The 120507-nt window shown below is 45.0% G+C and overlaps 3 protein-coding genes across 4 annotated transcripts; 2 read left to right on the top strand and 1 right to left on the bottom strand.

Annotated features, from left to right (window-relative positions):
* Window positions 1–9380: 9380 nt before the first annotated feature.
* LOC8043741 (nuclear pore complex protein Nup133) lies at window positions 9381–69482 on the bottom strand. 2 transcript variants are annotated; one of them, XM_040216505.2, is made up of 31 exons: window positions 69222–69482; window positions 68851–68987; window positions 66649–66755; window positions 62004–62213; window positions 60325–60396; window positions 59874–59984; window positions 58108–58224; window positions 55436–55495; window positions 55166–55227; window positions 55003–55070; window positions 53032–53126; window positions 51720–51822; window positions 51561–51614; window positions 50886–50973; window positions 50724–50772; window positions 46501–46572; window positions 42572–42841; window positions 39636–39742; window positions 38779–38878; window positions 36067–36186; window positions 32257–32379; window positions 30937–31141; window positions 29769–29902; window positions 26104–26143; window positions 21734–21912; window positions 17263–17338; window positions 17045–17106; window positions 13989–14045; window positions 13251–13390; window positions 13080–13165; window positions 9381–9765 (listed from the first exon to the last, which is right to left on the bottom strand). In XM_040216505.2, the coding sequence occupies exons 1-31, from the start codon at window positions 69347–69349 to the stop codon at window positions 9629–9631; spliced, it is 3369 nt and encodes a 1122-aa protein (XP_040072439.2). In that variant the 5' UTR covers window positions 69350–69482; the 3' UTR covers window positions 9381–9628. The 2 variants fall into 2 exon arrangements, with proteins under 2 accessions (XP_040072439.2, XP_040072438.2); XM_040216504.2 differs by having other exon boundaries at window positions 51561–51617; window positions 69222–69462.
* Window positions 69483–69790: 308 nt separating this feature from the next.
* On the top strand, window positions 69791–83250 carry LOC8043744 (SREBP regulating gene protein). The gene is made up of 5 exons (XM_029977275.4): window positions 69791–70225; window positions 70459–70612; window positions 71377–71528; window positions 77814–77927; window positions 79979–83250. The coding sequence occupies exons 1-5, from the start codon at window positions 70124–70126 to the stop codon at window positions 80084–80086; spliced, it is 630 nt and encodes a 209-aa protein (XP_029833135.2). The 5' UTR covers window positions 69791–70123; the 3' UTR covers window positions 80087–83250.
* Window positions 83251–84557: 1307 nt separating this feature from the next.
* Window positions 84558–119099, top strand: LOC8043743 (S-adenosyl-L-methionine-dependent tRNA 4-demethylwyosine synthase TYW1). The gene is made up of 14 exons (XM_042290948.1): window positions 84558–84841; window positions 84971–85098; window positions 85175–85261; window positions 85416–85517; window positions 90277–90471; window positions 92301–92397; window positions 92456–92547; window positions 93667–93765; window positions 105180–105427; window positions 106648–106757; window positions 108000–108313; window positions 110212–110322; window positions 112075–112242; window positions 117776–119099. Exons 1-14 carry the CDS (start codon window positions 84790–84792, stop codon window positions 117986–117988), a joined length of 2016 nt encoding a protein of 671 aa, XP_042146882.1. The 5' UTR covers window positions 84558–84789; the 3' UTR covers window positions 117989–119099.
* The last annotated feature ends 1408 nt before the right edge of the window (window positions 119100–120507 follow it).

The raw sequence follows: 120507 nt of genomic DNA, 5'->3' as shown, positions 1-120507 counted from the left end.
CATTCGTCAGGGTCGAGAGGACAGGTGCAGAGATATGATGGGGCAGAGCGGTTGTCCGGTCGGCGAATCTCAACTGGGCTAAAGGCCGATCACGACTGCAGCATGGATGTTTGGGAGTCGGTGTTCACTCGAACGGGCACAGGCACTGTCTATTTAATTAATGTATAGTCGCATCTTTGAAAGGGCTCGTTTTCCCCAAGTCCCTAGATAGGAAATTCAAAGCGGCAGTTGCAAACCAGCAAGCCGCGCTTCTGTTCCGTTCGACACGCACATACTCGCTCCTGCAAAGCCGCGCGAAAGCTCTGCCGTCAATCCACAGAAGTCGCGTATAACTCGAAAAGTAAAGACGGCGCCAAGGGGAGACAAGGGGTAGCGGTCGCCTTTCCTAAAATATGTCCCACCACCCTAAGTTGAAACGGCATTGTGTACAAATAAATGCCTACGGCGTCGGCTTGAGGACCCCGTGAAAAAAAAAAAAATTGGCTTGCTCTTTATGTTTATACAGCTTTGATGGAGATGCGCCTCAACGGGTAATCGGTTTCTTAGCTGTAGATGAGAAATTTAGCCAGTGCGGTACAACCGCTAACCTGGGATTTTTAACGTGCATCACGCAGTAGTGATCACACGAACGCGTGCCGGTACGAAACTCATCCAGATCGAAACGGGCGTGGGCGGCGGGGATCGAACCCAGGAGGTTCCCAGCTCAAGCTTTCGCTCCACGCTCCGAGCTGAGACGCGTTAGCCCACTCGGCCACTTCCTCCCTAGGACCCCGTGTAAGCAGCCTCAAGCCTTTAGAGTGCTCGTACCGTTTATCTTTCTTTTATTAGCTTCCCGCCACGAGAAGTCGTACCGCAGGCAGTATGAAGCCCATTAGAGGAAACATCTCCCCCTTCTGGCGCTCGTCGGCTTCTTTCTGTATTCCGCGCTGCGGCGCTGATCCTCAGTGAGGGGTGGAGGCGAGGACGAAAGCGGGCTTATGTTTAAGCCAAGGTCGTGGGGAAGTCCGGAACGTCTTCAGAAGCTCAGACCCAGACTACACTGTACCCAGAGCATTTGCTTCCTCTCTCAGTTGAGTAGAAAAGCAATTGGTCACCTGGTTGTACAAGCTGCATCCCCCCCCCCCCCCCCCCCCCCCCACCCCCCCCCCCCCCCCCCCCTCTGGAACGTCTCCTCCTGGTACGTCCTCTCCGCACTTCCCTTGGCAATGAGCACACCGTGCCAATAAGATACCTTCAGTGAGCCCGTAGGCAACAGCATCTCAAAGCAAGCCAAAAAAGACATGCCAAAAGACAAGCCCAGAACCACGAAGAAACCATCAAACGAAAAGTGATGAAAAGGCGGCCGCTAGAGAGGAAGGATATAATCCGTACCCTTGAGGAAGGCTGCTTGGCGTCTGCGTTTCGGAGCTTTCAGGGGACAAATTTTTCGCAGACAACCTCCAAAGAGAGAGAGGGAGACAGAGAAACAGAGAGAGAAAGGGGACTAGATATGTTGAAGGCTTTTTTCCCCCATGCTCGACGTGCTGGCCTTGTTTGGAAGTGTGCCTGCAGTCGAGGACCCTGATATTTGGTGCGCCTCCCCACTCTCTCTCCACTTCGAAACTCCTGGCGCCGTCCCTGTCGGGAAGACGTACCGTGACCTTAAAGGGGTCATGAAACGCTTTTCCAACTTTTTCCTGTTTAGCTTTCCTCCTCAACTCATAAATCGCGCATTCCACCAAACAGCTAAAAAAGACGAAAAGAAGGGAGGCCCCTCTCGCTCGGAATCTGGTTTGTGTAACCGGACAGAGCCATTGTCCCCCTAGAAGATTAGCCCGTCGCTCAAAATGAAGACAAAAGTTGCTTTCCCCACGCCGTTTATTCCGAAGCTGACAGTGCTGTTGAAGCCACGTGCTCGTTGGGCCAGCCACACTTGCTACGTGAGCGTGGCAAATGTGGCTGCAGAGAATGAAGTCAGGTGATGAAAGGGAGGCGGCTGATTGGTCCGGCAAGCGCGTAGCTTCCAACACAATGTCAGCTTAGGGGTGAAGGGAATAAGTGAGGTCCGGTTGCGTGTGACGTCAGTTTGGACCCGATGACGCGCTTTTGGGATTGCGGATGTACCACAGTGAAAAGGCAGAGAGGTTGCGAAGGGGAGGAGGTACGAAATAGTCCGCTCTGTTTTCAAATTTGCGCACTGAAAGTCAGGCTTTTGACTTTCTACCTTTTTTCTTTTGGTCCACTGAACGATGTGCTATTAGTAAAATCCCAATCTAAAATGATTTATCCCAACCCAAAAATCGTTTAATGGGCCCTTTAACGGAGATAAACCCCACTTCGGAAGCGCCCAGCAGGTGCGTCCACCCACCGCTGTTTTATTCTTTTTTTTTTCTCGCGTAGATTGCTTACGTTTTTTCTTCGAGCTGGCGAAGAACCCCGGGGGGGGGGGGGGGGGGGGGGGGGGTTGCCTGGCGAGGCGTTTGGGGGGGGGAAGGGGGGGGGGCGATCGCCCCCATCGCCCCCCCCCCCCCCTTTGGATCCGCCACTGCATGCAGGCAAAAGCGGGTTTTTGTTCTTTACTTCAGAAAGGTCGAGACACCAACTCCCAAATTATTTAAGAAAAGCACTGAAACTGTTGCACAGCTCCTTTAAAGCGGCACTGACACATCAAAATCGTAATTTATTTTATTATCCGAAACGATTGAAAATGATGCCGGGACATTACCCTCAAAATTCGAAATTTGGGAATTCAGTATTTTTTAATAAAAAAAACAATTTCCAAATGCCGAATTTGAAGTTCCCGCGCAATCCGCGCCAGCGCAGTGAGTCAAATTTTGCGGCCTCCTGCGACTCGACTTTCTTTCGGATCTCCGCACCACGCTGCGAAGCAAAGCGCCGTTGCTACCGCGACCCGAAGACAGGTGGAGGTGAGCAGGCGGGATAGAAGGGAGCCGGCGCGGGGAAAAACCGGTTTCTTCCCCGACTCGGCGATAAGCCTCTGCTCGAGCGCCGCTACGGTGGCCGCTTACTCTCGCCCCCGACCGCCAAGTGGTGTGGGTGACGAAAATATATTAAACGTTTCAATCTGCAAGTAGTAAAAAAAATAGAGGGGAGTCAAAACGAGAATGGGTGACGGTTACGCTTATCTCCTAATTGCATTCTATTGGCGTGGCGACGGCAAAACAATGTTTTCACCCATACTGGAAGTGACGATATTTCAAGATGGCGGCGTCCTTTCGAAAAAAAAAACGCTCCTAGGCCGCCGCCATGTTGCTGATGCTGATGCGGCTGGTGCGACTCTCGCGCCCTCTATCAGCCAGAAATTTCCTGCCACCCTCTGGGACTGTGAAGACCCGCTCAGCGCGGCCCTCTACATACGTTTTTGCGGTTTTGCATTCGACGTTTTCTCGCCGCTCTTGAAAGTTTCCACTTAATTTTTTTATGCGTGCTGCGTACCCTTTTTGTGTTATCGTCCACTGTGAGAAATAAGGCTGTTAAGTGCCTGCCATTCAGGCTTTTCTGCTCGACATTCACGGGAAACGAAGGAGGTGAAGGACGTCGAACGACCCTCGACGCGATTTTGCGAACATTGTTCTCCCCCCTCCCAGAGATAATCCGCGTAGAAACCTCAGTCATCTCCAAAAATAGTTGTCCGGGTTGCGGCGAGAAACGGGTCAGTCGCGTTTGTTTCTTTACCTTGGTGCGGTTGTGAAAAAAGGAAGTTCTCCCCAAAACGTGCCCCAAAACGAAGTCATCTCGGATTCCGTCCGATCGTCAAGATGTGACTGCCGTCGACTGTGACTGTGCTATTTGAGATCTTTCTCAAATAAATTCTTTTCGGATAACGCTGCATCGTGTGGTACGTACGATATATTGTTCGAATATTAACGCTTCCTCAATTGTATGTCCGTGTCCTTTCCATCGGTAAACACGTTTTTTTGTGAGCATGAAAAATGCTTGCCTTTGGCCCTCTTCTGTTGCAATTTATTTTTGACAGCAAAGTGCTTTGTCGTTTCACATGCGGCGAATCCCGCAGCGCCGTCAAAACTTACCGTAAGAAAAAAAAAAAACAAGTAACGAGAACTATACATTCCAGTCGCATTCGTTCTGTCGCGCGCGTACCCAACAAAAATAGTTTACAGTTGTTTTACTTTTGTTTTGTTTTTTTTGCTTTTTTTATTTTTGTTTATTTAAATGTGGCACAATGTTTTCTCAATGTCCTCGGGAAAATACATGTACCATGAAACACAAAGTTTGAAACTGCGCCTACGCAGGCTGCGCCTATTGAAATCACAGTCCACTCGTTTAGGGTTAGGAGGGACGCCGGTGAGAGTCTAGCCTCAAACTCAGTGACTGCGCTCGAAAACGGTTTGTTGTAGGGGTGTCGCGAACTTTTGTCGAACCAGATTTTTAGGTCGAACTTTCGGGGTTCGACTGGGTCGAACCGGTTCGACGAACCTTCTAACTTTTTACCAGATTCGACCGGTTCGACTTTGTGGACAGTGTGGCCAGACCTTGATACAAGCATGTCTAGGTTTGGAGAATTCTTTTTTAAGAAAAAGGTTATTTTATTTTATAAACAGTTGCAATTAAAAGAAACTAATTTTAATCAATGTAGAAGTTAATAACTTATTTTTTTTTTGTACTGTATTGAGTGAAATAACCGATCAGCGCTGCCCTTAATTTATCCCTTAGCCATCACCATCCAATCCGAAGCCAACTGGCCAGCCTGTCGCGCATGCGCACACGAGTCGAACCTCAATACAAGGTTCGCCGAATTTTCCACTAAAAGTTCGAAAAAGTCGAACCTGGTCGAACTCGAACCTCGGCCGGTTCGCGACACCCCTAGTTTGTTGCCCTTGGTATGGTGTTCTAGAACTGGGCAGTGTGTCGTCCGCGCCGAGAAGCAACGGAGGGAGGAGGTCGGCGCAGCGATGACGGAGCGCAAGGACGCCAGGGGGCGCTGCGGGTAACAGGCGTGCTCCTTTCCGCTCGGATTGCCGTGTGGTCGTACTGCTTGTGATCGCGTAGTTCGCGTCGTCGCCTTGTTTTGCTGCAGTTTTTTTTTTTTTTTTTTTTTAATGGTTGAGTGAAATGGATTGTGATCATTGCCGTTCAGTGGGATGTAGACAACGCGTGCAATGACGGAAAAACGGCGGGACAAGAGAGACGGGGCATGTTTTGTGTCGGGGCAGTGATTTCCCTACACCCCTCTACGGGGGTGTACTCCCCCCTTGTTTTTCCGAAAGCATCCCTTTAATTCGCAACGACTCTTATATTCTCAATGCCCCCCCCCCCCCCTCCCCTCCCTAACCTCAATTATTGGGGCAGGTGCCGGGTTGCAACAGTGGCAAAGAAGCTCGTTCCCTTTTTCGTGCCCCTCTCGAGTTTGATCGGCGTCAGTCGTCGTCCCGCAACATTAAAAGGAGTGACAGGGAGACTCTGCTTCATGTAATGCAGGCAGTCATGGCAGTCGTCCTCTACATTTTTTTTTTTCTGACTTTTTGCAGTCTAAGTATCTGCTAAATCGGTTTGACACTGGTTTGGACACACCGAAGGGTCCTGTGCACGCTGACTGCATTAGAAAGGCTTGGAGAAGTGTCTGCGAAAATGTGACGTTAAAGGTGTACTCCGCCGATTTCTTCATGGTCCCCGATTTGCTTTAAATTTTGCTAAACTCGCCAAACAACATCGCCAAAATAGTATCCCAAATATTAGGTCAAAATAATTTTTTTTCACGAAGTTATTGAATTTACAATTTTGGTCCTCACCGTGTTTTTCAAACTGAAAGTCTCTACTGGCAACAATGAAAAAGTGACGTCATTGGAAGTGCAGGGGTTCACTCTTTGGACTGTAGAATTTGTTCCCAACTGATTTGAAGCAGTTTCATGGTGTCAAATGAATGCCTTGGAAGCTCGCTCCAGTCCCCGCGCTCCAGCACGGAACAAATAATTGGCATATTCTATTTTTTAGACTACTCGCCCGACTGGCAAGCTGAACTTCCACTGACGTCACGGCCCTGAAAAGGGCGGGTATATTTGAACGTCTGTTTTTGCATCATTTTCATTTGCCGATTTCGCAATAACTATTATGAATTTCACGATATTAAATAGCATTCCAGAAAGGGTAAAGGCCTGGGAGTCAGAAAATATAGTTAGTTGAGGTAGCTCAAAAATCGGCGGAGTACACCTTTAAAGGTATAACCTCACATCAGCAAAAATTTTCCTAACGACTTTAAAATGATGAGGGTTGGCCCAGCACTCCGTCTCTTCAATGAGCAGGTGCTAAGAGGCCTCTTTTTATTTTTACCGCAAGAAAATTGAAGGGTCTTATGGCCCAGCGGAAGATACTGAGTCATTTATCCTGAACATGTCGAAGCTCAGATCATTACCTCACGTTGGAGAATGTAGAGCTACAAAACGCCATAGGCGCCGACTACGGGGGAGTTCGGGTGCCCTGGTGCCCACACATATCAATATAGCTGGTGCTCAGTGGATAAATAAGAATTTATCCACTGTGGTTACTACCAGAGCTGGTGAGTGGATACATTTTTCTAACTATGCGCACAGTCCTGTTTGAAGACCCTACGTAGTAACAGAAAATACGATAAAGGCTAGTGCTGGAAATTCCTTCGAAAGCCCGTGGAAGTAGCTGCAAGAGTCGACAATGGCACCTCCATGCAGCCTACGGAAGTAGACGATATAATCCGTTTTGTAAGCCCCATTTTGTTTTCCCAAACATTGAAAGAATTCATTAGGGTAGTGCGCGCTTCAACCACGGATTTCATTGATCACAACTACAGTGACAGCGAAATTATAGGGTCACAAAAGCACACATTTGTTTAGGTATCATGCCATCAGCATGCTTATCCTACGTTATCCAGGGGATTACACACGTTTGGGACGTCTCTTTCAAGAGACTTCCCGAACGTTTCCCTGGGGGATGGATTTCCCGCAGCTATTCAGAACGGAATATTGTTAGCGCGAACAAGCGATCGCCGGTTTTTCTATGAGAAACCAAAGGATCTCAGCAAAGTTCTAATTGCTGGGGAAAAAGCTCATTCGGGTCTATAATGCAGGTGATAAAAGTTCATCCTCACTAATACTCTTTCAAAGTAAATGCGAGAAAGCGCCAATGTCTTGTTCGCGCTAGCAGTGTCGCGATTTGTACTGTGGCGTCCTGCCCGAAGATGCACGTCTCGGGCAAAGCATTTGGCAACAAATTAGTGCGATAAATAATATGTGAAACAGCAGAAATAAAGAATACCGTAAAGAGTTAGCCAAACAATACGAAACAATCGAGCCCGTGCGGAACGCCAAGCCAGCCAAGCGCTACCGCTGCCTGCGCTCCGCACTCCGGCAGCACGCCTACTACACGTTGCGCCCTCTCGCGGCCACCGATCCGGTCATCGCTGAAAGAGCCCCCCCTCCGCCGGCGCTCGCTACACTGCCCAGTCTTCTAGTACACCATACCCTTGGGGTGGAGTGTTTTTTGGAAAGGAACACAAATCCAGGAAGGCCAGGAAGCGACATCACACCGAAATCTGATTTTTGGTATTTCAAAAAGAAAGGCCGTAGTGCGTTCGTCATTGCGTTAAAAAACATGTTTTACGATTGCCGTTATTAATTGTTATAGAAATGTCGCCTACAAAGCTTCTAAATTTCCCGATTTTTGACGTCACCGATCAAAAGAAGCAAGGAGGTTAGCACGGGAAATATAAACGCCAAAAATAAAAAAGCGCGCGCGCGCGAGAGAAAATTTTTTTCGCGATGCGTATTTTTTTTTTTTTTTTTTTTTGCGTGTCTGACTACAATTTGCATCGTTTTAGACAATAAAAAAAGAATACGACCTTTGGGGTGTCAGTGCCCCTTTAACGTCCAAATTGAGTGTATTTTAGGGAGCGCCGTAAAAGGCTGAGCAAGCTTTATATCTCTATAATGTGGGTGGATTTAATAGTTTTCAAATATGCCCACCGTGTTTGTAATTAAAATGGTACCTTTAAATTAATTAATTATAAAGTTAATTACTAAAAGAAATTAACCAAATTATATCAAACCCTTCGTTTTCGACGTAAACTACGTCGTTCACCGCGCTTGGAAGGAGGTGCAAAGTTGCGAGTCGATATCACGAAACTTGGTCACGGAAGTGACGTCTCTGGAGGCGTACACCAATGACGCGGCGAGTATGCTGTCGCGTCAGCCACGAAAACGCCGTCGGGTCCTTTTTCTTTTTTTACTTTTTTTTCCCCCTTCGAGGCGTAATGCAATGTAGCGGTGAACAAGCTGTCACGTCAACCACGGAAACACCATCGGCTCCTTTATTTTCTTTCTGGCAACTGGTTGTTTTCTTTGTCTTCGCACCAATGATGCGGCGAACGTGGTATCGCGTCAGCCACGAAGGCGCCGTCGGCTCCTTTCATCCGTCCGTGGTTCTTCCCGAAAACATAAACCTTCGTATCGTGTGTTTGAAATGGCTCCAAAGCGCGTCCACAGTTTTAGGGGCGAAGCTCCTTGGGGTCTAGCCTTGTCCGTCCGTCAGTCCGTTTGGCGTCCGAGCTCGCATAAAAAAAATGTTTGCGCAGTCGACAGAATTCGAATCTGTGGAATTTTTTTTTTTTGTTCGGCAGTACTTAGGTTTCAGTTTATAAAGCGTCATATATGCAGCGACGTGGGGACTGCAACGCCCGACATCGCGCGACCACGGTGACTGGTCGCAAAAATGTGGTTTTGTTTCACAGCATGACGACATGGCTGGCACCTAGCGTCGAGCATCCGCACACGCTTGCGTCTATCGAGGAAAAAAGAAAAAAGAAGAAAAGAGAGACGAAACCCCCGAGACGACAAGAGCGCGCAACGTGAGGCGGCGCGAACCATGCAGGACCGGATGGACGATTGATGCAGGGTACGTTGTGTCGGGCGGCCGCTTGCACCCCCGATCCAGTGACTTTAGCACCACCTAGCTCACGCATGCTCAACTAGGGCACTCAGTTTAGTTTTGGTTTTCAAAGGCGATCGAAATTGGTCCTTTGGCGCAGTCTTGGCGCAGATTACCCATATTTTGGCAAAATGCAGCAGGATGTAACAGGGTTAGCCCCTTGGCGCAGCAATCACATCACCGCACTATCATTGCAAAAATTTTAAATAAAAAAAAAAACACGATTGATGATGCGTGTAACTTAAATTTTCAAAATTTAATTGCCACATATATGTTGTCAATTAACAGGCTTTTTTTAATTTTAATGCACGACAAGCAGACATGCGACATTCCACTTTGCAAGTGTTTTACACCTTGACACGACGCTGCTCTACAGCGAAGTGACTTGCTTTCTATGGCCATGCGCATTCTTCCCATGACAGAAGGTGGCCACGGATCAGCAGTATAACAAGGATGGGTCACATTCATTATCATTGCTATAAACTATGCAAATTTATTAAAAACATTTTAGCAGAACTGCAACATGCATCACTTCTTTTGAATACTTCAATAAACGCTTTCCAAAACATTGTTTCCTCACTTTGCAAAAACAAAGCGTGCTAAACAACTTAGCACGTACGACACATTCACCAATGAAATCTGTGGCATGGGTATTGACAAGTATCGATGATTCTGTACAAAGAAACCTCGTTACAAGGGGTCTTTGAGGTGGTAATCACGCTATCAGGCGTTCAATGTGCTCGTAGCCGGCTTTCAGCATAAACAATACGTTCGGATTCCCCTTCACATCCGAAAGCTCTGGCATGTCAAGCAGGTCTTCCACCCAAGGCAAGAACTCCTTCAAATCAACATCTGGAATTGGAAAAATTCATATTGAATTTTCAATAAAATAAGAACCTACTACAACCTAAACGCCATTCCGAAGTACAAGGTAGTCCTCCAAAAAAAGTTAGTTTTTTGCACCGCAAAAAATTACTATGCTATGCCAAGTGCTCATTCTTCGCCCAAATGTAGCACTAGTGGTTCGAACCAGATGCTAAAGTTTCAGAACTAACTGTGATTTTAGCAAAAAATTATAAGCGATTTTCTGTAATTTTCAATGGGAAAAAGGTGGCTGACGAAGCCCACAAATACATGGAGATGAATGGCGTCAGCTACCAAAAACAAGCCCCATTTTCCAGTTAAAAGTTTCAAAAAATAACTTTAAAATTTTTTTTATTAAGATGCCAGTTATGGTTAACGTCTGGTACAGAGTGCTAACACTACATTTGGGCGGAGACTTGAGCGTTCGGCAATACATAGCTTATTTTTGCGGTAACAAAAAAAAAAAGAAAGAAAAACACTCGTCTTTTCAGAGATGCTATCACTATCAACAAAAAGAGAAGCTTTACACAATTGCAATCTATTGGAGACGAGATGTTTTGATGGTGCCCCCTCGTGGGCGTTCTCCAGTGACAGAGCTGGTAGGATGCGAGCAGACAACACACTATGTCAAAGCATGGAGTGGCTACGTTACTTTCCATCTATGTCGATTAAAAATGAAATATTTATTAGAGGAACTTGTATGACATTCTTCTGAAAGATCTTTCTAACGAATAACAATGCCTCAAAGTCCCTTTTATATTAAAAAAATAACTTTAAAGTGTTCAAAAACAAGCTTGGAGCTTCACATTACAGCTTGCGCAGCATGCATCAGAGCTGCTCAAAGCCTCTCCGATTCTTTTTTTTTTTTTTCCAGATCTATGGAGGCTATTGTAGAGGAAGGTTTTCCATTCACCAGAGTGAATGACATGCTCTCTTTTAGCTGTGAACACACACACAGTTGTGTTGCAGAGTGCTGCACACTTGTTTGAACTACATTGAGCTTGCCGATGCCAATGCCTCTATCCAAGTGTGACTCACAGTTGCTGAGGAGCAACCAAGTGTGATTCGACAGTTGTCAGCAAGTGGCACTTAGCTCCTCCCACATTAAATATGTGGCAAAGTTTGTCACATTGCGACTTCTGCTCAAAAGAAAAGCAGAAATTTTAATAAATTCTTAAATTGTCGGACAAGGCCCGGAAATTTCAGGCGATTCATTAATTTGTTCTATTAAATTTTTACTAGGAATTGTTTACAAATTTAAAATTGCTCGCTGAGAAGCGCATCAAGCATTATGCGCATCAGGGTCCACAAAATTAAACATACAAATAGTAGTAATTCATTGCAGGTATATACCCAATTTGTTGGGATGCTAGAGTGTAACCGACTTGCTAGATTTAAGACTTCCATCGCGAGGGGGTCTCGCATGTTTCGCGTCAACCGGGTGAATAAGCAGGGATTTAAATGAAACGACTACCGAAGCCAGCCACCGCTTCTTCCTGCCAGTTATTTTGAGGAAATATTTGCTTACTGGTTTATAAAAGTTAAAAAGGAATCAACCTCAAACTAATAAGAGACTAGCACTCACAGAACACGGAACCAACAGGATACATGAAGTCGCTTTCACTGAAGTATTTACTACACACGCGAGAGGTTCTTAAATTTCGCTTTCCTATTATCAACTTGATGAGACATTCCTTTCTCAGTTTTATGTTGTCCGAATTATAATTAAAAAATACACCCTATTTGCCGTGGTAGATGTAGTGGAGTCACGCGCTGGATATTCTATTTTACTCATCCAGCTTTTTGCATTGCGGTAGAGAACAGCACACCACCATCCCAGCGCTTTGACACCTCAGTGCCAAAAGTGTTTGATAGCACAACTACGCATGACACGGTTTCAGGCTTTGTTAAGATGTACTACCACAAATATCCCTTCACCAAATAAACACAACGCGTGAAACGGACCTTGCAGAGCGTTACCCAAAGAGAGCGTGAAGCAAGCTGACGAGCCGAGGGATCCAAGATCTGTGTGGTCTGTCCCAGTCTGTCCTACCCGTGATGTCACAAATAATGATGATGATAGCTAGAGAAGTGCCCTCTGTAGTACACGCACGCCACGAATAGGGCTTGTGCGAACTGTGATTCAATCGAATAGCGCTGCATCATTTATAGCCACGATATGCAGGCTCCTTGCAATGTAAAAGATGGGGATGATTCTGCACTTTTCAAGACAAACCACTATTCAACCACTATTTGCAGGCCAAAAGGGATGCCACAAGAATACCACATATGTAAAATACAAACCTGAAACGAGCATGACACGACTTAGGCACTTGGTTTTTTCATGTCGAGGGGACCACCATCAAAATAACTACCTAACTTGAGATGAAAAATTATGCATCAGGCACAAGGTATTGGGGAGGGGATTGAAGAGTGGCGCTCCCTAGCACCACCTCGGGAACTAACGCTGTGTGGCAAAGAAACCCTTTGACTGCAGTCATTAGTGCCTTCGCTGCCATAGAAGACGACGACGCAAGGCTCGTGAAAGATATGTAAAAATTTAGGGTAGGGAAGCAAGGGGGGGGGGGGGGGGGGGGGGGGGGGAGTTTGAACACATGATTCGCTGATACCTAAAGATACCTCCTTCAGCCCCCGTGTGCACATGCCGGGCCAGCCGCGTCGTGTTGGCCGCGTGCCTTGGATTGTGCGTGGCCGGCACGGCGTCCGTGTTTTTCTGAATTATTCACAAAACACGCACATCACTTTTCTGTTACCCTGTCTCTTACGACAATCATGGACAACATCGGCGAAAGCAAGCAGTGTCTCGTTGAAAGAGACGATGTGCTCAACTGCGATCACGTCATCCGAGTGCAGCATCGCACCAGAGCTGACGGTAGACAGCGTTTGCATCGTCGCGTACCTACGTGTTGCAGTCCTCCGCGCCTCATATACCCGGTTCAAAAGCATGCTTCGAGCACTGTGGTACGCACAAAATGCGCACCATAGTGCTACAAACAAATATTCAGCGAGCGCGGAAACGATGCGGCGTACGCTAGGCGAGTGCTGGCGTCGGAATTGTTTGCCAGACAGGGATAGTTTGTGGTGATGATGATGATAATGAAACTGCACCCCCTATAGTTTGATCTCCTTGCCAATAGTGAACTGCCTACTCTGCTTTCACATGGCTCTCCACCCTACAGCAACTGCTTACAACCCTCAATGCCCCTGAAGGGTGCCGCACGCTTTGCAAATGGCTCGTTGAGAGGACAAACGAAAGAGTCAAATAAAATGTTCCTGCTTACTCTGAGAGAATGCAAGCTCGACAATCCTAAAGAAGAGAAGCTCTTTCATTGTCTCTAATGGACGGTCAGTATCCAGGTCCTCCCACCTGAAAAAAAAAGAAATTGTTAACTAGCATGCGGCACCAGCGGAAATCAGAAATTGCTTCGAAGTTGATGTTTGTGCCTGCTTACTGGTCCCTCAGCATGGCCTGGCACCAGACATGCATTCGAAGCCTATGCGCCGTGGCACTGTCGGGGATGAAGTCGAGAAGTTCTAGGGCCTTCATGAAGTCGTACTCATTAGCGTCGACATTGTCCTTGCTGACATACATCTGCGAAAAGGAAAAATAAAGGGCAGCACTGAGTCTGACAACAAAACAGAAACTTTTACCATAGAGAGTACAGAAGTCAATCAAAGCAGGTTTTTTTTTTTTTCTATTGTTTAACAGAATTTATGCACAAAAGGTTAGAACACTCACACTTGCAAAAAATGATGCTTGTGCATACAGACATTATTTTGTCAAAGCAATCTCCTCATTTGTGGCAGTTCCTTTTTTTTTGCCTTTGTTTTTTTAGTTTGCAACAGACAGGCAGTGACAGAGGAAAAAACAAGTGAGGACATCACAAAGCAATTTCCTATTTTACTTTTGCTCTACACCCTCCCCTTCGCAGCAACACAGTCAACTTATGACGTCACCTTTTTATGCGAAAGCTTGGTACATAGCCAAACTATCTCATAATTTTTGTAGTTTTGGGCTATCCAGGTTCATGTTCCCCTTTGTTTGGTTTAAGGCTAAAACTTTGTTTAGCATGGCATTAAGTATGGTGATCCTATGCTACATGAAGCCTTAGATTTACAATGTTAGAAAGACATTGGTACATTATAGAGGCTGAGCATATTGACAAACGCAAGATAAGGAGCTCACAGACCTCGATCAGTTCCTCCGGACTGAGCACTCTCATGTTGTCTGGGTCCAAACAGTAGGCCTGCAAAGACAAGGGCTCTCAAACTGGGCCCCTAATAACAAAGCAGTTCTATCGAGTACCTCTAAGTAGGTCCCCAGGAAATTTAGGATGCCTAGATTTTACAGTGAAAGATTGAATGGTCCCTCATGCCAAACAATGCTCTTCTACTGCAAATTGGCAAAATCGAAAATTTTGGCCAAGAAGAAAACCAAGTCTCTTTGCAAAACATCTGCTGCGATTCTGAGGCCGAGTAGGATATTCCCTTGAGTTCCAATACATGGGCAATTGGGGCATTCAAGAAGGTTTGTAAATTTGTGATCTTCCTTGCTTCAGGAATATTGTAAAAAAAACTGATGTAAAAAGTTGAAGAAAAATGTATCTGGGTCTTTATGTTAAAAGCTGACTACTTAAGCACAATGATTTTCCATGATCATATGGGGTCACGAGACACTTGCCATTACAACACCATCAAAAACACTAAGTTGCTCTGGCCGGAATACTGACAGTATTCCTCAAATGTTGTTTATACAATCGAGCCCGTTTATAACTAAGTAGGCGGGAATCGGAAATTACAGTAATCTATCGTTATAACGAAGTTAACGGGATGGCAAAAAAAATTTGGCGTAAGCAGGAATTCTATAAAAGTGATAGAGCCAAAACAAATGAAAGACGTTTACAAATCTCTAATGCTAAACTAGAGTGCAGTTCTTGAGGAGGAGGAAAAGAGGGTATGGAGGGGAGGGTATGTCCCTCCTCCTCCTCCATGCCCTCCTCTCTTTCTCCTTCCCTCTTTTTTTCTCTCCTCCTCCCGCTGAATTTGTTCATGGGTCACATGACATGAAGTCATGTGACGCTATTTTCCCCGCTAGCGGAGAAACTGAATTGGTTTTCAGGTCACGTGACGTCCTTTTCCCCAGCAAGGAAACTGAATTGGTGTTGAGGTCACATGACGTCGATTTCCCCGCTAAAAGCAGCAGGGAAACTTAACCCGCTATATTTAGCAGGGAAATCGACACCACGTGACCTCGACACCAACTCAGTTTCCCCGGTAAATTTAGCAGGGAAAATGACGTCACAAGACTTTGTGTCACATCACCCATAAAGAAATTCAGTTTCTCCGCTAGATTAAGTGGGAAAATTGACGTCATGTAACCTCAACACCAATAGACCATTTGCTAAATCCCCCAAGCACCCCGGCCTGCACTCGAGAAATCATGACACGGTGTTCCTTCAGCTCCCTAGTGATCGGTAATTTCGACCAATTCCATGGTTACACAGTTTTGGGTGCAATTCGAAGTCACCCTAAACAAACATCGCATAGTGCCCAAGAACCTGTCATATAACTTTTAAAATTTCTCTTCAATGTCAGCATTTTCGATACTGTGCATATTGTCCACCCTTCAACCTTGCTGAGCTGCAGAAATCTCTAACATTATTATCATTCTCAGCTTCAAAGACGCTAATATTAAGTTAGAAATGTTAAAAATGCTATAAACCGTCTCGCTGACTCCGAGCTGAACCCTCAGTTTTGCTGTTGTGAATTCTCGGCTTTTTAAGCAATTCCTGCTAAAACAGCAATCACGAGAATGATAATATTGTAAGAGATTTCTGCAGCTCAGCCAGGTTAAAAGGTGAATCCCATGCACAGTAAAAAAAAATGCAGATATTGACGAGAAATTTTAAAAGTGATATGACAGGTTCTTGGGCTTTATAAGGCACTTGTTCAGGGGAACTCCGAATTAAGCTCAATATTGTGTAACCATGGAAGTGGCCGAAATTACCGATCACAAGGGAGCTGAGAAACACCATTCCCATGATCCCACGAGTGCAGGCCGGGGCGCTTGGGAATTTAGCAAATGGCCTATTTAATTTCCCGCTAAATTTAGCACGGCGGTAACACCGACAGCGACACTGCAGAACGAGGAAATGGATGCCTAAGAGCTGCGCTCTAAAACAGTGCCCAGCAGCGTTGAAGGTGGACGGGAACACTATGGTACACTCTGACCCTATATTTATTCAAACAAACCTTGGTTATGAACATCTCGCGGCAGTTTTACTGAGTAAAAAAATAATTATGTGGAGTTTGCTGATAATTTCATCTGGGAATCAGAGTTCTCCTCGAACTGCTCCCAGTGTAGCCGAATCGGGCTACGTTTTTTTTCTTCTAGTTGGCGTCAAAATTTTGTGGTTCGCTATATGGCTATTTTGGGGCTACTTCTAAGAATGTGGAGAACTTTCGTCGAACCTCGGGTTCGACACCGAACTTCAAGGTTCGACTAGTTAATTTTCAAACTTTTAATCAGTTTCGAAAAAAATTGCTTCTCCTTTTGCTAGTTGAGAGAAGAGAGGAGTAAGAAAGGCTTCAAACTTCTACAAACTTCGGGGTTTTCACAATGCGCAGCGGAGCAAACCAAACAGATTGCACTATTGGGGAGTTTAAGTAGACCGTTTCCGCAGCCCGCTAAGCACCCGTATAGCGCTCCGTAATCCGTCGCAAGACCTCGAGAGGTGCCCTCTCCTCACCGGCAGAGCGCGGCATTCTGCCGTCGACGCAATACACTGCAGACGAAATAAGGGAGCGGAAGAATGATGTACATGCTTTCGCATTCACAACTCATAAAAACTGCTTACGTGTACCTCGAGCGTTTTTGCTTAAAATTTACCAGAAAGCTTATAAGCTATTGTGATTGCTACACTTTTGCCCAGTCGGCACGAAATTTCTTTTCGTTATATCCGCAGGGGCTTCTTTATTCACTTCGTTAAAACTGAACCCAAAGTGCATTGAAAATGCATAAATGGGAATATAAAATCATTATCTCTTCATTATACCCACTATTTCACTATAAACAAGTTTGTCATAACCAGGCTCGACTGTAATAGCGAAAAAAAGATGTCTGTTGTTCACCGATGCGAGCCATCTGTCAATTTTTATGGACATTCTGCAAAGCAAACTTCAGATAACATAATTCAGACAGACTTTGAGAGATTCTTAAACACCAATGTGAGCAGATCATACTTGCCTCCATGACAGCAGGAGGCAACGACTCCTGGTACATGATAAGGTCGTGCTCCTTGATAGCATCTGCACAGGGTCATAGAAAAACAGTGAAGTTTAAGCGGAACGACACAAAGAAATTCTACACTGTCCAAGAAGCCAGAAACGCATCTATGGCCAAACATTGATCATAGACAAAAGGAAGAAAAAAAAAGACAAGGAAAGAGAGAGACGTGCCCCTACCTTTGACTCTTTTCTCCTTAACTTCTGGAGGGTCATTGCTAGCCAGGGCAGCCAGTTTGCTCAGGCTGAAGAGCGTCTGCAAAATAAAATATGATCCGAAAGCCAACTCAGTTCCGAGGTGCGCCCATCAGTGCAGAAAAGCAGCCACTTTCTTAACCTCCCATACCAAGTTGAAGTTTGCAACAAGGCAGCTCAGCCTGATGGCACAAGACCTCTGCTTTCTAAGGCGAGAAAACTGCTTGACAAAGAAACCGAATGTTCTCCCTTTCCTAATAGACCGCAGTTGCATTTGCAAAGCAACCCAAACTACAGGGGGTCCAAGAAATTTGACAAAAAAGAATCCTCAGCTTCTGAGAGCATTGTTTCAAATATAGTATACTGAACAAAACACGAGATTGGTTGTTGTCAGCCCAATGGCATCAACAGCACTGTTTCCGCATGGTCCAATACTGCCCGCGCCAATGGCGGAGAGCTACACTGTTTTGTCTTAAAGGGACACTGACAGGGTATTTATGCTCGCCGAGGTTTTTAGTTGTACGTGACATATGAGAGCTCAACTACCCAGAACAGAATTTGCGGCTCGAAATTCGGTTTCTTTCCGCCCGACAACCGCCGATCAAGAACTGGCCGGTTCGAGTCTCGCTCACTCTCTTTTTCGCGGTCACGGGCCGCTTTCTAAGGTATCGATGCGACCACCAAATTGAATCAAAGTCGTGGGTCACTGAAGGCACACACTCAATATTAAAAATAGAAAAAAACATGAAACCCATTTTTTGTGGCTTCTAAAAAGCTGTAAATACGTTGATTGAAAAAAAAAGTTCCACAGACAACCGGAAGCATTCTGTGCGTTCGTCGTTTCGCGTATCGTGGGACTCGCTGGGACGGCGATGGTAGCGGACGACGGGCGTGGGACCTCTATTTCAGAACTGTCGTTCGCGGTACCGGCGAATTCTGTCCACCGTTAAAAGAGAAATTTGGGACTGATCAAAAGAATTGGTATTCATCCCGTACGACACGCCCGGCCACCAAGCCGATTTGCACGAAGATGTCGCCGAGCCGTCGCTCCCTTCTCGTGGCTGAAGACATCGCTTGCGCAAACGTCAAGCACGACGTGTCTACTTCGAGTTGAATATGCACGCGTACGATTTCTTTACTAGGTGCGAATGTCCCCAAAGCGTGGTGCTTCCCGACTTTGACCCGTGAGTGCTTTTGCTAGAGAAAAATCGACAGTAAACTTTCCAGCTTATAGTTCTACCGGCTGAATTGTTACTAAGGAAAGAGATCCACCAGAAGAGCGATGCCCCAGTAGCTCAGTGGGAAAGACGTCCGGTTCACACGCGGTAGAACCGGGTTCGATCCCACGTGAAACTTTATTTTCTTATTTTTTTTTCAAACATTTTCTGAGGTTTACATATCTTTTTCTTTTTTTTACAATCATCACTGAAGAAACAAACAACAAAATAACAAACAAATGTTGTGGACGATACTTCGCTGAATTAAATGGTATGGGATTTCCGTTTTGACACCTGCGAACTCAATGTAATCACTTTCCACAAAATGCAAGGAGCAGGTAGCGTCCGCTTTCCGAGGTGCCCGTATATGTTCTACAGGAATTGCAGCCAGCCATTGGTCCCGATCCCGTTGATCTTTCGGAAACTCTGTCGCACAATGCCACTTTTTTTCGGATGCAGGACATGTGAGGCAGCTCTTCACGCAACATCTTGGGTGTATTCTTTTCGAAGCCGATCATGGAAATTCACCACGGGCACTCACTACTCATCTCCAACTCCTCAATGTACAAAATAACTCATCTTGGAGTACAAAACAACGAGCGGAACAAACATAACTGCAAAAGAATCGCACGGGGAGCAGTTCCCGCACGCCGCATGTCGTGTCGTCTGCTACAGGAGAGAAGAAAAAAAAACAAAAAAAAACAACAAAAAAACGCACGGTCGGGTGTAGCCACGTGACTTCCGCCACTCACTCTCTTCTCTCCACTTCTCCGACCGCCATCGGGTTTCGGTTTCGGTTTCGAGCAGTTGCGCCTTTTGACTTAATTAAAAAAATACGCTACTCTGTTGCAAAATATTAATTGGGTAGTCCTCCAACACCATAATAAAGCGCCTGGCAAAAAATAAAAAAATTTTTTTGGGGGCACTCCCTTGGAGGGTCTACTTTTTACGTATTTGTGCCAGGTCGATGAAATTTTTAGGGTACGTTAAACGTCAAAACTTAGGAGGCTACGCCAACTTTCAACCCAAAAGGTTTATTTTTTGACAAGTTACAGCCTTATTCGTTGAAAAAAATGTACATGTAGCAGTGCCAAAGGAAAAAAACTATCGTTTCAAAATATGAATAAAAAGGCACAATTTCTTTGTTGAGATATAACGCTGAATGACTAAACTAATCGGTAGTAGACTTGAAATAACTTTTAAGGCCATATTTCACAAAAAAATTAATTTTCAATAATGGTATGAATTTTTAATTTTTTTCTTGTTTCACAAACGTCAACAATTTTGTAAGAAGAAATAACAATTTGCAAAAGGTAAGTGCATAGCCAAGTTCTCCAGTAAATTTCATGCCAAAAAAGCCATACATTAGACTTGGGGACGCTTAACTCATCGAACGATAGTTTTAGAGCTGTGAAAAAATGGTGAAACTGGTTTAAAAGTTCGAACAGTGTTTTAGTTTAGATGGGGCTTGCCATTTCATCTAAAATGCTCCAGGGGCATATGTCACTCCTTCCTCTGCACGGTCCCTCTGTGCCTTGGCCACAGCTTCCATCTTCCTTTTTTTGTGGGACATCTTGGAGGACTCGAGCGCTTTCACTTGGACCTTCGCAACCTTCATCTTGGTAGCCCTGTCTCCGTATGACGCTTGGTAGCTCCCTGGCTGTACGCCCATTTCCAACAGAGCTTCCTGATTCGCTAGGACGAGCCACGTCACGTGGCTCCTCCTAGAGAATCAGAGCTCTTGTTTCGCCAGCTTGACCAATAAGAGCGTGCACAGCTATGTTTTCTACGGGGTTTTACGGTCTGCGAGTTGATATCGCGAACAATGCTGCGAACAGAACGAAAGAGGGCGAGACGCTCATTCCAACGAGGGGGGCCTGTCCATGCTAGTCCTAAGAAACGCGGAGGGAGCGCGCTTTGAAAATGCCACATTTTCGTAATCGGCCGCGTCGTTGGCGCGCACGTGCGGCCGCCAGCACTTCAAAAATAATTTATTTCGGAGTAAATACTTTACTTACAGGAATAAAATTTTTGGACAGCATTCTTTATGAGTTGTAAAAGCTGGTCAGCCTATTTTCCAAAAATGTGACTTTTTTTAAAAAATCTCAATTCCTAGGCCGTGCCTCCCCTTAATGCATGGGCAACATTTTTAGTGAATTGTGAATCATGGCAGTGGCACCATGAGCAACAGTAAGAAAGAAGAAAAAAGCCTGCACAATGCATCTTATACAGAGCACACGATAGGTGCCACTTTTGCAGGCATACTGCCAATTACCAAGAGTGCCCCACCAAAAGGTCAAAGGTAATCGTGAAAAATAGAAGATGGGCACTTGCTCGATGTTTGACAATAGAAAAGCCACCAGCCACCTTTAAAGGGTGGATGGTCTGATTGGGACCAGCCCCCCTTTAGAGCAATGTTGACGGCACGAGACACGATTTAGTTTGTAGTCACCTCCTTTCCACTTGTTTTCTCTCTCAGCATTTCGGGCGCGTGGAGGAGAGGTGGATCGGGTTGGCCGACACGTTGAGGTAGAAAGAGTGTATGACTATCTCGTTGAGGTGGAGTGTATGGCCTTCCATAATGTCATGGACTTGCATGCAGAATTTAAAATGAACCTCGTGCAATCAATACCGTTCCAAAAATTAATTTTTTTCGCATAAAATTAATTTTTTGACACGTGTGTCCTAACCAGACTGTTTAAAAAAAACATTTTCTTTTCAGTGGCCCTTAAGGCAACCATGCTGCTCAGGTCAAGCCTGCTGTGTGCCGATGCTCTTACATCAAGCTTGACACAACTATGCGTGTATAAAACTCCATCACTTTGCACTGATGCAAAGCTTCACTGCATCACACCAATGTACACACATAAAGCTTCAATGCTTTACACAGGCCCAGATCCATAAAGCTTCACCGCTTCACACCAGTGCACACGTGTAGAGCTTCACCACCTCACACCACTGCACATCTGCAAAGCTTCAATGCTTTGCACATGTGCACACACGTAAAGCTTCACAGTGGCACAAGTGCGTAAAGCATGCAACAGTATACTCGAAGAAGCAACTGACAAGGAAGAGCACGCCTCTCAGCTCGGCGATGCTCAAAAGTTTGCTGGGGTGGAAGCTTGATATGTTGTTTGGATACATTTCAAACGCTTTGAAAGTAGGAGACTGGAGCTTATTGCAACATGGGCGCATGCTCTGCGTTTCACGACCCGTGCATTGCTGCCCCTTCCACCCACCTTCTTGCGGGCGAGGAACTTCTCCTCCCTCTTGCCCAGCCGCTCCAGGGTCTGGGCTGCCCGGCCGAACTGGCCTGTCTGGATGTGGTGCAGCCAGCTGAGCTGGTCGTGGCCTTCCAAGAAGCGCTCCAGGTCCCGGTGCTGGGCAGGGGGCTGCCGCAGCAGGTCCCCACGGCGGCCTGGAATGGGGGGGGCGGGGGGTGTCATTGAGGGGAAGGAACCGCCAGAACTCGCCCCATTGTCATGGTCGCCAAGCCGCACAGTTACTCCGCACCAATGTGAGGTGAATAAAGAATTCAGGTGCTCTTTCGCTGCTTTTACCACTCGAGCGTCCCGTACGCAGAATGCGTTGGGGAACTATATTCAAACCTGGGCAGTGTAAGGGTGGGATGTCCGGTCCAGTAGTGAGATTGATAAGTGGTGAATTGGAGCAGCTCTTGTAGCAGGGAGCCACGGGCTTGGGAGCGGAGATTCCCACTTTTCACTTTTAGAGCAGACAATTTTGAGCTTTCACGTCAGCTTCGAACAATCTCTTTGAAAGTTAGCCTCTGGAAAAAAACTACAGTTGTTGGAGTGTCGGGAGACTACTTAAATTGCCACACCTACAAGGGACCTGGCCGCTACAGATATTTATTTATTGAACAATCATACATGGGTAATTTTGCAAATGTCTGAATTAACCTATTAGGAGTTCTGATAACTTTTCTGGTCTGTGTTTGACATAAAAAGATGTTTTTGGCAACTTTGTAGGGCTTGCATCACGGTGACGTAATTGTTGCGTGTTCGACATCAAACGGATACTTTTATGTAGAATGTGTTTCACGGTGCTTTTTGATTTGTAGTATTTAGGCACATGCAAATAATAGATTTTGGGTTCAAAGCAAATTCAAAGTGCACAGTGGTTTTGGCCAGATATTTTTTAACCAAATATTGAATAGTTACTGCGCCTTTCTCCATGCCTTTCACTACTGTTACACCATGCTCAAACAAAAATTCAGCTAAACTCGTGAAGTTGTTCCCAAGCTTCTAACTACCAACTTATGAGCTCTGTAAAACTTAATCTAGCTATATTTATAGCCTGTGGTCTCTGAAAGTCCAATTTTTACACTGGGATAGCAAGCAAACGACAGGTTTGACAACAAATTAAACCTATAAAGGGCCACACCTAATTGAGAGGATTTATAAATATTCTAGCCATACGCCGAAAAATTTTCTTAAATTCAAAATTAAAAGAAAACAAGAAACAAGCAAATATCAAAAATTCCAACGCTTCCTTTTTTTGCCTTTTATACACCAGGCGTGCGCGTGCATCATACCGCTTTGAAGGTGCGTTTCTCGCCTAAGCGCGTGGCTGCGCTGCAGTGAAGCGAATCGCGGTGTCGGCGCCGCGGGTATTGCTTCTCTGCAGTGCACTGGTGCTTGAGGAGAAGCGCACCCAAGGGGGCTAACCCACCACGACCAAAACTGAAAAGTATGAACATTGCAGTTCATTTTGAAGCAAATATTAAATAGCGTATTATTTGAAACTACCATTCGAATATTCGCGCAACCCTACTTTTCGCACATAGAACTTAGGCATCCGAACAAGAAACCACAATTGTAGTTTCTTCATTTTCAGTGGCGTCGCCATCAGTGCCACGTGCCAGGCACTTTAGGTTTCCTTTTCGAGAACAGCTCCCTTTTGCCGCAGACGTGGCGCAAATTGTGTACAAATACAGCCTTTGGAGCAGCATGCTGCAGGATATTCTTTCTGGTGCAGTCTAGCGCAAAGGGCGCAGCAGTTCCGCCACTGCCGGTTGTGTGACTCACGGTGGGATATTACGGCGTTGGTGTTATGAGACGTCACGGCGTCGACATCATAAGACTTGGTCACATTGGGTGTCGGGCTGTGGTGTCGCAATGTCTCGTCATGCGACGCGATGACTTCGCACAGTGGGTCATGCGACACTTTGTCTCACAACGCCACAAGGTGACGCCGTAACTACGCGTGATCTGGCATAGCTTGACTCACATCGTGCAGTCACCTGACCGTGTGACCCCTAGTGGCATCCCATTAAGTTCGGGACACCACTAGGGGTCACATTAAATCTGGCTGATGATGGCATGGCACGGCAACGTGAAGGATATGCCACAGCTACGCAAATCCCGAATTTTTGCTATTGTTAATATGCCTCTTTTCTTTAAGGGAAGACCCTGGTCTTGAAAAACAAGAATTAAAAAAAAAGATTATTATTTCTTCAAACATTTTTTCTTATTATTTATAAGTCACAAGCAACATTTCGTAAGTACTACACTAAGGAAATGCACATTTATACAGTTACATTGATTCAAAGTTTCATATTCAGGCTGTTTCCAAGCATGTTTGGAAAGCTTTTCCTGTTTTCTCAAAATTAATTTTTTTCATCATAACCCAAATTTTTGCCCGGGTACCTTTTGATTAAAATTTGAATCTGAATACTTTTTAAGGTTTAATACCTTAAAAATCTTATTTTTCTAAATGCCAAATTTTCTAATCGCCGAAGACCTTAATGACTCATTTCTAATTATCAGCAAAAATAGTTCAACTTGTAATATTTTTTTTTTAAATGATGCTAAAATTATAGGGATGGTCTTGTCGCACTCTCTGCTGTTTATAGAACGTGCATACTTCGTGCCGTATCTTTTTATGGTATTGTAACAAAGTTGGGCAGAAGCACTTGTGATAAAGTTGAGATTTTCTTAAAATATATAAGATAGAAAAACAATTAGCTCATAGTTGTGCTTAGCACAAAATCTTATAGTAGATGTGAATATTTTAGGCATTTGTGAACCGTGGCTTTTGAATTTAAAGCGAGTTCAAAGAGAATAGTGGTTTTGGCCGAATATTTTTTAATAGAATATTAAACAGTTTCTCCAGGCTTTTCACTACTGCATTATGCCTAAGCGAAAACCCCCTGAACTTGTAAGGGTTGCTCCTAAGCTCCCACTTGTCCATATCTAAGCCAGGTTAATTTTAATCTAACTATATTTATAGACTGTGACCTCAGAAAGTCCAATGCCTACATGGAAATGGCAAATAAGCGATGCATTTGACATAAAATTAAACCTATAGAGATCCTCAGTTATACCTCATCAAGGGGATTTGTAAACCTTGCTATATGTAAATATTTCTTATTAAATCTAGAATTTTAGAAAGTTAAAAAAGAATCATGAATGATGAACGTAGGTTGTCAGGACATCTCTACCTAACATGTACTCTTGTGTAATAGCCAGAGTTTAATAATGAAAATTTTACTGGAGTGTACGTATCCACATTCACAAAGCTTCCGTTTCTCTTTACATACTACACTAACTGCATGCACCATCCCGTTTTGAAAGAGGGCTTTTCTCTTAAGAATAAGACTGCAATAGACTGTACTTCTTTATGTGTTGATCGCAGCAGAATTGCCTCGTTTAGCGCGCTTCTTACCGAGCACCGGTGCACTGCAGAGAAGCAACACCCGCAAAGCTCGCTTTCGTGGGTGTTTTTTTTCTCTGCAGTACACCAGTGCTCGGTAAAGAAACGCGCTCAACTGGGCTGACCCGTTGCAGTGAAAATTTGGAAAATTATGAATATCAGTGTTCATCTCAAAGCGAATATTAAATAGCATATTATCCAAAACTACAATTTAAAGTTTTAATATTTGCACAACACTAATGAATTTAATATACACTAGATCATAAATGACAGAAATGCTCAAGACCAGAGCCTCCCCTTAAAAGGTGGGGGTTGTATGTACCAAAGCAAATCAAATGGTGCCTCAGACGACTGGCAAAGAGCACAGTAGTATTAAAAATGCTGCGAAACAAGTTTTCCTTTCTTGCTTTGGCTTACCCATGATATAAATAAACTCTTCATGCTTATAACAGAAAAAAACAGATGTCATCTAGTTCTTGTTAATAGCATGCATGAAATGAAAACAAAAACCACCAACGTGGTTTCGAATTCTCTTGTTTCTTTGACTATCTTTTTCTTTCCAAGAACGAACAAGTGCCCTTGAGAAAGCATTTCCGTAACCTATGAATAATGGATCATCCCTTGGTGAGAAAGGTGGAATGAAACATGCACTACAAAAGGAATTAAGTACCAAACACCCCACCAAAATGTACCGAGCCAGTGTGACCTCAAAGTGCCATTCCGAACTGCTATTAGAATTAATGTAAACAAAGTTTACAACTTAGGGTATATCAAAACAAGACTAAAACTAAATGAGATACACCTCTTCTAGAGGTCCTCACAGCGAATGCTGTAGGGTTTTTCAATGTGGATTTCTTCATTTGGTGTAAAAAAAAAAGGGCATAAAGCATGTTGCTCAAACCACCAAAATGTTGAGAATACAAAGACCACTCACCAGAGTCAAGCTGCCACTTGAAAACAAACTCGGAGAAACCCTGCAAAGGTGAACAAGAGAAAAACCTTTGCCAGCTTTTCTGGACACAAATCGGATGCTCGGACCCAGTCCTTCGAACGTGCAAGAAATAAAACCCCACTCTACCAAAGCAAAATGTTTATACTACAGAACTGGCAAGTATTACAAGTCGATTATTACCCCTGTCAAAAATGCATCAACTGAATCAATCAACAGTAACAAGTGGAGAGACACCAGCTCTTTCATTCGAGTAGTAAAAGACATCACATCTTTTGTTTCTTGAAAAAATTTTAAAGGTCACTCCACACAATATTTTTGAATTTGGGATTATGACTGTTTTCAGCTAAAGCAGTGTGTCTAAGTTACAAAGTATAATTTTTTTTTTTCCCCGATATTGTGTGTAGTTTTATAACCTTATAAACAGCACCTTGCAAAGCTCACTCGAGACAAAGAGCGAAGCTAGCATTCATGGGTCCAACCACTTTCACTATTTCGCTGTCCGAAAGCAGACCACGGACGACGGCTCGTTAGTTCACGTCAATGCCTCCGATGGACGAAACGTCTCCGAGGGCTACGTGATTCCTCGACCCCAGCTTTGTTGATTTTTCACACCGCTCAGTTACGCTGCAACTTCCCATGCCCTGCTCGGCTTGGCTTGACCTGGCCGTTTGGCGGCTTACTCGATTGGCGGCTGGCTGGGTCTGATGCAGTTCAAGACTTGCGGAGCCATAAAATAAAAGTGCAATCAATATGCGTCAGAAAAAAAAAGTAGAAATATTGATGATAGTTGTGGGACAATCATAAATATTAATTATGTGAGAGCATTTATCACATTTGCCTGAATATAACGTGTCTATGAATATAATGCAAAAGCCGGTTTTGATGCCCTCAAAAAGAAAAAAAAAATATTACTATTATAACGCAATCCGAGGCAGTGTAAATTTACAGCACTTGGGGGCATAGCAGAGGTGAAAACGTAATGGAAATCAAAGAAATATCAGCTGATGTTTTGACTGCACTCATCCTCACTGCTCAGGTCCTTCTGTTTGCAATCCACTTGGCCACTTGACAGATATGAAGCAGCACGGTGCTGCTTGTCTGGTAGTTTCTTTTTCTTCGCAAGCTCCTCGGCAGCCCACAAGCAAAGCAAGGCACGAAGTAGAAGCACCAACACACAAACACTAGACCACTCTGGAGCAGAAACTAAAAAATGTGGAGGCAGAAGAAAGACTGATAGACCCGATACACGATCACACTCATTTTTGTTCTGGTCTCCCCACGTAAACACCTCGTGTTGCATGATTGCGTAAATACGGTGGGTGGACTTGGCTTGGCTTCTGTTGACTTGACTTGGCCTGGCTTGACTAGAACTGGCCAGAGCCCGCATTCCCGCGTGGCGCGCTGCACTTCTGCGGGGTGCTTTTTGGCGTGTTGTACGAACACAAAATCGATAAAAATGCTTTTCATGTTTCCTACTTCCCCCTTCACATGGCCCAATAGCTAATAAATTGCCTCCCACACCCCCCCTTCTTTTCCCACCCGACCTCCTGCACTGAGCCCAGAGAGACGGCTTTCTCCAAACTCGCACGCCTCGTGGCTCAACTCTATCCCAAATATAACGCGAGGTGCGTTTTGAAGCGTTGTAATTTAGAAAAAAAACTCACGTTATATTCGTGCAAACATATGCGAGTAACTGCGATATTTGCCTCTCGCTAAACTCTAAAATTGAATACTGTCTCTTTCCTCGGCGTCGTGTAGTGCGTTTTATTTTGTTTGTCATCCCAATTCAAGCTGCATAGGCCGACCATCTGCTTCTTAACGAGTGCAAAAATACTCCAAAAGCCGGGAGACGTCATAATTAAAACAAGAATACCGACTTGACATAACAGAAAAAACAACTTCATTAGACGTTTCGCCTCCCATGCGGGAGGCATCATCAGTAGTTACACAGCAAATGCAGGGTTCAACCCAAACTCAACGCTATTTATCACGAATGTCCGTGTAAGCTTCGTAGAAAAGGGCCGCGGTTTTTGTTGCACACGGATGTGTCCCTGCGAAGAAACCACGATTCAAGAAGCTTTCGGGGCCCCCATCTGTCCTCTCTCGCCAAGGTCGTCGCGGCCGGAAAGTCGAAAGAATGCCCCATTGTCCACGCATGGTCCACCAGTTCAGTCTTCAGTCGCGTCGCGTGGGATGCGTACGTGACGTCACGCTTGTGTTCTTTGAGTCTGGTATCTCTCCTCCGTCCGGTTTCACCAATGTAGGACGCTGGGCAGTCACTGCAGGGGATCTTGTAGATAACGCCTCTTTGGACGTTTGCCGGGGTTGGGTCCTTTGGTTTGGAAACGGAATTTCCAATAGTTCTGTATGGCTTGAAAACAGTTCGGATGCCAAGGGGCCTCAAAGCGCGACTAAGAGGTTCGGAGACTCCTTTGACATAGGGGATGCACACTACATTCTTATCTCTTTCCCTTTCGCACGGTTCCACATTTTGTTTCATTTTGTTTTTGACCTCGTCATGTGGAAATGTGGAACCGTGCGAAAGGGAAAGAGATAAGAATGTAGTGTGCATCCCCTATGTCAAAGGAGTCTCCGAACCTCTTAGTCGCGCTTTGAGGCCCCTTGGCATCCGAACTGTTTTCAAGCCATAAAGAACTATTGGAAATTTCGTTTCCAAACCAAAGGACCCAACCCCGGCGAACGTCCAAAGAGGCGTTATCTACAAGATCCCCTGCAGTGACTGCCCAGCGTCCTACATTGGTGAAACCGGACGGAGGAGAGATACCAGACTCAAAGAACACAAGCGTGACGTCACGTACGCATCCCACGCGACGCGACTGAAGACTGAACTGGTGGACCATGCGTGGACAATGGGGCATTCTTTCGACTTTCCGGCTGCGACGACCTTGGCGAGAGAGTACAGATGGGGGCCCCGAAAGCTTCTTGAATCGTGGTTTCTTCGCAGGGACACATCCGTGTGCAACAAAAACCGCGGCCCTCTCCACGAAGCTTACACGGACATTCGTGATAAATAGCGTTGAGTTTGGGTTGAACCCTGCATTTGCTGTGTAACTACTGATGATGCCTCCCGCATGGGAGGCGAAACGTCTAATGAAGTTGTTTTTTCTGTTATGTCAAGTCGGTGTTCTTGTTTTAATTCTTAACGAGTGCACATTTTTCAGCATCAGAGGCAAGCACTGCACATGCGCATAGACAAACCTTGCGAAAGATGCAACGTCAGCACACTGGCGTGATGACAAAGGTGCGTGTCAGTCTCTATGCCTTTCACAATATTTTACATTTCCCCGCAGGAAGGCTTTTCCAAGTAGAGGCTGGTACCATCGTTTAAATATTACATTTTTAAGACCACGTACAACAGTTGTATAGTGGCCTTTTCTATGCTTGGAGTCGAATGTTTCGTGCTACATTGCCAAAGCCAGCACATTCTCCCCTGTGCCACAACACTGCCAAGACTACTTGCAAGAGCGTGTGCAGATGAGAAGAGGAAGCCATGTGCCCCTGCAGCAGTGCAGGGCTGCAGCACGGCGAAGCTACACTGGCCTCGACAGTGCAGCACAAAACAGAAACTGCCTCGGCAAAGAATTATGAACGATTGCCGAGGCAAACGTGGGAAAAGGACAGCGCACCTGTTCTGCGAACTGGCTCATGTAGCTCTGAAGCCTGTCCTTGTTGCTCGTGGCCTCGCAGATCTCCACGAGGGAGCCAAAGTCAAAGTATTTCTCGGCGAGAGCTGCCGCCCTCTCGTACTGGCTGGCTTTCACTGCAGCAGGAGGGAGGGCGAGGGACATAAATAAGGGGGAGGCGTACGTTCCCGGCTACGACAGAAGTGGCCATCAACACCACACACTATTTTCTTGCAACTTCTAACTTAACACATCCAAACAAAAATAATTTTAAGATGTATTTTGATGCACTAACCAAACTGTAACATGTAGAATTGAATTTTGTGAGAAATGCAGCCAATGCTAGAGTTCAATATCTACCTTCCCAGCACGGGCTGCCGTGTCTTTTTTCAAAATCGTCTCTTCATTCTTTTTCGTTTTTTATGTTTTTGCAACGCCGAGAATAATGCACAGACTGAGGTGAGGAAGCATCGCAGGAAGCGACTCATTGTGTGTTGTTAACATAAAGTCAATACCAATACCTGATGTGTGCAAGCACGTGCAGTTGGTTTGTAGTGCAGGAGCTTGGCAGCTGGCCAACTAGGCCAACTCTACTAGCTTACACCAAACTAGACTGCAACAGATGCTCGTGAAATCTGAGTTAGCTTCAGCAAGAAAGCAATTCTGCATTAAAAGTAAAGCGATTTCACCATTTCTTGTTGACAAGACAGGCCAAAGAACTTCCATGACACGTCCCTTCAATGCCCCATTGGTGCTCGATACTCCCGAAAACTTCTCCAAGCCTCTTGTGATGCTATTTAGCAAAACCAAATTTTTTGCAAAAGTTTTGAGAATACAATGATTTACAATGGGCAAAACAAGGGATATTGAGGAAGTCCCAAGATTTGGCCTATTGGCTGGTGGCTACAAAAAAAAGGCACCCCTTTTCTCCCTTCCAATTAGATGTATACCACTAGCTTGGTCATGCTGACAAAGGCTAGGAAGCACAGAATGTCTTGTGAATGAGGTGCACACACGCTATGCGCGTGTCCGTCATGAGGTCACATGACTGTGACGTTGGACGCCGTCATGGTGTCGCGTGACGTCACAGTCCATTGCGACGGTTCTTTGCGACAGCCTTCTCTTAGGCCGATAAAACCCAACCTGCGGTAAGAGTGGCGAGAGCACTAACCCAGGGAACCAATGAGGCGGCTCCGATCTTGCTGAAACTTGAGCTCGAGTCTTTCGTACGCCATGAAGTCGTGGCCCAAAGAGTCCAGATGGACCTTGTAGCCAGCGAGAACGAGATCCGTCAGGTCCGTCAACTGCTGGAACACCTGACCTCGGGAGGGTGCGTCTCCCGCCAAAGGAACTGCGTTCGTCACCGTCAGTGCGTGCTGCAACCAAAAGACGACCAGCAGGCTCTACTTGCTCCAAAATAACAGCAGACACTTTTCTCTTCTATGGTTGGCGACAAGTTAGGAGTTTGTGTCCAGCTTTTCCCACAAAACCCTCCACTCTAACAGAGCGAATGCTGGAGAGGAGGCAAGTCCCTCCTCACCTTCCCTCCAGCATTCGCTCTGCTACAGGGAAAAGAGTGGAGGGTTTTGTGGGAGGAACTTGTCCTGCACTCTCAACTTGCCCCCGACCAGAAGCTTCCTACAATTTTTTGTGCAGTTCTCCGTAAGGTTTGTCACAAAAGAGAAAGCTGCAGGGCTGCCCGTCAGTGAATAATAAATGCAAAAACACCGTCTTCCTTCATGTTGTCGGGGGATAAAACAAGGAGAAGCATGTTAGGAAAAGGCATACTCGTGGAAAGTTCTTTCTTTTGGGACTTACATGGAGACAAGTATATATCATGGCAAGGGCTTTTCAACATTGCAGAAATAACTTGCTGATGATTTCAAGAGCTAAACATCTTTACTGCATAAGAAAGGCTCGAAATTATATGCCAGTTTCAACAATGATTAATGTAGCGAGTATGACTTCCTTGCAAGACAAAACGCTTTGCTATTTTGATGTAATTCAAAGATTTAGGATGCCAGACAGTACCAAAAATATATTTTATGAGCTCGAAAACTAGAGCTCCAAAATATTTACTTTTAGGCAGGTCAATGCAAGTCTAAAACATGCAAGAAATTAATTGACATCTTATTTCTCATAAAGTCCAATAAAGTGAGAGTCTCCAAGCCATATCGTAAACAACGATACATCTTGGGGATTTGCGTTTCACAAATTTGCCAAAATGCCGCGCTTCGGAATACTTCCTGGGAAGAAAATTTCACAAACTAGGACGTGACGGTCATTCAACGCCACGCACGAGGAATGTTGCACAAATGAAAATTCACAAGCGTCTCGCGTGTTAGTTAAATTGAGTCACCGTAAAGTATAAGCTGCTTAGAAAAAATGCAGCGTCAACAGATAAACAAGCAAATCGACCGCATGAGCATAACATCCTGGTCAAACAATTTGCATGGCCTCCCAGTTCCGACTTGGGCGAGACCCCCCGCACCTGCTTGCAGAGCACGTCCCGTAGGGCGGAGGTCCAGGGGCAGTGCTCGAGCGACAGCTCCCGGTCGGACTCGTAGAACTGCTGCTCCTTCTCCCTGAACAGGCACGCCTCCTGCAGCACTTTCTGCCCCGGCGGACGAAAGAGAACGGGACAAGGAAACGCATAAAGACACCTGCACCGACGCCTAAAGTAATTGTGTTTATGTTTATACGGCGGGAAGTTAGCCAGCCCCAATGGGCGTCTGGTGTCTCTGCTGTAGATGACAGATTTCGCTAATGCAGAACCTCTGCTAGCCTGGTGTCTTTGACGTGCATAGAGCAGTGGCGATACATGACCGCAAGGCGGTACAACACCGATCTAGATCTAAACAGGCAGGGGTGGGGATTGAACTTGGGATCTCTGGGCTCTGCAGTGTGTGCTTTCGCACCACGTGCATCGAGTTGCGGTGTGCTAACGCACTAGGCCACCGATCTCTCCCCCACCCGCAAATGCCCGACGAGCCAAAGGCGATGCGCACTCGGCACAACAAACCACGGGAGGTCACGTTCGCGAGAAAATATTTACTTTTTCAAAAGTATGTCGGGGGAAAGAGAATGAATTGGCGGAAATGGGGAACCCCGGTCGACTGAAAAAGCAAAAAAGGAATCGTAGCAACCACATCAGTCGAGGCCTTAGGAAATCAACTCCCGCTTTCAGTTGTCCCACATGTCCAGTATGTTTTGTTCATTATTTGTCTTTAGCTTACACTTGAAAAATCAGATGGTTACTGCAAGCTAAGAAAAATTATACAAGCTTGGTCATGCTGACAAAGATTGGTAAGAACAGAATGTGTGATAGGCCTCCTAGGGAAGAAGAGATGGGTATCTGTGCACGTTGGCACACCATGCGCATGACATCGCCTTTGAATGCGTAGGCCCCTGACCCTGGAAAGCTCTTTAGGCAAAGCACTTGGCTCACAATCTCAAGGTGGTAAGTTCAAACCCTACCAGGGTACTGTAATCTTTTTACATGGTTGTCTATGGGTGTACTGCTTTTCGGTGCCACTACAGCCAAACGTTACACAACTCCTTGCAAGTCGGCTGATCAAACACATTTTGTGTTAATTGCTTGTTTGGCGAAGAAATGTGTTTATGTTTTACTATAGGTGCTTTGCCACAAAGCAGTACTGATAGTTGTCCAAAGGAAGGAGTGTGAATCCCGCATCGGGATGTGACTCCGCTAGATGCAGCTAACACAGCTAAAAGTGCATGTCGCCGACCTTGGTTACATTAAGACTACAGCTTCAGCGAAAGAGATATGCTGTTTCAATAACTGAAATTCAACGAGCTACTAAATGCCCTTTTTCCAAATGAGACACGAGAAAATCGTACTAAGGTTGTTCTAACCTAAGTGTGCCTGCTGCAAAGATTTATAGAAAGGCCCTGGTCTTGAACATTTTTCTGTCATTTCTGACCTACCGTAAAGTTCCGAGAGAACGCCCACCCAAAATTAAGAGATAAATGGTGAAAAACATGGGGTGGGCCATTTTTGGGGATGCCACAGCAAAAATTGATCAAATATAAAGGATAAACACGAGGGCACCGGCTGGAAACCACGTGACGCGGGAACTGATACCGCAGATCGCGAGCACCGCAAATTCATATTTCACTGCGATAAACACGCGGGAATTCGCTACAAACTCCTGTGTCATGGGAAAGGATACTGCAGGTTGCGGACGCAGCAGATTCGTGTTTCACGGTGCGAAGGGCCCACGGAGACCCACTGAGAACTCGCATCTCATGGGAATGAATACCACAAATTGCGGTCGCAACAGCTTGAAGTTTTATGGTGCAATAAACATGCAGGAACCCACTACAAACTTGCCTTCCACAGGAACCGACATTACGGTGCAGATACCGGACGCGAATGCAGCAGAATTGTAGTTTATGATGTAAAAACACGCAGGACCAATTCGCACGAAATCGAGATTGCGCACACAGATCGTGGACAAAAACGCAGGAATCCGCTATAAATTTTATGTCAAAGGAATGGATACCGAAAATTGCGAACACAGCAGATTCGCATTTTACGGTGTACACGCGGGAACAACTTGCATGTTACGGAAGCCGATATTGCAAGCGCAAATCAAGGACAAAAATGCGGGAATCCGTTATGAACTCGTTTGTCAGACGTGCTGCTATAGCAAATTGCGCGGCTGATGCGATTCCTGCAGGACATTGCGTGACGTCTGACGGGATTAAGGGGTGGGCCATGTTTTGGAACTTTTATGGCACAAATATTTAGCCAGAAAACGGGATGGCCGATCTCTTGGGGGCGGGCGTTCTCTTGGAACTTTACGGCAGCTTATTTATAAATATTCACATCTACTATAAGTGTTTGTGATAAGCACAAACATAAGCTCTTTGTTTTTGTATGTATTATAGCTTTCAAGAAAACCTCAACTTCATCATACAGTTAAACCTCGATGTAACGAAGTCGGTAAAATTCGCAATTTACTTCGTTACATTGAAATTTCAATAAATCGAAATTTGGCTTTAGCATGCAAGAAAAAATTCCGAAACATTTTACGGGTATGAAAACTCACCGAAAGTGACATTTATTTAAGAGCAAAGTAGTCCGCGAGTTTTGCTTGCGCCTTGTTCGACAGTGGCAGCGGCGTGGCGGCGTCATACGGCGTTCGAGCGCCCAGAGCGCTTGCACGGCATCTTGCTGCCCATGCGACGCCATGTACCTCCTCAGTTCGTCCATTGCGTCGAGCACTTCTCGAGTGCTCGTGATCTCGGCAGTTTCTTCAGGATGGCGTCCAAAACGTTTGCTTTCTCATCCAAAGAAAGAACTTTACGTTTCCTTATGGCAGCAAACACGTGAGTCATTTACGGCTCTGACGTGAGTGAACCGCCCGGTTGAAAAATAAAGCTGTTTAGTTTAGGCGGTGCCAATGTTTCCAACCTACACAGCACTCTTGACCGCACAGTTTACTTACCCCCTTGCGCCCACAGTGTGCTTGCGCCTTTGCTTTACATCACGCTCGCAAGACGATAATCGGTCTTCTCGGTCTTCTCCTAGATGGCACTGCCCGTGCGGTCGCGCCATCACGTCGCTCCCCCGCTGAAGTTGGCTCCCGCGCTACCCGCGGTACAGTGGACTATGATGATCAGTCAATGGCAGTGGTGATGCTGTTATGTCGTGTTAACTTTTTGCTCGGCATTTTCTGGCCAGCCCCGCGGAATCCACTTTGCCGCACGCCTCGCCGGCGCTACCGGCGCCGCCTCCTCGGGCAGCCTAGGAACGTTGGAAGGCCTGTCCCCGTGAAGTAACCTATCAAGCGCTCGCGTTCGCGCATAATTTTTTTTTTTTAACCACAATTTTTTTGCGAAGTTTTTTTTTTTTTTTTTTTTTAGAGTCTATTTATTTATTGCCTTCTATGGCGATGGCACTTCGTTATATTGAAATAGCAGCAAAATAGACTTCGTTATATAGAGACTAAAAATACATGGGGTCTATGGGCAAGAAATTATGAAAAATAAAATACTTCGTTAAATCGAGGATTTCGTTACATTGAAGTTCGTTATATCGAGGTTCGACTGTACAAGTTAATGCACAACTTTTTTAGAACACCCTAATAAAAAAGATGCGGTAAAAAGCTGAAGCATTGCTGAATTCTAGAAAGCTTGTGCTAAAATTCGAACAAGTTAAGCTCTTCCCTGCCGTTCTCACGTCATCGGCGATCATGTGTAAAGCCAAGCTTTGCTATGGGGAGAAGCCAAGAGATGCTAATACAACCCCCTACAAGAAAAGAAAGAGACTCACCACAAGGACTGCGTTGACGAGCGTGATGAGCTCGAAGGCTTCCTTGGGAGAGAGTTCCTTCTGCAGCGCTTCCTCTTCTTCCTCCACCAGCGCAGGAAAGACGGCGTCAATCTCGGACACCTTCAATTGGGAGAACACCACCCTCTTCCACATTGCCGTCGATCCACCGGACGACGTTTCAAAATTAAACGTGCAGACGCACGAGCGAGCTGCCAGTGCACCGAGTCCTAGAAGACTACCATACAGTGTGCCGTACAACTCAAGAAAATGACAAAATACAGATTCGAGTATCTCCCGCACGTCTAAAAGTGGCACCGTCGTATGCAAGTAACACCTTCCTATAAACAGCCGTTCTCACAAAAGGTATATAAGTTGCATCTTTGTATAGGTCGCAAATGGTCGGGGAGCACTGCGAAAAATAAAGCATGGGGTTGCTGCATTCGCGGACCTATGCTACCAAGCTTTGAACTGTCTTTGAAGAGCCAGAAGAGCAGGCCGTTGGTGGCTTTTCTGCGTTTCCTCCTTTATTGTAAATGTTAATAGAGTCTACAGCTTGCATAGTTAATGGCACTGGTGAATGTCCTTCCTAAAGATTTCCGGACTGTCGAGCACACAAACGCTTCGTAGAGGCATACAGTCGAGCCCGGTTATATCACAGACGGGTATTTTCAATTGTTGTTTTTATCAAACAGTCCAATCATCCCCTTTAGAAAATCCCATGTAACAGTATAGGAGCATTGTTTTCTGTATCAAACTCCCATGGCGTGGACACTCGACATATCGAACAAAGAATGGCCGCCATCGCATCTCCCGCGGCCGGATTGCGCGGGTGGCAAGCACATAGCTCGCATTGCAGGGCTGGCAGACCGTCAAGCCAGCATACGTGCACAAGGATATAACGGGGATATGCACAAAAAAAAAAGCAACAGTAAAAATGAAATAAGAAATAAAAAAGTTGAGGATGGCAGAAGCAAAAGGAAGGGCACGCGCGCACGTAGGGAGGGCAGACAGTGCTCCTGTTGGAACGGTATCGTGCGCTCTTTCCCCAACAGCGCTATTGCTGCACAACTCCTTAACCTCCAAAAAAAAAAAAGAAGTCTTTGTCAAGTTGAGTGTTGACAACAACGGTTGAGCAATCACACTTTGAACGCCGTCTTCATTTACCTTTTTCTTTCGCCGTTTTTGCTTTGCCCATTTTTTTTTCTAATTTTTTTGCTTTTCTTTTTTGGCTGCCTGAATTTAGTGAGGTTTCTTCTTTGTTGCTTAACTTTATTCTAAGGATTGAGATTTTTTTTTATGCAGCTCGCCTTTTCTTTTTTTTAATTTATTTTTAAATTATTTTCGTGTTTTGTTGTCAACGCTGTGTGGAGGTCGTGGCCAGGCGTAAACGATCGCAAACAGCTTCGTGTAAATGCAGCAGTGTCTGTGATCTTCACCAACTAAGCCCTACCGTATTTAGCGGCTCTTAGAGGCTCTATTTGGTAAGGTCCCGTTTGTCGCGGCCTTCGGTATTAGCAGAGACAGGCGGAAATTTCAATTGGAGCTTAACAAATTTTTGTACATTGCCGCGTGCGCACCCGACCAAGTAGGCAGCGCACTCATGGCCTAACGGTTATCGCGCTTGCCGTCCAAGCAAAAAGCCAGGGTTCGATTCCTGGCCGCGGGTACGCATTTTTGTTGACTCTGATGTGATGTTCCGGTAAATTCGAAAACCGAGTTGCTGATTAGAGGTTAGAATGTTCTACACGCCCAACGTTGTACACCTATTACCCCAGAAGCCAACGTATGTACAAAAGGGGCTCCGCGTAGCAAGCCGAAGTCATTCTCGCCCCAGCGCTCGACCCTGCTGCTGCACCGCCATCAACGCCCGCGATGCTCTACTGTTATCCTCCGTTTTCCTTTTGTTTTGGGCACAAGTTAGCCCCATTAAACGTTTGGTTTGTTTCAGTTCTCGTCGCTTCATGAACTGTCATTCGTGACAATATCAAATCATCGATATATCAAACTATTTTACGATCCCTTTTGAATTCAATATTTCTGGGTTCAACTGTAATCCAGTCCAGATAAAAGAAAAACATGGCAATGTGTTGCCGGTGTTGCCGCTTACAACTGCAGGGGACGCTACTGAACCCAAGCTCCGAGCAACTCCTGCGGGTCGAATGACGTGGAAACGCATACGGAGCAATGTTGGACATGGATACGTTTTCAAATGCAACGGTGGCAAACCTTTACTCCAGCTTGAGTTAGAGAAATGTGGCCATGAAAAAGCGCAGACGTGGCAGTGGGGAAGCGCAGACACGATGTGGGGAAGCGCAGACGTGGCACGGGAAAGCACAGACGCGGCCAAGATGCCGTGAGTGCATTAGTAGAGGTCTGAGAGGTTAGCGCTTCACCACAGATGTTGTCAATGGTATAGCTGTCAAGGCAAATCGGCGAGCTGCCCTTTAGGTGTCACATGCTCCCAATACATCTGAAAATGTGGTACTCGCAAACGTTGAAGGATAAGAAACTTGCAGGTTTTTATTTTTATGCACGCAGAATATTCCAAGGGTGAGCTGCACAGTCACAAAGGCAGCTTCCACGTAAGGCACTCTAATGGGTGCAGTGATTTCTTTTTCCTGTTGTCCCTCATCTCTTTCGCCCTACTTGCATTTCGACATGCGTCCCCGATTCGCCCAAGTTCATACTTTTCCACGGCGCAGTGTGCCCCACCTGCTGGTAGAAGTGGTCGACGGCCGTGAGGCTCCCAGATGGCGACGCCTGTCGCCCCTGGATCACCCGCCTGATGCTGTCGTCAACCACGCCGCCATACCTGGACAAAGGATCCAAACACAAGACTATGTGGCAAAGCGTTTCACAAAAGCCCCGGTACTATTAACTTGTGGTGCCATCTCCTGATAGGCGCAATGAGCAGACAAGAATAGTGCATCGTCCGCTCGTTGTGCCCATCATGAGATGGCGCCACAAGTTGATGACGTCGCTGACTCATTCATCTGCGAACGCCCCTGACGTGAAATTTAGCAAGCTTTTTGCTCTAATTTTTTTACAGGGAAAGAACTGTGCCTTGAATTTTTCGCGCGGTAAGACTGACCTGCTCGACACTCATTCGGTGAAAGTTTGAGCTTTCCACACGCAGGTGCAGATTTTCCCGGCTCGTTTTATGGCAGAAGGTCCGCTTGGAACATCCTATAACATGCGGATCAAAAATGTTCCAGCGCCACCCGATAAATAGCACCAGCTTGTTCTCTCATTGTACAGGTCACAGGCGGATGAAATGTGGTTGGTCGCACCGAAGTGCGAATGAGTGAACCAGCCTTAAAACTATGTACGCAGCACTGACGCTCGGCACGCATTCCATACTTTGGTTCACCTCGGCGTCACGCTCATGGCTCAGTTAAGTATAGACTAAAAACTTTCAGCATGCATGGAAGCCTCTGCAGCTCGTAGCTAAGCGTCTTCTGCAATGTCAGATGTATCGGGCAGGGCTAGCCTTGCAAGAAGACACAAGCGGAGTCAATGTCTCCCGTTAGAATAGAGGACCCGCCGGGGATACAGTGGGAAAAACTCACTGAACTTGCAGAGAATGCAGGTGTATGGCAGCCACCAGCTTCTCAGCATGCTCCTGCAGCAGCAGGTTCGTGGCAAGCGGGGAACCCCTCACAGTCACCGCATAGAGCTGGAGGACGCATTCAAACAGTCAAACTCCATGGTAACAAAGACACTCAACTTCCCTCAAAATATTTTCTCTAAAAATCCTGGATAGAGCAAATACGTCAAAAAATAAATATTTCCAATAAAAAATTTTGCAGCGCCCTTCCACCTCACGTGAAGATGGAGGACCAGCAAAGCTGATATCTTTACGTCTAGGACAATATCTAGCAAGGACAAATTCTAGGACGACCTCGAGGACAACACATAGAGGGCGACATCTACGATGACCTCAAGGATGACTTCTAGGGCAACCTTGAGGAAGACACCTAGAAGACAATGTCTAAGACGACCTCAAGGACAACTTTTAAAACGACTTTGAGGACGACCTCAAGGACGACTTCTAGGATGACCTCGAAGACAACCTCAAGGACGACCTCGAGGACGACGCCTAGGATGACCTCAAGGACGACGCCTAGAGGATGATGTCTAGGACGACTTCTAGAATGACCTTGAGGATGATGCCTACAATACGACCTCAGATGACCTCAAAGGTGACTTTTAGGATGACCTCGAGGACGCTGCCTAGGATAACCTCGCAGACGACTTCTAGGATGACCTCTCAGACGACTTCTAGGATGACCTCGAGGACGACTTCTAGGATGACCTCGAGGACGACTTCTAGGATGACCTCGAGGACGACTTCTAGGATGACCTCGAGGACGACTTCTAGGATGACCTCGAGGACAACTTCTAGGATGACCTCGAGGACGACTTCTAGGATGACCTCGAGGACGACTTCTAGGATGACCTCGAGGACGACTTCTAGGATGACCTCGAGGACGATGCCTAGAGATGATAACAGAGACTCAGGACCTCACTATCTGATAATGCCAATGAACGCCGACTCATGCTGGTTGCCCCCTCTTTTTAATTTTTTTTTTATTCATACTTCCCACGACCAATGGGGAGTTTTATGTCAATATCTGCGGACGCATTTTTTCCCAGATCCTAGTGCATAACAGCTTTGCTGTAAAAAATATTATTTTTAGCCTAATAATTAAGGGTTGACTCATTTAGAGTATTGCGATGTGGTTTTATTTCCAAGTGGCATGCTGAAAGGCCTAATAATTAAGGGTTGACTCATTTAGAGTATTGCGATGTGGTTTTATTTCCAAGTGGCATGCTGAAAGAGGAGCACGTTTCAAAATCAATCCTCACTCAAGAATGAGTCTCGCGACATAGCTATTATGCAAAGTGGGACTCTCTTTGGACTGCCTTTCAATTTCGAGTTGATGTGCCGAAATATCATGATCGCTCCTAACCCAAAACGTGCCTCGCAGCATAAATTGTTGCATTTTTTTAGGAAGTTATTTTTGTGGCGTAAATACTTATTTACACACCGGTGATGAGAAAAGTAGTTTAGGAATTCAGTGTGCCTTTGAGGGGGGACACTACCCAGAAAAACATATTTCTGCAAAAAAAGTCATTTTGAAAAATGACATATTTGCATCTTTTAACATTTAAAAAGTATTCTCAGAAAGTCTCATTTGTTCACGCTGCATACATTCATTTATTTTTAATTATTTTCGGTCCACCGACGCTAAAGAAAAGGAAGAGGTACGAGCACTTTAAAATGCATTTTTCTCCATTCCACTTTCTGGCAAACATTTCGCCTTAGGAAAACTACTGTTTGGTCATGGGACAAAAGTAAAGGCTCACTCATTGTTTTTACTAACTAGAATTTAATGGGCAATGCAACTGTGGCATCGTTTTTCTTACTTTGTCTACGACTTTTATAAAATATATTAATATTTTGTCAAGAACATGAAAGGCAGAAAAGTATTTGATATTTCAGCTCCCATGTTAGCATAAAATAAATTACTTTAGAGAATTTTTTTTGTTTTCACAGTTGCACTCTCCAGGCATTTGCTGTGAATCTAGTTATTACATTACTAGTTTTGTATTGGGTTTTCCTAAACAATGTGAGTGTGTTGTTGATAAAAACGACAATATTTCTCTCACAATTTGTGTACACCAATGAAGCTTTGCAATACATTATGCCTCACAACTGCCAGTATATAGTGTAAATTTCATTCATACTAAGCCAGAGGTTCAAAAGTTGACCCTTTTGGGTCAACGCTGCAGCCTTGTGATAGACAATTCAAGAAAACGGCCTCTCGAGTTTCTCGGACCTCTAAGCTAGAAACAGAACGGAGGGGTTTCAACCCCGCCCTTTGACTACTCCCAAGATAGTTTATACAGGCTTGATCATGTTCACTAGGGAGCACAATCCTGCACATTCTTTGAATCCTCCTATTCTCTTTTTTTTTCCCCCTTTTTTATTTACTTATATTGTATTTTCTATCATTCTTTTTTTATGTTATTCATTTTTTATTTTTTTTTGTTATTTATTCATTTTAATTTATTTTATTTATTTTAAATTTATATTACTTTTTCATTATTAATTTGCATTTACTTTATTTTTAATTATCTATCATTAATTATTTATTTATTTATTTCCAATTGTTTTATTTGATTATTTGTTTTTATTATTTGCATCGAAAACTTGCAGCTCTCGTCGGCACACTCGCATTCAAATAAAACAATTCAGCCTTCCAGATCAGCCATGTTAGTAGTAGCTCAGTGGCTATTGCATCCCACCGCCACCGTGCCGATTCAGGTTCAAGCGCCGCCGGGGCTTGAACTTTTAAACATAAACTTCATGTATAACCTTAACGCATGTAACACACCCAGCATGTTACTCATTCACTATGCTCGCTACGACGCTCGTTCGTGACAATTTTCTTGTAGGAAGCGACCCATTAGACACAATTAAAAGAGAGGGCTGCGTCACCCTATTCCAGAGCCCGACGTCCTTGAGGAAGCTGACGAGCAGACGGTGGGCCTGCTGCTTGTCCTCCAGCTGGTGGTGGATCAGGAGAGAGGAGGAAGAGCCGGGCCCGGCCCCCCTAGAGTGCACCCAGCGCGGGTCCGACACAGGCACGTCGTCCGTCAGCCGCCGTGCTAGGCGGCACACGCACTGGTCCAGCGCAGAGTCCGGCTCTGTCGAGACCTCCGACGACCGCCCCGGGAACGCCTTGTCCACCATCGCCTCGCTCTTGAGCTGCGTCACGAGTCGAGAGAGGCCGCGGGGGGCTTGTCGCGTCGTCCGAGGTGTCGTACTCGCGGGAATGACCGCTACCATTAACGACCGGGTTGGTGAACGAAAATTAAACCTGGTTGTTTGGTCCGCATAAATAAACTATGCGCCGCGGAAAACCGAAATTTTGTTGGAATGTTGCGACAAAGTTACACCGACGGAGCGAGAATGGCGGGGTGCGAATTTCGAACACCCAGCCTCCGGCACGCGTCTTATGCCATCTACCGCGCTTTGGCTGCGCACGAGCACTCGAGGTGCACAAGCATGGAGGAAAACACAAAGAAAAAAGGGAGTCGGCATGAAGGAAAACGAAAGTGTCCTTGGTGGCAAGTTTTAATTGCTAATATAACTGCTCCCGGCACCCGCAATGTCGTTGCTTGATTTGACGAATACTAGGCTTAGGTGGACGTCTACTCTTAGCAATATTTTGATTATGTTCCGATTTAGGTAACATCACATTCTCAAATTTTTGCCTTTCGTCGCCTCCGCTAGTGTCATGTTCGCACCAAGTCTTGACTTTCTGCGACGCTTAGTTTATTTATGCGAGCCGAAAAACCAGGCTTCGTTTTCTGTCATGGGCCTGTAACTTTCCCACGCAGAAACCTAATCTTTGAGGCATATGGAAACAGGAAAGTCATGTGACCCAGAAAATGCCCGTTCCCGAAAATGCCATCTGCATCGAACTAGCCTGGCATCACGGCGCAGAGAGCGTATTTGTGTGGGAATGTTATCTCTGCCTCATCAATTCCCCAGACCGCAACGATAGACTGCAGCGGTTAGCTATCCGCATACTTTGAAAGAAAGTAGATACACAGGCATTGCCAATAAACAGTGCGGCCATTACCAGACTGCGAACTATGTACACATAGTCGTTAACATCTAGACAACACTAGCCAGGTCATGCCCTTGTATGCTTACTGTCCCACATGCTTTTGCATGTGCAGAGTGAATATTTTCACACTATTATTGATCTAGAAGACAGTGAAGGTCAGTCTTGACTGCACACACTGCAGTTCTCTGCAACGGTGCAGCAAGGTCACGGGAAAACATGTGCAGAATGTCAACATGAAAATATCTGGAGAGAGCTGAAAATAAAATAAAATAAATACTTTCAATGAAATAGGGTCTATTTTTGTAAAGGGCTGTTGCATCATGAATATCAACCAAACGATAATCCTGCCATAGTAGTAAGAGTCAATCTAACTGGTCCTCCCACCATCCTGTGACTTTGCCTAAATAAAGACTCTAGCTGATAAAAAAAGTTTCTGCATTTTTGAGGCTTATTTTTTGTAGAATTCGGGGGCCTTATATTTTTCTTATAGATTCGGTTCTTTTTTGCCGTTTATTTTTGGTGTTGAAAAAAAGATTAGTGTTTCTCGAGGCCCGTGTTCAAGAAAGTGGGACACGGGAATGGTATTTCCTGACCTTCAAAAAACAGGCGCACAACCTGAATGCTCGGAAACATTTCTGGTACTGACGAGAAAAGAGAACGAGACGAGACGGGTGTGCTTCTGAAGAAAAGAGCAACCTCGCAGACAGTTCAGTGGGTGCTCTGCTCTCGGTTATTACAAATTTTAACCGTAGATAAAGATTTCCTTCCCCTGAAGCCTGGGTTTCTCTTCTTTATTCACACAGTTTCAATTAGGGGGTTGTCTCGATTTTGAGAGAACCGGCTAGGGGTGCAATATTTTGGGGTTTATTGATATAGAAATAATGTCTCTTAAGCGGACCTTCTGCTGCATAATGAGCCTGAAACATCGGCACCTACACATAGAAAGCTTGAACTTTCACCGAATCTGCACTGAGCAGGTCAGTTTTACCGTGTGAAATTTCAAGGCGTAGTTCTCTTCCTGTAGAAACTTTAGAGCAAAAAATGTACCAAAGTCAAGGTTAAAGGGCAACTCCGCTTAATTTCAAAAATTTTGAGATAGTGGCCGATTTTGCTTTTTGAAGCACTCAAACACAATCCCCAATTCTCTATTTCGCGAAAAATAAAATATTTTTTGTGTAATTTTACTCTAGCCATGATCACAAAACGAAACCGAAACGGTGGCGAAGCCGGACAACATTGTATATTCGGCATCACTAAGCATGTACACCCACGTGATATACAAGGGGAAAAAGGAGCTCCCCTCTTATCAGGATCCTCCTTTGTGCCTCCTGGATTAGCACAGGCATCGCTATTCTCCTCCCAGAAGATTATAGAAGATTAACCTGTCACTCAAAATTCTTACAAAAGCAGCTTCCCTCTCCTCCTTTTACTTGGTGTTCAAAAGTATGGGATGTAACACAAGCCGCGCTCAACGAGGCGATCGGCTTATCAGTAGTATCAATAGTCGAGCGCCGGGCCGGCCGAGCGCGTCACTCACGTCTTTCACGGCGCTGGCGCCACCCGTGCTCTCCCCGGGAAAGAAAACAAAATTGAAAAAAAAAAAAGAAGCTGTACATGCTTGATGACGTCGCGGAGAAGGAATTTGGAGGAAGCGGAAATGCAGCCGGGCAGTGTTGTCTGGCCCGCACGTCTCATCCAAAACCAGCGGATTCGTGCTTGTCAAACTTTGACAGCGATTTTAATGAACTTCTAGGCGGAATTCCCTCGTAATATTTGCCATGGGGGTTCTGTAGATGATAACAAAGTGAACTGTATAGTTTTGCACTACTAGAAAAGAAGCGGAGTGGCCCTTTAAGCGCGTTAGCAGGCGATTGAGGTACCGACGCAATTTACTTGTGGCACCATCTACCTATAGGCACAGCGAACAGACGACAAACTATTGTTGTCTGCTTGGTGCGCCTATCTATACCGCAAACGACTTATTTTTCGTGGGCTCAACATTCTGCGATTTAAGCAAAAGCTAAGATTTTAAATAATTTGAGGGTTCTAATTTTCGCGACCGCGGTGGGATCTCAATATAGATTTCAATGTGTTCACGTTTTACTAAAATTATCCACAGGACCTATTTTTCGCGAATTGTAGGCGATTAGCGAAATTCGCAAAAATTAGGTCCTCACGAAAATTACCTTGTTTACAGTAGCTGGAAGTAAAATAAAATGGGGCTATGTTTCTCAATATCACACGGTAAAACCGACCTGCTCAGTGCACATTTGGCGGAAGTTCGAGCTTTCTGTGCGAAGGCGCCGATTTTTCTAGCTCATTTTACAGTGGAAGGTCCACTTGGAACATCCTATATATGCACAGAAAACACGACTCTACCAATAAACTAGCTGGCTTCTACCTTATATATATCTAGTTAGCCCACCACCTAGCTACAGATCTTATGGGAAATCACGACGTGAATGATGAAGTCATATTCACAAATACTAGCTCAATATGTTTATTACCGACCTGAAATGATGCACCCAGTTAGCGACTCATTACACAAACTGTCCTTCAAGAGCACAGCTATCAGAAAAAAAAAAAGAAATTAGCTTTGCTTGTTTTGTTATACTTTCGATCAAAGGAGCCAAAAAGGTATATAAATGTTCATATACAGGTAACTACTAACAGACGTAAAAAAGTAGTCTTGGTACACGCCGACATTTGTGGAACTCGTTCTGCACTCTGCTCTCCTCGCCTTGACGCGGGGAATAAATCGAACACCAGAGGTGGGAGGGAAGTCACTCACATTCTCGCTCTTGCAAAACAGGATGAAGGCAGATCGCAGCCTGGCATAATGGCTTTCCTCGACGGTGGTGCTCTGCAAAGTAAAGGTCAAAGGTCAGTCTCGTCTCTGATGTCGACAGATCACAGCAAAACTTTGCTAGCTCCAACATTCTCCCCAACTCCTACAGTATTTATTGAGGAAGATAACTTTAAAGTCATCACCTAGTAAGGCGAAAGCCAAATTATACCTACAGTTTGTTTCACCAACGAGCGAGCACAGTCGCAGCTACAAGCACGAGCGTGTCGCCAAACAATTCTTGCCTCGCAGAGGACACCAAAAGCCTCGAGCTTGCTCTTGTAGCTTCTCTTTTATGCTTGGACTTTGATGAAATGGGGCATAGTTGCCGTTTGAATGGGTATACCCGACTAACAAGGGTAGCGAGCCTGTCAACTCAGAGATTCAACAAAAACAAGAAATAAATGTGGTGCGATCGGCACAAATACTGCAAACATTTAGTCACTGTAAGTGATCGCTAATGATCATATAGTGCACGGGTTCTCAATCTGGATTCCCATAAACACAGGCGTTGCCCAAAGTACCCCTGTGGCCCCCAAATTTTCTCAATCGTTCCTGCCACGAAGTAAAGTGCTTTCCCAGCTTAAAAAAGATCTAAGGCACCCATTGATGCATAACTAAGAGCCAAAACACTCCCAGTACAGTAATCATCGTGTGCAAACTCTGTTGGTTCCTGAATCGCTGTACCGCATCAATGTTGAGACCTGGAGAACTTCTTCGGCAATGAATCGGTGGAGGCAGTGAAAAATTTCTTGAGATTGAAAAGTTTGAGAACAGTTTGCGAAGCTCCGATATAGTGCGCGCTCCCCATACTTCCACAATCAAAGCTAACTGGAGTAAATGGCAAGCCTAGCCTTGGCGTGTTTCAACCTTTTTCTACATGCTAGCACTAATGTAGAGTTATCCACCTCTGTGCCTGTAAAGGCCCGTTCACACACTTGCGACTCCTTAGAATCGAGCGCCTTAAAACCTCTTAAAATCTCTTACGACGGGAGAACGCACTGACACGCTGGCACCATCTATTTGATGACCCTGGAACTGCATTTCACTACAGCGAAGGTTTAGCAGCATTTCCGAGGTCAAATGTGCATACTACTTATGAGAAATGTTTGTTCATAACATTGATATAAGTTTGTAAGGCCAAGAAAAAAAGAAAAAATGCCCGAAAGAAGTTGAAAATATACGGCACCGCCCAGTTTTCCACTGCTACTCGATAGGTGGTGCCAGTGTGTCCACCTGTCGTAAGAGATTTTAATAGGTTCCAAGCCACTCGATTTTAAGAAGTCGCAAGTGTGTGAACGGGCCTTTATGTAAGTGCTGTACGTTCAGTTCTAATACGTATGCCCCAGGTCTACCGTGCTTTAGTTTTGTTCCACATTAAAATTCACTCTGGCACTTCATCTAAAGGGCGGTGCAACGATTTCGGACTTCGGTCAAAAATTTGAGGAAATTCCCCTCTGAAACTTCTGCAAGAACAGAAAACCGATTTCACCTGCGTGTCCAAGTTGTTGTGTAAAAAAAAAGATAAATATTGACATTTCTGGCGCTTCTCAACTCACTCCCAGTCTTCAGGGTCATACCTGGTCGCACTCCTAGTGACATAATTCAGGGTGGCGTGTAGGTTCCCGTGCGCTCTCTCGGAGGACGCTTCCTATCCTTTCTGCTGACATCAGCGGGCGTTATGCTGCAGCTTAGAGCCGAGCGAGGTCACGTAAGCTTCTCGCCGTAGTTCTTTCCGCTGCCACTCGCGGCTGCAGGTGGGGGAAAAAGCTTGACTTTCGCTTTGCGATTCGATTATGCAGCAGAATCTAAACAATTTTTAATGGAGGAAATGTTTCCTCTATTCTCCGGAACACGATAAACAAGGTAAAAATGACGAGATGCAAATTCTTTTAATCTTAAAATCGTTGCTCCCCTTTAACTGTGTGTGCCCCCCGTGGACAACATAAGTTTGAACAACCATCCCGGCCTTTTCTTTTTGCGTCCATGGTTACCGCAAGCGTCATTATTTCTCAATTTGGCAAACAGTTCGAAGAATGACAATAATTAAACCTGGAGAAGGGGAACAACGGGGACAAAGGACAAACACAAATCTCCAAACACAGCTAAATGACTGGTGCGCTACAGAAAAAATCCGCTTGGTCCTGGTATCGACCCAGAAACCTCACCATTTCTAGTGCAGCGCTCTACCAACTAAGCTAACCAGGAGTTAGATGTCAGTAGAGCAAATGGGTTTTATCAGCTGCCACCAGTCTAACACCAACAAGAGTGAACGGCCTGCACTTTAGGCTTATGATTATAATGCAATTAATGCAAAGGTGCAAGCGAGCTGTACAAGAATGACAATAATAATCCCTGGAGAAGGGGAACAAAGCCAACAAAGGACAAACACAATTCTCCACACAGAGCTAGATGACTGGTGCGCGATCGAAAATATCCACCTTATCCTGGTATCGAACTAGGGACCTCTCCATTTCCAGTGGAGCGCACTACCAACTGAGCTTGTCATACTTGTCCAGCTTGCTTGCACCTTTGCATACACTACCCAGAAATAAAAAATTTCTGCAAAAAAAGTCGATTTTAAAAAATGACATATGTAGATCCACCCACAACTGGAGAGTATTCCCAGAAAGTTTAATTAGTTTACACTGCATAGTTAATTTTTTATAAATTATTTTCTGTCCATCGAAGCTACAGAAGAGGTAGGGTTTGGAGCACTTTGAACACATTTTTCTCCGTTCCACTTTTTAGTGTAAATTCCATTTTAGTCAATCTATCATTTGATAATGGCAATACAGGCAAGGCTCGTTCTACACTTTTCTTGACAGAGATTTAATAAGGAATGCAACTAAAGAATTTTTTTGTCACTTTATGGATGTTTTTTTTTTATAAAAAATGTTGGCATTTTGTCGAAGACACAGAAGACCAAAAAGTTGACCAATTTTGTAGAAGAGAAAATTTACAGAAATAAATTACTTTTGACAAAATACTTTTCATAGCCGCACCTCCTAGGCATTCTGCTACATATCTAACAAATAAAAATCTTGAATATTGAGATTCTTTTCCGACGATAGACTAACAGAACAGTGTAGACATGTTGCCGATAGAAGCTGCTCCAATTTTTTTCCTATTTAACCTACAGACCTGAAATTTTGTTGTGCACCCTCTAGCATGACCACCAGCCTACCCTGTAAATTTCATTAATTTCAAGTCAAGGGTTCAAAAGTTGACCTTCCTAGGGGGTGTGCCCTCTTAATTGCATTATAATCATGAGCTTAAAATGTAGGCCATTCATCCTTGTTGGCGTTAGACTGGTGGCAGTTGATAAAACCCGTTTGCTCAACCAACGTCTAACTCCTGGTTATCTCCGATGTTAGAGCGCTCCACTGAAAATGGAGCGTCCCTGATTCGATAGATACCAGGACAAGGCGGATTTTTTCGGTCGCGCACGAGTCACCTAGTTGTGTTTGGAGATTTGTTTGCCCTTTGTCCCCTTTGTTCCCCTTCTCCAGGGATTATTATTGTCGTTCTTCTCCAGCTCGCTTGCACCTTTGAATTAGTTGCATAATAATCACAAGTCCGAAGTATGGGACTTCAACTTTGCATTTCATTCCTAGTTTGGGCCTCGGCACCACCAAAAGCTGGCAGGTACGCCGAAGCACGGAAGACTGTTTAGGCTCATTTTGTCCGCAATAGTATGTGCCATGGAATCAGTTTCTTTTCTCCCTCCTAGCACTGCAATCGAAAAGTAGTAAATAAATAAATCAACTATAAAAAAAAATTGGGCTGTATTTCTGCAGTGCTTTGCTGCAGATTACGTTGAAACGTGACAGCACTGCTTCTCTAAGATGTATTCTGGCGTCGCTTTTGCACATCAACCACGGTCATGCTCGGTATTTCGCTGCTTCTGTGCAACAATCTCCTCTTCAGTCCGCTCCTTCCTTCTGCGAGACATTGTGAAGACTGTGGCAACGTCCGGCTAGTGTCTCATCCCGTGACCCACAAACGCGGGCGACAAGGGGAGGAGGACGGCGCATGTACCTCGTTCTCCTACTCGTCCGTTTCAATGTGACGACCATTTTGGGAGATGTGACCTTTAATGACATGCCATTAAATTTAAAAGCATGGTCTAGGCTCTACAGGCTGCCACGCTGAAAATGCTCGCTCACCTCCAAATCGGCGTCCTCTGGCTCTTGAAGGGAGGCCAGAACAGAGTGACTGAAATGGACAAGCGGAAATTTTAGGACAACCCGGATGAAACGATAAGAACACAACAGGATAACAACTAACTGCGAAAGATTAAAGGAAAAAAAATCAAAGGTGCCACTCACCTGACGTCCTGGGCAGGGGCATGGATGGAGCGCACACGAACAAAGCCGTTGAACTCCGAAAAGAACAGTGGCATCCCTTTGTAGGACCCTGGAAGAATTTCAGAGAACATTTCGCTCACCGACCCCTTCCAGACACCCCAGACGCTCGCGAGCTGTTGCTCGGTGTTAATCAGGGTGAAAATATTCAGCTAGCCAAGTTTTCCGGTTTTAACCGATTTTGTAATTTCGTTACTGGCGGGCATTCATCTGTGTTTTTCGGTTAAAACTGGAAAGTACACAGCCTAGTCCCAAGAACGATGGAAGCATACCCAGCACGGTGTACCATACTCAAACTCCGATGGTTTCACTAGAAATCCTTGTTTAATAACATGAACAGCAGTTCCTATGAAAACACCACATAAGTGGATGCACTCATCTAATGCAATGTGCTTTAAAAATTATATTTCCAAAACTTTTGCAGGGAGAAAAGGAACAGTTGGGCTCTGCTTGGCATTCATTTTCCTAAAGAAGTTCCTGTCCAGGTGTTCCCTAACTATGTGCCTTGTAGCTGTACAGGTGCCCCTAAAGACTTGAGATCCAACACACTAAGAAAGTTCTCAATCTTACACAAAATTTTTTTTAAACAAGATTGCTAAAAAAGCTTAAAGGAAACCTAAGGAAATTTAGTTGCCTTACCTGCCCCAAGGATCCTGTCCCTCTTGAACACATCAAGTTCTTCCAGGCCGCTACCTGCTTCGTACAGAGAAAAACCAGCGAGAAGTCAGGTACATTCGATTTATCTGAGAATCGTAAAGACGTTTACATTAAAATCTAAAAGCAAGCGTAATAACTTACGGGAAATGCAGAAAACCTTAGTGTCATTGTAGACATAACTGGCTTTCCGGTTAACTGATGGCAGCACAAACTTGTAGCCCAAGAGTGCCTCTTCGTCTTTCTCCTGTTGTAGAAAGAGCCAAATTCACGCAACTTTTTCATGTCGCCATGAAAGGTTTTAAACAGGACTGCAACACTCTTTTGTAGAGTGAAACTGCACTACAAGATTTGTATGCACAACCCTAAAAGTACCATTAGTAGAATAAAGCTCTCAATAGAACTTTAAAAAAAATACATACAAAATTGAAAAATTTATAAAAAAAAAATAATACTATTATGCAGTCTGAAAACAGCAATAGAAACTACCCTAATGGTTTGTTTTTATTGAAAAATGTATGCGCCTGAAAGAGCAGGTACCTTGCTGCCTTTCTCATTATTCATCTCTTCAAAGAATATGTACCTCCATACTCAAATAGCTATTGTACAGTTATTAATATAATTTTTTCTATGCATTTTTCGTATCAGATAGCCTCGATCATCTCCCACCCGGAGAGTGAACTAAAAAAGTCTGACTAAAATCACCGTTTTCAGAGACAAACTTTGCTTCCTCAAAATCTATATGTAGCAGCTCACCACTTGCAGTTCAAATTGAAACTCTGCTGTACAAGAATACTAAAACACAAAACCTTTCAGGTCACTGTATATACGAGCCAAGCTTATTTTAGCATCAGCGCCAAGAGATGCAAGCGCAAAAAAGGATAAAAGGGTATGTAAATGGGCTAGTCGGTAAATCAATATAGTAAAGGATAAAACTGCTAAAAGCGACAAAAAAGTAGAAGAGCAACGAACACCACAAAGCACACCTTTAAAATCAAGTTTACGAAGGGAAGAAAAAGCGTATAGACCATAAGATCACAAGGACCTGCGATACCATAGCCCTAAAAACATATGCTTATCAATCCACTTCAATCAATTTCAAACTCGGGACCAAACAGGGTTATCGAGAAAGCACTGACAGACGTACAATACCCGATCAATATCAGCCAAAACAGCCGATCCGGCCTTTTTCTGCGTCTGAGGGCCGCACAAACTCCATATCTCTCAATCTTGTCGAAGAATCCAGGTCTCTCGAAACCTGGCAAGTACTCCAAAGAAGCACGGAGGACTGTTTCAGCTCACATTGAACGCGATAGTACGAGTGCGAATGCCCGTAAGCAGCCGCGTAGGAAAGTACGCAGAAAGTCATTAGCTACAAAGTGACACGTGAAGTCCTCTCTCAATCCTAGCAGCAGGCAGCCTCCTGAAAAGAGGCACACACATGCTCAGAGCTCACCGTGTACTGCTCCGAGAACCGAAGCACCGAGAATTCCGAGAAGCCGGGAGGACTGGCCGGGGCTGGGGACCCCGGGTCACACAGGTCCACGGTACCTTCGGTGGGGGACAAGACGCAAGCTCGAACGCTACTGCAGATGGCTCGCAAAAAGTTTCCTCCTGCTACTCATACCTGGGGTCCTTCGTTCTCTGATAAAACCCGACATTTTCCAATATTTACGCATTGAACGTAACCTTTGAGAGTCTGGCTGAACACGATCTTTACACGAATTTAGAAAATTAATTCCACCATTTTCCGCATTCCCTTGCTCCGAAAATATTTTCTATGAAACAAAAAGTTGGCAGGAACACAAATGCCAGCTCCAGACCAGAGAAACAATGCTAGATTCTGTTGACTTTGTTGAACTGCAGTGACACTTCGCGTCCCAATATGTTGTTTTTATGTATATTGCCAATTATCCTCTGACCTCCTTCCCTTTCTTTTCAACTAGCACCAAAAAAGAACAAAAAAAAAAGGATGATCAACTTCGTTTCGGCAGGAGGAGCAGATGCCAGTGACATTGTTGTGTGTTGCAAAAACTGTGAAGTTGAGAAAATGCTCTCTCAAATCGGATATGCAAAAAAACCGGACAAGTGTATAGGATGAAGACGGAGACGTCACATATGCAGATAATTATATGTAGGCAACAATGCCTTATAAAGAGTCTAAAAGGCTGGGTAAGCTCTTATATGTTAGGATGCTGTCCTGTGAACTTTGATGGCTTGGTGGCGAAAAAATATTCAACTTACTCGAACTGATCCCTGCTCTTCATTGCTATACATATTGATTTCTGAATATGAACACGAAAAACCCAAATTGCAAAAATAATTTCTTAAAAAACATTCCTCTCCAATTACCAACTTGGAACAAAGTGCCCAATTTTTAACCCCAAATTTATAAAAAAAATGTAAAACCTGAAAAAAAAAAAAGGACGCTACTTATACCTCATCTCAAAAATGTCCACTGTGCCGACAAAGGCACAGGCACGCAAGCCTACCTCAACAGAATGCTTTGTTCGTAAAAGAACTCAAGCATAGAAGACACTTTCCAAAGTCCCGTGCTTGCGCCCATACCCCTGTCAACACTGCAAATGTTTGTAAAATGAAGTGTAGTAGCAGTCAAAGAATGTTTGTAAAATGAAGTGTAGTAGCAGTCAAAGAAACAGCCTTTCGTTTTCAAGGACCCTTCCTCGAAAATATTTGGTATACCGCTGAACATGCCACCAGAATCAAATAGTACTGCAAGTGCCCAGAGGAGACTGGCTTTAATGGCATGTGCTCACTAAGAGCATGTGGCAAGACGACTGCAAGATAGCGACACATGAAAGGGCAGCTGCAGAGTGGAAAAAAAAAAAAAGGAGGACCACTGTCTATAAGCGGGACCCTCTCATCCAGAAGGCACCTGTGCATGGGTGTGTGTTGTTCTTTTCCACGTTTCTTTGTTCAATGTATACCATACACTCGCTGTATGTTATAGCACACAGATAGACTTGCAGCGAGACAACCTCACCACAAGACCTAGCGCTGAACAATCTACCCAAGTAGAGCCACCACTAACAGTGCTGGCTAGCAGGAACTGCACCCCCGCTACCTCAGGTTGAAAAACTACTCAACCAAAGAGAAACATGCTGGGAGCATAGGCTCACACACCGCACGGGATGGCCCCCTTCAGCAGAAAAAGGCAGAAACTTCAAAATCACTATTTGTGCATGTCCTGCTAGATGGTAGGTAAGTTATGAACTCTAGATTCTTACTACAAGAAGCTTAGCAGGCGAGGTAACTAACTGCATGATTTAGTATGCCTCTCAGTGTTTGGCAATTTCGAAAGAGGTCCAAGATGATTGAGACCAAGCTTAAAATCTGCTACTAGGGCACCATTTTTTTGCCTTCCCATTTTCAACCTCATTAACTGGAAGTAAAATTAATATCTCACCAAGGGCAAAATGCAATTGCTGAGACACCTGTGGATTCAGGGCAGCCATCAGCACCGTCACTCCGTTCCTAGATTATGGCAACAAAAGAGTGGAACAATTACAATGTACAGGAGCTGAACCAGGAAACAGCAGAAGCCTGTCATTCTGAAAGGGGGGCCTTACGTTGTCAACTGCATGTCGATGCACCAGGCCTTCAGGAGCCTTGGGAGCGTATCCTCCCGATCCTACACAAGGGGAAAACCATTACTGTTCAGAAAAAAAAAGTATTGTTTTCATTGTGGCCTTTGTCCAACTAGCATAACAATGTTCCCATTATGAGGGTTCAGCCCACTGGACAGACTAGCATGGTTCGAAGCACACAAGATGACCAAAGGAGACACTCCTCCTCATTTTGAAATCGCTGGTCGGCATAGCCGAGCAGATCGTACATACCCACAGGGCACTGTGGAACTGCTCCTTCATGGGACGATCCAGATCATACTCGCAGCAAAGCTTGAACAAAGACCAGAAAGATGAAAAACGTCACAAAAAGCATATGCCAGCCTCTTGAACTTGATCAATTATTAGGATGGGCTAGTTAGTTAAGCATTATACACAATAAATAGTGCAAAGAATAGGTAAGGACAAGAAGGCGAGAATGGGACTAGAGTTAGTCCCATCTTCATGCTCTTGTCTGCCAAACTCGCTGGGACACTACCGAAAGAAAGAAATTTCAGAAATAAGATTTGATTGTTGATTTTGAAAAATGTCATATTTACATTCACCAACATCTAGAGAGTATTCCCAGGAAGTTTCATTGCTTTACACTGCATAGTTATTTTTTTATAAATAATTTTCGGTCCACTGATGCTAAAGGAAAGGTAGAGGTTCGAGCACTTTGAACAAGTTTTTCTCCGTTCCATTTTTTGACATAAATTTCACTTTGGGAAAACTATTGTTTGGCAGCAGGACAAAAGGAAAGGCTCTCATTGTTTTTCTTAAAGGACACATGCAAAGGAAAAAAACATTTTTTTTTAACAGCTTAGATGGAAAAAGGATGTCCTAAAACGATTTTACAACGAAGAAAAAATATTTTAGAGCTATATTTACGGTGCTATGCGAATTTTTAGTTGGCGCCGCGGGTGCCGCCGCTAATCACATGGTAGGCCCGCGCGCCGCCGCGCTGCATCGCCGCTACCCGCAAAATCGCGCTGCCGCCGCTGCTGAGCGTTGTGCGAACGCCGCTTTAACGCGTTTCTCCACGCCACCGTCGCCGCCGCCGCCGCCGCCGCCGCGCAAGTTCGTCTGCTTCGGGGCGCCGCCGCCGTCGTCCGACCGGCGCATAGGTCTATCACGTCTGCTTGCGCTTTTTCAGGAGTTTCCTTTGGGCTCTAAAAGTTACCTATTAATATTAGTTTTTTGTTATACTTCAAACAAAGATGAATAAGTTAATTTTAGACGCCATACGAAGCTTCCCAAAGAGCGCAAGCACCACGTGATAAATAAGGGCCAGTCACGTGATAAACAAGGGCCACTCTTCCGCGGCGCTGGCGGGCGCCAACTACAAATTCGTATATCGCCGTAAATATAGCTCTAAAAATTTTTTTTTCTTGGTTGTAAAATTGTTTTATGACATTCTTTTTCCATCTAAGCTGTTTTGAAAAATGTTTTTTTCCTTTGCATGTGTCCGTTAAAGTAATGCCCCCCCCCCCCCCCCCTCCACTGTGCTAAATGTGTCATAGTTCGTTGTAAGCAGGCCACCACTAAACATTTTATACACTATATCTTAGAGCTCATAAAACATGCTCAAACGATTTTATGTGTGTCACCATACTGATTTCCTACAGTGGAGCCCTCGCCTAAGCAACGCCTAAGCAAACAAAACAGCTTGCGAAGGCGGAAAACAAAAAAAAACACAGAAAAAAAAAAAAAAAAAGGAGCTTTTTTTTTTTTTTTTTTTTCACAGCCCAGTTTAATTACGGGGTCGCGCGCCGCCCACAAAGAGATAAGAAGTTACGTTGATTTTTCAGGATAAAAGGTCCGTTCATTATACGAGTAAATACGGACGCAAAAATTTTACTTCACGTAATTAACGCCCCCCCCCCCCCCCCCCAACTTTGCATCAATTTTTCAGAAAAAAAAGTGTGTTCATTCTGCGAGTAAATACGGTAATGTCAATTTTAAAAACACAGTTTTTTCTCAATAAGGACTCAACTTAGTAAAACAGAATAAAATAGATAGCCCGATTTGCCAGTAAATTTCAGTTCAGAAACATTTGGTTGTAGTATCAGAATACTTTTACCTTTGAGCGAAAGATTCCTTCATATGAAATTTGCAGCAAAAAGTGGAAATCAGAAAAATGCATTGAAACATTGAACTCCTTTACTTTGTTAGTACTGCCTCACAATCTGTTGAAAATATTTTATATAAACATAACTATTCGGCGTATGGTTATCAAATTTAGTGTAAGGGTGTATAATTTATTTCTAAAACCGAAAACCAAAAATTTAGTAAATGAACATTTTCTTTTTTTTTTTAATTTGAAGTTTAGGCTCATGTCCCTCCTTAATAATAATCGCTTTGCTGAATTTCCACGCACGTGAAACGATACAACACAACATTTAGTAGGAAGAAAGGACAACAAAAAACAACAAGCATTTAATGAGGAGGGCTCAGCTCAGCCAGAAAGGGGCTTGCGTCATCGAAATCCCTGCTTCTAAATGTGCGCCCATAGCAGACAACGCACGGCACTACCCCGCTTTTGCATGTTTTTTTAATTTCGGCCGCACGGTGGCGACACGGTTCGATTTCAAGGCGAATAAGTAAGGTTCTGTGTTTTCTGAGTTTATTTTTCTTCAAATTCGGATGGTGTTCTTCCGAGTTTGTTTTGCCGAAAATTCACATCTTACTTGAGTTTATTTTTCTTTGATTCTCGATTCTCCAAAATTCTGAGTTTAATTACACAGTTTCCTATTAAAAATAAATAAATAAATATCATTCAAGTGTAAATGTATGCTTGACAAAAAAATGAAATGCAAGTGGTAGCCTGCTTACAACAAACTATGACACATTTAGCACAGTGAGGGGGCATTACTTTGGGTGCACGTGTCAACGAGTTGTTTTACCTTCTCTGGGCTTCCGTCTTCGAGGTACCACTTCTGAACACTGTTGCGCATCAGGACGTACAAGTATTTCTCCTCTTCGTCTTCCAAAGGCTCAGCCAGAACTTTCACTAGATGGCGCTGAAAGAAATAAAACAGCAAGGATGTTTGCCTCCAAAGCTTGCACGCACTAGGAAGTTCAAAATCTGTTGTGACACGAGGAATTGTGCATCAAAAACAGGCTGAAAACAAACCAATCATGCCCCTTCTCGTCTATACACTTCTGAAGCAGTTGTAATACGTGTTTGGGCACGATGTGTGCAGTCACGGCATTTTTGAAGCTTGCCTCGAAATTATCTACATATGTCCGCTTCTTTCTAGGGTCAGTCTGTTTATATAAAGCATGGTTTGCTTTCACCACTGTTTAGCGATGAGGGTTCATGCACCAGTATAAAAGCCTTACCTGCCCTACCCTGACACCTTGGGACAAGAATTTTGCTTTCTATGATGTGTAACTACTTATGCAATTTAGGAGACAGTTGCTAGCTTCTCAAGACAAGACGCTGTAGAGCATGCCTCCGAGAACTGTAGCATGCTTAAAGAGGGGTAGTAAAACCCTTAAAAAGCCACGCTAGTCCACAAACTATAGCAAAATCTTTCTATACTAGGCTTCTTTGATTTATCACCTCTCCCTGCACCAGCTGCATTTGTAAATGACGCCGCATTCCGTTTATAATTGCAGATTATCTTCTAACGGATACGGGAAGTACACTGCTAGGAACTTTTCCGCACCAGTGTAGGCTGGTGCAGGTAAACTGAATGAGCCTAATAAAAAAATGACGCTACAGTAAGGATATGAATTTAGCGAAGAAAAGGTGAAGTATGCTCGTAACACTGATACAGACGTTTAAAGGGGCCATGAAACATATTTTGGGCTCGGACAAATGAATTTAGACTGGAATTTTACCACAGTCAAATCTCGTTAATTCAAACTTGCGGATAATTCAAACTAATATGCAGGTATTCGTTTGAATTATATGTCTCGATAGGGGGATACTCCCAATAATTCTAACTTTGCTTTATTCAAACAAATTTTCGGTCCCCTTCGAGTTTGAATTAACGAGATTTGACTGCAATAGCATATCGTTTAGTGAGCAAAGAGAAAAGTAGAAAGTCAAAAGCCAGATTTTCGGTATGAAAATTTTAAAACATGGCAGACTATTTTGTACCTCCTTCCCTTCGAAAGCTCTCTGCCTTTTCACTGCGATACATCCGCGGTACCCAAAGCATGTCACTCATCCCCAACGCACGTCACACGGTACCCGACCTCACTATATTCCCGTCACCCCTAAGTGAACAGTGCAGTGGGAGCTATGCACTTGCCGGACCAATTAGCAGCCTCCCTTTCGGGCTGGCCCGAGCATGTAGCTTCCACAGCACTGTCAGCTTTGGGGTCAACGAAGAGGGCAAAGCAACTTTTGTTTGAATTTTGAGCGACGAGCTCATGTTCTAGGGGGAGAATGGAGATGTCCAGTTGCACAAACGAGGCTCTGAGCAAAAAGGAGTTCCTTCTTTCCCTCTTCCTGAGCTGTTGTTTGGTACACTGCATAATTTGTGAGTTGAAAAGGAATGCTAAGAAGGAAAAAGTTGAAAAATCATTCCGTAGCCCCTTTAAGGTCTTATACAGCAAACATTCTTCCTAAAAAATTTGCTGTGCTCGCTATAGACACGTTCAAGTGTAATAAAATCTCCACGCCAGGAGCAGCGCAAGCAGATTACGAGACACCCACCACTTCAGACGACTGAGAGGGCATGGCTCCGAAGATGAAGGAAGACACGCGTCGTCCAATCCCTGCCAAGATGCCCTGGGGCGCCCGCAGCGGTTTGAACACCAGCGTTGTCTGTTTCACGGAAAGATTTCCAGGTTAATTCCAACAAGGGCAAGTCCTCACTGAGGCAAACTGATTCACACAAAGTTGGAGACTTGACAACTAATTTAGCACAATTCCAAATTTTTTTACTTCTTTACTTTAAAATGGAATGAAGGGTGGTTCCAAAATTTCTGGAAGACGGTTGTAAAAAAACAAAGAGGCATGCTCATGCCTCAAACATTTTGCAGCACATTTAAGGCCTGTTGCCAGACTTCGACTATTTGATGACCAAAGGTTCAATGGGCCAAACTGTGCCGAAACCAGAGTATGCCTTCTGCCCTAATGTGTCGCACTGCTACACTCCACGTACCTGGCCCTCGACCGCGGTTGGAGTCACCAGCATCAGGGAACTTGTGGTCGTTGCAAGGACACAACCGATAGGCTGCAAGAAAAAAAATACTGTCGTTCAATTCCTTCACCTCCACCCACTGTGCAAAACGCTGAAATAGGAGCCCAACTTCGCATCACAACTTGTACAATGAATATGGTTTTCTCAGCTTCCCAATGCCTGTGTGAGAGAGTATGCCAAGCTCATAGGGATCCTAAAACCTCAATGTTTTTATTTAGAAGTCGATGGCATTGTACACACCGAGCGACTTACTATAAATGACCTATTCCTTGTAATAGCATAACAATTCAAAAGAGCCATTGAAAGTTTATTGCGACAAGAAACTGCACAGGGCAGTTCCTTCTCGCAAAAAGGCACTGCACGTGGAATAATACATTCTTATCCCTAGTACCCCCAACTCTACTATAATGTTCTCAAGAAACAATTTAGCACCGAGGCACTTACAAAAATGAGTGGAATATGAAGCCGACAAACACAAAGTTGTTTACAATGTGCAACATACAAAATAAAAGGCTGAATCGGCCTTTGAAACCTGTATACCGCCCGGGTGATTTACGCACTAACCATACTTCAAGCTGACTCCTGCGGCGTAGACCATGCGTGAACCTTCAATTCCCTTACCCGTCTCCCAAAGACACTATATTCAGTCATGCCCCATCATGGACAACGTCCAAAGCTATGGGCCACCAGGTCCGATCACGAGCCATTTAAAAAGCACGCCGCGGTACACCGCCCAGAGGCGCATGAAGGTGCGCCACTCCGTTAGACACGTCGGAGCAACATCCCGCGTGGTTTTTAACTGGCTCGTGACTGGATGCGGCAGCTTGTAGCTCCGGCCGTAGTCCATCGTAGGGAGAGACAAAGTATTGGGAAGGAAATCAAACCGTCGTGCCCCTAGTAGCAAAGTTGGGAAGTAAACCCGTAGGGACAACAACGACATAAATTAATGTTCGTATTTCACGTTTGGCCCACTCAACATATCAGCGTTCAACCGGGGCTCGACACTACCCCTTGTGCACAACCCGTGACCCATACTCAATAGAAAAGGACAACATAAAGAATGCAGTCCGATGGCCTCGCGTCAGGTAAAAGTCGAGATCCCTAGAAAAAGAGCTGGACAAAGTCCTACCTATAGTTTGGTCTCCTCGCCAATAGGACCGGTGCCGAAACCCAAGGAGAATGCGAAGGGCACTCGTAGGGGTGTGGAAATATTCGCAGAGTCGCTAAACAGAATGTGCACGTTCGAGGCTCGCAAGATGTCGAAGAGTGTCGAAGGTGAAGCTCCTCCCTGCCGTTCTCGTTCTGTCGGCGACTACTGGCGATGTGCCCGAACAAAAGCGTCACCCCAATTGGCCTCCCACGGCTGGCAAAACACTCGCCACAAAGTCTGGAGTAAGACGAATTCTACTTTTGCCGACGGAAATACGAAGGATGTTGGACGGTCAACTATGACGGCAGGGACTACGAGATTCCACCGTGCGCTTTACGCACACCGTCAAGATTGTAGCTAGTAATTAATTATTCCAGTCGCGACGTTACAGATGGGAACTGTACGAGGAAGTCACTGAAACGTCTAAATGAGTTACGGTAACCACTGAGGGTGATCACCGAGACGTCGGTGGAGGGTTGAGGGACGATACCTGAAGGTCCGTGAGGGAGCAGCACTCTTCTCCCTGCAAGTCGGCCAGGGCATCCGTCGAGGAGCCCTCGTGGGCAATGTTGGGCCAATAGCGCAAGATCCCCGCAGGAGACACTGCCAGGGCGGCGGGGGCGAGCCCGTCTCGTAGGAGAATGCATGCCAAGTCCGCCCGGTGTGCGAGGTCGCTCGGTGGGAGCATCAGCATCCGACACTGCGAGTGCACCCAAGAACATGGAGAAACGTCGTCGCGAAAATGTTCCACCCGTGGCAAGGGCCTACACCATATCTTTTTAGCCTTTAAGTCACAGTTTTTTTCCGAAATTTCCGTCTGTGCATCTTATAAGACTTGCGTGCCTTTTTTTTTTCCCTAGAAGTATGGACCTTAACTGCAGTAGTTTGGAACAGGGGGTTATTTTTCTCTTTCGATTCGTCGATGAGAATATTGAAACTTGCTCTCTCCTGCAATCATAATGCACATATGTAGGATCTCAATGCAGCTTCGCCGTACCGGCCGTACAAATATTTAGGGGCAAATTATACAAAGGTGTGATTTACATACCAAATTTTCCCAAAAACAGCTGTTTAAAAGGAGATTAATACGGGTACTATTTCTATGGGCTCTTGTCTCCACAGGAAAAAAGCAGGGCCAATAACCTAGAGCAGGATGCCTGTTTATAGATCGTTCTGGCAATCACCTTCTGTGAGCAACCATATTTGTCTACTGGGCTGTGAAACGCATTCCGAGCACGTACAGTACCTTTTTTATGCTGAATATCAATGCCGCTCATGCATCCACAGCCCAGTGACTCAGCATTTTTTGCTCAGGTGATAAGCTTAGATAAGCTCCACAGTTGCAAATGGCGGGTGCAAAAGTAGTGGAGCAGCCTTTAAACAATTCGCTACGGCAACGCTGAATGAACAGCGGTACCAATCGTTTGTTGCTCAATGAACAGCGCTCAATGAACAGCGGTACCAATCGACTGCTGAACAGATTCTTTCAGGACTGCAAATTCTGACCCTTGTTTCATAAAATTTGGACAAGTGCACAGTGTGACCCAGTTAGCACCAAAGTTACTCGATCAACTCAGTTGTCAAACTCCCATGGAGAGCGTGATCTCTTCTAAGACATGAGCTGACACACACCAGTTGCTGCTGATAACCCGTAGATTCGAAAATGCAGTTTGAAGCGTCATTCTTCTTTCCCGCTGCAGCCGTGTTTTGAACTGCTGTTGCAAGACGCACTGCAGCGAACAAGAAGGTTGGTGCTTCAAACAGCGCGAGGCCGGCTGAGGGATACAAGAAGGGATCACGCTCTCCGTGGGAGTTTGCCAACTAAGTTGATCGAGTAACGTTGGTTAGCACGAACAAGCAGCTGTTTGCTGTATACATTTTTGTCGTGTAACTGAAAGTTGCTCACCAAAACTAATAGGGGAACAGAATGTTCCACTATTGGGGGGAGGGGTGTTGTCGAACCGACTTAGGCCATAAATCAGGGGTCTCAAACTCATTCGGGTGTGCAGGGGTGGAACTCATGAAATGTACTTGGGAGCAGCCACGGGAGCAGCTGAAACAGCTGTTTTAAAGCAGCTTGGGAGTAGCTAAAACGATGTTCTGGAGCAGGCTAGGAGCAGCTCAGATCAGTTTTCATTGCACTTCAGCTTGTGTTTTAGACAAGCACGGGAGCAATTTCAGTTGTGCTTAGCAGCACAAAAGAACAACACAGATGGTGGTTAGGGACCTATGTAGGTGGGATAACAGTGTAACAGATGCGAAAACTTGAAACTTTGTGAGCCTTAATGAGAACCAAAAAGCAAGTACCATATGTTTCTGCAGATAGTGTCCTTGATATTTTCTGAGTGGCTTTCAACTGCTCAAAATGCAAACCAGCACTGCTTATGGCACAACTCACACCTGTTCGAGATGGTAATTATATGTGCGAACCACGTGACGTGCGTGAGAAACGGACGTGCAGTTGCGCGGAGGAACAGGGCAACAAATTCCGAGTTTATACTATTGTATAACTCAATATTGAAGCAGCAGACTACGATTAACGGAGTTATCGTGTTCTTAGCGATAAGCAGGAGCAAGGTTTATCAAGCAAGATCTATCGCTCGCGTGAGAGCTGCTGGCCGGCAAGGTTTCGGATCGGACTGCGTTTCAGTTCTATTAAATCACGATTTATCTTGCAGGAATGCGGTTCCAACTTCTAACGAAGAAGTACTAAAAGGAATCGTTTGCTAATGTGTTTTCAACTGGCTGACTTCCGGAACCCGGGCCGCAGAGCGTCAGGTAATCTGACGCTTAACGGCTTTACCTCTTCTCGACCGACTTGCTTAGCCGCTTATGGTTGAAGAACAACAATCCAGTCGCAGGTGGTGTAGCACTTGGAATTGGAACCCCGAGTTTTTTCGCGCGCTTCCGACTCGGGAATTGGGATACAAAGGAAGAATAAACAGAACAAAGGATTGCAAGGCCGACCAAGCTAAACGCGCTCATTGTTGCCAATCGAGTCGATAAAAACCGAAACCAAGACAAAATGAAAAAAAAAAAAATTGGGCGCACGTTCAGCGATTTGGAGCACAATGGCGCGATGTATTGGCTGTGGCGCAGTTTCCGCAAAATGGCGCAGGATGGCGCAGACAAATGCGTCTGGCGCAAAATGGCGCAAATGGCGCAGCCGTTCCACCCCTGGGTGTGTGGGCCAGATAGCCAACTACGAAAAGGTTGAGGGCCAATGCAGAAAGAGAGAGGAAAGGGGGGGGGATTATATTTTAACACAAAAAAAAAAAACTAACTGTGGTGGTTTTCACTTTGCAAAGCCTCTCAGTAACACATTTGAGATTTTCTAAAAAAAAAAAAGGACCTCGTGCTCTCTGCTTTTTGTAAACTTGCGTTCATAGCTTTGATTTCCTAATGCGATTACTTTAAGCCCATTCCTGATGTGATGACAAAATGTAAAAGTTCACCAGACTGCTAACTTGCTTGCATTTGTTAATGGAACAAAAGAGCAAGCACACTCTCGTTGCCGTGTCGCTCAACTTTCTCAGAATTGATCAATTTCAACATTTCTTTAAAGAAAAACTTAATACCATGGTTTATGCTTGCCTGATAATTTTTATAACAGCATTTTCAGGCAATTCTTGCGTTTTAATTGCGTTATTTTACTTCTAGAAACTGAAGTTCATAGCTCTATCGCTTGAAGTTGCTCCTACTAAGCAAGAGTTTGTGGAGCCGAGGTGCGCCCTAAAGAGCTCACACTTGCAGCATAGTTATTGTCGTACAGGTGATTAACATGAGAAGAAGCTCAAAAGCAAAAATTAAGGCAAAAAGATACTGAGCCCGAAGGAAACTGAATAGAGAAAAATATGTAAACACGTTATAAATGCAGAGCTATGTTTTTTAAGCAATATAAATTACGACAAGAGACCATTATTTACGACGCATATGGCGCTTGAGACATGGGAACGAAAGTTTGCAGCCGCCTGATGCTTGGGGGCCGCGTCACAGCGAGTCGCGGGCCGACTTCCGTCCTAAATTATGGTGCTGGTCACTATATCATACGAGTAAAATGTAAAAAAGCACTGATGTTGCACATGTGGTAACTGTGTGTCACATACTGTGCTTCATTATATCCAACCTCCTACAATGTGCAATATCCGTTAATGACTGCATTCATTTTTTTTTTATAAATTCTTCACTTTTTTTTTTCTTTTTTTTAGGTTAGATAACAGTCAGAGATATAATTCAAACATTTGAACATTGGTGTACCTTTGAGCAGATTAGCGGTATAGAAAAGTTTTCTAACATTATCAAAATCTCTTGCAATGATATCTTAGCACTTTCCCCGCAGCTCGAAAGCCCCGTGGCAAAGTGACACCCGAGGTGGCAGCCACGAGAGTGACACTTTCTCAAGTGCACAAAGAGACAGTTCAAGATCACTGCAGTGTTGCTTTTGCCCCGGAAGGCCCTGAGAACTGAAGCATTCAGAAAAGAGGAACAATCCAACAGTCTTTTCAAACCAAGTGGCGATCAAAAGGGATGAGGCCAGTCCTCGGTGCAAAATGTTCCCCTTAAAAAAAAACATAAAACCATATCTTCTAAAAAAAATTGGCGGCTGTATTTTAATACGTTGATCAAACCATCAAATGCAGAATCACCGCATGCCCTTTTTCTTGGGACCACACGGAGGATGCACAGACACACAGACTGAGACTAAAGATAGAGAGTCCTATGTGAGACAACTCATAATAGTTTATTCAAATTACCTGCACCTTCTGCACCAATGCAGACAAGTGTAGGACAGTGTAGTTTCGGTATGTGTTTTTAGATACGACCGGAAGTACACTACCCTACACTTTTCTGCACAGGTGCAAGAGGTGCACGTAAATCGAACGAGCCTAACGTGTCGACGCACGACGCGTGCAAATATGCGCAGTTCGTGAAGGGCACAGGTGTTTGGCAGGCGGCCAACTCTGCCCAGTCCCTCCAAAAGCACACTTCAGATAACAAAAGAGCTGAGTCAGCCTTGGTAAGAATGTAATTCTGTACTCGGAAATGTCCCGATTAAATGAAAACAATGGTCCGGTGGACCGTGGAATATACTGGCCCCCTCAACCCGATAGAATTGCAATGAACGAACCACTCACCCTCCTGTTGCGCGCATCCTGCTCGTACTGCCACACAAAAAGCTTCCGGCCACAGACGAGCCATGCCCAGCCAGAACTCGATATCCGGGCATTAATGTCAGTTCCCGCTGAAAAAAAGCGGCAGGGATAATAATAAAGTGCTACCGTATACAGTTTTAAGAACCGAGTAGATGCTCAGCCTTAAGTGCGAGCATAGTGCTTGGAGTCGGGCAACGAGTGCGTCCTGGAGGCTTGGTTACACCGACAACGTGAGAAATATAGCACGTGCCTCACTTTCCAAATGTTCAAACGGCAAATGCATATATTTCGGAAGGACCAGTTTTGCTACTGGACAACGCAGCAAGAACATTGTAAGCAGCCTCTGATGCCACCAATGTGTCTCTACAATGGGCTTATTACTCTACTATTGTGTTGTTAATATCACCTTCTATTGGCCAAATTAAAGCGTGAGTGGTCTCCAAATTTAAAGAATGCGGTCACTTGCAGACGTTTACGGTGCTTCGCAACCTTAATGCAGCCTACAAGTGCAACGCCTTATGTGGAGGGACGCAATCCTATCGGCTATCATTTTAATTATTAAGTCACGTGATCAGACATACCCCCCTCCACATAAGGATGGGGGGACGTGGTCGGACTGGTGGTTGAGCACGGTCTGGCTATCGACTAAAACTCTGCTAATCAGCAACTCGTTTCATGGGAGTCGCGTTCTTCGGCACTTGTGTTCTATCGAAAATTCCGAGATGATGTCTGGTAAAATGTAACAATGTTTTGACATTGTAACCAGCTCAAGGGTGACTTTCGTAGCAGGCCCACTAATGCTCGCATGCTTCTGGTTACACGGCACCACCTCCGCAATTAGCCTCTGCCAGCTTGCAGGCACTTCAGCGAAGATGGGCATCCGTGGGCCGGCACTTTGCCTTGGAGCCAGGATTGTAACTGTGTGAAAGATATCCGATACAGAGGCACTGGAAAGTACACCGTAACACCCTATGTACAGTCGGCATCAAAATGAACTGGCTCGTCGTAGTGCCGGCTGGAGCGGCAAAAATACCACACATGGCGCAGTTGTCACGATGAGCCGCTGAGAGCAAGGCTGGAATGGACTGCCGCGATTTCATGCATGGGGGAGGTTGGTAGAGCTGGACGTCACTTTGTCGATCCAGATTATTTTAATTTCGACTACAAGTTCTGTGACAGATACGGTAAAATCCTGAGAGATAGCCCACCTAAAATCGAGATCAAATCGGGTGAAGATATGGAGTGGGCTAACTTTCGGTGTATAATCAAGAAAAATTTAAAAAATTCAATTTTTATGTCATGTGTCCCTTCCAAGCTTGTTCTGGTGACGAGGGGCAACGAAGCAAAGATGACTGTACTTCGCAGCAAGCAATGTTCGCTAATATCCCGCCATAGATAACTAGCTGCATTTAAGTCGAGGCCATCATTGATCCCAACACTACGATTACTAGCGGTGGGCTACCTTTTGGTACTTAAAAAAATATAGCAAATCAAGCCAAAAATAGGCGTGGGCTATCTTTCGGGGGTGGGGCATCTCTCGGGATTTTATGGTACTGCGTCACGCAGTGGCTAACCTCGGAATGATTGTTGGAATTACTTGGGTGGGAGAGAATGGTGCTCCCCAGGGCCAGGACGGACACGACTGCTGCGTTTCAAGTTCTTGGGAGAGTCGTCACTCTCGGGAATATTCGTGACTACAGCGAACTATAGGGGGCGCGCTGGTCAGGTAAAATGGCAAACTAAAGGAGGTCGTTTTCGTCATTCAGCACACGGACCACCATAAATTTCTTACACTGCAGCATAAAATGGGTGTTAAATATGAAAGCAAAGCGATTTTTTAATGGTAGAAACCTTCTTTTAGTCAGTGCATAGGAATGACACGGCGGAAGCATAAAAATAATTACTGGAAATTATGTTTGTTTCCATGCTGCCTACGAGAACCAAGCAGCGATAGCAGACGACAGAGTCGAAACGACCTCCTCTCGAGTTTCTCGGCGTTCCCGCTACGCGGCGTCGATTTTGCTGGAGTCGCCAATAGTAATTCTACTCACGAGATCGCGCTTAACTGTCAAGCGACTTAAACCGACAGTGTGTGTGTGAGCGCTGAGGTGTGGCTCCGACGAGCCTGACGAGTGGTGGTCTTGCATTCGTTTCAGTCGTCTACAACTCTGCATCGTTACTCACGCTCGGCCTTGACGATGGCTTCGCCCACGAGAACCGGCAGATCAGCGCCGAAGATTTCGACAACATGGTCGGCCGTCTCCTCCAAGATTTCGGACCTGTGAAGCGAGCTGTCCAAATGCTGGCTCTGCGAAAGAAACCTGTAAAAAACGACCGTCGAAACAACAGCGTTCATTTCCCTAAGCCTATCGGGCATTTAAATCCCCTCTTTGCGACATGTTGTCGGATGCAGATACAGAGAAACGTAAGAAGCCTCCGGAATTACGTTAACGATCAGTGGCCATTAATACATCCACTGAAAGCGCGAAATGTTTGTGCTACCTGGAGGCTTTGGTACTACAAACGACACTAACCGCGGACGAAATCAAACTTACCCGGGCGTTCGCGGCGAGCGTCCAAAAGGTGTTGACGGCGTGGCGCTGAGGCGACTTCTGGACAACAGAGCTGGCGTCGTCGTCACGAACGGACTGCTTCTCGAACCCCCTCGGCGAGGAGTAAACATCGTGACAGCTTCACGAAGGGACTCTTGCAACAAAATGTAGGTAACACGCTCACGAGCAACACATTCAAACAACGTACTGCCGGTTTCCCTTCAAACCACATGCGAAATGATGATGGTGATTTTTGAAGAAAGTATCAATAAATAGATGTACGTACCAGGCAGAACGATCGAAACGGGCTTGCTCAGCTTGCTGGTGATAGCCATAAAAGTTGTTAAAAATTCCGAGGATTTTTGGTATTATCGTTGGGTATTATGTTACGCCAGTTTTCTTAGTCCGTCTCAGATATTTGTGGGTAGCGAAAGTTGCGTTATAATAATAAAAACAATGATAGCTAAAAAGTTGACTTGCGCCATCTAGCTTATGTGGTTTAAAACCAATTTTCGAGACAACTTTATACTCTCGAGCAACATATAATCAAATTTAATTTAAGTCGGGCCATTTACATTTATCATTACACTGGCACGCATGTCCACAATGCAGTATCGGCGGTCTCGGTTGCAAAATAATCGTGACATCAGTCGACTCTAGTCGGGTGAATGGAGTTATGAAGCATCTGATGTTTGTATGTGCCTTTGCCCCTTTGCTCATCGGGCTAGCGCTGATCGGGCGCACGCGTACAGAAGGAAGAGTGCAGAGGCGTTGATGGAGCGAGCAGGCCTACGGTCCTGCGAACTCTTCGCGCTATTCAAGCAGTGATGACCTTTTTTCCGTGAAGAAACAATCGCCTGCGTCCGTAACTATGGTGTTTGCACCACTTCCCGAGACTTAGTTAAATGTTCACTAAGGTCATCGTAAGGTTTCTGAAGAAGAGGATCGTGCTAGCTGTCATTTTCTGCGTATCGCTTCTGTACTGCCTGTCGTCGCTCATCAACGAGGTGCGTATTGCCTTAACTCGTATGGGCGCACATTTTTGGCCACACAAAGTACCCCGGTTTTTGACAGTTTGGTGCACGAGGTGTGGGCGGTGTGGGTTCGAAACCGTCGTTATCAGGCGACAGATGTTGAATGATGAAGACCGTTTTGAAATGTGCGCAACTTGAAACTTCCCGATGTGGTATTTCTTTTTGTTTGTTTATTTCTCGCTGAAGGCCGGCCTTATCTCTTTTAGGGCGCTTTTGGCAATGAGACCAGCGACAGCATCAAACGCATTTCTCTGCCGCCCAGCTCGTTTAAGTGGCACGAAGAAAAAGACAAGAACTCGAGCGCTACGATCTCCTGCCGGAACTCTGTTCAAGGAAAAGTGCTCGTAGCCGACGACCGAGGTAAACCATCAGGAAATCGTTTGTGCAACGGAGCGCTTGAATTCGAGCTGAGAGGGACAGCTCAAAGACGGCTTTTGTCGTGTCAGTGGACATGTCGGTGTTTCTGTGGCGACGACTTTTTTCAAGATCTAAATAAAGAATATCGGTATCAATAAACGACTTTGATTGATCCTGACAGCATGCTGAAGCTTCAAAAACAAAGTTTTTAATGAAGAAAAAAAATGATGGCTTTGGGGTATTGTCATCCAAGCGTTATTGGCCTGTACTGCTCGCACACGTCTAGAAAGGAACCCCGAGCTGCTGTTGTGATCAGCGCAGGAAGGCAGAGTTCTCTTATTTTCTTTTTTTTTCTTAGTCTGCTCAAAACTATGATGATGAACGACATAAATGTCATGGACAAGTTGTCAAAGTGCAGCTGTGCGTATGCTACAGAAAGTTAGTGGGGCTTGTTCTTGAGAGTTTGTGTCCCTGGCAAAATGTATACAATGTTGTTTTTTACGCCATAAAAATAAACTACCCATCACCGAACGCGCCGTCTCCGCCTAGATGTGGCGCTAGCGGTCCGAACCAGACTACCAGTACAACAATTATTTTTGTTGTGAAAAAAAAAGAAAAAAAAAAGGTAAATAAATATTTTTCAGGAACACACTTTCCATATGCTAAGCTGTATTTTGGGAGATTGCGGTTGCATTTGTCGTACGGGCAGTCCTTGAATTTCACCGGAGACGTGCGGGCTGTTTTGAGTGGTGCCGCAATTTTTCCAGGTTACGTGTGCCAAAGGTCCGAGGTGGCGTCAACAGGCTGCTGCATTGTTGAATCGCCCAACACAAAGCGCTATTGTTGCGACACGTGTCAGGCCAATGGTTGCTGCAGCATCTACGAGTACTGCATATCCTGCTGCATGCAGCCTCAAAAGGTCAGACTTCTTCCGTCTCTCATCTTGTCTTTGCTTTAACGTTCGACATTTCAAAACTTTGAATTTGTGTTTCCGGTTCTTTGGCATTTCGTTTTTTTTACTTTTTCACGGGATTTGGCGTAACTACAGTGTGTCTTAAATGGCGACCAAGCTCTTCAAATCGACCGCAAAATTCGTTTTCTTAACCTATCGCACTACGATTTTGCGCGGAGTTGCCCAGAGGTGGTGCATTTTAGGGGCGAACCTCCTTAGGGTCTAGCCTTGTCCGTCCGGCGTCCGTGCTCACATCGATTGCACTGCATCCGGGATCAGCCCGCTTTTAAAAAAAGAAACGTATGCCCGCACGAAGGTTCAAACTCGGGACCGCTTGCTTACGACGCAGACGTCTTAACCACTACGCTACACTTTAACGTTGCATGTAGCCGCTCAACGTCCATACAGGAGAGGGCGCTGTGGTCAAATGTGTTTATAATCGTGTTAAACTTTGCATGCATTGGCTCAACGTTTATAGATAGACGAGAGGGCGCCGCGGTCAAATGCTCAACTGCGTATATACACCAACTCATGTTTACAAACAAACCGGAGCGCCCCTAGTGGGCGCCACCAGCGCCGCGCATGCGCGATGGGGGTGTGGGCAAGAAGCTCGCCGTCACCCATAAACAAACCTTTGAAATGCAATGTTTTCGGCGTCGGTGTGAGTCCCCCTGCTCTTTTTCATGTTCGAATTGTTGATTCTACAACTTCCTGGCGATGTCTGACTACTTGAGCGGCGTCAGCGAAATTACCGAGGCTCGTTACACCGCGAAACTTCGCGTGAATAATGTGACATGTGGCGATTCATTCCGCGTGGACGTTCAGTATGTACGCTAAAACCTGATTCGCATGATGAGATTTCGCTCGCAATTTTCAGTCGCGACGCCGCTCGGGCTGCAAAAGCGTGAACCGTAGCTGAGATAGTCGACGTCGATACTGAAAATCGCAAGCAGAATCGGACGAAGGCAATTAGGCATAGCAAGTCAGTGATGGTCACTCGTAATAATGATCAACATCTCCTTGTATTTACTGTTTACATCGAGCCTGCTTACCAACCTTCAAACTTGTGTCTTTTGAGGCCTGCACTTACTTCTTATCGCAAGTACCGGGCCAACATTTAATCTATGGGCCGGCGTCGCCTAAGAGAGCAGACTGACAAGCAGAAACGTTTGAAAGAGCAGACGACAGTTCGAACGATCAGGCGGCCGTTTGAACTTGAAGACGCACTGAACATTGTCCGCAAGTCCGCACAACTTGATGGTTTTCTGGCGTTCATGCTAGAATAAAACAAATAAATCAGATGACCACAAGTATCCGTGAATTCAACCCAAAGTGCTTTCCGCTCAAGCAGTCGTTGTCCGACGGCGTCTGCTTTTCCCTTTTCACGGCACATATCCAGATTCTCGGACAAACCGAGCACGTGAAAACTGACTTTCAAACCTTTCTCGACTCTTTTGGTACGGCCCCAGTCGCGGCGTTTTGACGAGAAGGCAGGTTTTTGTCTGGTTCCCTTCAAAACAACGCAGGAATACACGTCTGGCATGGGGACTTCTGCCCACAGCCCCAGACCGAAAGTGCGACCGACGCGCCACCACCGCGCCGTGACGTCGCAGAGATGAGTTGGTGTATAACCACGATCCCTACCACACATCCTCTTTCTGACATGGACCGTTGACTTAAGCGGTGGAGATGCATTCCCACGGCTTCTAGCGGTTCCAAGCTGATCCGCTAGAAGTACTACTGGCTCTGCATTTCACTGACCATAAAGCAGTAATAATGAAGTCGAAACGCAACCCGGAACTCAGCGCTACCTATGAACAAAATCAGTATCATCAGCACCACCAGAGCTTTGCCCCAATCAACATCATTCACCATGTGGAGATGCGGTCATTTTTTCTAGGAAATTTGCAAAGTGTGAACTTACCTGAGGAAAAAGTAAAAAACAAAAAAGGCTTAAATCCCATGGAAACACAGCGAAGCCACCGGTTTTCAAACAGTAGGGCGCCGTTTGGCATGGGAGACAAGAAATGGCGCAAGTGATCGCGACGCCAAGTGCCGCTAACGGACGAGCCTACGGCATTGAGAGTCGGTATCATATAGGAGACGATAACTTCTACTCAAAAGCAGCGCGAGCTTTTTTGACGTCAGTTGCCAATGCGTGGTTTTATCATCCTTAATAATAAAACACATTGAATGGGCAGATAATTTATTAAAAAAATAGTTAAGCAAATGTCTTTGACTGTTTTTTTTTTTAACTGACTACGGTGACGGGGCCCCTCACTTTAGAAACTGCACTATGGTGACGGGGCAACAGCAACCGATACAGATGTCCAATGGATACCCCATTCCGGAAGTGCTTCGTGGCGCTGAGGTACAGCGTCGGCTTCACGAGCTGGGGGTCTACGGTTCAAATCGCGTTCTAAACAATACTTTTTTTTTTTTTTTCACTTTTTTTTTTTTCCCACTTTTTTTTTTTTTTTTATTTAGGTCACAGACGCTATATTTACCGTGGAATACCGCGCATTCGCCCCTTCCACATTAAGCACCCATACCCAAATTTGTAAGATCTGAGAAAATATGCACAGTACATTTATATGTAAAATTGGTGACCGGACAAGTGCCCATCCCTCATTTTTTCACGATTATCTCCAAATTTTGAGTGGACGCTTGCCCGGTATTTTACGGTACGTGTAGGGACAGGGACAGGACCGCGAAGCGTGGGTTAATGTGCTTGTAAATTACTAGTTATTAATTCTCACTGTTCCCACCTCATACAACGCAGGACGGGCCCCCTCACTCTTGCCGGCCGCATTAGGGTGCGGGACCCCCTCACTTTTGCCTACCGCACTACAGTGACGGGACCCCCTCACTTTTGCCGGCTGCACTACAGTGACGGGCCCTTTGTAACTTTCAATGATGACGCATGATCGAATTGTCAGCCGTGTGTGTTAACACGGGAGGAAGGGGCAGGTGCTTAGGTTAAAGCACGTATAAATTATAAGCACTCTCACCGTTTCGTTAGACATACACCGCACTGGGGGACGGGGCCCCTTACGTTTGCCTACCGCACTACAGTGACGAGACACCCTCACTTTTGCCGGCTGCACTACAGTGACGGGCCCCCTCACCATAGTTAGTGCCTTTTTTTTGTTGTTTATTTGAGGAGTACTTATGTTGTTTGCTTTGCAGTTCCTTGATATTACCGCGCCTGTTTGTAATTCCGCAACTGTCGCCGCCTGCCAAATGCGCGCTGCTTTTGAGTTGAAAAGATTGTCTGCTAATGACGCCGGCTCTCGGCACCGATCGTTTGTTGGCGGCAGTTGGCATCGCGACCGCTTGCGCCATCTCTTGTCTCCTGTGCCAAACGACGCCCTATTGTATGAAGACCGGTGGCTTTGCTATGTTTCCATAGGGGTTAAGCCTTTTTCTTTTGTTACTTTTTGCTTGGGTAAGTTCACTCTTTGCAAATTTTATAAAAAAAATACACCACCTGTGGGCAACATTGCACAAAATCGTCGCACAAAAGTGAAACCAATTTTTGCGGTTGCTTTAAAGAGCCTGGCCACTATTTGAAACACCCTGTACTTCACTAAAATAAGGCTCGCACTTAACAATGTTTCTTCTGCACAAGTACAACGTTAGCACGGAAGACTGGTCAAAAAATTGCGTGGGAAAGCCGACAGCAAGGCACAATTGCAAGTGAAAGTAGAGCTAGGGTGGACCACCTTCCTGCTAGTGAAATGCGGGACACGGTGGGGGAGGGGGTGGGGTGGGGTGGGGTGGGGTGGGGTGGGGTAGGGTAGGGTAGGGTAGGGTAGGGTAGGGTAGGGTAGGGTAGGGTAGGGTAGGGTAGGGTAGGGTAGGGTAGGGTAGGGTAGGGTAGGGTAGGGTAGGGTAGGGTAGGGTAGGGTAGGGTAGGGTAGGGTAGGGTAGGGTAGGGTAGGGTAGGGTAGGGTAGGGTAGGGTAGGGTAGGGTAGGGTAGGGTAGGGTAGGGTAGGGTAGGGTAGGGTAGGGTAGGGTAGGGTAGGGTAGGGTAGGGTAGGGTAGGGTAGGGTAGGGGGGGGGGGGGGGGGGAGAGGAGGGGAAGTTTAATATTACACACAGAACGAACCAAGGCTCTGCTTACAGTTATATCATGCTGTACTGTTTATACACGTGGTAATTGTATTACAGCAATTTAGCTCGAATAATTTCCTCTCCCAGTGATGTATTTGTTTAATGTCAAACATGTTATTAAATGTGTCGAAGTTGAAAACATAAAAATCAACTGTATCAGAATTCAATGTATCAAATGAAAATAAGAAACGGTAAATCTTCTCCGGGTTATTGTTTCCTGTTAATGCCTACTTTTATCAGCATGGTCCTACACAAATTTTTAACATTACATTCTTTTCCGGCTGTTGCAATTGTGGCTGTCTTCACTAAAAAAAAAAAAATCCATAGCAACCCTTTTGAATTGACACAGCTATTTGAAAATAATTATGATATTTTATGTTTAAACTTTTGGCAAGCAATTTTTCTTACAATATTTTGCCACCAAAGGGAGAGGCGCATGCACATAAGTTCTCCTGCAATAGCGATGGTCGCTTCCCGCAATGCTTGGATAAAAAATGGCGTACCATTTCGATTCACACGATTACCGGCAACCTCCGCGCTTCCCCATGCCCCATTGTTCGGCAGCATCACGATGTGCTGAGTGAATTTTACGACAGTGTGAAATGCGGGACATTTTGAAGATTTTGGAATTTCTCGCAGGACGCGGAAAGGGTGGTCACCCTAAGTACATCAGAATCGAACATACAATCTTTGCTCTTTTTCGTTTGGCCGCTTGAGACAGTGTTGCCATTATTGATGTCTAGATCAATATTAACTGTATTACAAGCCCTGTAACTATAGGAAATTAAATTTATAAAAAAAGCCAATTTCAATAGGGCGTCTTTTCTGACAACAAACTTCCTTCGTTGTTAGGGAACCCACACCACGAAGGCACTACCACTAGCGTGTAACTTTTGGAGCGTGCAATTTGCACTTCTAAATCAGGAATATGAGCCAGATTTGACGGGGGATCAGATTGACAGGAATTGGTTTCATAATATTACGAATCCAGTAATCGTCATACTGTTTTGGCTTGGCACATTGGTGCAAAGCATAATGCAGCATTTCCCATGCCCTTTGCCTCTCTTGCTTGTTTCCTAAAGGGCCACCGACAACCCCAACATCTATATTTTTTTATCATTGCAAACGACAGGAAATGATCCCTAGACATCATCCTCAAATACTTAAACTCGGGAGTGGCGTGTATGAAGAGAAAAGATACTTTCGAAAAGCCTGGTTTGAGGTTTCTGCCCCAATTAATAATGTAAATAGTTAAATGGTGCACTCCTCGCCTTTTTGAATAACTTAAAACCGGAGGTGTCGTTTAATTTTCTCTTTTCCCCTACGATCGATCACGGGCAGTTGTGCCTGCAAACTGGCCAACAGCGCAAGTAATTTGCACGAAATTTGCCGAGTGTCATTTCGCCGCGTGCATGCGACGTGCAACTTTTCGGTCTGAGCTTCTTCCTTGAGCAGTGTTGTACATGATCGGTCTGGAATGCTTTTTAAAGAGACGAAGAGAAAACCGACATGTTGCAGGCTTTGGTGGGCGATGAGAGGGACCATCTAAACTTCTTGATCCCTTGAAAATTTCTCTCTAGAAGTCCGAGAAGTTATTTGGCACCCGAGAAAAAAAAGAACTCGCCCGAGCTGTCGCCGTCTTTCGCACGATCCCCGTCCCCTTGACGCCCTTGTCGCAGCCTCTGTGCACCGCCACATTGAAATTAAGAAGAAAGGAAACCAGAAGACTGTCTATGCCTTATCACAAACACTTCCAGGCTCAGAGTTTCTGTATTACCAAGACAACGGCATAGTGCAATTGCAGTCACTGTAAGGACATATTTCACAAATGTCATTAATGATTGTTGCACACTCGTGTTGTCTCTAAATTGCTGCAAAATGCCTTAGCCTTCGGTGTTGTTAAAGAAAGAAGAGAGGAGGAGCTCTGTTTGGGTGGGAGGATGCAGATATTTGATTTACTCTTTCGATTTTGGGGTTGTTAGTGGATTTTCAAATAAGGCCTTAACTGACCTTGGTGACTATGAAAGGGTATCTCATGCTCTTTTTTTGCAGTGATTGGATGTAATTGTGTTCCAAGTTTTGAATATGGGAAACTTATGTTTAATAAAACTATCTTTTGACCTTTTTTTTTTTAGATTGCACTGCTTCAAAAGATTATGGGCAAAGCTTCGGAAACATTCAAAATGCTAGTAGCCTCCATCACGGATCACTTTGAGTTGTGCCTCACAAAGTGCAGGACATCCTCGGAAGTAAGTGACAAATTTTCATTGGTCTTCTGCCTTTTTTTGCAAGTTAATGTAAGAACCTTTTTTTCTTTGATGGTTGCTAGCTCATTGTTTGATGTTAGTATGACATAAAATATGAGCCGTAAACTAATTGTGAACTTTTGCACTGCACTCTTTTAATTTATATGCCTTCTCGAAGTGCAATGTTTAATCAGTGGGTGCACTGAGCGAGGTGTATCACTAGGGCATTTGTCGCTAATATTGAATTTGGTGAAAGCATGCAGGTGACCTGGGCATCTAATGACAGCTCAGAACCCTGAGACTCTTTCTGTTTCTGTATTTTTTTACTCTCCCCTTTTTTTTTATTTTTGGAATCAGGTCACACTTATTATATTCTCAATGCACGATCAGGCATAGCAGCCTATCTAAGCAATCTCGTTGTCAACACCACTCGCAGGTGTCTACATTAGCCGGGCCCCATTCATATGGAAAATGCAAAAATTTACTGCCATTTTGACCTGAGAGTTATTTTGTCCTTCCTTTTGCATCAGTGTTACTTTTCCACCCTCTTCTTAGTAGCTCTCTGTCTCTTCTCCCCTTGCCCTTTTACCCATCTGTTTGGTTTGTGGTCTGCCCAAGGTCCCAGGCAAAAGGCTTCTCCTTCATGTTCTGCACACATCCAACTTTGCGTTTCTTGTGTCTTAGTTTTATTTTGTTATGTTTACACGGCAGACATTTGCAGATGATGTTCTGTCATGTACGCTATGAACATCATGCTCCTCTGGTATGCCTGCCAGTTTTCAGAAATGCTGCAGTTCAGACAAGGACTAAAGCATGAAGTGTGGGTTGCAGTCACTAAACTCTGCGACAGATTGAGAGAGTTATAGAGCTTGTGGGGACTGCAAGCCAGATCGAGGGTTGCAGCCATGGTGGTAGGAAGCTTCTGGAGGCGACATGACGCCACCAGACGTGAAGCGGGGGGAGACTTCCGGTTTGGAGGGGCACACCCCCAATGATGACCGAAATCAAAAGACGCTATTGGATGGAAAGGACAACTGATTCGACGCCAGCAGCAGTTTTAACAGGTTTTGGTCACCCTTGGAAATGTTCCCATTGACCGCATCTCTACTTCCGGCTTCACTTTGGATTTTCTCATTTGGCCGGCTTGAGCCGGTATGTCACCTCCTTTCCTTTCTACCTCCATGGTTGCAGCTCATATCATCTGGAGGGAGTGGGTTCATGAGAAATTGAGGTGGTAATAAACGTGAATCATAAAATTATGATCTGCGTTTCCGCACCACCAGCCTTGCGCCTGTTGCATGCACGAGCGGTCTTTCTAAAATTTACTGATTTTTAATATAATTTAATGATTTGGTGGTTGTTCATGTTCAGCAAGTTTTTAATTAGAACAGTTTATTTTCACTAATTGAAAAGGTAATTGGCAAAGTTTAGTTAATTTTTTGACATATTGTGTCGATTAAGCCCCAATATTACGTCCACCTGGGTGTAAAACTTGCCTGCACAGAACGCATTGGTGTTACTTTCACCGATTTTTTTTATAACAATCTAAATCCTGAAAAAAGCATTCTGTATGTATCGTCATTACACGGAGCGGAGCATCTTATGACACCTCATATTTTTTTTTCTTTCTCATTGTGCCAGCTGTAGGTCTCTCTGTCTGTAGGTCTCTAAAATCTGTTAATGTGCTTCTTACTTTCTAATGTTTTGTATTTATTGAGTGCATCATTGGGGAACGTTTAGCCCTGATACGCACGACATATAGCTATGCCTAAGTCTATTAGACAGTTTAGAATGGATCCCAGGCACAAAGTATAGAACAGCAGCTTTGATCCTACAGAAAAGAAAAACAATTACCGTCATGGTACACCATTACAAGTAAAGACGGCATCGCCACCACGCTTTCACACTTCCTTATTAGTTCAGCTTGGAGATTAAACCTGGCTCTTCTAGGTGCAGCTCACATTGCTCCTTCCATCAACTGCACAGCCTATATGACTGGCAAGTGCAGTGTGCCATGGCGCTATCTGCTTACCGCCCTGTGTTGTGTCCTGCAGAGCGTGCACCACGAGAATTCGTACAGGGATCCTTCGGCCAAGCACTGCTACGCCGACGAACCCCCCGGACAGAGTCGCACGACAAAGAGCCACGTCCTCAAGGAGTGACCGAAATCTGGGGCGGTCTCGCTCGGGCCACAATCACGGAGGCACGTTTCATGATAAGGCACATTGAGGAAAGCCGTTAGTGTGGCGTGTGGGCAGTTTGTGCCAGAGTGCCTGCATCATCTGCTCTTTGACCTTTTTAAACCAGGGTGTGCACGCTGCTTTCGCAAGGGCATTACATTGTCTTGTACTCTTGCAGTGCGCATACTGTTCGTCATCGTATGGAAGCCGAAGACCAAACTTCGGTATGCCGTGGGTAGAATCCCGCCGCTTTCCCTGTGCGGTGGCATTTTACAAAAGTGGGTATGCGCGGATCACGTCGCTTTCGTCGTCGGGGGCTAAGCTCATCTCCAGCCTCTCGGTGTACTCTGTTTTCGGAGAATTGGATAAATGTTGGGTTTGCCGCTAAGAGTGTGGATGACGTTATTACTGACGAAAATTTTAGGTTGAGTCGTCTTGAGAAGTTAAGACTGCTCCAGCCAATGGCTAGCATATTTTGTTGATACATGAAGAGCCCAAGAGTTTGTTCCCTGCCAACTTACAAAGAGAAATGTCAGACTTTAAACCTGTTGTTTGAAGGCTAGACATTGAAATGCTCTCTTGGGATTAAGCGCCTTTTTTTACGTACTTCAGAAATTCCCTGTGCTGTACTACTACAATTGTCCACGCTGAAACCCCTTGATAGAAATCATGTTTCGCGTTTCTTACAAGTGCCGACAGCCATTGTTGTAAGAATGCAGAAGGCATGTGCCATGAGCGAGTGCTCCACCGCCATTCTCATCCAAGGTCCGCTCATTTCAGTGCTGTGCCATCATTTGCTTCCAAGGAACGCACAAGGCACAGGTCTGGAGCACTGGCACATTTTACGCTACATTCAAGACGAACACAAACACATCAAGGGGATTAGTGCATGCTGTTGCCTCTTTGTTACTCCTTCTCACCCCTTCCCACATGTGTGACCTACTCTCGTTCCTTGTAGTAGTCGGAAAGAAGTAGTACAGAAACCATTTGATCAGTGCTATTGAGAATCACCTCCAGCGACCCTGGTTGAGGTGATCTGGATCGAGTCGAACACTTCGACGTGATCACGACGCAAGACTTTTTTTGGTAGACTGCCCCTCGAAGTTATCATTAGGCTAGGTTGGGTTAGCAGGTGCTTGATTGCTTTAGCAGCTTATATTTCTTTTTCCTTTGGTTTACATGGTTGGAGTGGACAAATCTAAGCAAACAGTGCTTTTGTCATCTTTTGGAAGGTAATTTGGGGTAACTGCAGTCCAACCTAAACTGAGTGCCTTTTTTTTTTTTTTACAGTACTTGGAGTTTGAACATTGTAATTGACCCTTTTCAAAAGTGTGCGCACTCGAGTAACTGTTGTGTCGATTATCCAAGGCAGCCATATTTCGGACATGCACATACTCTGAGCATGCATTAGACACGAGCGCTGCATCAGTGCTCGTTGTGAATTCGAATGCATTCGCACGCCTGCGCAGGTAGCGATACCCAAAATATGGCTGCCGCCAGTGTGGCTTTGTGGACTTTCAGAAAAGGTCTATTCACTGCTGGATGGGCATGCTCAATGCTTTGAGCATCAGATAACCATCTCTATTTGTTATAAGTTCAACTTGTGTAAGCCTCGTAGTTGCTTTAAAGAAGAGCATGCATAAAGGACCAACTTATTGCCAGTCCCATACATTTAAAGCAGGATGACCGCGGTCTTTTGTGGCTGTGGTAGATGGCGTGTGATCGGCAGACTTGGAAGGGTGGGCTGCACTTTGTTTATTTTTCTGCCCGATGAAAGCCTGTGCTCTCTCTGACCGCATGAGGGAGCTGGTCGGAGTTCATGCAATCTTGATGTCATGCCGTGACAAAGTGATGCAAGATGTAAAACAACCAGGACATCTTCAGAAACTCGTTCCTGAAGGTGTCCATCTAAAACTGCCCATGAATGTAGTTGCATTCTTGGTGTTATTTACAAGCCGCCTTTTTAGTGTATCGGGCTTCTGTCAGCATCTATTTCTTTCTTAGTTGCAAAAGCAGACAGACTTTTGTTTGCTGAAAGGCACATTTTCAAAAAAGTGCAGTTTTTCTTGCTTGTTTTTTTTTTCTTTTTTTCAAACGTGCTTGAAATTATACATTGTTTCCTCATCAATGTCTCAAAAGTAGTTTCTGAAACTACCACCTGTGCAATTCCATTCTTTATATTTGCTTTTCCAAGCTCACATTACCGTGACGTTTACAAGGTGCGAAGCTCGAGGGAAAGGAAGGCTAGGGAGATAGAAGTATGGTGCCTGGAGCGCGTCTTCGACCGGTGTGTTTGGCGTCCTATGCTGCCCATAGCCCATGCATCAGAAGTGGTCTTGAAGTGGCAACAAATGACCTCACAGAAGCCGAAGTGTCATACTGTTGCGTGTCGTGATCCTGGCGGTTGGTCATAGAAATGCCAACGAGAAGCTGCAAGTAGCACAACCAAATGCAAGTGTCGATGTCATCACGGCGTCCCAACTTCTGGCTCCCGAAGCTTCCATGGACCGCCACACTGAAGAGCGACCCGCAGCAGAACAGGCGTCTGCCACATATACCACAGCTGTTGGTACGCCGCCAGGATCGCGACTGGCGACAGCATGACACTTCTACGACGTCTTCAGGCGGAAAGGGAGGGTCCAATTTTTTGGACATGGTAAACACCAGTCCGAGACGCGTTCTAGGCACCATAGTGGAAGGGTGGAAGCAGACAGAATGGTGAAGAGAGGGGTATGTTTCCTCCTCTCCAATAATCTATCTGCTTCCTCCTCTCCAGCTTTCTTTTTCCTCGCCCTGAACTCTTAACCGGTGCAGTGCAGGCAAAGGCAACACCGAGTAAAGAGGGAAAAAGCGAGCACAAGGAAGGCGGTCGGGAGAGGAGAGCTACGTTAGAAAGGAGAGGAGGCTTCTCTCCTCCTCACCAGCCTTCCTAGTGCTTGCTCTTTCTCCCCTCGCCTGGCATTGCCTTTGCTTGTACTGTACGTTACAAGGTGTATGCATGATTGAATTAGGTACTTCCTTCTCTGCGAGCTCCCATCATACAGTATTCCCATTTGGTTTGCAAATCTTGGTTGCCTTTATATCTAGTCTCGCTACTTTGGAGGTACAAGTTCTCAGTTTTAATAAAAGATATTTTGTGCCGCCAATGGTGTGCATTTGATTTACTAATGTGGTACTAAAGGCCCGTTCACACTCTTGCGACCGACTCCGACCGAGAGAGACCAGACCAGTTTTTAAGCCTCTTGCGATCTCTTAGAACCAGCTCCGCTGCAGCGCATCCGGTCCTAAGAAGTTTCAAAAGGCTTAAAAACTGGCCTGGTCTCTCTCGGTCGAAGTCGGTCGCAAGAGTGTGAACGGGCCTTAAGGGTTATTTGTTTTGCTTGCAGGCATATTTTGTTGGGCACTAAACAAAAAAAATTACAGGACATTTGGATTGCTGACGTGTAGGAATGAAAAAGCATTTTTACACATAGCGCATTCCTGCAAGCAGCGCGCCCCTTTGTCCTCTGCGGCGCGACACTGCTGAAAGCAGAGCGTAGGACACGCAAGGACCGGGAATTCATCCCCCCACCCCTCGCCCCTTTTTTTTTTTTACCGGCGCCGCGGGCCACAGCTCTGCGCGAGGCAGCCAATGGGAATTTATGCTTCGTCTCACTAAAACCGTGCAGTACAGTCAAATCTACAAGGGAGAGCGTATGCCAACCTGTTCAAGAGGAGGGAAAGAAGGAACGGGAAAAAAAAGCTGGCAGGGCTGGGATTCCCCCATTCCTCCTTCCCCTCCATTTGAACAAGTCGGGGTACACTCTCTCCACGTAGCTTCGATTGTACTGCACGGTTTTAGTGAGACGCCGTTTAGCTTGGCCAATGGGAGAATGGGAATTTCTTGGCCGTTTTTCGCGGTGACAGACGCCGCCGGTTCCGGTTAATTAAGGCCCCTTACGGTTAATATATTCGCATTAATTGTGGACCCTCTTCCAGCGCGATCTTCCTACTAAGGCGCTAAGGCGTCTCAGTGGACTTCGGGGCATGCGCGGTCGAAGCACGACGGAAGGCAACGAGCGCATGCTGTTGGCTGGGTATACCCGGTATACCAAGGAGGCCCTGCCGCTATCGTCTTGTCAGGGACCGTAAATATCCATAGTTTGTGCTGGTCTGTGCATATGGTGCATATGCATTAGCGTAACGTTGGCATTAGCCACGCATTAGCGCGAGACGCTCGCAACGAGACGACGAGACGTCCAGCCGTTTTCGTACTAATCACGCGATAATTTATGAATATCTTTAAATTTAGTACCGCGGTACGATCGCAGAGTTGTTATTAATAACTCTATGAGTAAGGATTAAAAGCATAGAGTTATTACGATCAAAAAGGCGGGCTGGCTGGTCGCGCATTCCGTGAACGCTGGGAACGCTGTGACTGTTCTGTTCCGCTATCATCATCATCAATGGCGCTACCATAAACTCATAAACCACAGGAGAGGGAGCGCCGGGAGCGAAGACGTAGCGTAGAAGCCGAGACCGCCTTGACGCCGAGAAGTACCGAGAAGCTTTGCCAGCTACGCCGGCTGTGCGTGTCCCTTTTCCCCTGCCCGTTTTTTGAGTTGGCAATGCGACATGATGTGTTTACGAGTCCTTCTGTTTTGTGTACGTGACAGCTAACGTTCGTGTGTGTAGCCCAAGTTACCATGATCGAAATCGTGTTGTGCATCGTCTTCGCCGCACCTGCAAATGGAAGAGGCAAGTGCGCACCACGGAACGCATTTCCGTCGTTGCTCTTCTACGAGATCGCATTTTTGTCATGTCTAACCTCGCATATCACGTGCGATTCTCGGTCGTGATCTTTCTTTATGCTTCCCGGCGTTCCAGAGGTCGTGTCCGAGCACTGGACAAGCGGCTGGCTTCCGAGTAGCTTCGCCACAACTCTCTGCGGTGGCGTCGTGATGGTCCTGTTTTTCGTCGTCGTACGAGAAAAATTTAAGTTTTCGAAAATCCAGGTGTGTAACCCCAAATCTGATCGCACCCACTGGCCTCCGCATCGGACTCTAGTTTACCTCTTTGTTGTCGTTACAGTCCGACTCGCACGTCAAGAAAAAGAAAAAAAATCCTGATGGCAGGTCCATCAAAATTTTATACGGAACCCAAACCGGGAATGCAAAGGTATCGTCTGTCATACTGGCATATAAAAAAAAATTCACTTCTGTATAATAAAAAAAAAAAAAAAAAATATTGACGCAAGATTTTGCATGAAATATATTGCCAGTGTGCCCCGCTTTCTGTGTTTCCTGAAGGCCGAGATAATTTTTCTTTCCAGATTCTGTCCGAAAAACTGTTGGCAGAATTGGAGGCGCTCAATCACGATGTCGAGATTGTCAACTTGAAACACATCGAGCCTGAAGAATGCCTCCTAGGGCAGGTGGGTGCCAGCACAAACTGAGGGGAGTCTACGTGAATGTAGGAGGCAATATTAGCTATGCTCCAAAGTAACGACGCTTCAGCCATCTTGGTGCCAGAAATCATTGTTGCTAGTTGTCAGAAGCTTTATTTGATATCGTAGGAAACGGTATTCCAACCTCTAGAAATGTCAAAGCAGTTCGTGACAGAGCAAGACGGTACCGCCGTAGCTTCCTGGCACCACATCTAGTGCTCAGGAACTCGCATGTTTGAGACGTCGCAATCGCCAGTTTCACCCGCTCTGCACCAAGCACCAAAATGGCGGCGCCCTCGAGAAAGATTGGGAAGCGGAATGCCGATACTCTAGACCAGGGGTGGCCAAACTGCGGCTCTTGAGTTGCGTGCGGCTCTTCACGAGTTCAAGTGAGTCTCGCTGCTCCCTGGTAAGCGTGCCCCCTTCCCCTCCTGTGTCCCCAAAATGAAAAGAGTTCTAGAATTTAAAAAAAAACTCAGTCTTGGCAGCCTTGTGCTACACTACATATATGTACAGCTGGACTGCTTTTTGAGATATAGGTCTGTCCAGTGACCCTTTTCCTTTATTGTTCTAGAAAGAAGTTCGAGCCGTACACGCATAACAGGCGTCGAGGTGATCAGTGGCTGGCTAGTGAACCTTGCATTAATTTTGCCTAGCAGTTGAAGAAACATTCTGCTGTTGGGTGTTATTTGTTGTGGTCGACAATTATACTTGTCCACTTCCCAAAGGACTGTTCCCTCCATATCGCTTCTTGTTCAAAATAGCACAGGCTCCCCCTCCCTTTTTGTTTTTCCTGCAGCTCTCTGAACTATTGTGGTTTTCTGTGGCTCTAACCCCGTGCCACTCTGGCCACCCCTGCTCTAGATGTAGCTCATTTAGTGTCTCTAATTTTGACCTCTGGACTATGACCTGAATTCTTTCCCGCCTGTAGTTTAACCAGTTCTCAAAGTCGGTGCCACGAGAGTTAATTCTGTCACGGCAGTGTCTCTTATCAACCAGTTGAGAGGGAACTTCAAAGCTGTTTTATAAATCACCCGTAAGTCCTCGTTACTGTGGAACAACGACTCGGACTAGGAGTTGTCTTAAAATGAAGTGTCTCTCCCTCTTTTTTTCATTACTATAAAGTTAGTGGTCAGGTCAGTCGAAGTATGTTTTTATCTATGGCGAAATTCATCTTCTGGGAGCATATCTTTTGTCCTTTTCGCATCTGTGGATGGGCTTGACTTGTCCATGCACAGGTATGGGTTTGTTGAACATTACTGCTGCGTTTTGTCAGGATGCTTCTGGTGTGAACTGGATTGGCTCCTGCACATGCTTATGTCTTCCTGAAGGCGGAATTAGCAATTTATGCCCCAGGTGTTAAAAAGTTGTTAATAACAATTTGGCTTTGTACAAAAAGGAGGAAATCCGGGTAAAAAGCTGCAGCTTGATGAGGTCTTGACATACTAACGTGCATTAAAAAAAAAAAAAAAACATTGTGTACACAAAAAAAAAAAAAAAAAAAAAAACTAAAATAAAAGTGTGAGCACAGCTGCTCACATTGTTCCGCTAATAGATACTGGCTATAAATATATGTAGTGGAACTAAGCTTTTTTATATTGTAATACCTTTTTCTGGGATGTCTACAGTGTTACATACTAAGTCTAGCTGAGCGAACTACACAGGTTCGGGGGAAATAGTGTGATGGAATATCTTAAAGAGGGCAGCTGCCTTTGCATAAACGCACCCCTCTTCAGGGCCGCTGACTCGTGCTCGACACTCTCATCGAGCACGAGCCGACGGGACACCCTGGAAGAGCGAAGACAAAGCCACACGTCGCAACCATTCGAAGATTTATAATGAAGGGCAGTGACAAACCGACTATTGGTAAACGGTGCACCCTAAAACAAACCGGTAAGCACCCGTAAGTATAAATTGACTTCCACCCGAGACTGAGCGAAACCGCAGTCCTTAGGTGAACTACCCAAGGCTGGTTCGTACACTTCCGTCTGGCTGCTATCGACTTCTGAACCGCTCACTCAATCGGCGTGATATTTGCAGGTGGTGTTCATAGCCATATAGAAGCAGGGCATGCAAAGTTTCAGCCCTGTGAACCAGTTTTATAAGGTACTATACCCGCAGAACAAATTAAAGCATTGAATCTGCTCAATGAATCTATCGTTGAGAAATGATGTTGATAACCACATATTTTTCTGGTGGAATGCATACTTAAATACCTGTTGCCGGCTACTGAGACAAGAATTTTCAGAAAATATTCATTTTTCAAATAAAAAAGAAATTGATTTTTTAAAAATTCTTTTTTTACATTTATTAAGTTTTGTTAATTACAATTTTTCATAATAAAGGAACATGAAAATGCAAATTCTAATTTCAAAAAGATGGTCTGCATAAAATTTCAATGTATGAGCCGCAAATATTAAGTCTCGATAGTTTGTTTGAAACAGTAGATTTTATTAAAGGGGCTCCGCAACAACTTTTTGACTGGTTCTTAATTTGCACCGAACCTGAGCGCACTGAACGTAGTAACTTAAAGAAACTTTTCTTTTCTCAAATTTCGCTTTATTTTAAAAGTTATAGGCAAATTAGAATTACAAAAACAAGCAAAAAATAACCTCCTTCATGACGTCGTAGGTCCTGGCTTGAGTGGCCGTGAACTAGAGGAGGGGTAGTGAGCTGATCGAGCGCTCATGGTTGCCGTACTCCGTGTCGACGGCTCGAAAGGGCGTCACTAAAGCACATGTTGGAGAGGCTGTATGAAGCGGGCGGCCAGGCCGGCTCGCATTGCATTTGCTGCGCGATCAAAGACTAATTTGGCATAACACTTCATTGGCCACAAACGACAGCAAACACGGTGTAAAGATCAGTTCAGAACGGGAGCCACTTCGCGCTGCCATACCGCCAAATGGCCAAATTGCCAGCCAAGCCCGCGCCGAAAGCCTTCGGAATGCTTGGAACCGGTCGGATTCTCCAGCCGGTATACGACCGCAGCGCCGCCGCATACATCCGGGACCTTTCTTCGCTCGCTGTTGTTCGGAGCCTCATCCCACTAGCCTTTTCTAGTATGCGCCGTTTTTTCCGCCGCTTGGTGGCGGGTTTGTCGACAGGTCTTTTCTTGTTTCCATACTTTATAAACTGCATTTGCTTCTTTTCTGATCTAAAATACCGTACAAAAACTACTTTCATACATAATTGAAACATTTTGCGATAATTATATTTTGTATTTCGTCTAAAAAAAAAAGGTTTTAGCGGCTCTGATCAGTAGCAAGCCCAGGACCAAAGACGTCACATATTGCGCGCTTTCGGCGACGCGGGTCGCCGTCGTAGGTGGAGGAGGTTTCCGCGTCGTCCGGTTAAAATATGACTCACTGATATTTAGTTACTATCTCCGTGCCCGCTGGCTTGCCCGAACCCCAAGAGACGTGGAAATCGCAAAAAAGGTAGACGCTTAAATATGATTGCAGGGCACCTTTAAGTGAAATTTATGACAAAAAGTTGAACGGAGAAAAATGCCTTCAAAGTGCTTGAACCTCAACCTTTTCTTTAGCATCGGTGGACCGAAATGAATTCATGTAAAAACAACTCTGCAGTGTTAACAAATGTAAACAAATAAACTTTTTTTACATAAATTTTTTTTTCCTGGGTATGTGTCCTCCCTTAAGGAGCACTTACCAGCCAACATTGACCTCACACTTGGCTGCCAAAACTAAAATTAGTTCCTATTTAATGCCATTGATGGTTTGACATGGGTGCTTCCTGGTTACCTGTTGCTTTGGTTTGTGTTGGTCCTAAGGCATGATATCACTTTTACATTTCGACAAAAACCCCGAGACTGGGACAAAAAGGGACGGTCAAACACGGACAAACGTCCCTTTTTGTCCCAGTCTCGGGGTTTTTGTTGAAATGTTTAACCACCACCAGCTCGTTTGCGCCCTTACCTTTTGTTCACTAATATCACTTTTACTCCCCTCAACAATGTGTGACATCCATTTGCCTCATTGCTTACTTCATTAATTGGACAGGTTCTGGGCTGATACTAAGTAAATGCTGCAGAAGTGATTACGTGACCATACCAGGGGCGGATGCAGGAATTTCCTGAGGGGGGGGGGGGGGGGTCAGGTGTTGGTCAGCATACCATATGTTTAGGAACCCCCTCCCCCTCTCCTTCCTTTTACGCCCCAAATGTTACACATGTAGAAATCAAGAGGGGGGTCAGGACACCCGGTCCCCCCCTCTGAATCCGCCCCTGGACCATACAGACATGCAGTTTTGTAATCACTACTACCTGGCATACATTAAAAACCCCAGGTTAACGGTTGTACTGTAGTGGTTAAATTGCTCACCTAGAGCCTGAACCAGTGTTGCCATACCTCAAAGGCAGGCCGACCTCTTGCTGTGTTCAGTGTCAGGTGGGACACATATTTGAAACGAGATATATATTTACGCTGTTTACACAGATATAGGTAATGTCGACTCTTGTTCATTTTCTCAATGCAATGGCGACCACTTGAACCTCCTTTTTTACTTCGAACATTGTCATCGTCTAGGCACATAGTGCCCTTTTCTGAGAGACAAGGAAGTACAATTTTAACTCGATCGGCATGTGCAGCACTAGGGGGGAAGAGCTAATTCAAATCTTCAACACGCTGTTTACACATTCTTTTTTTTTTTTTTGCTTATGAACCTAAATTACAGAATTTGTTTGATTGCACAGCATATGATGTTTGCTTAAAAGAGATTCCTGTTTCAGGTGAAGTCAAAGGGCCTGTGCATCTTCATCGTGTCCACATACGTGGACGGAGGACCACCGGACGAGGCTGTATGGTTTTACGACTGGCTCAAGGACACATACGCAGACTTTAGGGTCCACAAGTACTTCCTCCAGGGGCTCGACTACGCAATCTACGGGCTTGGGGACTCTGCGTTCAATGAGAATTATAACAAAGTAAGGCTGAGGTTGTGCAGGCACATAGTGACAAATTGCTTTTGGTGCAGAAGTTCCAACTTCTGACTTTCTGGGCTTATAAGAGGTGGTATATTTTCTTATATGGTTTCACTTGTGCAAATATGCTTACATTATTAACTCCTTAACCGTTTTGTATGAGCCTAGCTCGTCAACATGGAGCCGTCCCCAAACCATTCGGGATGAGTATAGCACGTCTACTTTCCCCGTTTCACGGACTCAATCGTTTTGGACAAAACAGGCTCTGCCATAACTTAGTTTGAGATTCTGCCAACAGATGACAGCACTGCATTTTTTCGAACTTTGCTCCCAGTTTGTTTGTCGCTAGAAAAATTATTTTGAAGGCAAAAAAAATGTAATTTTGAAGACAACAATTAAGCAGTTGAGGGTCAGAAATTCCCCTGAACAAAAAAAAGGTTCAGGGGTTAATCTCTTGCTGTTTTGTAATATGTTCCAACACAAAACACGAGATGATTAACTTTTTTCATTGTTAGTGAGCACAGCATAATATAATGCCATGACTCATGGTTTTCTTTCCAGAAACCTTAGATTTGTGTGAAGGGCCTGGTGAATCATTTTTAATGATAAACGAGTGTCTTAAGCCACCAATGTCTGGAATGACAAAGTTAATTCTCAAACAATTGGGTTGTAATTGATGGTAGCCTTTTTTGGTTCGCAATAAACACATTCAAGATCACCGACGATCGGTCTCCTACCGACCTTACGATGGCGACTTGTACGAAGCCATCTTGAGCCGTGTTTGCAATTAATCTTTTCTGCAAACGTTTGGCGCCATATACTGCCAGGCCCTTCTAAAAAGAGCTCCACTATCACACGCTCGCTTCTTTTTCTGTAGCCGACAGCGAAGCAGCCTCGTGACAAGTAGGTTAGAATGCGCGGCTGTCTTGACTTTACATTTTTACCAGCTCGCGACACCGCCACGTGGCATCCCACCAGAAATGAGAAACCCCTGTCTGCTGCCGCTGCTGAGAATGCATGTTGGCAACTCCGGGAAAGCTCTTTTGGGCATCAAATTAAAAATAACACAGAAGATGGAGGCATTTATCTAGGTTAAGAAATTCCAGTTTGCAGGAGTGTGTGCTTGGATGATTTGTCGGTAAAGTTTTATGTCAGAAATTCCTTGTTAAAGGCCAACCTTTGGGATCGTCTTCTGCCAGGCAGAAATCCCTTTTCCCAGTGTCCCTCTCTCCATTTCCTCTTGCCCTCTTTTCTCCTCCTCTCCCGAAAGGGTCAGTTCCCATTCTTTCTCAAATTGAGAGGAGGAATTGAGGGGTGGTTTTTTTCTTTCTGACGGCTCGTCGGGCTTGAAAGAGATGCTAAACCGAATTTTGGAGCTCACAAAACAGGGCTGGAGCGATAGGGGGGACGCTGCAAAACCCCAAAACATCACACATACAGCAATATCTCTAATGGATGGCCGTGTTCTTGGAAAAGAAGTGTTCAATTGAACACGAACGACGAGGCTGACGAGACATGTGGTGTGACGTCGCAATTCTCATTTTCTCTCTTCGCTTTGTCCCCAGGAGCAGGTGAACCGAAGCGAGGAGGAGAGAAGCGAGGCCGCTTCCCCTCATTTTCAACTGTTCGAATAGAATCTTGACTTCACATTCCTTGCTTGGTCATGCCCTTCCTTTCCAAAAATGCGGCCATCCGTTTGGAAATTGATGTATCAGTGATGTTTTGGAGTCCATAGCGTCCCATTCAACGCTTCTGTAGCCTCGTTTTGCAATATTCATTTTTGGTTTGCATCCCTTTAAGAAAATTATGGTTCATGTGGGCTCCTTCTGCAGGTTGCAAGAGACATAGACTTTTGGCTGTCCAAGCTGCACGCTCGTCGGGTGGTGCCCCTGTGCCTCAATGATGAGAGTGTGGACGAAGGCAAATACGGTGAGCAGTGGCCAGCTTCTTTTTGCCGCAGCACCCCGTGAACTTGTTCTTTTTTTAGGTACTGGCAAGTTTGGAGCATGGAAGGGCCAACTCCTTGCCCAGCTGAGATTAGGTGCCAAGGGTGCTACCCAGTTCGATGCACCAGAGGAGGTGGGTCTCGTCCGCTCGTCGTTCGCTTCTGCCGCATTCCTTTTAAAAAGCATAAGCGAAGGAAAAAAAAAAAGTTTTTTTTTTGTTAAATATTTTGGATGGAAAAAGTATGCCGGGAAATTAATTTACAATGAAAGACCAATATTTTTAGAGCTATATTTATGGCATGAAACAAATTTGTAGTTGGTGCCCGCGGGGACCTGCGGAAAAATGGCAACTAGCAGTCACGTGACTGGCCAGTAGTCATGTGGTGCTTGCACTCTTTTGGGAGCTTCCTATGGGATCTAAAAGTTACTCGTTAACATTCTTTTTTTGTTGCACCTCTTTTTTTAACAAAATATTTTGATGTTTGAGAAAGAGCAAGTATAAGAAAATCATCACTTCTGTTTTGACTCGTACGATAACAAACAAAAGCTTTGCCATTTTCTGTTCGAAGGGGCGCAGTGTCACATGTTTTAGTTTCTAACATGTCGGCTCCCCCAAAACACCGCCGCTGCTCGACGGTCACGAAAACTGCAGCCTTTCGTCAAGCAGCGGGGTTGCTTTGGGGGAACCGACATGTTAGAAACTAAACCAAGTGGCACCGCGCCCCTTTGAATAGAAAATGGCAAAGCTTTTCTTTATTATCGTGCGAGTCAAAACAGAAGTGACGATTATCTTATAGACTTGTTGTTTCTGAAACATCAAAATATTTTGTTAAAAAAAGAAGTGCAATAAAAAAAACAAAGATTAACAAGTAACTTTTAGAGCATGTGGTGCTTAGCTCCTGAAAAAGCACAGGCATTATGTGGCTAGTAGCCAGTGAAGTGACTGCTAGTTGCCACTTTTCTGCGGGCTCCCGCAGGCACCAACAACAAATTCGTTTCGCGCCATAAATATAGCTCTAAAAAAGTTTCTTTTCCATTGTAAATTCATTGTATGACATCCTTTTTCCACCCAAAATGTGTCAAAAAAAAAATTTTTTTTTTTTGTTGCATATGTTTTTTAATTCCTCTAGGTTGCAGTACGTGGTTAGAGTGCAGCATGGATGGCAGTCTCTCGGAACTACCACATTGTCCTTTTGCCCACGTGAAATTGCGTATAGTGAGGTGATGCTTGTCGGTGATTCGTCCCTTGCAGAAGCCGACGGCCTACGAGACGTCGAGCGACGAAGAAGGGGGCGGCGACCTGATTGACCTCGAAGACCTAGGCACCGTCAGGATTGCCAGTAAAAATAAGGTATGTCCAACTTGCCTAATGCAGCTGTTTTTTTCTGCAATGTAAGCAGATGGTAGAAACATGAAGCAGTCAATGAACAGCTGAGGAATGTTACGGAGCTAAGAAAGACAAAGCAAAATGGATACAGCAGCGAATGTGTTCAGTGTGAGTACCTAAACTCCCTAGCATGTGCCTATGTCGCACTAAAGGCCTGTTTACACATTACACCACGGTGCTACTTCAGCATTATTAGTCAATGCTGGAAATGACCTTGCTGGTGCAATGCTGACTTTGTGCTGTGTATATTAGCGATACAGTTCTCATACACCGCTGCACCAGCGATAAGTTTTGTTCAAGTCAGCGCTGCTGAGGTGCCCGCAATCTAACGGAGGCTTATCGTGGAAAAGGCGCCGTGTAACCGAGCTTTCGGTTGCACGTCATAAGATACCTTGGTAGTCGAAACCAATCCTCAGTCCTCCGCTAGGGCATGCCAGATGCCCGTCGTTGGTTTGGCACGTAGAACCAGGGTGTCGAACCGGAACCGAACCGAACCGAAAACCGGAACAGAACCGTTATTTTTAGCCGAACCGGAACTGAACCGAACCGAAATCTTCGCCGCCATCTTGGAACTGAACCGGAACTGAACCGGAAAAAAATATAACGGTAACCGGTTCAAAACGGTTCACGGTATTTTTTTTTTGTTAGTATTACAAATTTATTATTATTGGCACGTGTATTCCTCTACGTATTGATCAAATCGTCATATACAGAATTGCAATGTATAATAAATCCTGGTTTTTTGCGGCGCTTTCTTATTGGCACTATGATTAGCCATGTGTCGCAATGTCACGTGACGTCATGATGTCAAGACATGCTGTCAAGTAATGTCACATTACGTGACCCCGTGACGTCACGTGACTCACCGCGTTAAGTCGATTCGAATTGAGGACGTCGCTAGATCTATTAACGTTGTTGATACCGTGACGTCACATGACATCACAACTTCGCACTGAGAGTCACGTGACACCATGATGTACCCGATTGTCATGATCCCGAGTCAAATGCTCTGGTTCATGACAACCAGTATCGCCAAACATTCGGGTAACGCTCGTGTTCAACTCAAAGATTATGATGGGCCCGAGTCCCACTAGAGCTAGAAACAGAAACAAACGAAAGCGACAAGCCTCAGACATATGCAGCATGTTCGCGATGGTACCTTTATACGCCTTTGAGTTGTTCTGTGCTCGCGACGTTAGCACGAGTGTTTACAAGCCTGCAAATGGTACCATCGTGTGCATGATACTCGTGTTTGAGCATAGCCTTCTTTATTCTACAAAGCCTGTCAAATCGCGAAATACTCTGGTTTAAGGCTAGCCGCTGTCGTTTGTTTCTGTTTGTCGCTTTAGTGGAGCTCGGGCATTATAGCCCAACTAAAGTTATATCTGAAGATCAGCCCATGCTCTCTGCTTTGCCAACCCTGCGTATGACTATGATAAACACTGACGGTGTATATATTAGGATCAGATCACGTGGCTGATAGTTCTAATTGTGAGTTGAGCAGGAGAAAGCTGTTTCATTTCTTTCTTTCGACTGTCTGCCATTTCGCGGAGGGGCAAACTAATGGATGCTTTTGCAAGTTATCAACGTCAAGGATTACAACTTAGCGGTATTTATTGAACTTAAGGTAAAAAAAAAAAAAAAAGATGCTGCACGACCCATTTTACATGTATGCACACCATTGAGGCTCCCAAACATGTTTTCGTTATTGCTGAACTGCCTCAGAAAGTTGTCCCGAGAATAGAAGTGTGAAAGGGTCTAAATGTGACGTATTAGTCGGACGTTACATGGATGTACGGGAGGGATACCTGAAAATAAAGATCCTAGTGGCCTCACGGGGATAGCCGAACGTTGGCAGCCGCTCTAAGTCTCACAGGAGTGTCGCTCTCAAGTTCTCCAAGTTTCGACCGCCCTGTATTTTGTTTAACCTTCACAGTTTGGTGCAAAGTTAAAGCAAGGAAGAATTACTGTTAACAAGTGACACAAATATAATTGTCGAGTGAACACCACTCAATACGGAGCAGGCAATCCCTGAGGAATAAAAAGTATCTTGAGGAGCAACTAAAAAAAAAGGGAGTGGAGAGGGGGGTAGTTTTAAAGCATACTGTGTCGTAAAGACTCCTCTGCCCCACATTTTCGGCGCAGACTAGAAAGCGTGGCATGGAAACGATAGTGACAGATGGGTAGTCGGTACAACTTTTATTTGTAAAAACACTCTTGCCAGAAAGCACGTTTTCGTCGTGCCAGATACTCGCGCCGTGCCTAACGACGATGTACCAACAAGAAAAATGTGTGCCTCTCAAATACATAGCTTGCACTGAGCGCGAAACTTTTGCAGCGTGCATTTTGCCAAACCGGATTTGATTTTCTCAGCAAGAACAACTCGCAATGACAACCAGTATCTAGTGCGATTACGTCACGTGCAAACCATGTTAAATACTTCAGCTTTCTGGTAAAGTGCGACATTCGCAACACCAGCAGTAGACGTCCAATGTGTAAAGTTGTGTAGTATTTATAGTAGTCTCGCGATGATATACGGCAGCCTAACGAAATGTTGGAGCACATGACTGATAAAGAACAGAGTCATGAAGTAAGGTCTCAAAACAAGTGCACGTAAAACCTAAGATAACATTAGCCTCCCGAGGTAGTATCCCGCGACGTTTCGAGCTGAGGCAAGCTGATGCCCAAAAGTGATTTATATTAGGATTTTAAAAAATCTTTGTTTGCCCTGCGCGGAATCTGTTTAATTAGGAATATCATTTTATGCACTTCTATGCATTTCTTTTTGCAGTAAAGCGTTGTGTAAGGGATTATTTAGAAAAAAATGCGTGTTATCTCCTTATTTCTGCACATTTCGTGTATTTGCCTTCCGATATATCATGTGACCACAGTGTTTTTTGGCATGCCCTGCAACCCACTATTTTACACTGCAAAACAGCTAACAAAAGCACGTTGCCGAAGACACAACAGCTGGCGTATTTTCGAGTATCGTCCTTCCGTGTCGGTCTCAGGCGGTTATGTGAAATTCATGAAGTCAAATTTATCGATGATAATAAAAATATACTTAATTCCTGTCTGAAGATTTGGCAGCATAAATAGAAGATTCTCACCTCCAAGATATATAAGTAAATGCGCCTTTAAATTATCTGAAAGATGTTCGGCAAATATTTTTCGGCGCTTTTATCCTCTATAGACACGTTATAGGTGAGTTTGAAAAGCTTTAAATAATGTTTTTTTTTTTATTATTTTGAAGCTAATTTAAATAACTATATGTGTTCCTCACGCATATATAACTTCTCAAATATATAGAAGTTTATTATCGCGTTTTTTATGTGTTTTTACTATCGCCTTTTTTTACTGGAACGAATGGTGGAACTATGACGATTGCACACTTAAACTCTCAGAAAGTGTCCAATTAGGTAGCTTCCGAATTGAGTAGAGCATGAAATACCACTTTGTTCTATTTAACAAAAATCATCAATTAGCGAGGGTGATGCTTATTTGCAAATTAAATTGACCTGCATTTTGTCAAGAGCAAACCTCAACATCCAGGCTATGCCAGTTTATCCAATATAAGAAAATGTTCACATGGGTAAGCACTGTATTAGGTCAGATTCGATCTCAGTACTAAGGTGCTCATAGGTTAGAGTGAACAATTTCAGCCACTCCTTTTCGCATGATTCGTCGCCCGCATCATGGTGCTGAGAGCAAACAATATGCTAATTAGAAAAACAAGCATTGCGATTGTCGCTTAGTGTTCCTATAAAATATAGACTGGAAGGACTTGTCCCGTGACTTTCGTGACATTTTGAAAATTATATTCCCTTAAGCTTAGTCGTCTCGTCATCATATATATATTGTGAAACGTATTCCGTAAAACACATTTCATGATATATATGGCGACGAGGTGCCCATTTCATGATTGTATTCACTGTAATTAATTCCTTAGTTCAAGGGCAAAACCACGATTTAACATTCAATACTGCGATACAAAGTTGTACCAATCACGGGTATTTTAGGCAACCTACTTCACTTCCGAAAACATTTCGATTCAGGTACAATATATGTGACTCTGGTAAACGAAGGGATGTTGAGTCGTATAAACACGACGTTTTGTATGTTACTGTAGATTTTCCTTTCTTGTTGTGTAGGAATAAATAACAGAATTTTATAATTTTGGTACCTGAGAATAAAACTGAATTGAACAAACAATAAAAAAAAACTATATACCGTAAACGGCTATTTTTCGTGGGCTCAATATTTCGCGATTTAGGTCAAAGCTGAAGATTTGGAATAATTCGCGGGTTGTAATTTTCTCGACGCGGTGGAATCTCAATATAAATTTCAATCTGTTTACATTTTACCGAAATTGTTCGCGGGACCCATTTTTCGCGAATTGTAGGCGATTCGCGAAATTTTCAAAAATAGGTCCTCGCAAAAATCAGATCGTTTACAGCAGTTAGTTTCACGGCCTAAATAGCGCTATTGACAGAACAACGCGGAAAATATATTCTCAATTTAGCGGTTCAAACCGGTTCGAACCGGTTCGAACCGGTTTGAACCGTTATTTTTGCACCCCGGAACTGAACCGGAACTGAACCGAAAGCCGTGAACCCGAACCCGAACCGAACCAATAAAAATATCGGTTCGACACTCTGCGTAGAACCCCCGAATTTGACTATGGTAACGACAATGACAGCAATGTGTCTATTTCACCAGCTTATGAAACACAAATATCGTTAATTTTATGACACATCTTGGAAGGTTTTTATATCTGTAGATTCTATAATTGGTAAATTCAGGTTTCACTCTGTGGAAATGAAGCAGATGTGATTGTGGATCAGAGGCTGTTTTGGAAATAGTTCATCGCTCACTAAGATGTACAAAACGCAAAGCAATGAACAATTCGGGAAAATGTGGTGTCGCGCACATTTAGCAGCTCCATAGAACCTCGTAAACTTCCGTTGAAAATTTGAAAATCATTCGTGTTCCTATGAACTTGTTTGACCAGGTCTACAACTTTATTTATACAAAATGTGTCTCTGCCGACTTGCATAAATTCAACATGATGTTGAGTTGAGAGAGACGGCACAGATGTCCCCCTTTATGTCAACTGGTACAATTACTTGGGCGCAAATTGCATTAGACAGTAACCGAAAGGAGACCTGCAAAATTTCCGTTATAGGAAGAAAAAAAAAATGCACTGCCGCTCACGGCATGCTTTGTTTTTGTTCTAGTAATTGCTCCGATTGATTGGAACTTGTCCGACTTGCTCTTTTGTAATGAATTACTGGCTTGAACACTAAAGCAACAAAGCCAACAAAGTAATCTGGGTGGTTAAAGTATTTAGGGCTCAAACCGCTTCATTCACCTTCTAATAACTGAATTTTGTGTCCCAAACTATCAAACTTCTGCATTAAAATATTTCTTTCGTTTACCTTTTGGTTCTTTCGCTTACCTTTCGGTTTTTTCACTTAGCTAACAAACTCAACTGCGTGCATGTTTTTTTTTTTTTTTTTTTTTAATAATTTTTGAGGTTTTTATTAGTTAATGAAGGTCTTTTTAATTACAGGTTTGCCCCAAACCTGCATGACTGCACAAAGCATGGTGACCAGAGGGTCAATTTTCAGTATCCTGTTTTCACTTGGTTGAAGGAAACCCTTCATATCGGCTGAGGGATTTCTTCAAGCCTTTTAAAACGTAACTGCAAAGAAAAAAAAGATTTTTTTTTCTTTTAGCAGCTTATATCGGACAAGCATGTCACAAAACAAATCTTCCGCAAAAAAACAAATTTTTTCTAGCAATATTTACGCCACAGGACGTAATTTAGTCAGAGTCACAACTTTTCCACATTTGAAACTCCCGCTCTTTCGACGTGTGCAGAATGGCTGTTATACGTCACACCGTGACGTATAGCAGCCACCACGTGACGTATAATACCAACCATAGAGTTATTATAATGTACGTTAGACGTTCAACTGGCGCTAGTGTCTATGCGACTTCCGGGAGGCAAATTGAAGCAAACAGCAACCAGTCTACTTTTGCGGTGCTCCTGTGCATTCCTATGGGAAAACGCGCTTGAATTTTGTCTCTTCGCCGGAAAATAACACAAATAACTTTTGTTATTTCAGTTGTACCGGATAGTATGTACCTTTATTGATATGGTGAATGTGTAACTCCTTCAGTTACAGCATTTTTTTTACTAATGAACGATGTTAAACTTCACTACATTTCAGGCACAAACCTCTGTTCCATGGCAGGTATGTAAAAATGAGCGACGATTCTAAGCAAATAACAATCGAAAGGAATGTAGAGTGCGTTCAAGGTTCGCTCATTCTGGTGGCGCTTATATAGTGCTAATATGGCGGTCCTGTCACTCTATGAAAATGACTCCGTCGTGCATCTTTACGATCAGTTAAAGAACTTTTGAATGTAAAAAATAAAGTATGTGGGCTACGAAAGGTGCGTCTTTTTATTATTTCCTATGTCGGGCAGTTTAATCAGGCAACTGTTCTCTGCTTCTCCCTATTTGCAAAGATTTGGAGCGTGCGGGTGATGATATGAACCCAGAACAAGCATCTTCGCACATATTCACGAGCGGAAAGAATAAAGCAGTACTTATTTATTGCATATTTGACTATATTACGTGGATTTCAATTTATTTTGATCGTCTGCATGCACAAGGAGCTACGTATCCAGTGTTACTGCGTAGTTCTTGCCGTCTGTTTTGGTTTTCCACATGTAATTCGTTCGTTTGGCACGTATATCCCCCTAGCTGGAAAGCGCCGACGCCGTGTTCGCGCTATCAGTGTCCGACAGTGCATATAAATACACGTACGAAGCGATTTTAGCACCGTTTTTTATGCCACGAATTTCAAATAAAAACGCTGTGACTGACCATTTATTGCATTGCGTGACTGAGAAATGTTCCAAACTACCTAGTACGTGCGAATTATTCGTGATATTTGCCCTTATAATCGAGCGCAGAGAGAAAATGCAGTCGCTTTTTCCCATAGAAATGCATTACCGGAAGTCAATTTCGGACTGGTTGCTGTCTCCTTCATTTTGCAGCAGCACACTAGCGCCAGTTGAACCTCTAGCGTACATTATAATAACTCTATGATATCAACTTTGTGGCGCGCAATTTAAAACGGACGAAAGAGCCGCAAACTAAAATCAGTCTCACGCAATAAATATTGCTGTGAAAAATAGTGTTTTTGGCGGAAAAATTGTTTTGTGACATGCTTGTCCCAATCAGGCTGTTTAAAAATACTTTTTTTTTTCTTTGCAGTCACCCTTTGAGGCCCACGTTTGATAGTGTATTCACTTAGGAAAGAAATGTATTGTGAGTGATTGTAGTTTGTTCATCCCTCAAATATAATTTTGGTGAAGCATCCAATAAAACAATTTCTAGCAGTGCCCTTTTCTAACATTAATAATTATTTTACTAACATTTATAAATTATTTATTTTAATCTAAATTAAAATTTAGTTGCTTGTTGCATGTTTCTTTTTTTTTTTTGTGTGTGTGTGTTTTGACTAGCTGTTTATTCTTGTGCTATGTTTGGAAGGGCTATGTCAGTTTTGTGTGGCTTAAGATCTAGCTCTCATGCTGTAGCTCCAAGGATAGTGAAAGCTTTGCACAAGGTTCTGTATAAAAAGTTTGGTCTTTCTTTTTATTATGTGCACATTCAAAATTTGAAGTCAGTTTTTTTGTTGATTTTTTATTTATATTTAATTTCTATTTGGAAATGTTAGTAATATTGGCACCCCCTAGTATTTATGTATAATGCATATATGTTTAGTCTGCATAATGTTTGGTATAAGTGTGTTTTTTTTTTTCATTATGTACATATTTAATATTTAATTTAATAGTCAAAGTCAGTTTTCAGCATTATTCATATTCAATTTGTATTCTAAAAAAATTTATATTTGCACACCCTTAGTATTTATACGAGCAAGTTTCACTCGTATGGGCTGAATGGTGGCAAATAACTCGGGCTGGGGCTTTGGAGTATTTTTCCAGTGGGAAATTTAGCGAGAGGCAATGGAATGGAATGGGAAAACCCCGCATAAGTTTTTTAAGCTTTTGTTTAAATTTCTCGTTGCCTTTAAAATTAGGAAAAATTGGGTCCATACAAAAAAAGAGGTTTGAGCAAACCAAAGAGGAATTAGAGAGGCAGTGGTGAACTAAGTATGATGGATAAAGGAGCAAACATGAATGGTGCTTGTTCCATTAGGACTTGTGTAAAGAGGCAAGCATTATGTTTGGGATTTTTTTGCCCTTGTATAGAACAATTCAAGACTGGATCGTTATAAAAGAAAAAATAGTAACAGAATTTTGTTATCATACTGACTGCTTTTCTTTTCTCATTTTTGTTCAGACCATTCGAGAGAGCAGTGCACTTTCAGAAGAGCAAATCTTTGTTACTGATAATGCTGCTTTTCACAACAAACTGTGGAGTTGCATTCTAACATAAAAATTTATTTTAGTTGTTTTTGTGTACACATTTTGAAAATGTGTTCCTTGTATGCAATGTTTCATGTACACCCTACCCCCTCCCCCCCTTCCCCACCCTGCTTTATGCCTAACAGCGCATTTTGTAAATAAAAAAGAAAAAGATTTTGACGAGCGTGTTGACGTAGTTACTGAGAACACGAAAGCTAAACGCCAAGGAGGGACGAGAAAGACAAGAAACTGATTATTTGGAAGTGACATTTGACATAAATCGAGCGGTCATAAAACAAGACGCCGCAAAATTCCGAGCATGTGCCCATGTCACAGAAAGCGTCCACCTGATGCTTGCGAGATGTTTGAGAAACAGGCAAAGGGAACATTCGAGTCTCCACTTAAGCTTCTGAGCCCACCTAGCTAATTGAAATATTTCTCCGTGTGAGCCACTTCTCCGAACACGCCGATGAAAAGCAGTGAAGCCCACCCCCTCGCATGCCCCCTTCTGTATCTTTGCGCCGGAACCTAACTGGCAGCTGTCCCCTTTTTTTTTTTCAAGATTATCCTCTAATTTTGGGTGGGCACTTGCTCGGTATATTACTGTACTCCTCAGGATATTGAAATAGTACTTCCCGGGCTTGTTCATTGAGATAACCTTCGAGAAAACTGTATGTGTAGTAAATACTGAAAACAACAATATTTTTGAAAATCTTATTCCTCCAATTTTAGCAAATACTGTAAACGACTTATTTTTCGTGTGCTTAATATTTCGCGATTTAGGTCAAAGCTGAAGTTTCGTAATAATTCGCGGGTGCTAATTTTCGCGACGCGGTGGGATCTCAATATAGATTCCAATGTGTTTACATTTTATCGGAATTGTTCGCTGGATTTGTTTTTCGCAAATTGTAGGCAATTCGCGAAATTCGCGAAAATTAAGTCTTGGTGAAAATTAAGTCTTTTACAGTAACCTAATTTTCAGAAAAAAATTGGTTGCACAAACAAATCGGACAACACATCAGCATTTCATAAAACAATTCCGAAACATTTCATGCGTCTGCATAAATAGGTGATAACACATTCGTAGGGTTCCACATGGCTCTATTGAGGCTCCTGTTAATAATGTATTTGAAATAAAATGAGCTATTAGTCAGAGTGTACAGCTACCTAGTAATCAACGTTTCCTGCATAAGTGTTGTCGGATTGTATTGCGTCTCGATGCTTTTGCAAGCGAACCCGAGGACGACCTCAGCGAAGCGCACAGGGCAAAACCATGGCAAACACTAATTTTCCTTTTGGTCCTTCTGGAGAATATTAGTTTGTAGAGAGCACCCAAAAGCTTGGGGTTTTTTCGTATCTTCCATCTCGCAAAACTTAGTACTCACAGACATATTCCAAAACTAGGTCGGGCAAAATTGTTGAAACATCGAGCTCGTAAAAAATAAAGAAGTTGTTTACAACATGCTTTTGCAGACCCGTACATAATTGTGCATATTTTTACTCCGCAATAAAAATGTAATATTATTACTATGAAAACAAAATCTCAGACAATGTTTGGGAAACGTACGATTAGCCGCATGTTTGTCGGTTTGCTAAATGATGATTCACGCCTATGCGTCTGGTCATGATCGAGCGTGATGCGTTCTCTCGTAACCGCTTGCAGCAAGAAAGCAGGTAGACCTGGAACTGCGTATTACTGGACCGAAGTGTTTGCGTTATTTGCGAGACGAAATCTATGAACTGTCCTTAAGAAATGGTCGCTCATAATGTTGTCAGAATTATTTCGAGCCCACTGTAAAAAAAAAAACAATGCGTAAAAAAAATTACATTATCTTCCCGAGGGGAACCATGGGGTGATGCGGAGCATCGCGGATCGTTATTATTGGTGTTATTAACGGTGTTAGTAACGTTGTTAGTAACATTGTTAACTTGCGTGTTATTACGTTAGTTTCTGGGGTGGTGGGGGGGGGGGGGGGGGGGGTGCTGACGCTTGCTTGCGCCAACCCACTAACTGACGAGACTGTTGCTTCCATCACACTTCATCGGAAGAACGGAGTGGAGTCAACAGCGGGTGAACTGAACGCGCGCAGCGCGCTACCGCTGCTTATATTCACACTTGAAGGAGAGGAGACTAGAGGAAAAGAGTTGCGCATGCGCACGCGGTGTGAGTAGAAGCGAACGCACGCAAAGTGCACGCAGCTGGTAGAGAGAGAGAGCGGAGAACGCGCAGCTGTTGGAGAGAGGGAAGGAGGAGAGTTGCGCATGCGTAATGGGAGTGCAGACTACGACTGCGCGGGGCATAGACCCGAGCAAGAGATGCTCCGCATCTAAAAATGAGAAAATGCATATGCGGGTGGGTGGCGTTGCAGGGCTGCCCGATACTAGATGGCGCCAGCTGCGCGAGTGTGTTCTCTTGTCGTAAGCGGTTACGAGAGAATGGGGGGGCACTCTATCACGCTCATACACAGATGTGTAAACCGGCCTTAAAAGCACGAGCTCTTTGCTCCACCTCATTTTTGCAGCCGAATAATAATAGGTCAAAGCGTCATTCCTCTTTACGTACTGCGCGTGTTGGTTTCGGGTGGGCTTATTCATACGTAGACGACTACCCTTTGCATTCCTCGGTAGAGATGTCTGTTCTGCCGTAGCCCACTCTGCAGCCTGGCAATCGACAGAAGCCGAAGCAGCCACGACTTGGGACGCCGCAACAAAGGCAATGCTTGTGTCCGCTTGGCTTCCGTGACCGACCCCCAGGATTGCAAGGACTGACAGTATGACACGCTGGCTTTTGTGAAGCTTTTTGTTGCTGCTTTCTTCGGGACCATTGCTACGCGTGGGTGGTATAGGACCCTAACACGCCGGTCCGAGACGCGTTTCGGGCACGGGCGTAGAGGGACACACTGACCGGAAGCTTGTTTGGGGTGCCGCAGGCCAAGGCAGAGGGCGCTGCCGGGCAACCCAAGGACATGCTGACCCCGCCCGTGCGGGAGTCGCTGACCAAGCAGGGCTACAAGCTCATTGGCAGCCATTCAGGCGTCAAGCTGTGTCGCTGGACCAAGGCCATGCTACGTGGCCGGGGGGGCTGCTACAAGCACACCTTCTACGGCATCGACAGCCACCGCTGCATGGAGGCCACCCCGAGCCTGGCCTGTGCCAACAAGTGCGTCTTCTGCTGGAGGTATGGCCATCCGCTTCGTAGGGGGAGACCGTGTCTGACCATCGGAGATGCTGCACTCCAGGGATATGAAGGGTGCCTCAATGCCAGTGCCCCTTCTAGGGCGAAGACACCCATTGACCAACCTAACTGGGTCATTCTGATCTGTCAGAGCCACATGTGTTTGGATGTAACTTTGTGGCGTAAAAGGTTGTGTTTTCATTGTAATCCCTTCTAAATTTATCCAAGCTAGTGCCGACGGGAGCAGCTGAAAGTTTGACCTAATATGGCAGGTATCTTTACCCTGGATGCAGCACTGGCATGGAGGCACCCAGAAATGTGTGAGATCTTTGGTGGTGTGTCCCACTTTTAAAATCTTGTGCACGTGACAGTGTGGTTAGGTTTACTGAGGGCAACTTCAATTTTCCTGGTAACAGCTGCTATCTGAATTAATGATTGCGGTAGTCAGGGGTTCTAAAGCTTTTTAATTTCAAAGAGCACCTATCTGTCATGGATGATGGCAGAGAATGCCCTTCGGGTCTCGGCGTTGTAGCAGTAAAGCAGTGCAGGAGCCTATGGACCTCTTAAGCAATAGGGGGCACTACTAGGGACTGTCCCATATGTTACTATGCATCAGTGGGTGGGCCGCCTTGGGGGGCTCCGACGCAACACGCCGACCTACTGGGTCCCCATGTAGCGGGTTCAAATCTCGGCTGAGGTGCCTGCAATCTGACGGAGCCTTATTCCGTAGAAGCCGCCACGTAACCGGGATTTCGGTTGCATGCCAAAAACTCCCCAGGCGGTCGAAATTATTCCTCAGTCCTCCGCTGGGGCGTGCTATATGCCCTTCATTGGTTTGGCACATAAAACCCATTAATTGGCTTTGATCGGTAGATGGCCAAGATCTACTAAGATACTGCTTTAGCTGGAAGTATGTTTTATATACTTTGGGGTTCCTGGGATACCAGTTTGAAAAGTTGTGGCATGAGAAATTATTTAGGCTACACTCACTATGTAAGGATGTAGTATGCCGTAAGGTCCCGAATGGGAGTAGGCACTCCTCTCATAGACATGACCTGTAACTGCACAGGTAATTTTTTACGATCTAAAACAGATTGGGTAAGAGCAGTAAATTTCTGGGCATTAAGAGCACCGTCGGGAAGGCGTGGTTGCGAGCAAAGTTCTGCGGTAGCGGCATCTCACGCGAGAAACTTCTTGAGCTCGTGGTTGACGTCTCAATGCAGGCATCACACGAATCCCGTGGGCACTGAGTGGAAGTGGAACATGGACCCTCCCGAGATGATCCTCGATGCTGCACTGGAAAGCCACTACAAGATGATCAAGGAGTTCAAGGGTGAGAGAAAATCTACTTTGTGCCTCTCCGCACTTATTGATGAGTACGCATTGACGTGTCCGTGCAGTAAGGAACTGCCTGATTGTCGGGTGTGTGATGACAACGACTGCAGTGCCTGAGTCCCACTAGAGCGGAAAACAGAAACCACCAGCACCGACCAGCCCCCAGCATGGGTGGCACGCACGCAAGGTTGCCTTTGGCGGGTTTGGGAGTGCTCGTGAAGCAATCCCAAACCCGCCAAAGGCACCTTCGCGTGCACGCTGCACGTGCTTGGGGCTCGTCGACGTCAGTTGTTTTTGTTTGTCGCTCTAGTTAAACTATAGTCAACGACGAGGTGAAGACGGCGGAGAGGAGCTTCATTTTGTTCGTAATGAATGTGTTGGAATAAGTACACCTGTAATAGAAAGAATAAAAGAGGACGAGACACAGGTGGGCACATTCTTTCAGCTCGCATCATTGTTGCAAGTTCCCTAAAAAGCATTGGGGAACTGGCAATTGCACGGCCATGGAAAAATTTATGGCAAATTGCTAGGCAATTCTGTTGCATATGTGAAACATTGTAACATCACATACTTTTAGCCGTACTCCGAGTTTCCAGACGCAAGACGCCTACGTTCGTGGCACTCTTCATCTCGTGTACTATGTGTACACTTGATAATTGTTCTTAGAATGAAGTGCTAGCTACTATCGCTAATTGAACTGATAAACCTGGCTATCTTCCGGAGCCTTCCATACTCGAGTTCCTCTCCCTCACTGCACGCAGATGGTCAAGCTCCTCCTCATCTCCCTCACTCCTCCTCGCCTACCCCTCTGGTCACACGACCTTTCTGTTAACCAGTCGGCGTCGAGCACCTCGCTCCTCCTCTCCAACTCGTCAACCAATCAGTGTCGAGCCTCGCGGCCACGCTTTTAACTGGGCTTCACGAAATGTTGAACACCTGGCCAAAGAATGTTTCGTGTTAATACACAATGTCGTAAGTTAAAAGAATGTGCCCAACTGTCCTCTTTGTTTTATCATTCTGCTGGAAATAGCTTTATTGCCCTGCCTCCAGCGTGGGTTCCTGCCTTGGACGACACTTCGACGTCTAGTGCACCTGAAACGCCTGCACGTAGCCGAAGCACGGCAAAAGGCATGGAGCATGTGTTGGAGGCCGGGCTATTAAAAAATATGCCGTCCTCACTCTGTCAGAGACTGCACTGCACGAAGAGCGTCTTGACCGAGCGAACGGATTGAGGTTGCAGGTGTGCCGGGGGTGCTGAGGGAGCGCCTGGCGGAGGGCCTGGCAGTGAGGCACTGTGCCTTGTCCCTGGTTGGGGAGCCCATCATGTACCCGGAAATCGGGCGCCTGGTGCGACTGCTGCACGCCCGGCGAGTGTCCACCTTCCTGGTGACCAACGCCCAGTTCCCAGAGGCCCTTGAGGCCCTGGGGCCGGTCACTCAGCTGTACGTGTCCGTGGACGCCAGCAGCCGGGAGGCCCTGAAGAGGATCGACCGGCCGCTCTTCCCGGACTTCTGGCAGCGCTTCCAGGATAGCCTCATCGCCCTGGCCCGGAAGGTGCTTCCTTGTGCCTCGGTGTACTTTTCACACGCACAGCATTGACGGGGCCAGCTGGTTTTCGTATTGGTTGTTGGGATGTAGCCTCGCCGATGACTTTGCGGTGTTCACGACAATTGGTGTCTGGCCGTGGCGCCAGAACAGTGGCAAGTCCTAAAAATGGTGTCGCTAATGTCACATGGCCCGACGTCATATCGTGTGGTCGCACAACGTCATACTACACTACAACATTTTGGCATTAATGACAGCATCATGCTGCAGGGGACCTTTAAATGCTCTCTATTTAAGCTGCCTTTGAAGTGTACCAAGGAAACAGCCAGTTTGTTTGTAAATTTTTAGCACGAATGTTTTACGATGGAATCCCCTATTCCCAGAAATTTGTTAGTCCGTATGTCGGTGCACACCCCATGGCAGGGAATGTCGGCACAACTGGTTTGGTTACCGCGGCAACATAAGCGAAACGATGTACGCTTAGAACTAAACCCGCACATGCCCGTCGCCCGCCAGGAATTGAACTCCGAACCTCTCGGTCCTCGCCCCTAGGCTATACCCTTTCGCCGGCTCAGGTGTATGCTCTACGTCTCCCACTGCAGCTACCGCACGTAGTATGTAGTGAGGTTGTAAAACAAGGGTTCTCAAACTGGGCTGCTAGGAATGCAAGGGGCTCCCTAGAGTGCCCTCAGGGGCTCCCCAAGCTCTCGGCTTTGGATTTTGCTCTGCCGTGCATATGCGGCAGAGTGTTTTCCAGTGTCGTCACTGATTACAGCAAAGCTTGCTTGTCTTGACGTATTTGGTCGAAAAGACTCCAGCAACCGATCTAGATTGCCAAGAGCTAACCTTGCCTTTAATGGCTTCGGAAAGGAAGGTTCTGAATTATGTTTAGGTGTTAATGATAATATGCTCATTTGCACCTACAAGATCCTAGTGACGTCAGAAAGACCGAAGGCCCATGCCGGAGGCCTGCTACACAAAAAGGGAAAGAAAAGAAAACAAATTATGGTCGACATGTTGTCCACGCATCATCATTTCACGGTTGAAAGTGGGAGAAAAGAAATTTGAATTTCGTCTTGCTGTTTGTCGAAATCTGGCACATGCAAACTAGTTGAGGCATCTCTTTCGGGCATTAGTTGCTAGCCAACTGAAGCAAACATTGTTTCGTGCTACCCTTAACCCATTCACTACCGCGTGCGTCGTGCACTGCCGGGCTGTCTGTACCGCATGTTTTTCTCCTAAAGCAGGGCCACACTAGGCGCAACTGTTTTGCCTGTATAATAAGCTTTTATAGTAAAACTTAGTGTGGGAAACAAGAAAACATGTTTGTTTACATGCTTAAGTGGTTCATTCAAGTCTTTAAATCAATAGGCCCTCGCAGAGTCTTCCTCGTATGAAAGATCTTGAAGCACTTCATCCTCGTTCGCTTTAGGCGTCGCACAACCAGTGCGTTTTTGTTGTGATTTGGACTCGGAACTGCTGTTGGAATCACCCCCATCGTCGACAGAAAACTCCGAAAACTCGGTATCCTCACCAGACGTCCCGTCATCATTGCTGTCGAAGAGGATATCTATGATTTCATCGTCGGAAAGGTCACACCGTACACTGGACGCTGCCATCTTCTCCAAGCAAGCAGCGATCGAGCGGGAAAGACGACACACAAAAGAACGAGCTCAACAAACACAGCGAACAGAACGACCCTTGCCATCTGTTGGCAGTGTATCTAACTACAGTACCCCAAGTCTACATAGCACGCCATCTAAGAGTGGCTCTTTAAAACAGAAATTCATGCAGACCGGCGAATCGCCGGCTTTGGCAGTATGGCCCCTGATGGCATGCCCGGCGATTCGCCGGCTTTGGTAGCAAATGGGTTAACCCTCACCAGCTTTTTGTTTGTGTCTTTCCAGGGCCAGAGGACGGTGTACAGGCTAACCCTCGTAAAAGAGTGGAACATGGAAGAGATGCAGGGGTATGCCAACCTGGTAGAGCTGGGCAAACCGGACTTCATTGAAGTTAAGGTAAGAAACAGTCTAATCATTCTCCGCCCCACCTTGTCAAGTAGGTCTATAAGTCACTGGTGGCACTTGGCCACCTGTAAGTTGTAGAGCCCCCAGGATTTATTTCTGAATGGGACACTGCAAAATTGCCTTCCGTAAAATGATGCCCTAGTTATAAAGACAATGGCAGGTTTTAATAGTATGAAGGTGTTTTTGAACAGTCCTATCTTTCTGCAAAATGTTTTACTCAGATGAAAAATATATTTTGCATATAAGAGATGATTTTAAACCATGCAATATCTGAACCTATAAGCCACATGGTTAAGCAATTCAAAAGAATGTTTAAAAATTTACTAGGTAAAGAAAATCTGTTGTTTCTTGCAATTCTCCTTCGTAGAAAAGTTAGAAAATTGGATGATTCCTTAACCCCATTCGACAAAGTCGATTGCAGTTAGAACAGTGATTTATCACACTATTACTCAAGTTTGCATTTTTAGGGACAACCTTCACTACAACTAGGGTTCGGATTTTTCGGTTTAAACCGATAAAAACCGATAAAAGTATGCCGAATCCATTTTCGGAAATTTGGTTTTAACCAAAAAAGGTCAGTTTGTAGGTTCTGCGTTTTCGGTTTAAACCGATAAAAACCGATAAAAGAATGTCTAATCCGTTTTCTAAAATTCGGTTTTAACTGAAAAGGTCAGTTTTTTAGGGCCGTGTCGAGGTGGTTGGGGGAGGGGGAGAGAGAGAGAGGGCTTTGGCAAGGTTCGACATTGTGCAATGTCTTCGTTTCATGATTGCCCTCTTCCAAGATTCAACATGCAAAAAAAGAGGTATTGGATTGGCCTTCGCGGGACATCTGTGTCATTTCTCTGTTCGGGATTAGTGTGTCAAGTTCCTGGTCCTAAAAACAAATTTGGATGTCGGCTAGTATAAGGTTTCTCGCTTCATGCACTTCAGAGGACATTGAGGAAAGCCGTTAATACCTTTGTTAACACCCTCTCTCAAACTTCCCTGTGGTTGAGAACATAAATACAATTTTTTTTTTTTTCCATTCTGCTGGTCACTGTACGGTCCTCACCTCAAACAGTAAGTCATCAGAATGGAGAAAAAAGAAGCGCGCTGAAAATTATGCTTGCAAATTCCGCGATTTTGAGGTGTGTCCTGACAAAAGTTGTAGTGAAGACGACGCTTGTATATGTGTCGTTATTCTTTGAGTGATCACAAATGTCACAGCTACAAGGATCATCTGACCCGGTGTCCGATTGTGTTTCTTTCATATTCACCGAAAAAAAATGGTAAACTCTTTTGGGAATAAATATACACCGAAAAAAAACGAAAATTGAATTTTAAAATAAAAACCAAAAAAAGTATGTTGAATTTTGAAAAAATAAAAACCGAAAACGCAGAACCTTCACTATAAGGTATTACCTCAAATGCTGGGATCACCATTACAAGCATACATCAACTTGGCTTCACTACGTCCACAACTTTCCTATACAGTCATGTCTTCTTAATATGAACCTTGTTAATATGGATACCCCACTATATATAGACAAAATTTTTGGGGACGAACTGGATAAATACGTAGATCACTGTCTCGTTACTGTTAATAGCTCACATTGAATGACATTTCTTGGGAATGGAGGTGTCCAAAACATGACTGTATTAGTCATTACAGTTAAAATGTTCACTGTATTCTGAGCATTAGTCCTTCGATTGCTCAGCTTTATGCAAAGGAATTGGGCAACATTGTGGTGTACAATCTGGCAGGGTGTGACGTTCTGCGGGGAGTCCAAGGGCAGCAGCCTGACGATGGGCAACATCCCCTGGCACGAGGAGGTGCTGTCGTTTGTGGAGCGCCTGGCGGCACTCCTGCCCGACTACAGCATTGCCTCAGAGCACGAGCACTCCAACTGCGTGCTGCTGGCACACCACAAGGTACAAACCCCCTCTTCCTTGTGTTTCTTTTTTTTAAATTTGGAATTCTACCCTTATTGGTGTTCGTTTGGAGTGAATATTTGAGCCTGAGCAGAAAAATCCAGGCCTCTGCACTAAAGCAGTTCTTGACCCAGTTTTTTTATTTCTTTAGAACAGGGGTCGGCAAACCACGGCCCACGGTCTGTACGCGACCCGCGATGCGGTTTCATGCAGCCCTTGGCACGACACTAGACAAGGACCCCCCCTTTGGCACTTCCTCACACAAACTTGATAACCACATGGTAGTTTTGATCTCAAGTGGGGTTAGACATGAGGAGCACTTCCCATTGACATTCTCCACATTGGGCAGAGAATGTCTTCACTTCTTCTTTTGCCTTTTCTTTGCCCCCCCCCCCCCCCCCCCCCTCCCCCCAAACTCAAACACACACACACGCACGCGCGAACACACACACACACTCGCAAACACACACCCTCGGGACTTATCGTCTGGCCCCCTCCTTGTCAGCTTTGTGACGACTCGGCCCGCCGCTGCAAAAGGTTGTCGACCTCTGCTCTAGAATAATGTACCTATGTCTCAAAGTCTAACATTTCACATACTATTTGTGTAAGTGTCCCGCTTCTATATAAAATTAACAATCAACATTGTTTTCTCTCTCTTCTTTGTGCCAAGGAAGTGAAAACAAAAAGAATCTTTGTGGCCTTCTCTTTTTTCTGCACACAGAAAGGAAAAGGTGCAAGACTGATTGCGCTCTTTTCTTTGCTTAGTAGAAGAGCGTGTTGGTTTAAGTCATGGATGAAGAAAGAATAAACAATTAGAACAGGGACAACACAACTACATCTTTCAACTAGCAACAGACGAGTAAATTTTCAACAGCGAGCAGCCGACTATACCCAGTAGGAGTAGGGGAGAGAAGGGGAGAGAAGGAAAGATAAAACACGCGAAGTGCAAGTCAGGGTGTTAGGGTTATCTCGGTTTTTAAAAATTCAACCTCAGTTTTCGTCAGCAGGAGGGAAGGGTTCGACACGTTGTTTTTTTGCTGTGGTCATGGCAAATGATTCTATGATTTCCCTGCCGAATCTGCTGTCATGCCCCCCAAGGATTTTTGTGCCATCAAAGGGGATGACAACGCAAACACGAACGGGCATGTATGACTATGGGATGATAAGAATCTGGAGAGGCCTTGGAAACTTCGTTGTGATGTTCGCGGAGTCTGTGATTGGTGCATCTGCCGGTCTGACGGGTAAACAACAACCGGATTCCGATTGGATGCACTGTCAAGCACGAAAAGAAATTCATTCCATGCAAAGAGAAGAAAGTTTACTCCATCCCCTTGAGCTGTGGCCATCAATACATAGGACAGACCGGCAGATGCACCAATCACAGACTCCTCGAACATCACAACGAAGTTTCCAAGGCCTCTCCAGATTCTTATCATCCCATAGTCATACATGCCCGTTCGTGTTTGCGTTGTCATCCCCTCTTTGATGGCACAAAAATCTTTGGGGGGCATGACAGCAGATTCGGCAGGGAAATCATAGAATCATTTGCCATGACCACAGCAAAAAAACAACGTGTCAAACCCTTCCCTCCTGCTGACGAAAACTGAGGTTGAATTTTTAAAATCCGAGATAACCCTAACACCCTGACTTGCACTTCGCGTGTTTTATCTTTCCTTCTCTCCCCTTCTCTCCCCTACTCCTACTGGGTATAGTCGGCTGCTCGCTGTTGAAAATTTACTCGTCTGTTGCTAGTTGAAAGATGTAGTTGTGTTGTCCCTGTTCTAATTGTTTATTCTTTCTTCATCCATGACTCTTTTCTTTCTTTTTTTTTTTTATAAAAGTGGGATATGTATTCAAATTATTTGTGTATTTCTAGACTTAGTAGTGAAATAGGTAGTTTATGTTTGAGCCATGTAAATAAGAAGTCAAAGACTGCTTTTTGCACCTTTCACCCCTTTAACTGGGGGCACATCCTTAGACCCTCCTCAATTTTGACAATCGGATGGAAGTAGCTTGGCTTTAAACATGTGCAAGCTTTTAACAGAGGTTATACCATAAAATCTCGAGCAAGCGCCCACTCAAAATTTGGAGATACAGTGTAGACCGCATATAACGTATGTCGCGGGAGTCGCGAAAATCCGCACTATGAGCGATACCGCGTTATAACCAAAACATCAATTTTTCAGGCCAAAATGCATGCTGTGAGATAACTTACCTTTGTAAAAGAATTTATTTTGTGTTAGATGAAAAATAAAGGTTAGTTTGAGGAAAGTCTTTATTTCACCAGACTAGTACAGATGAAAAATAAAGGTTAGTTTGAGGAAAGTCTTTATTTCACCAGACTAGTACACTTCTTTCTCAAGTGTGTCACACATTTCGAAAGAAATGAGAGACTTTTGCCTGGCGCAGCCTTTTATTGGCGTCGCAGGTTGCGGACGGACGTTGCGAGCGTTCAGGATTGCTAACCCTAATCACTTTTCTCCAGTGATGAAAATGCGTGAAAATTTGCATCCTTTATACGGTACGCGCCAGTAATATCTTAACTTTAGCACAGGCATGAAATGCTCCAAATAAGAAATCCGGGCGATGTTCGAAAACACAAATGCTTAGAAAGCACCACCGTAGTCGAAGTAAACAAACACGACGACACGGGCGTTTCTGCTGTCTTGAGAGTGCCGCCACGACATCGCCACACAGGTAGGTGGATCTTCCCTTCTAGTACGTGCTGGGTTATCATAGCGACACACAACGAAAATTCACAGTCAAGGATAGCGCTTTTACGCGGAACGATGAGCTTCCACCACGCCATCTACGTCGACGATCACAACCGACGCCATGTTTGCAGATAGAAGAAGCCGGACCGCGACTGGCATGCAACGCGCGCGAACACTTCTCCTCGACCTGCGATTGGGCTGTCGTTGAGGTTGTCTCTAATGCAGCGGAGCCAGCGGAGGGATGCACGCACGTGAACGACACGTGCGTGCGTCCCTCCGTCGCTATGGCAACTGAAGCCTCTCTCTTCGCTTCTCCGAGCAACCTCCTTGCCCCGCAAGTGCCGCTTGCGGCTAGCGTCGTCATCTAGTGTCGCACAGGGAAGCGTGCTCGCTGTGCCGGTCGGTCGGCGCGGTCTGCGGGCTGTTCCAGAAACTGCACTATAACCGGTATTTCCATTCGCGCGCCTGCATTTTAAGCGGTATGTAATTACATGGAGTTCTATGGGAGGCGAACCGGTGGTTTAAAAAAGCCGCGTTATACCCAGTCCTGCACTATAAGCGGTTACGTTGTAAGTGGTCTATACTGTAATCATGTAAAACTGGGGAATGGGCGCTCCTCGGAATGAACGCTCCGAATGTGACAAAAATTGAGGGTGGGTGCTTATTGTGGAGTGGGCGGATGCTCAGTGCTTTACGGTAGGTGCTGCCATTTATCAAACACAAAATTAAACGTGGTTAATTTATTTGCATTTTCTGGGTTGTGGCATAATTGAAATGTTTTGGTGGAAAATATCTCCGTTGTTCTCATTCTGGATCATGGGTGCTCGGAAGTGGTGAAAAGCATCGCTTGGGCAAAATGACGACAATGATTCGGGCAATGAGTACACCATGCATAGTGACAGCAAAACCTCGTTGCTTTACAACCACGATGATGGAAGAGACCTGGATGATGTGCTGACGGTGAGCACATGCGCATCGTCCACGTTGTCGTGGCAAGACAGCAAAGCCTCCAGAGCATGCTTTCCTTTCTGGGGAAAGCGTGCTCAACAGAAGAAGTAGCTATGTTTTATATCTTTCCATGGATGTAAATAAACAACAGATGTGAACTTTTAGTTCAAAAACATTCTTTTAATATTCTGGAGTAAAAATACTCCCCGAGACATGGGTCGTGTACCCACAAGAAAAACTCCCCACTTAAAGGGATACTGAACCAAATAATTTAGTGTCCATAATAAGTGGTGCACGTTCTTTCCACGAGCCTGCAGCCGCCGGTGTGCGCGAGCACACACAACGAAAATTACGTCAAAGACCTCCATTCGCGCTTCAGAGGACAGTGAAATGCATGGGCTTTGGGCCAAAGGAGAACAAAGGCAGGCTTTTCATCTCTACAAGGGAAAACTATGTGCTTGTTATACCAATTAATCGCTTACCTTTTACACCAGACACCACTGTGTAGATGAAAAACTTGTCTTTATTCTCCCTTGGCCCGAAGCCCATACTTTTCACTGTCATCTTAACCGCGAATGGAGGTCTTTGACGTCATTTTTGTTGCGTGTGCTCGCGCACACCGGCGGCTGCTGGCTCGTGGAAAGAATGTGCGCCACTTATTTGGGACACTAAATTCCTTGGTTCAGTATCCCTTTAAGGGGTTAAGCGAGACATTGGAAATGGATAGCATTTGTTTGTATGTTGGCTTTATTGATGCGAAGACAATCAAACTCAATCATCTTCGTTTGCTGGCCTACCTGAAAGCTTAGGTGACGATATTGGATGGCTCAGTCATGCCATCCATCATCTAGTATATGTTTTAATGTGCAGATAAATTGTTACGATTTAGAAAAAAAATATGTTTAAGAAGGTAGGAGGGAGTTTTCTATGTCCTACGGGTAATATTGATGTCACATAACTCGCGAGGACATTACCCAATTCTTTTCTACTTTTTTTTTCACCGAGAAAACCTAAACTCTAATTCTGAAAAAGTTACTACATTTTCTAAAGATAAATTTTTGAGGAAGCATCGGATGTTTGCTCAAAAATAACGATTACAGTTTTTACGCAACATGCAACATTTTGCTTCCCCTCATTCGAGTCCAACAATATTTGAGAGAATCAGTCGGCTCGTGCTATTAGTTGGCTCGGGCAAGTCGGAAACCTGGGGAAAAAAATACAAAAAAACACTTGGCCGATACAGGAGTATGTTTAGAAAGTTCTTGAAGGGGCACTCAAGTGGATATTGAGTTTGTATATTTACTGTCATAACTCAATCTATGGCCAATTTCCCTATTAAAAATCTAACCAAGGATCGTGCCACACCCCCCTTTCTGTAAGGTGACAGAGAACACCCGGGGGCGCCCTCGGACGGGAAGGCAGCAGAGGAGGGCACGCAACAGCCAATCACGAATACGCCGGCTTCCCGACACATTCGAAAAATCAGTTCGCCGGGAAACCGTCATTCGTGATTGGCGGTTGCGTGCCCTTCCTATTGCCTTCCTGTGCGCACCCTGGTGCTCTGCCACAGCGCAGTAAGAGAAGCGCGGAACAATGTTTGATTGGATTTTTAATAGAGAAATTGGCCGCTCATGAATGTGATTTCGGGTTTTTTAAGACGCTTAAAGCCCATAGATTGAGTTACGACAATACATAGACGATCTTAGAATTCACTCGAGTGTCCCCTTAAAAGGGCAACGATGCCCTTCCGGTTTCGTCGGCATGCAGTTCCACGTTCACCGGCTCCCCTTAGAGGTTGCATTGCGCACGTCTCGTCCCCCTCCATCCGGGCCGCAACCTCTCAATGCTCCGTCCTCGCCTGCCCCATGCAGTTCCGCGTGGACGGCGTGTGGCACACGTGGATCGACTACGAGAGGTTCCACGAGCTGGTACAGAGGCACTACGAGAGCGGGGAGCCCTTCGGGTCCCTGGACTATGCGGCGCCCTTGCCCCCCTGGGCCACCTTCGGGGCCCGTGAGAGGGGCTTCGACCCCAGCGACACCCGGATGCTCAGGCGCAGCAGGAAGGACGTGGGCGGCTGCTAGCCGGCGGCTCCCGTGCCCGTCCTGAGGCGGAACGCCGGCATTTTCCGGCGTCTGGATGGCGGACGCAGCAGCAGCCCACTCTGCTGCTGGTCGTTTTGACAGTCAATTGAAACCAGTGCAGACGCACTGGTTTCCGTTGACGCTGCGACGACGGTGACCCTCGCGTCCGCTCTCCTTTTTCGCCGGCACCTCCGTTACCAACCGCCGAGATCGTTACATGCCGGTTATTGCGACGTTCGGGATCGTTTTGAGACACATTAATAAGTGACCTTAAAAGTCTTCTTTTTTTTCTTGCTGAGACAGAGGTTATTGATTTGTGTAGCCCTTGTACCTGCAGAAGTTGTCCCACCCACCTTTTTTTTTTTTTTAGACCAAAAATGTTCATAAACTTAGCCATGACAGTGGGAGGGAAGTTGCCAAAGAAATAGTTGTGCCTGTGTTGTGGGCACAACCTGGTCATCGTTAGTCTGCCTTCGTCATTGGTTTTTATAACGAGCAGCCTACTATGGAATTGTGTTGTCAAAAATCATCGATCACCGAAAACGTTTACATCAGGTTATGTGCATTCATTTCAAGTCTTTAGACTTGCGGAATGACGTTGACGGGGGAGAACGCTAATGACTCTGGTGACCTGGTGAATTTTTTATTATGCAGGTAAACCTGAGACTGTAAAAATTAAAAAAAAAAGGGACAAACTTTTTTCAGGTTTTTAAATGCAATGATTTTCACATTTTGCACATTATGGCAAATGAAGCCGAATGGTTTTCATAGTTGCTAGTGCCTTGAATTGCAAGATGGCTGCTGCTTTTTATTCTGGATCATGGTCATCTCAACTCAATTGCTGTGTGTGTTTTTCTTCCCCCGAGTGTTACGTTAGTTTCATTGGTAGTTAACCTTACAAAGGCTTGTGTTGTTAATTCTGTGTCACTTGTCAAAGTCTTTCTTTTAGAGGCTTTGATTGTTCTCTGCCAAATATAATTTGTTTACAAATATTTTCTAAAGTGTTTCATCTTTCAAATGCTGTCATGTGTAAAATTGTCATAAAGTGTGGTACATAGTCATTGATTGGATGGGGAGCACATGGCAGGAATAAACTACTGTCTCACAATAATGTTTGTCTGTCGACTACTTAACTATATTAATACTGAAGCGAATCTTTCGTTCACAGTTGAAGATGAATATTTTCTGATGGCGTCTTCCCAGAGGTGCTGGTATAGTTAGGCATCCGAGGCAGGATTCAATGCGTCAAAAATCTATTAAATGTCCTTAAGGTCTGTCTGTGCTGGTGGTGATGGATCCTGACAATGACAAGTGAATGTAAACTGTTGGAAGGACACAGTTGAAGTTCAGGAAAAGGCATGAGCTTGCACTTTAGTTGCAAGTCAGCATAGAACACTCTCGCTTTGCAAGTCATTCCCCTGTGTGTTAAAAAAAAAAAAGATGCAAATAGGTAACTTTTTTTTTCATGGGTGGACATGCTTCTGAGGAAAACCCTAATCTAAAAATTAAAAAGTAAAAACCTTGGTTTCTGGGCCTGTTTGTAATCACAAAAGAGGGGTAAGAAAAGGTAAAAGTGGTACAAGTAGAAAAAGGGGCCAGGCAAAACATGCTTGTTACAAAAAGTGTACAGATGTCTTTGGTGTCGACGAGTATGCACCTACTATGTTACTTCTACAGTGTCTACACCATTCCGGGACCTAGAAGAAAAATGCAGTCGGCTGAGCCGTGAGTGTGCACACGGCATCAGGTCTTGCACAAGAGAGTATACTGTGTACGCAGTCACTGAGCTGTGGGTGCGTACACTGCATCAGATCTTTCACAACAGAGTATCTGTGCGTGCGCAGAAGGTACTCTAGAGCCCACTAAAAAAGCCTGAAGACACCTAACCACTTATGAGTTGTGAATGCGAAAGCATCAATGTCCGAGCTATATGCTAGAGGCGGCGCCATGTTCGTCGGCATCGAGACGAGCAGAAGCCTTTGAGCGCGCGCCAGCGTGGCCCGTAGTGGCATGGGGATGCAGCGGTTAGTTTTATCGGCGCGCTGGCGGCATTAGGGTGCCTACATGTTTGTCTCAGGGTGAAGACATCCATTGTTGCCCTGATTGTGCCAGCGCGTGACGCTCTCGCGCGCTCGGTGCGTGATTTAGGCGGTAAAATGTAGGGTGCCTTCATGTGCGCTTTGCTTAGGGTGGAGACATCTGGCCATTTTGTCCCATACTTTTATTTTTATTTGTTGCTCAGAAGCGCGTGCAAGAGCGTGTCCCTGCACGCGCTTGTGGCGATGACTGTGCTATAATGACATTTTGTTTTCGTCAATTTCTTTTATTTTACCCTCGAGCACGTGTTTTCGGCATCAGGTACTACAAAGGGTGGCATCACCCTAAACAGAAGGACATTGAGGCACCCTAGTGAAATGGTGTTTATGCATTAACCAAAGCTACGCGCTCGAGCTGAGGGACACCGGATTGCGCGCACTTCAAAATGCATAACAAAACGATTGGGCGGAAAAATGGCTGAG

The sequence above is a fragment of the Ixodes scapularis genome, unplaced genomic scaffold, assembly GCF_016920785.2.
Source record: "Ixodes scapularis isolate PalLabHiFi unplaced genomic scaffold, ASM1692078v2 PGA_scaffold1__304_contigs__length_218370807, whole genome shotgun sequence".
Lineage (NCBI taxonomy): Eukaryota > Metazoa > Arthropoda > Arachnida > Ixodida > Ixodidae > Ixodes > Ixodes scapularis.
This window is presented reverse-complemented; position numbering and strand designations above follow the sequence as displayed.

What these genes read in the sequence shown, in the direction of transcription:
- LOC8043741 (XM_040216504.2), bottom strand. Translation starts at nt 69,349, where the DNA reads ATGTTTACTCCTCGCCGAGGGGGTTCGAGAAGCAGTCCGTTCGTGACG. An exon ending in CTGCATTCTCTGCAAGTTCA is followed by an intron (nt 38,879 to 39,635) that starts GTGAGTTTTTCC and finishes TCCTTTGTCCAG; the next exon opens with GTATGGCGGCGTGGTTGACG. An exon ending in CAAGTGGCAGCTTGACTCTG is followed by an intron (nt 21,913 to 26,103) that starts GTGAGTGGTCTT and finishes CCCCCATTCCAG; the next exon opens with GCCGCCGTGGGGACCTGCTG.
- LOC8043744 (XM_029977275.4), top strand. Translation starts at nt 70,124, where the DNA reads ATGTTCACTAAGGTCATCGTAAGGTTTCTGAAGAAGAGGATCGTGCTA. An exon ending in TGTCGTCGCTCATCAACGAG is followed by an intron (nt 70,226 to 70,458) that starts GTGCGTATTGCC and finishes TATCTCTTTTAG; the next exon opens with GGCGCTTTTGGCAATGAGAC. An exon ending in GCTGCATGCAGCCTCAAAAG is followed by an intron (nt 71,529 to 77,813) that starts GTCAGACTTCTT and finishes TTTTTTTTTTAG; the next exon opens with ATTGCACTGCTTCAAAAGAT.
- LOC8043743 (XM_042290948.1), top strand. Translation starts at nt 84,790, where the DNA reads ATGATCGAAATCGTGTTGTGCATCGTCTTCGCCGCACCTGCAAATGGA. An exon ending in CGCACCTGCAAATGGAAGAG is followed by an intron (nt 84,842 to 84,970) that starts GCAAGTGCGCAC and finishes CCGGCGTTCCAG; the next exon opens with AGGTCGTGTCCGAGCACTGG. An exon ending in AGTTCGATGCACCAGAGGAG is followed by an intron (nt 92,548 to 93,666) that starts GTGGGTCTCGTC and finishes CGTCCCTTGCAG; the next exon opens with AAGCCGACGGCCTACGAGAC.